The sequence below is a fragment of the Lithobates pipiens genome, unplaced genomic scaffold, assembly GCF_037356315.1.
Source record: "Lithobates pipiens isolate NorthernLeopardFrog02 unplaced genomic scaffold, aLitPip1_a1.2 Scaffold_18, whole genome shotgun sequence".
NCBI classification, from domain to species: domain Eukaryota; kingdom Metazoa; phylum Chordata; class Amphibia; order Anura; family Ranidae; genus Lithobates; species Lithobates pipiens.
In genome coordinates this window covers 616,913,684-617,057,862 of record NW_027507758.1, presented here as the reverse complement: position 1 = coordinate 617,057,862, position 144,179 = coordinate 616,913,684, and the positions used below count along the sequence as shown (strand labels likewise).

Sequence of the window (144,179 nt, the reverse complement as noted above, 5' to 3'; positions counted from 1 at the left end):
GCCAGTGTAGAATTTTTCTCACTTCTTGTGCCGGTAACCGCACAATAAACGTCTAACACATGAACGTACCCTCCCTCTATCTAAAACTAAATATATATATGTATCTCAATACAGGTCCCGTCAGCCGGATTTCCAGCACATTCTTACCGTATGCCAGTAGTAGTAGTGGCCAGATGAGCAGTGTGGAGTTACCATGCCGGACCCTTCGGACATTACAGAACGGGGTACGTTGGTGTATATTGGACCTGTTAGTAATGGGGTGAGGTGGCATATGGTTATGTATACTAAGCCTTAGTACTGCCTTGTCTTGTGTATACTCTTCAGTTTTGGTCTCCAGATGACAGAATGGGCTTTGTGGAAGTGGTTAGAGTGCAGAGAAACTAAATGAATGGAGAAGCTCCGCTATGGGGAAACATTAAGTGAACTGTGTGTGTTTACCCCTGAGAAGCTATGGGGGGTAGTTATATCATCTTGTGTAAATACAAGTGCAGGATTAGAAATCATGGGGCCCCGTACAGCCTACCTGACAGGGCCCCCTTACTAGTTAGGGAGTGCAGAGGACACACTGTGGCTGTGCTTCCAGAGCCGTGAGCCCTGTGAGTGGGGGAGGGGGGGGGTCGGTGGGCACAGTGGCTCAGTGGCTGCAATTGATGGGCACAGTGGCTGCATATGATGGGCACACGTGGCTGCATATGACGGGCACAAGTGGCTGCATATGACGGGCACAAGTGGCTGCGTTTGATGAGCAAAGTGGCTGCATATGATGGACACAAGTAGCTGCATATGATGGGCACAGTGGCTGCGTATGATGGGCACAGTGGCTGCGTTTGATGGGCACAGGGGATGCAATTGATGGGCACAGTGACTGCATATGATGGGCACAAGTGGCTGCATTTGATGGGCACAAGTGGCTGCATTTGATGGGCACAATGGCTGCATATAATGGGCACAAGTGGCTGCATATGACGGGCACAAGTGGCTGCGTTTGATGGGCACAGTGGCTGCATATGATGGGCACAAGTGGCTGCATATGACAGGCACAAGTGGCTGCGTTTGATGAGCAAAGTGGCTGCATATGATGGACACAAGTAGCTGCATATGATGGGCACAGTGGCTGCGTATGATGGGCACAGTGGCTGCGTTTGATGGGCACAGGGGATGCAATTGATGGGCACAGTGACTGCATATGATGGGCACAAGTGGCTGCATTTGATGGGCACAAGTGGCTGCATTTGATGGGCACAATGGCTGCATATAATGGGCACAAGTGGCTGCATATGACGGGCACAAGTGGCTGCGTTTGATGGGCACAGTGGCTGCATATGATGGGCACAAGTGGCTGCATATGACAGGCACAAGTGGCTGCGTTTGATGGGCACAGTGGCTGCATATGATGGACACAAGTAGCTGCATATGATTGGCACAGTGGCTGCGTATGATGGGCACAGTGGCTGCATATAATGGGCACAAGTGGCTGCATATGACGGGCACAAGTGGCTGCGTTTGATAGGCACAGTGGCTGCATATGATGGGCACAAGCGGCTGCATATGACGGGCACAAGTGGCTGCGTTTGATGGGCACAGTGGCTGCATATGATGGGCACAAGTGGCTGCATATGACAGGCACAAGTGGCTGCGTTTGATGGGCACAGTGGCTGCATATGATGGACACAAGTAGCTGCATAAGATTGGCACAGTGGCTGCAATTGATGGGCACAGTGGCTGTGTTTGATGGGCACAGGGGCTGCAATTGATGGGCACAGTGACTGCATGTGATGGGCACATGTGGCTGCATATGACGGGCACAAGTGGCTGCATATGACGGGCACAAGTGGCTGCATATGACGGGCACAAGTGGCTGTGTTTGATGGGCACAGTGGCTGCGTATGATGGGCACAGTGGCTGTGTTTGATGGGCACAGGGGCTACAATTGATGGGCAAAGTGGCTGCATATGATGAGCACACGTGGCTGCATATGACGGGCACAAGTGGCTGCATATGATGGGCACAAGTGGCTGTGTTTGATGTGCACAGTGGCTGCGTATGATGGGCACATGTAGCTGTATATGATGGGCACAGTGGCTGCATATGATGGGCACAATGGCTGCGTTTGTTGGGCACAGTGGCTGCATTTGATAGGCACAATGGCTGCAATTGATAGGCACAGTGGCTGCATTTTATGGGGCACAAGTGGCTGCATCTGATGGGGCACAGTGGGTGCATTTAATGGGACACAGTGGGTGCATTTAATGGACACAATGGCTGCAATTGATGGGCACAGTAAGGCTGCAATTGATGGAGTTATTTCAGTATCTTTCAGTTTGTTTGCGTCCCCCCCCAAATTTTTTTTAGCAGCAGCCGCCACTGCCCGCACGTCTTGTAAGAGCAGTACGAATTGGCTGTGGGTGGTTGCGGGTGTGGGGACAGGTGCGATTCCTGCACTCGCATCCAGCCCGCACACTGCAGGTTAGTGTGAACTGAGCCTAAGGGACAATCTCCGAGCCATGCAATAAATTAACAGAGTGGGTAGCCCATAAAAGTAAAAGCAACTAGCACTAGAGGTATGCCCCTGATCAAAATCAGGGAGGTGGGGAACTCCATATGTGTCTAAACAAGAATGGGGGGGGGGGAGGAGAGACAGTGTAAGAACTTTGTGCCGTGTACCAATTAAAAACTACAATGGTTTTAATCACAAACTAGAATAGTAGCAGAGCACTGCAGGGAGGCAGATGAGTACATGCTAGAGGCTCTAGTCTACACTCCAGGCAGGGATAGAATCAGTGGGCAGCGTCCTGATCGTTGTTGTCCCATCATGTCTCTACCTGTGGAAGTCATGCTTGTAACTGTCAGCCTTGCAATGCCTCATGGGACTTGTAGTTCTGCAACAGCTGGAGGGCCACCAGTTTGAGACCCCCTGCTATAGAGGGATATGCTTTGCTCATATTTCATGTCTGAGTTTTACAAGCACTTTAAATGACGTCTCGTATTCTGCAACTAACATTCCTAGGAGGTTGCTCTTTTGGTCAGCTTCAAACCTCGAGCTGTCCTGCCTCATACTGCAAGGGTGCCACATTGGTCATCCCAGCAGCCAGTCATGCAATCTGGTGTGTGATCATTGAACCATGCAAAGTTCATCGATGAAGACAGGGATATCTGTGGGGATGAGCCTAGCAGCCAAGCCTTGTAGTGCCTAGGGCATTCCGACTGACCCAATGAGGCCTGGTATCGCAAAACTGCCCGCACCCGCCTATCAGCAGCCCTGCAATTGCCCTATTAAGTTATACCGATGGGCATTTTTTCCACTTTGAATCCACCCCAAAAGACTTGAGAGTACCCAGTGGAACTGAGAAATGGCCCTGTCACTATATTAAAATGTGCCATAGAAGGCTTACCTGTAAAAGATGACTATAGTACATACTTACCTTTCCTGGTTCTGAACTCTGCTTCAATATGGAGAAATGGTCCCCCAAATACCACGGGTAAACCAACAGTATCCATCTTCTAGGGCCGCTGTAGCTCTCACTGGTTCCTTTTGCTGACCTCCACCTCACCACTGTGTCCTGTAATTGGTGGAAATACTTATGAAATCGGGTCAAAAGTTCTGGAACCCTGGAGTTTTATTATACATCAATATTGTATTGTTGTTATCATTTAGTGGTATGATAATGGTTTTACTATAGAGAATAGAATCTGGAGACTGGGCCAGAATATTCTACACACTATAGGCTTTCCACAATCCCTTGGGTTGTAATGAGAATGAGTGAGTCTAAAATTGAGGCGCCAAAGCAAGTCAAGTGTATTCTTACGAAAAATTGTTCACACACCCCTACGTGTTTCAGGGGCTACACACCGCCCCCCTCTTTAGGAAACATTGAATGTGGACCCAAAATTGTAAGTGTTTTGAAAGTGGGTGGGTTGTTTCTTCAAGCCAAAACACGTTGGCTTTTGTGAAAACTCCGTCTTTGGAATAAAACTTGACTTGTAACTGTATTACAGTACAAATTTTCTATCCTAAACTCATTCTGTAATGGGTAGGGGTCAGAGGGGAAACCTGCTAGGCACTGTGGGGGACCCAGGGGATGAACACCCCAGAAGAGTTGGTTTCCCAGTGTGCTTTTGGTGATCAGTATCAGAGCACATATTGGTACATTTTGATATAATGACATTAAAGGGTATCTCCAGGTATATGGCTAAATACAGTTTATGGCTACAAAACTTAATTGTTACTAGTGCATACAGTGGGTTAATGGTTTTCCTAAAAACTTACAGAAAATGTACATTTCTCAAAAAAACATAACCCCATTTATGGGGGAGCATGTGACCTTTTCCCCTTCCTGCCCAGTAACTATGTAGGGAGCACGTCATTGACCTTGGTAGGCTCCGACTTAGGGTGACCCACAGCTTGTGCATACAAATCCCATGCAAACCATGCTCATAGACAGCTTACCAACGGTTGGGGCAAGCAGGAGTCTCACTTTGTGTGTAGGTCTATAAATCCATATATGACTGCCAAACCATCCCAATGGACGTGATAATGCAGCATATAATGCTTATTTCTTCAATACACGGCACAGCAGATAATAGGAGACTGAGAGCTCTTTAGACCCACTCCACATGCAGCTCCTCTGTTCCAGGTGAGGGTATCTGGTGAGCATTGGGCTCCATCTGTAGGCAAGGACATTTTGTAATAAAGGGTTAGATTTTATTACTTGAAAGTTTCTATGTTTAACCTTTCAGATATGTGGATATGGTACAATCATTTCATTCAACTCGAGAGTATAATAATGAAAGGAATTTACTTAGCTTGGGTTAAAGATGTAATACAGATAATAAAAATGGATAAATACGGCCTATTCAATCCAGGGGGAGTTCCTCAAATTTATCTGAAGTCCATGGAATGGATGGTCCCATCATGATTCAGTCTTGTCTTCTTCAATCCTGAATCCAACTCCAATGGCCTTCTGTTTTCCAGCCATATACTGTATATATAAGTTTGGGGAATCGGTGAAAGAATATACTATACTAAGTGCATATGCGTTCGCTAATCTCCCTGAATGATCCAAATACAGCTCTTGCAGTCCCGAAAAGGGGGGGTTGGAGTGGCTGTGTGCAAGCAGTGTCTGGAGGAGTGGGAGTTCCTAGGCAGGCTGTATTTGCACGCGGACCACCCTAGGTTACACCCACAGGTGATGCTGAGCCTCCATAATTGAAAGAACTGAGATCCAATGAATGAAAGTGGTGGGCCAGGGACCACCAGGTTGAAGTGGAAAGAGCTAGATGATGCAGGACCATAGGTTTGCGCAGCCTATTGCATTAGGGTGTGCAACTCAAAGCTCAAACACACACACTACTGAGCACTTACTGTGTTAATTGAGAAAGGGAAGGGGCCTGTAAATGATATATTTACTGGCCCCTTCCCCCAGTCATCCTAAAATATCCCCGCAGAAACAGCAGGAAGGAGAGGAGAGGAGGGTAGCTGGAAGAGCTGCGGGGGGAAGGGGTTGGGGAAGCAAGGGCATTAGGGGGAATCATTGCTGCACAGGGTGATTAGGGTGTGCCTGGGCACACCTGGCACACCCTGTGTGCACGACCATGTGCGGGACATCCTCCAGCCATAAAATTAGATTGGCTCTATCTGATTTGCTGCAATTTATAATGCACATTATGAGTAACAACCACAAACATTAAGATAGATGCTAACTTTATAACTGTCCCATATTGGGTCCTGTGTGTCAGGAGGAGGGGAATGGTGAGGGGTAGATATAATATATGGTAGTGTACATCCAGCTGATGGTCATTGTTTCGTGTGTATCAGGAAGAAGAAGATGAGGATGAAGAGTACGATGATCTGGATGACGCCTTTACAAGGTTGGTGATATTCGATTCCAATAATTTTTTTTGATTGAACTGGAATCTAAAAGAATAAAAATATTGAACATAGATGTACAAGTCCAGAGCATAGTCTATGTTCCAGTGTCTATATGTGAGCCAGTACAATACATAGTTACACATCCAGTATAAACAGGACAAATTCTGGTGAATGACTCTACAATCATTAGGTGTTTGGGAGACATAGTAGATCAGCAGTTGGAAAGAGATGGATGTTGCACTAGTCACATAGTATATCTAAAGGGTTAAGTCTTTCTTGTGGTCCTTGACCCCATTCAGGAGATTTAGCCCCCCTTCTTAGCCTCCGGTCCTGACCCTTCTCCAATGTATTATACGGGAAGTTTTATGTTGCCATATTCTTCCCCACTGGATTGGTTTCTCATTACTTCCTGTTCAGACAGGAAATGAGGGGAAATATCTCCCAAGATGTCCCAGACTGCAATGCATACCTGACATGAGTTCTATCCTCACCTTTCTCTGTACTCTTGCCTGGTGTTGGACTAAAGTAAGGGGACACAAGAAGATGGGTTGGAGAGCAAAAGGACAGCTGCAAGTCTGGGGGCTTGGGGGTGGAGGAGTCTGAGATGACAATACCACTTCATCACACAGCCAATCAGATCACCTGATATTGCTTTATCTGTAAGAGTTGCTTTATCTGTAAGAGGTGCTCATGGTTTGTCATTGGCCTAGAAAGGTCCATAGACTTCTGAAGGTCATCAAATGTCATATATGATGAGCGAGGCTTGGATCAGAATCACATGCCCAGTATGTCTTTATCTGTAATGCCGCGTACACACGATCGGACTATCCGACGGACCAGAGTCCGTCGGACAATTCGATCGTGTGTGGGCTCCGGCTGACTTTTTATTCCCAAATCAGCTTTTGAGCGGACAATCCGCTTGTCTGTATGCTGATCCGCCGAACTTTCCAAATGAATAGACTTGCCCACACACGGACTAAAGTCCATTTATTTTGAACAGGACTTCAGGTACTATGGGACTAGAGAAGGAAGTCAATCTCGCCGCCTCCATCGGTGAGATTGACACCTTGGGAGCCCCGTCGCCTGGTGTGGGTTTTAAGGGTAACCCCTATGCTGAAAAACGGCGTGGGGGTCCCACCAAAGTCCATACCTGACCCTTATCCGAGCATGCAGCCTGGCCGGTCAGGAAAGGGGGTGGGGACGAGCTTTTGGGAAGGGGGGCGCCATGTGGCCTCGCCACCCCAAAGCACCTTGTCCCCATGTTGATGAGGACAAGGGCCTCTTCGGTTGTTGGGGTCTGCGAGCGGGGGGCTTATCGGAATCCGGGAGCCCCCTTTAATAAGGGGGCCCCCAGATCCCGGCCCCCCACCCTATGTGAATGAGTATGGGGTACATCGTACCCCTACCCATCCACCTGGGGGAAAAAGTGTCAATAAAAAAAAAAACACACTACACAGGTTTTTAAAGTAGTTTATTAGGCAGCTCCGGGGGTCTTCTCCATGCTTTCCGGTTCTTCTCGCCGAGCTCCTCCGCTATCTTCTGCTCTTTTGCCACTCTTTTGCTAGCGGAGGAGCCCGGCTTTCTCCTTCTTCTTCTTCCTTCTTCTGTTCTTCCGATGTTGGCACAACGCTCTCTCCCGCTGTAATGCAGTGGACACGGTACACTCCGACTTATATAGGCATAAGGGGCGGGGTCACCGGGTGATGACACACAGTGACGTCACTCCTTATGACGCCACAGTCCCAGGGTGCACTTATCAAAATATGTTGGGAGTCTGGACCTCACCCAAGACTCACTAAAAAGAAAGGAGGCAAAAGCACTATCTCGGGAAAGGGAAAGATGCATACATGAAAAAACAAAGCAAAATATACAAAATTTATTGAAAATGAAAATATGAGAACAAGAAGATACTAAAAAAGTACACAGATGAATTGGAATTTAAACTAGTTTTGCGGGTTTGCCACTTCATCAGGAAATACATCTGTAAAAATAAAGGTGCAATAATATATAGAAATTTCATACAAAGAATATTACAATATCATAAAATGGGGGAGAAGGGGTAGAAAAATGTATACCACATACCTCTCTAAGATGTTCATGTATGTTATTAGCAGTCACAATTATTTTTTCACCTTTCCCTGTTTAAAATAGTGACCTTTTTTACCTTAGTGAATTATTCCTAAATCGGTTACTACTGGTCCCAGAATCTCAGAATTTCTTGCTATTGGTCAAGGACAAAGTGTGGATGTTGCAGAATAGGGGCTAGTGTTAGGGCTTAACTTGGAGGATAGGTTAAGTGTTAGGGGGTAGGCATAATAAGAATACAAACACAGTTCAGATGTTGAAGCTTTCAAGTGTTGAAGCCTTTCAAATGTTCAAAGCCAGCTCCATAAAGACATTTGGACAGTTCGGTGTGGAGGAATTGTGTGTCTGGAACAGATTCATGACCCTATCTTAACCCTACTGAACACCCTTGGGATGAGTTGGAACAATGAATATGAGCCAGGTCTTCTCATCCAACATCAGTACTTGACCGCACAATTGGACACAAGTTTCCACAGAGACGCAGAAAGCCTTTCCTGAAGAGTGGAGGCTATTATAGCCACAAACGGGGAGAGGAACTCCATATTAAGGCCAGTGGTTTTGAAATGGGATGGCCAACAAGGTCATATAGGTGTGATGGTCAGGGTTCCACAAATGTTTTGCCTTAAGGCCCAGAAACACGATACAAAAATCGGATTGGAAAAGTTTGTACGGCGAGCTGTCTGCTGATTTTTGGATCGTTAGTACGATGCTTTCAACAGCTGATTTTGCTTTTTCGTCAGACAAAATCTGGATGTGCAGAATATAAAATTTTTGTTGGATTTGAACTCAACATATGATTTTCGTTTTATTAGTACGGTTTTCGTGCGAAAAAATCACAAGAGCAAGACTACGCATGCTCAGAAACGAAAGAATACATATAAAACTATTCAACACATTACATCACTTCTGACGTTGTATTCTGTTGTACGAAAATTTTCGTATTGTGAGTAACCTCTTCACTTTCCACATGAGATTAGCATGCCACAAAAAAACGGACATTGGGTCGTCTGAAAATTAAAGCGTGTGTACGAGGCTTTATAGTGTAAAGCTGGATACACACTATACAATGTACTACTCTTAGCCCTTGTACACGCGGTCGGACATTCCGATGGAAAATGGCCGATCGGACCGTGTTGACGGATAATACGACTGTGTGTGGGCTCCATCGTACTGTTTCCATCTGAATATCCGACGGACAAAGTTTTAGAGCTGGGCTATAAAACTTTCCGACAACATGATCCGATCGGACTTTGTCCGATTGTGTGTAGAGAATTCCGATCGGACAAAGTGCCACGCATGCTCAGATCAAATTCCTAGACCAAAACTATTGGATACTAGCCTGAACGTAGTCCTGTCCTAACAAAATAACGTCATCACGTTACGTATGATCGGATTTTCCGACAACTTTTTCCGACCGTGTGTATGCAACACAAGTTTCGGACAAAATCCGATGGATTTTGTTGTCGGAATGTCCGACCGTTTGTACAAGGGCTAACAGGAATAAAAACCTGATAGAAGGTCCACCACGTTCCCACTCTATCCATAACTACAAAAAAAGGTCACTTTAGATACAATTGAAGAATTTCCTGTTGGGCAGGGGATATTAAGTGATAAGGGTCTGCTTTAGTTAAAGCAGGAGTCCACCGGGACTCCGCGTTTTTTTTTTTTTTTTTAAAAGCCAGCAGCTACAAATACTGCAGCTGCTGACTTTTAAAATAGTGACACTTACCTGTCCAGCGCGCCCGCGATGTCGGCACCCGAAGCCGATCGCTAGGTCGTCTGTCGGGTCCTGCCGCTGCCATCTTGGGTATGGGAATCAGGAAATGGAGCCTTTCGGCTTCATTTCCCGGTTCCCTACTGCGCATGCGCGAATTGCGCTGCGCAATAAGGACGCTCCCCGCTGCCTCTGGGAGCTGTGTGTTTCCCAGCAGGCAGCGGGGCACTTGCGGGAAGGGGCGGGCACTTACGGAAAGGGGCGTAAGTTACGCCCCTTTCCGCAGAGAGCTGTCCCGGAAGTGGGTGCAGTTACCTGGATTATCCAGGTAACTGCACCCCCCTCCCCCCTGAAAGGTGCCGATTGTGGCACCGGAGGGGGGGAGGGTTCCGATGAGCGGAAGGTCCACTTTAGGGTGGACCTCCGCTTTAATGCTCTAATCATTTGGTTCTCAGTGCTGGGAGCCTCATGTCAATAATTCCCAGCGCTAGGCTCTCCGTGCCAAAATGAAATGTACTGTTGGCATGTGACATCACTAAATTCCGATCTAATGATAACCTCACTGTCCTGTATCTCCTCTTTCTGGCCTTCTTTTTCCTGCAGCTGCTTTATGGATGATGGACCAGACAGAATGGGTAACGAAAACTCTCTTTTCACTGTATACATCATCTGATCTTCTTCGTTATTATTTCTCAACTAGATGTCAGAAGAGTATTCCCTTATGTATAGGTTTCCCCTTTGAGACACCAGCTGCACCGTGCCATGCTCTGATCTTGGGCCATAACAGAAGCTGCACCGTGCCATGCTCTGATCTTGGGCCATAACAGAAGCTGCACCGTGCCATGGTCACTTCCTGAGCCATAACACCAGCCGCACTGTGCAGTGTTTTCTTCCAGATTATCGTGCCATGGTTAGTTTATATGAATCCACATTTAAAGTAAGCTTGACAAAAGATAAGTTACTGATGGTAGACTCCATGTTTAGGATTCAGAAGTTACAGACAAGCCGGAATGCTGGGTGTGGATATTTGTACATAGCTTAGGCATGGTGACTATATGTAGGTTTCTACCTCCTAATATTTGAGAGGCTTTTAAGCCCCTGGTTCCTTCTCTCTGTCCTTCAACTTTTTTCATTTGAAGGATAATCAGAATTTAAAGACGCGCAAACTTGGCACCAATCGGTTGGGAAATAATGACCCCATTTGTCTTGTTTCTTATCTGACACTCACCATCTTCTTAACCTTTCACTCCATCTTCCCATACACACCCATATTTAAATCTGTCAACAAGTATCTTCATCACCACTCCTTCCCATCCATTGTGTCTCACCACTCCTCCCTATCCATTGTCTCTTACCACTTCTTCTTATCCATTAACTCCAACCATCCTTTCTTATTCATGGTCTCCCATCTACCCTCCTAATCCATAGTCTTATTCCACTATTCCCTCGTATCCATTGTCTCCCATCAACCCTCCTAATTAATGGTCTTCTTCCACCCTTCCCTCTCCAGTGTCCCCCATCAACCTTTGCCATTCATAGTCTCCCACCACCCTTCTCTCTCCAGTGTCTTCTGTCAACTCTCCTTATCTATTGTCTCCTATTACCCCACCATGTCCATTATCCCCATCAGCCCTCCTTATCCGTTGTCTCTTACCATACTTCCACATCCATTATCTCCCTCTACCCCTCCCCATTAATTGTCTCCCACCACCTTTCACTATTCATTGCTTTCCATTACTCCTCACCATTCATTGTCCCAATCAACTCTTCCCATCCATTGTGTCCCACCTCTCCACCCAATCCATTGTCTCCCACCACTATTGCCCCCATCTTCCGTCCCCAACCACTGTCTTTCATCACTCCTCCTCATCCATTGTCTTGTGTTCACCCTACCCTTCTATTGTCTTCCATCATCTCTCCCCTTCCATTGAATCTCAAAACCCTTCCCCATCCATTATCCTCTGTCAACCCTTTCCATCCATTGTCTCCCACTACCATTTTCCTATGCGCTGTTTCCTGCCAATCTTTCCTATCTATTGTCTTCCACCACTCCTCCCCATTCATTATCTTCCACCGCTCCTCATTAACCATTGTCTTCCACCAATCTCTCCCTATCCATCGTCTCCCACCACTTCTCCCCATTCATGAACTTCCACCATTCCTCCTTATCCATTGTCTTCCACCGCTGTTCCCTATCCATCGTCTCCCACCACGCCTCCCCATTCATGATTTTCCACCGTTCCTCCCTATCCATTGTCTTCCACCACTCCTTCCCATTCATGGTCTTCCACCATTCCTCCCTATCCGTTGTTTTCCACTACTCCTCCCCATTCATGATCTTCCATCACTCCTCCCTATCCATGGTCTTTCACCACTTCTCCCTATCCATGGTCTTCCACTACTCCTCCCTATCCATTGTCTCCCACCACTACTCCCCATTTATGATCTTCCAACACTTCTCCCTATCTGTTGTCTCCCACCACTCCTCCCTCTCCATTTTCTCACTCCACACCCTCCTTCATTCATGAGTTCTGTCTTTAAGATTGAATCCTAAACTGTCAATAGACCCTAAAGTCTTATTTCCCCTATCCGCAGACTGGCAGAGTACGGCAGGTAGCACGTGGGATCCGCAGAGGCTGTGACCTAAGCACTCCAGAATGATCACTGTGATGTCACACAAGGCATCCATAATCCTCCTAATTTAGCAGATTTTCAGGGAATTAAGTTCCTTGGCCACACAGTCACTGTTACTCCATGGTAGGAGGCTGCCACCTTCATTCACGCTGCAAGATTGCAATCTGCACATTATCTTTTCATGGCTGCTTTTATTCATTGGGTCACAATGACAGTGAGCATTGGTTCCAAAGTCAAACTTCCAGAGTCTCATTTGGTATGTGGTCACCACCCTAATTTAAGGAATTATTGTCCTACTAGCTTCACTAATTCTGACATTTCACCAGTTCAACCTAAGAGTAGTCCAGCAATATCATCTCTACCGTGTCTACCTACAAGAGGCTGTTCAGCCCCACTCTCTGATGATTATTTATTTTTCTGCTAGCTTACAAGCTCTACTGACACTCGCTAAGACGACCACAACCCTTGGTCTATCTTTTAAGGGAAAACTATAATTGTTTAGAGTCAATTACATTTTTTTCAGCCCAGTTGCACATTTTTTTAACTTTAAAAAGTAAAGTGGTCTAGATGACCCCCACAATGTCACCACTACTGTGCTCTAATCAACAATGCTCATGCTTGTTGCTGAGGGAATGTGAGTCTTGTTGATTGGAGCACAGTAGTTGGTGACTGTTCAGGGGGCATCGGGTCACTTGAGATCTAGTCCAGTGCTCTGACTCATATACAGCACTCTGGATCTCGAGCATAAGGAAATAAAATATATACAGAACCACTACCTTCCCTTTAAACCTCACTATGTCTACCTGCACACAGCCCTCCCAAGATGTCACTACCATGCAACATCCACCTACAAAACATGTCAGCCATAATTGTGGGGGATCTAAAGGCTGAACATTGCATGCCATGATAGAGCAGTGTAAAGGCCCATACACACGATCAGACTTTTTGACAACAAACATGCAAATTAGCTGTTTTGGAGCAACATCCGACCGTGTGTGTACGCTCCATCAGACAAACTTTTTTGGTTTTCATCTGACTTTTGTTGGCTGTGCAAACGGACAAACTTTCTGGCAACAAAAGTCCGATGGAGCAAAGTCTGATCGTGTGTACAGAAAACCATAGGACTTTTGTACAAAGTACAAACAGGCATGCTCAGAACCAATGCAAAAGATCAGACAACAATACAGAAGTTGACCAAAGGTGGCAGTAAAGAGCAGAAAAACCACATGATTTGGTGAAAGTTGGCTGAAAAAGTCCTGCTGTGTGTATGCAATACAAGTTCAGGGCCGATGCCCTTTGTACAAAAATCCAAGGGAAAGTTTGTATAAAGTCCTATCGTGTGTATGAGGCTTTAGAATTCACTTCAAACCAACAATGAAGAAAAGCTGGAATATAGGTAGCATTTGCTACTTTTTCTCCAAGGATGGCACTTTAATCAGTGACTCAGGAGAACCTCCAGGAGAAAAGTCATGGCAGGTCCTGACAGAGCGTTGATCAAGGCAATTAAGATAATGAAATGTCTGTGTGTGACTTTCCTTTATCAGTGGTTCCTCTACCAGATCTCAAGATGTACTACCACGATTAGTGAGACCTTCACCATCTATGATCCGTGGTCCACCAGATATCATGACTTGTGCATGCAGAAGGCCCTTCTCCAAGGACTTAAGATGTCCAACCATTATCAGTTAGATCATCCTTTCTAATCTGAGGTTCATCAAGATCTTATGATTTATGATAGCATGGTAACTTTTGTACTAACGTTTATCTGATCTCTGGATCTGGTGCTATGGTAGCTTATGCTTTTGCTTCAGACTTTTATGATGAAAACAATAATTCTTGTTACTTGAATCAGGAGATACAGGGAATTATTTTGCACTTTTTATATACCTGTTACCACTGTGAACTGTGAATGGGTGGGAGTAGAGGATAGTGTTTTTGTCCAGCCAAGGGAGGAATCTTAGAAGTTCTGGCCATGATGGAATCTCCTTGCACTGGTTGCATTGTATCTAAACTAAAAAACAAAAAATATAATATATTTCAATTTACCAGTCCTTAGATGTGGTGGCTGCATTCGTTTTCTACAGTATTTCAGGCTTTTTCATTCATCGGCCCATCTTCCATTCAGTGCTTTTAATTGTTAGAAGTTATAGTACAGCTTCTGTGAATGGAAAAAGAGGTAGAAAAGGCAGGCATAGTTGGCACTCCTGACACATGCATTTGACAGGTCCAGTGCATGTATTAACCCCCACAGCACCAGATGATTACAGCTGCAGTAGAGGCATAACTAGAACCTTCAGGGCCCCAGTGCAGGAAACCATGAAGGGCCCCCCTGATTAGTGGCTGGGGCCCTTCCCACTGATCCTGGGGCCCTTTACTCCCATCGTGGGACCCTTTATTATGGTCCCACAGCAGGCCCCCTTCTTGCCGTCTTGGGGTCCCATCATTAGTGGTGGAATGCCAGGGCCGTTCGCAAGTGCAACCTTTCCAGTCCCTGTAATTTTCCACCACTGATGTCAGTAGTTTTTTATTTTTGTTATCTTACTTTTTTAAATTATTTTATTTACCATTGTATTTATTTATTTATTTATTTGTACAATTAAATTTTTTATTACGTTTTAAATTTTTTTTAGGACCCCTGTTGTAGGGTTTTGGTGAAATACCAGGGATCTAAACAGACCTCTGATTTTTCCCCTTTGAGACAGAGAAAGGAGATTGAGGACACCTCAAGCTCCATCTCTGCAGCCTCAGCAGCACAAAATGAATGAACAGAAATAGCTCTAAACAGAGCTTCCATTCATTCAGAAACTGAATCATAGTAAACACAGTTTACTATACCTCAACTATAAATGAAAAAAAAAAGGAAGTCAGTGATCGTTACCGATCAGACTCTTCATTAAGACAGGGAAGGGGCTAGTAAATGACACATTTACCAGCTCCTTCCCTGCTCTCCATCTTGGCAGTATCCCCCATGGCACCCGATAGGAATCGGAAAAGTCTTACCTTCCCAACTTATTGAAGTTCCTATCATTGTAGGAGAATTTACATCTCCCTTTGAGACAGAGAAAGGAGATTGAGGACACCTCAAGCTCCATCTCTGCAGCCTCAGCAGCACAAAATGAATGAACAGAAATAGCTCTAAACAGAGCTTCCATTCATTCAGAAACTGAATCATAGTAAACACAGTTTACTATACCTCAACTATAAATGAAAAAAAAAAGGAAGTCAGTGATCGTTACCGATCAGACTCTTCATTAAGACAGGGAAGGGGCTAGTAAATGAAACATTTACCAGCTCCTTCCCTGCTCTCCATCTTGGCAGTATCCCCCATGGCACCCGATAGGAATCGGAAAAGTCTTACCTTCCCAACTTATTGAAGTTCCTATCATTGTAGGAGAATTTACATCTCCCAGTCTATATCCTGCTGTTTTTAGGAAATGTGGTTCCTTCAAAATTGTTGGATCAATCTCTTCGCCAGTTGGGGTCTAGTTGGGTAACATTTATGCAATGTTGTGCTACAACCCAGTAAGAAGAACAGAAGATATTGCTGCGTGAAGAGAGGTAGTTCAGATCCTGGCCTAGACAGAATCTTACTTTCTAGTCCTGTTCCCTGTGCTCATTTCAAGGGGTGCAAAATTGGTAGACAGGCTTCCCCAACTGGTTAGATCTAGACTGGGATAGCAAGCTATACACCCGACTGAACAGTTTTTCCTCCAGGTGCAGGAATCCTCTGACACTAGCAGTAATTGCTCTGGTGACTTTATAAGCTGGGATCAAACATTCTTCACCTTTAACCTTTTTTGTCTGCTTGCTGAATTCAGAGACAGGGCTTTCTGATGATCTAACTTGCTCTGGATTGAGCCCCAAGAATACGCTTCATAGACCCAGGGAAGCTCCTGACTGTTGCTTCATGGGCATCAGCTCATTGGATGCGAGGAATTGGGAGCGTCTCTAAATTTTTGCTTTTACAATGCTCATGTATAGGAAGGATATTCCTGAATTTCAATACAAGGATGTCTTCTTCCCTCTTGCAGATAGGCTTGGCTAGAGCTTACATCATAGCACTATCAAGTCTGGACAAATTCTTGCTATGCTAACCTTTTTGTCTCTTGTTTATCCCTATCCCTTGTGCCTCAGTGAGATCATACTTTTGTTCTCTCTGTATTCTCAACAAGCATTTGGACTACTTGGAGGTAACTGTACTTCCTTTCACCTTTAAGGGGTTCTTCTCGGGTAGTCCTTGTTTTTGTAGGTGACATTCTAACCAACCAGCTTTTCCTGATGTGGTCTCCTATTTCCCTTGGGCCTGTGATGGGATTGGATAAGTTGAATCCTGGGCCTTCCTCTGGCCTAGGCAATTTACGATCTTCTATTTATCCAGGGCATCATTTTTTGTTCCTGTGTCTGGCTCCACTTGTCCAAGAGGAACTTGGAACTTCAGGGGTTCTTCTCTGGTAGTCCCTGTCTTTGTAGGCGAGGCTCTGACCCATCAGCTTTTCCAGATATGGACTCCTATCAGCCTTGGATTTATGTTGGGATTGAATAAGTTGAGGTCTGGGCCTTCTTCTGGCCTAGGCAGTTTCTGATCTTCTCCTTATCTAGGGCATAATTTTTCGGTTCCTCTGTCTGGTTCCACTTGTCAAAGATGGAACTAGGAATTTCAAGGGTTTCTTCTTTAGTAGTTCCTGTCTTTGTAGGTGAGAGTCTGATCCATCAGCCTTTTTTCATGAAAGGTTCCACCTGCTTGTGACGCTGTCGCACATTTGGCTTGCAGTACTGGTGTCCACCAGTGGGTGTCTCCTGGCAGTCTGGAACTGTCAGGAAAGTTTTCACCTGCTGGTGGCACTATCTGATCCTGGGGCCACAGTACTGGCGTCCACCAGCGGGTGTTTCCCAGCAGTGTGGAGCTGACATTATCTCCTGCAATCAGGCGTCACCTGAGCCTTTTTGCAGGAGATGTGTATTAATACCCAGCAAACGCACACACACTTGGCTTGGTATCGTCTTTGCGCCCTGACCTGAACCTGTGATCCAGGAACCTGACCTTGTCTCTGAACCTGATACCTGTGCCCTGTACCTGAACCTGTCCCTCCTGTGACCCTGTTACCTTTACCTTTGCCCTGTAGCCTGATCCGTCCATCCTCTCCCTGTCCTGTTTGCTCCCTGCCCCATCTGCTGATCTCCCTTTGATGACCCTGGCCTGGCTATGTTTACGATTTTGGTATTCCCCATTTATTGTATATACCTGTCTGACTATTGTTATTTGTGGGTCTCTGTCTGGTAGTTGGTTTGTTGTGCACTGTGTTGTATTGGAGGTGTTTGTATTTATATTTCACTTACTTTACATGCATTTGGTTTCCTCTGTTGCTGTCCACGCAGTTCTGGTCACACCTTTCCAGATATGGACTCCTATTTCCCATGGGCCTGCAATGGAATTAGATAACTTGAGGCCTAGGCCTTCCTCTGGCCTAGGCAGTTTCTAATCTTCATATCTAGGACATCAATTTTCGGGCCCTCTGTGTGGTTCCGCTTGTCCAAGAGGAGCTTCTTTTCCTCTGTCTGCAATTCACACTGTGAGCCTATTTCTTTCAGCTGCTTAGACTTTGTGTTGGGCAACCCAGTTGGATACTGTTGGGTTATTCTGTTCTTGTTCCACCTTTTGGGTGGTTCAGGTAACCTGTTGTGACTTCCTTTCACTGCTTGTGAAAGTTTCTTGCTCTTATGGTATCATGCCTCAGTTCCCTATGCAAGGCTGGCACCTGGTCTTCTGTTCCTAAATTTTCATTCTACCATGTGAAGGTTCTACCATGTGAAGGTTTTCCAGCTTTGGATGTAAAGTCCTTTACGCGGCTCATCGAGCTGAATGCAGTCCCCCATGTTTCCTTGGTCATGAGCCTGAATTTGCAGTTATTTTTCTCTTTTGCCCACTCCTCAGTTAGACCGCTTTTGGACAAAATTGAAAATTGAAAATTCAAAATTGAAGGTCTTTTGTGTCTCTCAATGGATGAGAAAGAAAATTCGAATTTTGTACTCACTGTAAAATCCTTTTTCTGGGACTCATTTTGAGGGACACCTCATCCCTCTGTATTTACGATAATGCTTTTGGTGCTGCTTTGCTAGGAAACAGAGGCGTGTTGGTAGTAGGAAGGGTTATCCTAGGCTGGCCTACCATTTTCTGTTTGCCAGTGTTCAAAACTTCCTGGAGGTGGCAGTATAACCTGAAGGTGAAAGACTTCCTTTGTCCCTCAATGGACTAGAAAGGTTATATGTAAAAAAAATCTATTTTTCATAAATTTTTTGTTAACTATTCTAATCCAATCATTCCACAATGTAAATGAGATGAACAGGGCGGGCATGTATAAAGTTCAGCCATGGCTCCCTCATAGAGTGGAAAAATGAGTGTAGGACATGACCGGATAGGAAGTGTGTCATTTGCAGGATCACCAGGTGAAAATAAAGGGAAAAAGCCTGGAAAAAAGAAAACCTAATGCAGCCACTACTTCTAATGACTATAAAGTTACAATACATTACATTCCATTTTTTGGGTTTTCATACACTTTAAAATAAAAATGTACTCCGTTTTACATAGAAGACCTGCTTGTGTGGACCTGTCACCGGGTCCACTTCTGAGAGCAGATACTACTACAAGCCGCCTGCTGTCTACCATTACTAGGTTCAAAACCTCTTCTTTGCACTCCAGATTTTGTTTTTCACCGATGACTAAGCTGGGTGGAAGCTGACTTTGTGGCTAAGCTCTACCCTTTGTCAACTCTGTTGACTAAAAGATGATTTTTCTTAGCTGAAAGAGCCCAGCTTTAAAAAAGCCACACTTACAGTCATGTCCATAAATATTGAGACATTGACACAATTCTAATCTTTTTGGCTCTATACACCACCACAATGGATTTGAAATGAAATGAACAAGACGTGCTTTAACGGCAGACTTTCAGCTTTAATTTGAGGGTATTTACATCCAAATCAGGTGAACGGTATAGGAATTACACCAGTTTGTATATGTGCCTCCCACTTTTTAAGGGACCAAAAGTAATGGGACAGATTAACAATCATCCATCAAACTTGCACTTTTTAATACTTAGTTGCAAATCCTTTGCAGTCAATTACAGCCTGAAGTCTGGAACTCATAGACATCACCAGACGCTGGGTTTCATCCCTGGTGGTGCTCTGCCAGGCCTCTACTGCAACTGTCTTCAGTTCCTGCTTGTTCTTGGGGCATTTTCCCTTCAGTTTTGTCTTCAGCAAGTGAAATGCATGCTCAATCGGATTCAGGTCAGGTGATTGACTTGGCCATTGCATAACATTCCACTTCTTTCCCTTAAAAAACTCTTTGGTTGTTTTCGCAGTATGCTTCGGGTCATTGTCCATCTGCACTGTGAAGTGCCGTCCAATGAGTTCTGAAGCATTTTGCTGAATATGAGCAGATACTATTGCCCTGAAACACTTCAGAATTCATCCTGCTGTTTTTATCAGCAGTCACATCATCAATAAATACAAGAGAACCAGTTCCATTGGCAGCCATACATGCCCACTCCATGACACTACCACCACCATGCTTCACTGATAAGTTGGTATGCTTTGGATCATGAGCAGTTCCTTTCCTTCTCCATACTCTTCTCTTCCCATCACTCTGGTACAAGTTGATCTTGGTCTCATCTGTCCATAGGATGTTGTTCCAGAATTGTGAAGGCTTTTTTAGATGTTGTTTGGCAAACTCTAATCTGGCCTTCCTGTTTTTGAGGCTCACCAATGGTTTACATCTTGTGGTGAACCCTCTGTATTCACTCTGGTGAAGTCTTCTCTTGATTGTCGACTTTGACACACATACACCTACCTCCTGGAGAGTGTTCTTGATCTGGCCAACTGTTGTAAAGGGTGTTTTCTTCACCAGGGAAAGAATTCTTCGGTCATCCACCACAGTTGTTTTCCATGGTCTTCCGGGTCTTTTGGTGTTGTTGATCTCACCGGTGCATTCTTTCTTTTTAAGGATGTTCCAAACAGTTGATTTGGCCACACCTAATGTTTTTGCTATCTCTCTGATGGATTTTTTATTTTTTTTCAGCCTAATGATTGCTTACTTTCGCTGATGTAATGCTGACATATAATTACACACATAGGTTGGACTTGATGGACTTGTGTCTTTTTTCAACCTCACCTACTATGTAACTATATGTAGCTATGATAGTGACAGCTCTTTGGATCTCATATTGAGAGTTGATAGCAACAGATTCCAAATGCAAATAGCACACTTGAAATGAACTCTGGACCTTTTATCTGCTCCTTGTAAATGGGATAATGAGGGAATAACACACACCTGGCCATGGAACAGCTGAGCAGCCAATTGTCCCATTACTTTTGGTCCCTTAAAAAGTGGGAGGCACATACACAAACTGTTGTAATTCCTACACCGTTCACCTGATTTGGATGTAAATACCCTCAAATTAAACCTGAAAGTCAGCAGTTAAAGCACATCTTGATTGTTTCATTTCAAATCCATTGTGGTGGTGTATAGAGCCAAAAAGATTAGAAGTGTGTCAATGTCCCAATATTTATGGACCTGACTGTAAATTTTTATTAATCTGCTCTGTTCCCTAATACATAGATTACATGTAGTACTTTGTCCCATCTTCCTAGGTGCTGTCTAAGGCTAGCTGTGAGGTCAGACAGAGCGCCTCTCCTCCATCCATGGCTGTTTGACAACACAGCTAGCAAGGAGACGGCAGTTTTGAAGGATGACACTTTTTTTGCCTCTCCTTGCACTTTCCTGCTAGCCTGGAACATTTTTGCTGACAAGCCCTCCTCCCCCTGCATTCTTCATGAGTTGCTTGTCTCGGGCAAGTACCCTCTGTCAGAGCATCCACCTCCTTGCTAGCTGCATTGTCGGATTGGCATGGAGGGTGGAGGGTCGCCTTGTCTGTCCTAAAGGCTACCCTAAGACAGAACAGAACACATTAATACTATTGGAGAATTTTTCATATTGGAGAATTTTGGTCCCAGAAGCAAAGTGAAACTAAATCACAATGGGGCATGGAAGAGGCTTTCTGGCTTATAAATGTTGTAGCCCAATCTAGGAGAAGGACTTTTTAGTTTAAAATGGAGCACAGGTTGACTTTTGCTGGATTTGGATCCCTATGATATTATGAAGGCAATGGCATGGATCAGATGGGAATGTCGCCTGATTATCGGACATGGCTTGTTGGTGGGACTGGCAGACCTTAGCAAGTCCAACATTTTATTTCTAGTTTATTACCAATCTACTGAATTGTACTGATGGTATCCCAATTTCCACTGTAATTATGCTGCAATGTATATTTAATGTTCACTCTCATTAAATCTTATGTCTCCCATTTTATCTGTATCTCAAAAAATCAATAAATATATTTAAACTGAGAACAATCGTCTCCTGTGTAAATCTTGTCAGTGCAGGTTGTACACATGGTGCTACTTCACAATACTATGACTTTCCAGAAGGCACTGGGGTCTCTGGACCACTGATAACCAAAGAAAAACCTGTCCCCAGTCAGCATGCTGTCTACGAAAGTAAAGAGTATTCCTCCCACTGGCCACCAATGTAAGGAGCATTTTTTTTTCCACAGACCACCAATGTAAGGAGCATTTTTTTTCCACAGACCACCAATGTAAGGGGCATTTTCCCCACTGATCACCAATGTAAGGAGCATTCTTCCCACTGACCACCAATATAGGGAGCCTTCTTCCCACTGATCACCAATGTAAGGAGCATTCATCTCACTGACCACCAATGTAAGGGGCATTCTTCCCACTGACCACCAATGTAAGGAGCATCCTTCCCACTGTGCCCCAATGTAAGGGGCATTCTTCCCACTGATCACCAATGTAAGGGGCATTCTTCCCACTTGCCACTAATGTAAGGGCCATTCTTCCCACTGACCACCAATGTAAGGAGCATCCTTCCCACTGTGCCCCAATGTAAGGGCCATTCTTCCCACTGATCACCAATGTAAGGGGTATTCTTCCCACTGACCATCAATGTAAAGGGAATTCTTCCCATTGACCCCCAGTGCAAGGGGTCTTATTCCCATTGCCCACCAATGTAAGGAGCATTCTTCTCACTGATCACCAATGTAAGGGACATTCTTCCCACTGATCACCAATGTAAGGAACATTCTTCCCACTGACCACCAATGTAAGGAATATTCTTCCCACTGATCACCAATGTAAGGAGCATTCTTCCCAATGATCACCAATGTAAGGAACATTCTTCCCAATGATCACCAATGTAAGGAACATTCTTCCCAATGATCACCAATGTAAGGAACATTCTTCCCACTGATCACCAATGTAAGGAACATTCTTCCCAATGATCACCAATGTAAGGAACATTCTTCCCAATGATCACCAATGTAAGGAACATTCTTCCCACTGATCACCAATGTAAGGGGCATTCTTCCCACTGATCACCAATGTAAGGAACATTCTTCCCACTGATCACCAATGTAAGGAGCATTCTTCCCACTGACCACCAATGTAAGGAACATTCTTCCCACTGATCACCAATGTAAGGAACATTCTTCCCACTGATCACCAATGTAAGGAACATTCTTCCCACTGATCACCAATGTAAGGAACATTCTTCCCACTGATCACCAATGTAAGGAACATTCTTCCCACTGATCACCAATGTAAGGAACATTCTTCCCACTGATCACCAATGTAAGGAACATTCTTCCCACTGACCACCAATGTAAGGAACATTCTTCCCACTGATCACCAATGTAAGGAACATTCTTCCCAATGATCACCAATGTAAGGAACATTCTTCCCACTGATCACCAATGTAAGGAACATTCTTCCCACTGATCACCAATGTAAGGAGAATTCTTCGCGCTGACTACCAATTTAAGGAATATTCTTCCCACTAACCACCAATGTAAGGGACATTCTTCCCCATGACCACCAATGTAAGGGACATTCTTCCCAATGACCACCAATGAAAGGTATTTTTTCCACTGACCACAATGAGCTGTAGATATAGTAATTATTGGTAGAAATCCCCGAGACCTTAAAAGGTATTTCAGGGGTTCTTCTATATTAAAAGGTTGAGAAAGGCTACCCTAGATTAAATGAGCATTAAACCTATAGGGGAAGGGGGCATCCCAATGTTACTTTTATAAGATGGCTGGAGTTACTATACTCTCTGGATGTCCAGTCTTTCCTCCACAGACTCATTGATCCAGTGATCATTCACCATTCCTCTTCATCTACTTCCTGTGAACTCAGGATGTAATGGCTCCACTCCCATTCTAGACTCACTGGAGGACACTACAGAGAACGGAACCACATTAATAAGGGCCAGCTCATACCTTCACAGTTTAGGTGCATTTTACAGGCATTACCATTGAGTGGTGCCCCTCTTTGCAGTATTTAGGATCTTTCCACCACCAGAGGAGGAAAACACCTGTGACATCACCGGACCAAAGACATCTAAAAGAAAACTATGTCTAGAGTTCTTTCTGTCTAGAGTCTGTCTAGAGTAGGTCTTCAAAATAGACCTTTACTAAGTAGAATGTGATTGATTTACTGTGTACAACTTTTGTAGCACCCTTGTGGGCCTCTTTGGGGAATGGGCAGTCACCCAAATTCCACCACTGCTTTGAACCTGATTGGGCATACATTCAGAGGGTAAGTCTCACAACACAGATTCAGCTTATTCCAGAATTTGTCTAGGAGGTTCCTTCAGATTTCACGACCTAATAATATACTGAGCTTGAATGAACTTTTAACTTGAATCTTTCTTCTCCCAGGTCACTCACTCACTAGCTAGTGAGAAATGATGGGAGTGAAGGCCCTGGAACTGCACCTTTAAAAAGTCAGCACTGGCATGTTTCAGTGTTTTAGGGTTGACCTAGTGAACAGTTGGCTTTAGCATGCCTGCAGTGCTTCTGAATTTCACACTGAACAATGGCTTTGTTTTTAAAACCTTTCTATGTGTACGCCTTCAACTCCACAACATCTCCAGAATTCGACCCTTCCTGACTAAGGACACCACAAAGAAACTTGTTCACTCCTTGACTACTGCAACTCTCTCCTTAATGGCCTACCATTAAGCAGGCTATCCCCCTTCAGTCTATTATGAATGCTGCTGCTAAACTAATACACCTCACTAATCGTTCCGTGACTGCTGCCCCTCTCTGCCAATCCCTTCACTGGCTTCCCCTACCCCACCATGTAAAATTCAAAATACTAACCATAACATACAAGGCCATCCACAACCTCGCCCCCATCTACATCACCAACCTCCTCTGCAGATATCGCCCAAATCGTCCCCTCCGCTCCTCTGAGGACCTCCTGCTTTCTAGCTCCCTTGTTACCTCCTCTCATTCTCGCCTTCAAGACATCACCAGAGCCTCTCCCATCCTCTGGAACTCCCTTCTCCAGTCTGTCCACTCAGCCCCTACCCTGTCCACCTTTAAAGCCTTGTACACACGGTCGGAGAATCCGTCGGAATGTGTCCTATCGGACCGTGTTGTCGGATAATCCGACTGTGTGTGGTATGCATCGGACTGATTCCGTCGGAATATCCGTCAGACCCAATTTTCCAACTTGTTGGAAATATTTTCCGACCAACTGGTTCGATCGGACATACTCCGATCATGTGTAGAGAATTTTGATCGGACAAAGTGCCACGCATGCTCAGATCAAATTCCTACTTTAAAGCTATTGGCTACTAGCCTGAACGTAGTCCCGTCGTAACGAAATAACGTCATCACGCTCTGAACGATCGGATTTTCTGACAACTTAGTCCGACCGTGTGTATGCAACAGTTTCGGACAAGATCCGACGGACAAAATCCGACGGATTTGGTTGTCGAAATCTCCGACCGTGTGTACAAGGGCTAAGAGTTCCCTGAAAACTAATTTATTCAGGGAAGCTTAACCCACACCCACCTAACTGTCCCCGAGCCTCCCTCATCAAATCATTCTCTGCAGCTATTACCTTTTGTACCACCACCCCCTCCCTTTAGAATGTAAGCTCTACGAGCAAGGCCCTCCTGTACCTTTTGTATTGTACTGTAATTGTGTTGTCCCCCTATACATTGTAAAGCACTGCATAAATTGTTGGCGCTATATAAATCGATAATAATAATGATAATAATAATATGTGTACACCATTCATCCATTCGCCAACTTACACTATTCTCCCCTACACACCAGCTGATATTCGATGTGGACTATAGCATGGTATGGGTGACAGCAGGCTACTATGCATGGGTAGGTGGAACCTTGAAGTTGGAGATATGGACAATGGGAAGGTTGAAGTCTAGTATGGAACTTTGAATGATCATCCATAGTTACATAATAAGCTTCCATGTTCCCATCATCAATAGTTCCATACTAAGCTTCCAACTTCCCTACTATGCATGGGTAGGTGGAACCTTGAAGCTGGAGATATGGACAATGGGAAGGTTGAAGTCTAGTATGGAACTTTGAATGGTCATCCATAGTTACATAATAAGCTTCCATGTTCCCATCTTCAATAGTTCCATACTAAGCTTCCAACTTCCCTACTATGCATGGGTAGGTGGAACCTTGAAGCTGGAGATATGGACAAATGGGAAGGTTGAAGTCTAGTATGGAACTTTGAATGGTCATCCATAGTTACATAATAAGCTTCCATGTTCCCATCATCAATAGTTCCATACTAAGCTTCCAACTTCCCATCATCCAAAGTTTCATACCAAGCTTCCACCTTCCCACCCCCCTTAGTTTCACGCTAAGCTTTCAGCTTCCCATCATCCATAGTTTGATAAGAGCTCCCACCTTCCAATCCATAGTTTCATACCAAGCTTTCACCTTCCCATCATCCATATTTTCAAACCAAGCTTTCACCTTCCCATCATCCATAGTTTCATACCAAGCTTTCACCTTCCCATTATCCACAGTTCCATACCAAGCTCCTACCTGTGACATTGCAGTTCCTCTTGGTTCCATAAAGGTTTGGTGTGTCGGCACACTGTTCTCCTTTCATGGACCAACAAGATTCCAGGACAGTGCTGATATTGCACCTTAATGTTGGAGGACAGACCGCTCTCCTACAGGTGTGATGAAGAGACCCTGTCATAACTGCTGCCAGGGGTGGACTGGCAACTCATGGGGCCCCCGGGCAATAGGAGATTATGGGGCCCCCAGGCAATCAGACAGGTAGGTACTGGAGAGGTGGGGTAGCTATAATCTAAGGATTTTTAGACCAAAAGGATGTCGGTAAGGGACATTTCAGAGACAGATGTAAAAAAAACACAGATTTTTACATACTGTCCCTGGTTTTACTGAGGCTGGCAACCCTGATGGGGCCCCCTAGTGGCACGGGGCCCTCGGGCAGTGCCCGAGTGGCCCAATGGTCAGTCCGCCCCTGACTGCTGCCCTATCCTAACATCCAGTAACAGTAATAGTTCCCAGACAGCCATACCTGTGTTACGCTGCAGAGATGGGCTCTGCCCCAGACCTCTTCCTGGAGTCAGCCACCAGTGCTGGGTGGAAGCCCTGACTGTGACAGATAATGGCTCATTTGACAAGTACCCTTTAAAGCCTTCTGACATATCAGGCTGAGTGGGTGTGTCTGGTGGAATGACAGGAAGGAGGAAAAAAGAGTGCTACAGACCCTTACCTTTAGCTGTAACAGCAACATATTTCATGCACTGGGTGTCAACAGAAGGGTAGGCAATTCAAGTGTCAGTGTTGTAGTTGCAGAGAACGAAGTACAAATTCAGAAAATGGAAGTCTCATATATCAGTGCACAGAAGGAGAAAGCCTTTTGGAGTCATGGAGGTACTGCCATAGTTGTTTTATATTTTATTGGAATGTTTTTCTAAAGCGAACCTGTCTCTAGAAAGTGTTGTATAAATGAGCAATTGTAGGCATACAGCTGGATCTGCACATCCCTTTGCTCTGTGGAAACTCCATCAGGAGGAGACACTTTGGCTTGGTATGCAAATACTGCCTTGCTTCCATGCACAGTGGAGTAGTGGTTAGCACTCTCACCTAGCAGTAAAAAGGGTCGCTGGTTTAAATGCCAACCACGACACTCCCTGCCTGGAGTTTGCATGTTCTCCCTGTGCCTGCGTGGGTTTCCACTGGGTACTCCGGTTTCCTCCCACACTACAAAGACATGCTGGTAGGTTAATTGGCTTCTGTTCAAAATCAGCCATAGTATATGAATGCGAGTTGGGGACCTTGGATCGTGGGCTCCTTGAGGGTAGGGACCGATGTGAGTGTGCGATGTATGTGTGGAGCGCTGCATAAAATTGACGGTGCTATATGGGTACCTTAAATAAATAATAATATATTCGATGAGCATCTTAATGAGACACAATGTACAGGGATAGGGAAAATTGTAGACACGCACCCACGCTCACTCAGGTTGAACTGGTGTATTTATTTAACCTTACTAACTATCTAACCCACAATGCAGTGCAGATCCCTCAACCACAAATTCAGAAGCACCCTTGTTGCTTCTGGGCCACGCCGAAGTGGAACATCCATTCAATAGAATCTTATGATGCTTCTTTATACAACATTGTCTAATGACAGATCCACTTAAATGTGATTTTTGTTGTTAAAAGCCCGATCTCCCAGCAATCAGCCAGTTTTTGGTTCTGGAAGATATGGTGGTTGAACAATAAACAGCATGTGGGGTCATCACAAGGTTCCTTGTATGTCCCCATAATGTGGTCTGTCTGGTGTGGTCAATTCTTCTGTGAACACTCCAGCATACCCATTCTTTGGTGTGTGTAATGGCATTTATTCATACTGTTGCATCATTATACCAAAATAAGGCATAATGGTCACTTAAGATAAGATTACAGCTAACCTGTTGTGTGGGACATGGCATCCCTGGACACGTCCTTCAGTTCACCGCAATGGGGGTTCTAGCTTTAGTGAGACGTGTGGAGGGAAGCCAGGAGGGTGCAGTGTTTAGAAGCAATGTGTGTGTGACTAGTGTATGACAGGACAACAAATTCTACACACAAGCTATGTAAAATGTTGTTCAGTTTATAAGACAACAGTCTGACATTATTGTATCATAGAGCATAACAAAGAGGCAAAAGTAACACAGAAAAGGGCAAAGTTTCAACATCAGACATTTGGCCGTTCCATTAAAAACATAAAGGCAGAAGAACAGACACAAAGAAAGCGACTGAAGATGGCGTGAACAGAAAGGAGACAAAAAATAAGAAAACAATCAGATAGAATAAACTGACAAGGAAGAAATCGATGAATAAGACTGAAAAACAAAAGTTATGTGGCCCATTAGAGGATGAATGGGGAGAAAACCAGAGGTAGAATTTATCAGCAGGACGAGTACAGTGGTCGGGATTGAGATTCAGATTACAATGAGTAACACTGGTATGGATTTAAGGGAGATCAGACAAGAGAAGAAAGCTTGATATGGTGGGACAGTTTAGGAGAACATTGAAGGGCAGTATGAACTAAATATGATGGAAATATGGATGTTTGGTATGGAACTACGGATGATAAGATGGTGGGAGCTTGGTATGGAACTAAGGATGATCGGAAGGTTAGGGATCAGGCATGTACTGGCCATCGGGACTACTGGGAGTTTCCCGGTGGGCCGATGGCTCAGTGGGCCACTCTGATGTAAGGGGGCTGGTGATGGGACACTCTGATGTAAGGGGGCTGCTGATGGGACACTCTGATGTAAGGGGGCTGCTGATGGGACACTCTGATGTAAGGGGGCTGCTGATGGGACACTCTGATGTAAGGGGGCTGCTGATGGGACACTCTGATGTAAGGGGGTGCTGATGGGACACTCTGATGTAAGGGGGCTGCTGATGGGACACTCTGATGTAAGGGGGCTGCTGATGGGACACTCTGATGTAAGGGGGCTGCTGATGGGACACTCTGATGTAAGGGGGTGCTGATGGGACACTCTGATGTAAGGGGGTGCTGATGGGACACTCTGTTGTAAGGGGGCTGGTGATGGGACACTCTGATGTAAGGGGGCTGGTGATGGGACACTCTGTTGTAAGGGGGCTGGTAATGGGACACTCCGATGTAAGGGAGTGCTGATGGGACACTCAAAATGTAAATGGGCTGGTCTGGATGAAGTCCAGGGCCAAATTTCTGTCCCAGTCCAGCCCTGTTAGGGATTAGTAAGGAACTACAGATGATGGGATGGTAGGAGCTTGGTAATGAACTAGGTTGAACTGGATGGACTGGTGTCTTTATTCAGCCTTACCAACTATGTGGCTACGAATGATGAGACGGAGTGAGCTTGTTATAAAACTACAGTTGATAGGAAGGTGGAAATTTGATATGGAACTACAAATGATGGGAGCTTGGTATGGAACTATTGATGATGGAGACATGGAAACCTGAAATGGAACTATGGATGCTCATCCATAGTTCCATACCAAGTTTCAATTTTTCCATTGTCCTTAGCTCCATTTCAAGTTTCCACCTTCCCATCATCCGTAGTGTCATACCAATCTATGGACGAAACTACGGAATTATGGTAAGGTTGATGCTCAATATAGACCTATGGACGATATGGACAGAAAGGTTGAAACTTGGTATGGAGCTATGGATGATCATCCATAGCTCCATTTCAGGTTTCCCTGTTCCCATCATCAAAAGTTCCACACCAAGTTCCCATCATTTGTAGTTCTATTGGTGATAGAAAGGCAGAAGCTTGTAATGAAACTATAAATGATGAGAAAGTAGAAGTTTGATTGGCACATGTGACTACAGATGATGTTAACATTGAACTATGGATGATGGGAGGGTGGAGGTTTGGTGTGAAAGGGAAGGTAGAAGCTTAGAATGCTGCTATAGATGATGGGAAGGTGGAAGCTTGGAGAGGAAATTTGAGTGATGTGAATCTGAAAGCTTGGTATTAAACCATGGATGATGAGAAAATGTAAAGCTTGGTATGGAACTATGGTCGATGGCAACATAAATGCTTGAGGTGGAACTATGGATGATGGGAATGTGGAAGCTTGGTACGGAACTATGAATGGTGGGAATGAGGAGGATTACAGTGGAACTATAAATGGTAGGAATGTGTAAGCTTGAAATTAGCCTATGGATTATGGGATTGTTGATAGCTGGTATGGAAATATAGTTGATAAGAAGCTAGAAGCTTGTGATGGTTATATGGATGCTGGGAACATTGAAGGGTTTAGGTTTAGTCAAACATATGAATTTAGAAGGATGGCCTGGTACCCTTCATGATGATGAAGACAACTGAATAGATGAAGAAAGTTTATCTACCTAAAGTTTATTTTGGAAATGCTGAGGGAAGGTAGGAGGATTGATTTGGAACAAAACATTGAGTAAATAAAGACTATAATGAAATTACAGGTGATGGGTCTTTGAAGGTATGTACAGGGTCATTATATCAACACTAAAGAGTGGCAGGGAAGAGCAGATTATCATTTTTATGGATATGTAAAAATAATTCTCTGCATCTCTTTTTGAAACATGTAAGGACCTTTGAGAAGCAAAAGAGATGAAAAAATAACTGCTGATAACAGGATTGCAGATATTTGGAAAGAAGTGGCATGGAGGTGATGTGATGGCGGAATGGCATGGAGTAAAGATGGCAGAGGGAAGGCGGTATTTGAATAAAAGGTTAAAATGTAGAATATAAACAGAATTTGAGTTCATTGGTTAATGAAAAATGGAGATGGGAACACACTGAAGGTTACAGAGATGTTTGATACATTTCTACATCAAGAAAAAAGTCATAGTACAGAACACGGCCAACAAAAACATTCCCAATGCCATACAGACAAAGTGGATAAACAACATACATTAGAACATCTGCATATCTCACTGGAACATGTGACGTTTTCAGCGTCATGCTTAGAGCATGTGTCCGCCATGAAGGGTGTCAGTACAAATGCTCTGTTGCTTCATTACTGGAAGACTTGCGATTGTTATGGTGCAATAATATAGGATTAAATGGCATCTATATACAGTATAATGCACAGCTATACAGCTTTATACAAATCATATACAGGACACAGCAACAACATGCTACTCGTATGTACAGGGACAGGACAAGGAGATGCTGTCAGATGCTGGAACATGCAGTGATGGGTCACAGGCTCTCCCATATGTCCACTGACATTGCACAGTACACAAGTAAAAGGAAGAGGCTATCCCCATTCTTTAGATGATAATATTGTTTATTAATGGCAGCCTGGCACAGCATTGTGGACGTACACAGGAGCACCAGCTTTACAATGCCCAGGGCCGATTCTGGTCAGTGTGAAACGCTACACATAACCTGTAAAATCTTCACAGCACCCAAATTCCATCAGTTACTAGACTGTGGCCCCCGAAATGCCACTAGGATCCCCTTTCCTGTAAAACCATTTGCTGGGACGTTCTGTGCTGGGTATCCTGGAGGGGCGTCAAAGGAAAGAGGGTAAATGTAGGCATGGAACATGAGAGATTAAACATACTCAGGAGTCTTCCTGTGATTTTAGTCGTACATTCTTCATGCATCTCAGTCTGTGAGCGAAACATGCCGTGAATGACATCACTAACTGATGACATTTTTTGTGTGACTTTGTGGACAGTGTGCCTGAAGAAGGTGGAAAAAATTTCCCTTGTTTACTCTCATTTTGCATCCCGATGCCTCTGACAGTAACATGTTATCCCTCGTCCTTTCATGCGGCGGTCATCTCCCCACCAATCAGGTACAGCTGATACAGCCAGGTGATGGGAAACCTAGACTAAACAGTATTCTCTGTATGCCATTTCACGCAAGGCTGGAGCTTCTGTAGCTGGTTGGCAAGGAATGAGCGTTTTGAAGGCACAGACACAACCATTCTAACAAAGGAGCCGTTGGTTACACTAGTTATTGAGTTAAGGCAATGTAATAACAAAAACATATAAAAATAGATTTTGGTCCTGAAAACAGATCTGACTTGAATTACGAGAAAGTTGCCTACCAGCTCTATGGGACCTTCCATACTGCAGACCCAGGCTCTCCAGTGTTTTGATCTATCTCCTTGATCAAAGCTTAAAACTGACCGTGAGTGGTGTCTAATGACCCTTCTAGAGTATCTAGAGCCCTCTCCATCATGGAGACCCCAAAGGACCTAGGGGTTCTAGAAGAGAGTCCATACTGGTAGACCTGAAGAACATTCAGCACAATATACTGTGGACTTTTAATAAAGGTGCTACTTTGTTGGGAAATGTAAATGGTTTCCACCAGTTTATTAAGAATTTCTGACTCGATTCCTCATTAGTTAATTTAAGGAATTGAGATTACCAGTATATTTGTTTTTTATCTGGGAGCGACTGTAGGTCAAGTTTGTGATTGGTCTGAGGATTATCATTGTTCCTCTGAACGTAGTTATTTATCTCTTCTGTAAATTTAAGACCCCCCCCAAATTCTGGTGTAATCCATTAGGGCGCTGAATGAATCAACCACAAATTTTTCCTACTTTTTTGCATCTAGCAACTGGTGCCAAATTTGAAACAATTATTTAGTCTTTTAAAATAATAAAAAGTCCTCAGGTCTCTTCTGTAGGGTGAAAACAGTTGAGTCAATATGTCTCTAAGACTATGGTGGTCAGAAGACTTTAGTAAGTACTTTAGAGTGTAAATTCCACTCTGGCTACAACCCAGGACTGCATTTTGTGTAAGATGGCAGTGTCATTCAAGTGGATTGCTAGCTCTTTGGGCCAGATGTTAGATGGCAGTGTTTTTCCTATAATTTGAAGATTAATTGTACATATTTGCTTCTCTGGTCAGTCTTCAGAAGAGAACATTACTGACCTTAAATGATCCACCATACTGAGAGCATAAACCTCTCTTTTCTATGTTCCACAAAGGTTATAATAACAGACCATCTCTAGCTGGAACTGGATCTCATAGGTGGCAGGACCTGAGCTTGACTGTAAGCACAGATAAACGGCACAGTAAAATTACGATAGGCTGACTGCTGAGGAGCCCAAGGAGATACTGATCAGCCCAGGCTACATCATCCCTACCACCACTGCGCATATCAAATTATCGGTTCCTATCATCTGGTAGAGATCAGACTATCCTGCTGCACATCAAGTCATAGATGTCCAAGGCATGCAACACCACCCATCTGTGCTCAGACACAGATTAACGCTATTCCATATTCCTTCCACCCATAATTATCATAATGCTCAGCCTACATCCAGAAATTAGGTGATTGCTGGGGTAGCCAGTCAACCCAGAAGGATCCAATTTACAAAAGTTGGAACAAAGGTGTAGCTGCTTACCATATCAACCAAGTATGCGTAATATACAAGGTTAAATCCAAGTTGGCAGCTGCTGGACCTTCTCTCTCTGTTACTTTGCTCCAACTTGATTGAATTGGCCCCATACTAGGGGCATCTGATCCCTCAGGCATATTCTATGTCTGCCCCAGCTCTTCCCCACCTTCTAGGCTCCAGTATCTCCTGTATAGCTCAGTTTAAAGGGAATAATCCAGGATAATACTATACAGAAAACATATCTTAACTGCACTCAAAGCACATTGAATCATCCCCATCACTGTGTAATCTGTCTCACAAAAACAGTATGAGAACTTAAAAAGGCACTGAAAACGAATTAAGCACTAAAGCGGCAGGTAGCCAGGGGCCCATTGCTAGTCTAACTCTGGCCTTGCTGGCCATTGCAGTGCAGCCCTGTACTGTACAAATAATGAGCACTGGCAGTAAGATAACTAGACTATATGAAGCATCTAGACCGTGTTACAGGTACAAAACTACACCGCTGATGAAAGACAAAGTGCTGTAACACTACTGCCAGTGATTCAACATTAATGCCCAATCAAACCTTCTATTTACTCTGGTGGAAACTCACCCATTATTATATTCCACTGTGGATGAGAATGAATCTTTTTTTTTTTCATTTTTAACCATGTGTGCATATAACTAAAGTCCTCATTGATAGTAGAGGAAAATAAATTCAACCTCACTTTACAATAAACTGCAGACTGAAGACTTGGCCACCATCCAATCTCATCATAGACGCTCCTCCCCATTCTTCAGAAAGATGTTAGCCTCATGCTATCAAGGAGGCAACCCATCTAAGAGGAAAGTGGATTCATCCTCATCCAGAGAAAGTGATTCTTAACCTTCCAGGGCCAAGACCCTGACGAAGTCTAGGAGTCTTTTTTGGTTTATGGGTTAGGTTGGACCGGATAACCTGTTCCCTTTGAATAAGTTTACCACCATTACCTAATAAATGCTAATAAAACATGAAAGTACATAAACAATGCAATACTTTTTAGAAAATAACATATAGTAATAACTTCATGATAGTTGAATATTTGGCACTAAGTGTTGTTAAGAATGTGAACAAAGGTGCACCATAAAGATCATGATGTCCCAATGTTTCAGGTCAAGACCAACAGGTTAAGAACCGCTATTCCAGCCTAAAAGTTAAAGAGAGAACCAAAGACACTCTCCATTATCTTGAATGTTGGGTGGTATAATGGCTAAAGATCCGAGAATTATCTCCCCACTCATCGTCTTGTGGTCAGTGAATGAGCTCCAACCATGATGCGTGGTTTCATATCATGCCATGATAGAGTACATATATGACCAATGCATGTGCCCGCACTGACCATCTGCTGGTACATCCTGTCTGATATGGTGGAGGTGGACATCTCTAGGTCTTTAGGCCAGGGCAGAAATTTGTCCCATGGCTGGTGAGATGATACAGTGGACGAGATGAGCCCTTGAGAATCTCCGCAGGTGCAGAGTTCCAGTGGTATTGCTTAAAAGAAGTCTACAGTCCTTTATCTGGCTTTGTGCGTTTCATCCAAAAGGCCCAAGATGCTTTGTGCAGAACCTGGGTCATGGACAGGCCACTGGATGAGCACTATACCTCAATAATGTTGACAGACGGAGCCTTCTTCTAAAAGAAACACATAACCAGTGTAAATACAGAAACAATGCAATCAATCTGCTGATCTAGTAACCAATAATATTCCCACATTGATTCTATAATCTGCATTAGACACTTACAAATAAAGAATCTGGTTGAAAGAGACAACACAGAAAATTCTTCCATTATGTCGACCATACTGTGAAGAACCTACCTTTCGAAGTAACCCTCCCGTCTGCCGCTCAGGGGTGCTCTGCTCCGAGGATGGTTTGGCCTTTTCCTTGTTATTGTTGGAGTCGTTGTCTTTAATGATGTCATACTGGCGGCAGAACAGAGCGATGACCGCTATACAACAAGACAGAGAGTGTTAGGAAGGGTAGCAGACCATGGCCAATAAAGCCTATACTATTCGGAATTAAATAAAATAACAAACTCATGGAGATCTAGAGAAAGGAAAAACCCTTGCTTTAGCAGGAAGAGGATTTTTACTGATGCCCAATGGCAACTTGATCAATACTCCAAGCAACATTTCCTATTGTAATTTATCATTGTGCATACATTTTGTTCTTTGAGGAAAGCCCAAAAGGTATGTGCTGTATTTCACCTATTAGAAATTGAATGTGGAAGTCTATTTGAGTCTCTTTTCTTCCAGCTGCAAGGGGGTGTCTTTTGTGGTCACCATAAAGTTAATATAGTTCCACCTAATCTTCAGTATGAAACATTAGTTAGTTAGTATTAGTTAGTATTATAGTTCCTGTACTGCCTCTTCTCAGAGGTGAATACAGTATATCCAGTACAGTTAGTCATTTCTCATCTATGCTCTAATATTTATTTAGTCTCTGCACCATTTTCCGTTCCAAAAAAATAATTTCTGTGAATCAGTGCCCAAAACTGAATATTTAAGATGAGGTCATACTAATGGTTTGTATATGTGATAAACGTCTTTTAGTTTCTTTAATGAAAGAGAGTATCTTGTTGGCTGCAGAATGTGCAGATTGGCACTCAAGCTAGTATTGCGTCTTTGGGCTGCAAGGACACTCAAATCCTTCTCCATCGTTAATGGGCCCAGTATTAATCCCCTTCTGATTGATACTTTACTAAAAGCCCCAGGATGAACAATTGTAGCAGTGAAGGGCTCACCTCTCATTCAGCACAGAATCTGGACTGTGCAGAGACCATGTGATCAGGATCTGACCTGTGAGGTGTAATTTCTACATGAAAAAAATCCCACATTCAAAAGTCTACAGGCCAAGAATCCAATTTGCCAGAATCTACAGGCCGAAAAAAAAAAAAATCACAAATTCATGAGTCTGCATTCCAAAAAATTCCACATTCAAGAGTCTGGAGATTAAAACTCCCACATTCAGGTGTCTACAGGCCAAAATCTCACATTCAAGTATCTGCAGGCCAAAAATCCTAAATTCAAGAGTCTTCAAGCCAAAATTCTACATTCAAGAGTCTACAGGCCTCAAATCTCACATTCAAGAGTCTACAAGCCAAGAATCCCTTGTTCAAAAGTCTACAGGCTCCAAATCCCACGTGCAGTAGTCTACAGGTCAGACAAAACCCATATTCATGATTTTATGGGCCAAGAAAAAAAACATATTGAAGAGTCTACAGGCCAAAAAGCCCACATTTAAAGCTGAAGTCGAGGAATTCAGCTACATTGTAAAATGTGCTGGCAGGTTATGAGTTAAGTCCATAATGGTGAATGCAACCTCAAGGACCTATATCTTTTATTTACTTTTGACAGTTTTACGGAGATCTGGAAGTACATCTATCACTACATTCCCAGAGCTTTGACAGAAGAGATGCTGTCTTTCTTCTTACTCACAGCATCTTTGCTTGCCCCTTCTGTGTTCATTCACAAAAGCCTTTGTATTTTGTGAATGAGTTTACTAAATACAAAGTGCTCTGTGATTGAACAGGAGGAAGGGAGCAATGAGCACAGAGGCTGCATGCAACTCAGCAGCCTCAGGAGCTGAAACCAGAGGGCCCAGCATTGGAGAGCTGTAAGCATAGCAACAATTAAAAATGTAAACCATAAATTAAAGAGAGATAAGTCCATGGGGTGGCATGCACCTTATGCACCTTGGTCGGCTTAACCCCTAGTAATCCAGCACATTTTACAAATTAGCAAGTAGAATTTCTGGAGTTCAGTTTCAAGTATCTGTGGGCCAAAAATCCCAAATTCAAGAGTCTACATGCCAACAAACCCCATATTCATGAGTCAGCAAGCCATAATAATCCCATATGAAAGCACAAAAAGAGGGCACACTATCCTTGTACATTACCATAAAACAATTTTAGTCCAAATTTTACGTAAACTATTATATACTCACAGTCCTAAGTATAATAAGGCATATCAATATTCCAACAAACATAATCCAAATGAGGTAGGCAGGGAGTGCACATAAGTATAGAGCACAGCTTTCCTGTTTCCAGGGGAGAATCCTCTTTATCAGCGCTAACAGAGGTACATTAGATTGTACAAATATATAGCACCTACACTGGCTGGGGCTAGGGACAAAACAGTACAATTTCCAACCAAGGGATCAAATGGTAAATTTACAGGGTGCCCCAAAATCCTATTTACTATACAAAAATCCCACATTCAAAAGAGTTTACGGGTCAAAAAAATCCCACATTCAAGCGTTTACAATCCTGCATCCAGGAGTTTACTAGACAAAAATCTCACATTCAAGAGTCTACAGGCCTCAAATGTTGTCCATCATTTCCAGAGTCTACAGGCCCCCCAAGTCCCAAGAGTTTCCTAGTTTTACTAGTTTACTATACAAAAATCCCACATTCAAAAGAGTCTACAGATCAAAAATCCCACATTAAAAAGAGTCTACTAGCCAAAAATCCACATTCAAGAGTTTACTATACAACAAGCCCACATTCAAGAGTTTGCTAGCAAAAAACCCTACATTCAAAAGTCTACTAGTCAAAAATTCCACATTCAAGAGTCTACTAGCAAAAAAAAACTCATTCAAGAGTCTACTAGCATAAAAACCCACATTCGAGAGTCTACTAGTCAAAAATCCCACATTCAAGAGTCTACTAGCAAAAAAAAAACACATTCAAGAGTCTACTAGCACAAAAACCCACATTCGAGAGTCTACTGGACAAAAATCTCATATTTAAGAGTATTGGCAAGAAATCCCACATTCAAGAGTCTACAGGCCAAAAAAATCCCACATTCAAGCATCTACTAGCCAAAAATCCACATTCAAGAGTTTACTATACAACCATCCCACATTCAAGAGCCTACTAGTCAAAAATCTCACATTCAAGACAAGTCTACTAATCAAAAATCCCACATTCAAGAGTCTACTAGACAACAATCTCACATTCAAGAGTCTACAGGCCCCAAATGCTACGTTCAATGGTCTACAGCTCAAAAATCTATAATTTCAAGAGTCTACAGGCCCCCAAGTTCCAAGAGTTTCCTACGTTTGGTGCTGTGACCAGAAGGAGTCAGCAGAAGAGGCCATCAAACCTTATATAACCTTTAGTTGACTGGGGAAAGACATACTTCCCATGTACTGTAGTTTACAGGTGATACATTAAAGACATAACTAGTACGTATTGTTTGGGCGAATTGGAGATATCACTTATTATGTACAAATAACTAGAGAGGGGGAGCACCAGCATGTAATTTTTAGAAGATTCTTGGGAAGACACACCCAATACATAAAATATAGGTGATTATTATAATCTTCAGGTAAATCGGTGGGAATTCATCATAGGATCTACAAGTGATGTGGTGGTGGGGACACACAAATTAGACTCTATAGGTCAGCAGACAAGTGCTTCTCGTGTGTAATTTTGAAGTGATAAAGGGGATACAGACTCAGCACATTGTCTATAGGCGATCCAGAATGCATATGCAATACATAATCTTTATAAGATGTAAGAGGAAACACTCATCATATCATCCATAGATGATGGGGGACATGTTCAGCATGGTTTCTATAAGTAATAGTGACTCACCTGCCCACATGAGCAGAACGGCCACAATAATGATGATCTCGCCAGTCTCTAGCTGCCGCTCCTTGTCCACTCCTTGCACAGTGATGTCTCCTGCTTGGACACAGATAGACATGTTACACATACAGTGATTATTAGACAAGTCACTGTTCATAGAAGTGAAAATATGTAAACTACAGAATTCTACAGTATATAACTCATTGTACCAAGGTCACTTTAAAAAGGCACTTAGAGATACCATTGAAGGTTCCTGGACAGGTTTGATGGTCTGCTTTGAGGAGAAAGGTGAAAGCCTTCCTAAACTGCTGGATTATCCATGGCAGATTGTGAAAGTGATATATGGAGGGGAAAACACTGCGCTATACTAAACACAAACTGGAAACTTCAAAACTGCTGCCAACACTTCAAACAAACAAAGTTCAATAGATATCAGGTAACAAATAGTGTGGCGCTGGATATATATAGCAAAACCATACATAAAAGGATTATGTGGTTGTGAAAAACAGCATGTGAAAATACAAAAAATACAACATGGAAACTGTAGGAACTAAAAAATATTGATAACTAAATAGTGAGTCCCAGTGAACAAGTCCACATATCTTAAATGGTGCACAAATGTTGTGATAGATATTCCTCACGGGGAACTCAGGGAAGTCCACAAATCAGGTGAAACCAAGGGTATCAACTTGTCTGAAGTGATTTCAAAAAATGGATAAAATACTCTTACCAGAGAAGATGGACTCATCTGTCTTACGACGGTTGAGTCAACAGCGCTTGGGGTCCAGACATGGAACCAAATGATGGATTGAAGGTAGTCCGAATGGATGCTGGGGAGGCTTCAGATGTTACAAGACCGTAGTGAGCGTCTCTCAAAGCGTCTCTCACAATGTCAGGATCGAATGTATAGCATTTGGGGTACCAACCCCAAACGTGGAAGGGGGTCCACAAAAAATATAAAGGAAAAAGAAAGCTCCAAATGGAGCAAAATTATGACATGTGATCACAAGGAAGATGTTGAAGACATACTTTGTCGAAACGCGTCAGGCTTGCATCTGGCACCCCCACATTGCTTTTTATTTTAAATATTTCTTCCTTGTGATCACATGTCATAATTTTGTTCATTTTTTATGGCTTTTTAAATAAAACCTAATGGTTACTCTCTGACCTGCACCATTTGGAGCTTTCTTTTTCCTTTATATTTTTTGTGGACCCCCTTCCACGTTTGGGGTTGGTACCCCAAATGCGATACATTCGATCCTGACATTGTGAGAGACGCTTTGAGAGACGCTCACTACGGTCTTGTAACATCTGAAGCCTCCCCAGCATCCATTCGGACTACCCTCAACTCATCATTTGGTTCCATGTCTGGACCCCAAGCGCTGTTGACTCAACCGTCCTAAGACAGATGAGTCCATCTCCTCTGGTAAGAGTATTTTATCCATTTTTTTAAATCACTTCAGACAAGTTGTTACCCTTGATTTCACCTGATTTGTGGACTTCCCTGAGTTCCCCGTGAGGAATATCTATCACAACATTTGTGCACCATTTAATATATGTGGACTTGTTCACTGGGACTCACTATTTAGTTATCAATATTTTTTAGTTCCTACAGTTTCCATGTTGTATTTTTTGTATTTTCACATGCTGTTTTTCACAACCACATAATCCTTTTATGTATGGTTTTGCTATATATATCCAGCGCCACACTATTTGTTACCAGATTGTGAAAGTGGGCCATGGCAGGGTCAGGGGTCAGTGCTGTGTATCCTTTAAAATGGACAGCCCTAGTATTTCACAGCAGGCAGGGGACATTCAAACACTCGCCCCTCTTGGAGCAGCAAGTAGCTGAGTGCATATATAGGACCTAATTATGTAACTGAAGAGGTCATAATAAAAAAGGCAATAATACTGATAAAAGAGGATGTTCCATGGGTAACCTGTGAAGGAGTGAAAGGCACAGAGGGGATTTCCCAGAGGAAAACATAAGTAACAATTAAGGCGGGGAAGGGGCTCCTGAAGAACAGCAGAATAGTTCTGTTTTCCAACTTCTAAGTACTCAACTCCGATATGTAATAGAAAGGTGGGTGGGCAGTAGGTAGGAGAGGTGATGTGGGAAGGTGGTAGGAGAAGTGGTGTGGACAGTAGGAGATGGGGGGGGGGGGGCAGTAGGTACAGACAGGTTTAGGCAGTAGGTAATAGCATTGATGTGGGCAGGTGGTAGGAGAAGTGGTGTGGGCAGTAGGTGATAGAGAGGGGTGTTGACCGTAGGTAGTAGGAGAAGTGGTGTGGGTAGTAGGTGTGAGAGAGGAGTGTTGATCGTAGGAAGGAGAGGTGATATGAGCAGGTGTTAGGAGAAGTGGTGTGGGCAGTAGGAGATGAGGGGGGGGGGGGGTAGTAGGTACAGACAGGTTTAGGCAGTAGGCAATAGCGTTGATGTGGGCAGGTGGTAGGAGAAGTGGTGTGGGCAGTAGGTGATAGAGAGGGGTGTTGACCGTAGGTAGTAGGAGAAGTGGTGTGGGTAGTAGGTGATAGAGAGGAGTGTTGATCGTAGGTAGGAGAGGTGATATGAGCAGGTGTTAGGAGAAATGGTGTGGACAGTAGGTGATAGAGAGGGGTGTGGGCAGTAATAGGAGAGGTGATGTGGGCAGGTGGAAGGAGAAGTGACATGGACTGTAGGTGAAAAGAGAGGGATGGCGGCAGTAGATAGGGGAACCAGAATGAGCAGCAGATAGGAGAAGTGGTGTGAGCAAGTGCAGAGATTGGCATGAGCAGTAGGCAGGAGGTGATAGAGAGATGTAGGCTGTAGATAGGAAAAGTGGTATAGGCAGTAGGTACAGTAGGTGAAGTGGTGTGAGCAGGAGGTTAAAGAAGTGGTGTTACTAGGGGGCAGAGATGGACATGGCCAAGAGGTGATAGAGATGTGGGCAGCAGATAGTAGAAGCAGTACAGGACAGAACACACAGTAAGTGAAGTAGTGTAGGCAGGAAGGTAGAGTAGGCCTTGTGGCCCCTCCAAGAAAATATTATACAGCAGCCACTCTCAACCGGGTTTTCATGGAACCCTAGGGAATTCCTCTGGGGTAAAAAAGGTTTGAAAAGGCTGCAATATAGTAATGAGGCCAATATAACTGTAATCAGTCCAGTTAGTCCAGTAGAAAAAGACTTTCACATACCTTGGTTAGAGCTGTTTGATGGCAGTCGATCTGTTTCTTTTAGGGTTCGGAAATGGACTCGCTTACTGGCTTGGCTCTCGCTGTACAAACCGATGGACTGCACCTGGATTATATAATCTGTGTCTTCCTCCAGGTCCCACAAGACACAGGCCCGATTTGTTGTGTTCACTTCTCTTATAAACCGGTGGATTTGGCCATCCTGCCTCTGGGAAGAAGAAGGACAGCATTGTGTAGTTATAGATAAAATGAGCATTGGCGAATGGCTAACACTACAGACTCAAAAAGTGGGAAGTTTGGTGTTGGCAGTTGTGGGTTTGGTGTTGATGGTGGTGGGATTGGTGATGGAAATGGTGGGTTTATTATTGGTGCTGGGTATGATGATGTTGCTAGGTTTGGCGTAGTCTGTGGGGAGTTTGGTGTTGGCAGTGCTGGGATTAGTGTTGGTGGGTTTGATGTCGGCAGTGGTGGGTTTGATGATGGTGGTGGGTTTGATGTTGGCAGTGGTGAGTTTGGTGTAGTCAGTGCTAGGTTTAATGTTGGTTGTGGTGGGTTTGGTGTAGTCAGTGGTGAGTTTGATGTTGGCAGGGGTGAGTATGATAATGGTGGTGAGTTTGTTGTTTTTGTTTAGTTTGGTCTCGTCAGTGGTGGGTTTGGTGGTGGTGGTGATGATGAGTTTGGTATTGGCGATGATGGGTTTGGTGTAGTCAGTGCTGTGCCTAATACTGGCGGTGGTGAGTTAGCTTTTGGCAAGGGTGGGTATGATGATGGTGATAGTTTTTTTGTTGTTTGGTTTGGTCTCATCAGTGGTGGGTTTGGTGTTGGCGATGATGGGTTTTGTGTAGTCAGTGCTGGGTTTAATGTTGGCAGTGGTGGGTTTGGTGTAGTCGTGGTGAGTTTGATATTGGGTGAGTTTGGCGTTGTCAGCGGTGGGTTTGATTATGGTGGTGGGTTTGTTGTTGTTGGGTTCGGTCTAATCAGTGGTGGGTTTGTTGTTGGCAATGGTGGTTCTAGTTTTGGCAGTGATGGGTTTGATGTTGGTGGTGGAGGGTTTGGTGTTGTTGGATTTGGTGTTGGTGGGTTTGGTGATAGTAGTGGTCTGATGGATAGTTTGGTTTGATGTTGTTGGTATATTCTGTGGGGAGTTATGCCCCATACACACGGTCGGAAATTCAGACGGAAAAAGTCAGATCAGATTATGTTGTCAGAAAATCCAATCGTGTGTGGGCCCTATCGGACTTTTTCTGTCGGAATTTCCACCGGAAAAAGTTTGAGAGCTGGATCAAAAATTTTCCGACATCAAAATCCGATCAGACTTTTTCTGATCGTGTGTAGAAAATTCCGACGCACAAAGTGCCACGCATGTTCAGAGAAAGATTTGAAGACGAAAGCTATTGGCTACTGGCCTCTACGTAGTCCCGTCGTACATTTTGTACATCACCTCGTTCCGAACGATCGGATTTTCCGACAAGTTTGTGCGACCGTGTGTATGCAAGACAAGTTTCTCCCAAAATCCGTCTGAAAAAATCCGATGGATTTTGTGGTCGGTATGTCCGACCGTGTGTATGGGGCATTAGGTGTTGGCAGTGGTGAGTTTGTTGTTGGCAGTGGTGGATTTTAAGATGGTGTTGCATTTGGTTTAGTCAGTGGTGGGTTTGGTGTTGGCAGTGATGGATTTGATGTTGTTGGTTTCGGTATTGTCAGTGGTGGGTTTGATGTTGTTGTTGGCTTTGGTGTAGTTTGTGGCGAGTTTGGTGCTGGTAGTGAATTTGTTGCTGGTATTGGTGGGTTTGGTGGAGTTTGTGGTTTTTGACCGTTTTGTAACTAGAAGCTCTTGGTAGTGTTGCTTAGTAATGAGGGTGTCTGGGTTTATTCTGTGATGTCAGATTTGTGGATTATCCATGTCAACCTTTCTACACTTGCGGCCTACAATGATATGAGGAAATAGATTGCCAGTTCTTGTACCCAGCCTGGTATAGCCAGAGAAACCTCATCTAAAAAAAAAAAAAAAGTTTAAGGATGACTCTGCAGCTGGTTTGAAAACGACTGTTAGTAAAAAAAAAAAGCAAAGTATTCTGGGAAAAGATTGGCAATCCTAACCGAACGAAGTAGTGCATGAAAAATCTTTTTTATTGCAAATAAATGAAACCTTCAGTACATTGAAGAGAGATTGCTAGCTCCTGGGACTAAAATGCAATGCATTATGTGTAATTGCAACTCTGTAATAAATGGAACTTTAAATACATTGAGTGTGGAAAGAGATAATCTGTGATTAATGAATTCCATGATTGTCTGCAGACTGTCGCGCTTAGATTTAGGAGAATGTGCAATTCTCAGATTCCCCGATCCATCTGCTTTTTCAGAATTATTTTGCACATCACTAATCAGACTGCAGGTTTTCCAGACGGTGCTGGTCTCTGCAGTATACAGCGCGGTGCGCTCAGGGGACCGTCTGGGCAATGAAAACACCCGCTGATTTGTGTTAAGCACTTTGGAATGGTGTCTCCGCAGAGAACCGTTTATTTCTGTGGTGATCGCAGATGTCAATACAGATTATTAACATTTGTGCTTTTACTAAAATTGCATTAAGCACCTGGGGCAACTGATGGTGACCCCGGTCCCCTGCATGTTTTATCTTCTAATACTATGCTTTCTGATCCCTGCCAGACTTAATGTAGCTGTAAAAGAACCCTTCCACCAAAAGAACGCTTTTACTGTAAAGAATCCTTTCCTTTACTAATGAGAAATCATTTTCCATACATAATTAATAGTCCCTTTTCCACTGTAAGGTTTCTGAGACAAACAGTAATTTTTCTAAATCAAAAAGATGTATGTATAAATTAGTATCTCACAAAAGTGAGTACACCCCTCACATTTTTGTAAATATTTTATTCTATCTTTTCATGTGACAACACTGAAGAAATGACACTTTGCTACAATGTAAAGTAGTGAGTGTACAGCTTGTATAACAGTGTAAATTTGCTGTCCCCTCAAAATAACTCAACACACAGCTGGTGAGCTCAGCATCATAAAAAGGCCTGGATGTCCATGGAAGACAACAGTGGTGGATGATTGCAGGATCCTCTCTACGCTAAGCCCTTGTACACACGGCCGGACATTCCGACAACAAAATCCGTCGGATTTTGTCCGACGGATTTTGTCCGAAACTTGTGTTGCATACACACGGTCGGACAAAGTTGTCGGAAAATCCGACCGTACGTAACGTGATGATGTTATTTCGTTACGACGGGACTACGTTCAGGCTAGTAGCCAATAGCTTTGGTCTAGGAATTTGATCTGAACATGCGTGGCACTTTGTCCGATCGGAATTCTCTACACACAATCGGACAAAGTCCGATCGGATCATGTTGTCGGAAAGTTTTAGAGCCCAGCTCTAAAACTTTGTCCGTTGGATATTCCGACGGAAACAGTCAGGTGAAGCCCACACACAGTCGGATTATCCGACAACACGGTCCGATCGGACATTTTCCGTCGGAATGTCCGACCGTGTGTACAAGGGCTAAGAGAAACCCATTCACAACATCCAGACAAGTGAAGGACACTCTCTAGAAGGTGGGCATATCATTGTCAAAGTCTGCAATCAATAGAACAAAAAAAAAAAACATATTTGGGGGCACATCCTAAAATGCATTTAAATTCAAGATGATACTGCTATAATTCTTGAATAGAAGACATCACAAATACAGAGGGTTCACTAAAAGGTGCAAACCATTCATAAGCCTGATGAATAGAGAAGCCAGATTAGACATCTAAAAAAGCCAGACCAGTTCTGGAAAAGGATTCTTTGGACGGATGAAGCTAAGATTAATCTGATTAATCTGTACCAGAATGACGGGAAGAAAAAATTGTGAAGGAGACTTGGAACAGCTCATGATCCAAAGCACACAGCGTCATCTGTGGTCACATGGTGGAGCTTGCAGTGTGATGGCATGGGGCATGCATGGCTTCTAGTAGCACTGGACCATCGGTGTTTATTGATGATGTGACAGAAGACAGAAGCAGCCGGATGAATTCTGCAGTGTTTATAGATATACTGTCAGCCCAGATTCAGCCAAATGCAGCAAAGTTGATTGGACGGTCAGGGCCGGCGCTACCAATAGGCAAGGTAGGCGCACCGGCCTAGAGCGCACACCACTAGGGGGCGCTGTTTGTCTTCTGGGAAGGGCCGCTGATAAGCAGCAGCTTCAAGCTGCATGTAGTACATGCTCCTATAATGGTTTCCTATTCCCTGGCTGGGGAGAGGCACGCCATTCACCCAGAGGGGCACAGGGGAGACTGTAGATAGAGGGACTTTTTATTCTTTTTCGGGCAGACTTGCACAAAGACCAACGCCGGCACCACATTAAAGTCCCAGCTTCCAGTCCCTGCTGCCGCTGGTGGACTGATACCACTGCCTGCCCCCTTTAGCAAGTAAGAGGAGAGTGCGGGCTCCAGCTGAGAAAATCAGCGGCAGAAGAACAGTGACAGGCTGGCAACGATCGGTGCAGCAGGCAGAGAAGCTGTAAATCTATGTCCATCCACCTCGTCATCTGTGACACACAGACCCAGCAGTCAGCCAGCAGGAGGGATACTGCAGAGAAGTCACAGAAAAGGTACAGAACATTCCTTGCCCCCATGCCCTGGCTGTTGCCTATGATTCAGGGAAATTTGATGATCAGTGGCGGCTGGTGCTCCAAATTTTTTTTTTTTGGGGGGGGGGGGGGTTTACGGGCAAACAAACCGAAAAATTCTGAAAAAAAAAAACATCAAATGAAGTCACTGCGTCCATCACACACAGCCACTGTGCCCATCACACATAGCCACTGTGCCCATCAAACACAGCCACTGTGCCCATCAAACACAGCCACTGTGCCCATCACACGCAGCCACTGTGCCCATCACACGCAGCCACTGTGCCATCAAATGCAGCCACTGTGTCCATAAATTGCCGCTACTGTGCCCATCAAACACAGCCACTGTGCCCATCAATTGCCGCCACTGTGCCCATCAAATGCCGCCACTGTGCCCATCAACTGCTGCCACTGTGCCCATCAATTGCTTCCACTGTGCCACAGCAATTGCCACCACTGTGCCCATCAATTGCCACCACTGTGCTCCATCAAAACGTAGCCACTGTGCCACATCAAATGCTTCCAGTGTGCCCCCCACCAGCCCGCCGTCTGTACTTACCTGTCTCAGAAGGACAGCTCCTTGATGTCTTCTCCCTTCCTCTCTTCCCATCCTCTGCAATGATTAGACGCCTGTCCAATCACAACGCCTGTCGTTTCAGCCAATCAGGTGACGGGTAACAGATCCGAGTACCTGATTGGCGGAGAGGCAATTTGCTGTTAGGAAAGCGAATGTTCATTCGCTTTTCTAACACAGCTGAGTGACCTGTGAGCACCCAGCATGGGTCACCTTTTTTGACGCCTATTAGAGCCTATGGCTCTAATCAGGTGCTTCAAAAACACCCCCTGCCGCTGTAATTCAGGTGCCCTGTGCCCGAAAAGGGGCCGGGCACCTGAATAGGGGGTTGCAGCTGTGGCCATAGATAGATTCATGCAATGGATTAATCTATCTATTGGTGATAGAGGGGAGGCAGGAGAGAGGGGGTGGCGCCCGTGTGCCCTTAATGCACGGGCCGACACTGGTGATAATCATCATTATAGGAACACAGTAAAAGTGCTTTGAGCCATAGCACCTGTATTGTGTGATGATCATGATGATAACTGAAGAAGGACAGCGAAATACATCCTAAAGCCTGGTGCACACAGGTAGTGTTTGTTTGTTTTTTGTCCAACCCAATGGGCTGAATAAAAAAAAATCCAGAGGAGCTCACTGTACTATGATGTTAGTACAGCAATTTCCCTGCTGAGCTATTGTGTTATGCTATGAATATTCTATGAATATTCACTTTCCTAACACCTTTCCTCCAATCAGGTGCTCAGGTCTGTTGCCTGTCAACTGATTGGCTGAAACGACAGTCGCTGTGATTGGATGCCTATCAGGCGTCCAGTCATAGCAGAGGACAGGAAGAGACGACGGTAGAAGACATTGAGGAGACCGCTCGCCACCATTACACCCGCTGCCCCACCGAGAGACAGGGTAAGTGCCAGGCAGACGGCGGGTGGGGGGTACACTGGCAGCATTTGATGGGCACAGTGGGGGCATTTGATGGGCCCAGTGGGAGCATTTGACATGGTACAGTGGCTGCGCTTGATGGGCACAGTGGCGGCAACTGATGGCCACAGCGGTGGCAACTGATGGCCACAGCGGCGGCGTTTAACGGGAAAGTGGCGGCGTTTAATGGTACAGTGGTGGCGTTTAATGGCACAGTGACGACAATTGATGGCCACAGTGAGGCTGCAATTGATGGCACAGTGGTGACAATTGATGGCACAGTGGTGACAATTGATGGCACAGTGAGGCTGCAATTGATGGTTTTTTTTTTAGATTTTCTCAGGTTGTTTGCGCCACCCCAAAAATTTTGAGCACCAACCGCCCCTATCACACAGAGCGGGCTCCACTTTGCTCAGCGGGAGATCTGTCCACTGTTCCCTGCTGAGCAGAGCAGGAGGATGACAGGTCCCTGTCCACTCAGTGTGTGCAGAACAGATACAGACCAAGCCCACTCTGCTCTATGGGCAGTCAGGTGTAGATAGACTTCTCTGTCCATTTACATCCGACTGCCATCCGATCCACCTACATAAAAATATCCCTTGATAGCAAAGCTGCATTTTTTTTCTTAGATGGGTGGGCAGGATTGGGGTCCCCATCAGGTAGGCTGCACGGGGCCCCATGATTTCTAACAGCAGCCTTGCTTCCTGGTCTTCCGGCCAGGTCCAGAGACGCAGGTGTGGGCCTGGCAGAAGAGTGCAACAGGTTCCTGCACTGGACTCCATTACTCCACCTGTCCGGTGCACGACATGCTGAGCCTTGCTCTGTGCCAAGCAACACAGTTCCCCTACCTCCACCGCTCGCTCACCCGCCGCCGGCTCGCCTCCTGCACATCCCTCCGCCGGCTGTATATATCCCATAAGAGGAGGGAGAAGGGGGTAGGCTAGGTACAAGGAAGTCCAGGTTTTGTTTATACCATGCCCATCAAGCCCCTCCCACAATCTTGTTTGTCTACACCCACTTAGCGTGCCGCAGGTCACTGTCTCCCTTAAGTGTCCCGAATTCTCAAGTTCAAAAGTTGGGAGGTATGCGTATACATGGGCAGGGCAAAGGGGGTGGAGTCACTGGGCAGAGCCAAGGGGGGGGGGCAGCAAAATTAGGTTTCGCCTAGAGTGTCAAAAATCCTTGCACCAGCCCTGTTCACAGTACAGATGGACAATGATCCAAAATACAATGCAAAAGCAACCCAGAAGCTTTTGAAGGAAAAGAAGTGGAATATTCTGCAATGGCCGAGTCAATCTCCTGATCTCAACCCAATTGAGCATGCATTTCACTTGCTGAATGCAAAAAAAGTAATTGTCATTAAAGGATTCTCAACAAAATATTAAAAAATAAACATCTTATTTATGATTATATTCATTTGTCCAATTACATTTGAGCCCCTGAAAATGGGGGAGGGGGCTGTGTATACAAATGGTTGCAGTTCCTAAAATCTGTACTTGATATTTGTGTTCAACCCCTTGAATTAAAGCTGAAAGTCTGCACTTCAAATTAATTTGGATAGTTTGGTTCAAATTTTCTGGTGGCATACAGAGCCAAAAGTATGAAAACGGTGCCTGTGTCCAAAAATATATGGACCTAACTGTATATACAGTGCCTTGAAAAAGTATTCATACCCCTTGAAATTTTCCACGTGTTGTCATGTTACAAGCAAAAAATGTAAATGTAATTTACTGGGATTTTATGCGATAGACCAACACAAGGTGGCACATAATTGTGAAGTGGAAGGAAAATGATAAATGGTTTTCTAGGTCTATATATGTGAAAAGTGTGGCGTGCATTTGTATTCAGCCCCCCTTTACTCTGATACCCCTAACTAAAATCTAGTGGAACCAATTGCCTTCAGAAGTCACCTAATTAGTAAATAGAGTCCACCTGTGTGTAATTTAATCTCATTATAAATACAGCTGTTCTGTGAAGTCCTCAGAGGTTTGTTAGAGAACCTTAGTGACTAAACAGCAACCTGAAAGGCCAAGGAACACACCAGACAGGTCAGGGATAAAGTTGTGGAGAAGTTTAAAGCAGGGTTAGGTTATAAAAAAAAAACATCCCAAGCTTTGAACATCTCACGGAGCACTGTTCAATACATCACCCGAAAATGGAAAGAGTATGGTACAACTGCAAACCTACCAAGACATGGCCGTCCACCTAAACTGACAGGCCGGGCAAGGAGAGCATTAATCAGAGAAGCAGCCAAGAGGCCCATGGTAGCTCAGGTGGGAGAATCTGTCCACAGGACAGCTATTAGTCGTGCTCTCCACAAATCTGGTCTTTATGGAAGAGTGGCAAGAAGAAAGTCATTGTTGAAAGAAAGCCAGAAGATGTCCATTTTGCGAGAAGCCATGTGGGGGACACAGCAAACATGTGGAAGAAGGTTCTCTGATCAGATGAGACCAAAATTTAACTTTTTGGCCTAAAAGCAAAACGCTATGTGTGGCGGAAAACTAACACTGCACATCAGCCTGAACACACCATCCCCACCGTGAAACATGGTGGTGTCAGCATCATGTTGTGGGGATGCTTTTCTTCAGCAGAGACAGGGAAGCTGGTCAGAGTCGATAGGAAGATGGATGGAGCCAAATACAGGGCAATCTTATACACACACGACGGACTTTCCGGCAGAAAAGGTCCGATGGTCTTCCCGACCGAGTTACGACGGACTTCCGTCTGTTTGTTTTGAACGTGATGAAGTACAGCGGGACTAGAAAAGAAAGTTCAATAGCCAGTAGCCAATAGCTGCCCTTGCGTTGTATTTGGCCCCGCATACAGAGGAATGTTTTCCCGATAGAAATTGATTCCGTTGGACAGATCTGAAACATGTTCTATTTCTAGGTCCGTTGGAATTTTTGAAGAAAAAAGTCAGATGAAGCCCCACACGATCACAGGATCGTAATATCCGATGGAATGATTCCATCTGACCTTTTCTGCTAGAAAGTTCGGTCGTGTGTACGCGGCATTAGAGGAAGACCTGAGTCTGCAAAAGACTTGAGACCGGGGCGGAGGTTCACCTTCCAGCAGGACAACGACCCTAAACATACAGCCAGAGCTACAATGGAATGGTTTACATCAAAGCATATTCATGTGTTAGAATGGCCAAGTCAAAGTCCAGACCTAAATCCAATTGAGAATCTGTGGCGAGGCTTGAAAATTGCTGTTCACAGACGCTCTCCATCCAATCTGACAGAACTTGAGATATTTTACAATGAAGAATGGGCAGAAATGTCCCTCTCTAGATGTGCAAAGCTAGGAGAGACATCCCCAAAAAGACTTGCAGCTGTAATTGCAGAGAAAGGAGATTCTACAAAGTATTGACTCCGGGGGGCGCCATACAAATGTGCCCCACACTATTCATATATTTACTTGGAAAAAATGTTGAAAACCATTTATAATTTTGTCCTTATACAGGAATAGTATCATTGCTCAGTAAAGCTCCACCTTCTATCATTAAAAAGATGTCCTTGAACTCCTTTGCTTAGGCTGAGATGATGTCATCAGTCTGCTGCAGGCAGGAGGAAGCATTTCCTCAGTCCCCCCTCCCCCAGTCATATTGCCTAGGCTGAGATGATGTCATCAGTCTGATGCAGGCAGAAGGAAGCATTTCCCCCAGTGACTTTGTCTAGGCTGAGGTGATGTTGCCTATCTACTGCAAGCAGGAGGAAGAATAACTTCAGTCTCCCCTCCCCTAGTGACTTTGCCTAAGTTCAGAGGATGTCATCAGTCTGCTGCAGACAGGAGGATACATTTCCTCTGTCTCCCCTCCCCCAGTGACTTTGCCTAGGCTCAGAAGATGCTGCCAGCCTGCTGCCAGCAGGAGGAAGCATTTCTTCAGTCTCCCCTCCCTCGATGACCTTTCTTAAGTTGAGAGGATATCATCAGTCTGCTGCAGACAGGAGGACACATTTCCTCAGTCTCCCCTCCGCCAGTACCTTTGCCTAGGTTGAGATTATGTCGCCAGTCTGCTGCAAGCAGGAGGAAGCATTTCTTCAGTCTTCCCTCTACCAATGACTTTTAGTCTGAAATAATGTCATTAGTCTGCTGCAGGCAGAAGAAAACATTTCCTCAGTCTCCCCTCCCTCAGGTGATGTAATCAGTCTGCTGCAGGCAGAAGGAAGCATTTCCTCAGTCCCCCCTCCCCCAGTCATACTGTCTAGGCTGAGATGATGTCATCAGTCTGCTGCAGGCAGGAGGAAGCATTTCCTCAGTCTCCCCTCCTGCAGTGATCAGACTGCAACATTGTAACAAGTCACCAGGTAAGAGACTGCAGTAGGGGCCGATCTGTGTCAGGCAGGATTTTGCTGATTGTGTCACCCCTGAGCTGGTATTTGGTTAGATGGTGATCCTGGATGATACCTGAATAAAAATGGCGCTGGCCTTCTGGCGAAAAAAAGCAGATGAAGGCATTGTCAGGGGTAGGATTGTGATCTGCGTGAGAGATAACAAATAATTGGAAGCCTTACACTGGCACGCTGCTGATAATATACGTTTATATACAGTATCTCACAAAAGTATGTACACCGCTCACATTTTTGTAACTATTTTCTTCTATCTTTTCATGTGACAACACTGAAGAAAAGACACTTTGCTACAATGTAAAGTAGTGAGTGTACAGCTTGTATAACACTGTAAATTTGCTGTCCCCTCAAAATAACTCAACACAGCAATTAACCACTTCAGCCCTGGACCATTTTGCTGGTCGAAGACCAGACCAGTTTTTGCGATTCGGCACTGCGTCGTGTTAACTGACAATTGCGCGGTCGTGCGACGTGGTTCCTGAACAAAATTGACGTCCTTTTTTTCCCACAAATAGAGCTTTCTTTTGGTGGTATTTGATCACCCCTGCGGTTTTTATTTTTTGCGCTATAAACAAAAATAGAGCGACAATTTTGAAAAAAAAGCATTATTTTTTACTTTTTGTAATAATAAATATCCCCCAAAAATATATAAAAAATATTATTTTCCCTCAGTTTAGGCCGATACGTATTCTTCTACATATTTTTGGTTAAAAAAAAAATCGCAATAAGCGATTATTGATTGGTTTGCGCAAAAGTTATAGCGTTTACAAAATAGGGGATAGTTTTATGGCATTTTTATAAATATATTTTTTTTTACTAGTAATGGCGGCGATCAGCGATTTTTATTGTGACTGCGACATTATGGCGGACACATCGGACATTTTTGACACATTTTTGGGACCATTGTCATTTATACAGCAATCACTGCTATATAAATGCAGTGATTCCTGTGTAAATGACACTGGCAGTGAAGGGATTAAATCAGTGGGTGGCAGTGTAGGGGTTAAGTGTTCCTAGGGGCGTGTTACTAACTGTTGGGAGCTGGGATTTAACTTAGTGAACACTGATCTCTGCTCCAATCACATGGAGCAGAGATCAGCATCACTTGTTGCTAGGCAGAATGGGGAGATGCTATTTACAACGGCATTTCCTCATTCAGCCGCCCCGTGAGATGATCGCGGGTATGCCCGCGGCGATCGAGTCCGCGGGACCCGCGACCGGACTCACGGAGGTCCCGACCAGCACGCGAGTGCGCCGCCGGCGGCGCGCTCACGATGGCAGGGCAGCATTAAAGATTGGACGTACCTGTACGCCAATATGCCTGCCCGTGCCATTCTGCCGACGTACATCGGCGTGCGCTGGTCGGGAACCGGTTAATGGCTGTGTGTTGAGTTATTTTGAGGGGACAGCAAATTTACACTGTTATACAAGCTGTACACTCACTACTTTACATTGGAGCAAAGTGTCTTTTCTTCAGTGTTGTCACATGAAAAGATAGAATAAAATATTTGCAGAAATGTGAGGGGTGTACTCACTTTTGTGAGATGCTGTATATGACAGGTCCACTTTAACATTATTGTGACGTGGTACAAATATCATGTGATGACAGCTGCAGCCGCCCTCCTACCTGCTGAGATATAGCATATCCAATGATGATGTCACCCTCAGGGACATCCCACGAGACGGTGGCGGAGTTAGCCTTCAGCTGTGTGACCGTGACGTTGACCGGAGAAGGAGGTCGATCTGGAAGGAGACACAAAAGTGACAATGAGCGAAGGTTACAGGCTGCCTCCTCACCCTCCACCTTGGCGGTGACGTGGCGCCCTATGCCTGCCAAGTGACACCATCCTGCGGCAGAGTCAGCGTGGGGGAATATCGGTGACAGATGGGGACACCTCTCTGTGGATGACACCCAAGAGGGAGAGGTGTCAGAGTCTGGCAGGAGGAGACGGCCATCTGTCACCCAGTTCTGTACATACAATGCGTTCCAGGAACACCGAGTGTCACCAGAGATGTGGCACGCGGTCCTCATCGTTTGGAAAACACGGAAAATATAACTCATCCGCCTTTCCTTGGGTTTGATGCAAAATTCTGCACAGTCTATAAAATGTGAAACGCAGACAGATGGCGGTAAAAAAAAAAAAATTACGTGGCTACGAGAGAAGATCCCTCTCCACATGATAGTGATAAGGAAAGTGACGCGCTCGGCTCACGGTAGATACAAAGTAAAATAGAAGGATAGAAAGCAGAACAATGTGGAGAGCCTTGAGCGAGTGAAGCAAGACGGAAGCCATTTAGGACCCCCCCCCCCCCCCCCCAAACAAATATTTTATATATTAAATCGTTCTCTGAATTCAGAATTTGTACAAACAGCACATCAATAATTACCAGAGACATTCATTTCTGTTATTTTGGAACACCGTATCAGACCCAGACTCTTAAACACCTCGCTGTAGAACAAGGAGACTCAGGGTTCTATTACACAAGTGGCGAGGGGGGCAGTAAAAACAAGAGATGTTCACCTGAATCCTACCAATCATGAATCCTACTCCCAGATGTTCACCTGAATCCTACCAATCATGAATCCTACTCCCAGATGTTCACCTGAATCCTATCAATACAGCTGGGCAGGGTCGTGCCCAATGCTGTGGCCATTGCATTTTTAACTCCAGCACTGCCTGTCAAACTTGGTTACTGATTTTAATGGGGCCAAAATTTCGCAGTTGTAGCATGGTCCCGAAAAAAGAAAAAAACAACAGGCATTAGAAGGCAACAGTAGTGCCTCCTGAATGCCTGTTAACTGTGGCTGTGCTGCCCCCTGAAAAGCGATCCACTGCTGACTGCTTTTCAGAGGGCTGTAAGCATTACCGATAATGTGAAACCTGTCTCCCCCCCCCCCCCCCCCACATTGCACAAAAAGACATTCCAAGGATCATGGAAAAGAATTTGATTCAACATCTTTATGCAAGGTCATTCTAGGAAGCAAATCTGTTATTATATAAAGAACCGAACATTAGCATATAAGCACTTAGTGATGTAAGTTACATTTTAATAAAACATAATATATAAAGAACTGAACATTAGCACATAAGTACTTTAAAAGCAATTTATATAAAAAACAAACATTAGCATATAAGCACTTAGTAATGCCTTGGTACATGAGGTCACCCAACACATCAGTGTCACCTGCAAGGTAATGATGAGATGCCTAGGCACACATGAGGACATTCAACATACCAGTGCAATTCACAGGGCAATGATGAGATGCCTAGGCACACATGAGGACATTCAACATACCAGTGCAATTCACAGGGTAATGATGAGATGCCTAGGCACACATGAGGACATTCAACATACCAGTGCAATTCACAGGGTAATGATGAGATGCCTAGGCACACATGAGGACATTCAACATACCAGTGTCATTCACAGGGTAATGATGAGATGCCTAGGCACACATGAGGACATTCAACATACCAGTGCCATTCACAGGGCAATGATGAGATGCCTAGGCACACATGAGGACATACAACATACCAGTGTCATTCACAGGGTAATGATGAGATGCCTAGGCACACATGAGGACATACAACATACCAGTGCCATTCGCAGGATAATGATGAGATGCCTAGGCACACATGAGGACATACAACATACCAGTGCCATTCACAGGATAATGATGAGATGCCTAGGCACACATGAGGACATACAACATACCAGTGCCATTCACAGGGTAATGATGAGATGCCTAGGCACACATGAGGACATACAACATACCAGTGCAATTCACAGGGTAATGATGAGATGCCTAGGCACACATGAGGACATACAACATACCAGTGCCATTCACAGGGTAATGATGAGATGCCTAGGCACACATGAGGACATAAAACATACCAATGCCATTCACAGGGTAATGATGAGATGCCTAGGCACACATGAGGACATAAAACATACCAATGTCATTCACAGGGTAATGATGAGATGCCTAGGCACACACGAGGTTACCCAACATATCAGTATCACCCACAAGAAGAGGATGAGAGACCTCTAGAAACACATGAGGTCACTCAATGTATTAGTGTTGCCCACAAGATAATAATGGGATGACCAGGCACACATGAGGTCATCCAACACCTCAGTGCCATTCATAAGGTAATGATGAGATGCCTAGGCACACATGAGGTCATCCAACATATCTGTGTCATTCACAGGGTAATGATGAGATGCCTAGGCACACATGAGGTCACCCAACATATCCATTTTGCCCAGAAGGTGATGATGAGATATCTAGGCACACATGAGGTCACCCAACATATCAGTATTGACCAGAAGGTGATGATGGGATGTCTAGGCACACATGAATTTGCCCAACATATCAGTGTCCTATACAAGGTATGATAATAAGATACCTAGGCACACATGAGGTTGTTCAATATGTCAGTGTCATCAATGTCACCCACTAGGTAATGGCAAGATACCTAGGCATACAAGAGTTCATCCAATATCTCAGTATCACCTACAAGGTAATGATGAGAAGACTAGGCATACATGGGATCACCCAACATACCAGTGTAACCTATAAGGTAACGATGAGATACCTAGTCACACATAAGGTCTCCCAGAAGATCGGTGTCACCGACAAAGTAATTGTGAGATGCCCAAGCACACATGAGTTCATCTAACATATCATTGTCACCCACAAGGTAATGGTGAGATGCCTAGGCACATCTGAGGCCATCCAATATGTCAGCATCATTCAGAAGGTATTAATGAGATCCCAAGGCAAACAAGGTCACCCAACATATCAATATGTCTCCCACAAGGTATTTATGAGATGCCTAGGCACACATGATGTCGTTCAACATACTAGTGTCATCCGCAGGGTAATGATGACAGACATACACACTAATGCTGCGTACACACGACCGGACTTAAGTCCGGCAGACTTTCGACGGAGTTCTGACGGAGTTCTGACGGACTTTCCGAATGAACAGACTTGGCCACACACAATCACACCAAAGTCCGACGGATTCGATTGTGATGACATACGACCGGACTAGAAAGTTCATAGCCAGTAGCCAATAGCTGCCCTCGCATCGGTTTTTGTCCGTCGGACTAGCACACACACGAGCGGATTTCTCGGTAGGAACTGGGTCTGGCGGAGTTCTGGCAGAAAAATTTGAAACATGTTCCATTTCTAAAGTCTGTCAGACTTTTGCAAATCAAAAGTCTGCTGCAGCCCACACACGTTCGAATAGTCTGCCGGAATCGTTCCGTCAGACTTTTGATGTTGAAAAGTCCGGTCGTGTGTACGCGGCATTAGGTTACTCAACATATCAGTGTCCCTCATGAGGTGATGATGAGATGCCTAGGCACACATGAGATCACCCAATATATTCGTTACATATGTAAGGTTGAATGAAGACACTAGTCCATCCAGTTCGTCCTGTGTAGGTTTATGCGTGTTAATGTTGATGAACACACATAGTGTATGCCCACAAAATAGTTACGCAATGCCCAGGCACACATGAGGTCATCCGCCATCTCTGTGTCATTCACACGGTAATAATGGGATGCCTAGGCACACATGGGGGGGTCACCCAACATATTAGTGCTGCCCATAAGGTAAAGATGAGATGCCCAGGCACACATGAGGTCATCTCAGTGCCATTCACAAGGCAATGAGATACCTAAGCACACATGAGAACACCCAGCATATCTGTGTCACCCACAAAGTGTTGATGAGAAGCCTACACACACACACACAAGGTCATCCAACAAATCATTGTCATCCATAAAGGTAATGATGAGATGCCTAGCCATACATGAGGTCATCCGCCATCTCTGTGTCATTCACAGGGTAATGATGGTATGTCTAGGCACACATGGGGGTCACCCAACATAATGGTGATGCCCATAAGGTAAAGATGAGATGCCCAGGCACACCCGAGGTCATCCGTCATCTCAGTGCCATTCATAAGGCAATGAGATACCTAAGCACATATGAGAACACCCAGCATATCTGTGTCACCCAGGAAGTGATGATGGGAAGCCTACACACACACGAGGTCATCCAACAAATCATTCATAAGGTAATGATGAGATGCCTAGCCCTACATGAGGTCATCCAACATCTCAGTGTCATTCACAAGGTAATGATGAGATGCCTAAGCACACATGAGATCACTCAACATATCTGTGTCACCCACAAAGTGATGATGAGATGCCCACACATGCAAGGTCATACAACATATCATTGCCATCCATAAGGTAATGATGAGATGCCTAGCCATACATGAGGTCATCCAACATGTCAAAGTCACCCATAAGGTAATGATGAGATGCCTAGCCATACATGAGGTCATCCAACATGTCAAAGTCACCCATAAGGTAATGATGAGATGCCTAGCCATACATGAGGTCATCTAACATGTCAAAGTCACCCATAAGGTAATGATGAGATGCCTAACCGCACATGAGGTCATCTAACATGTCAAAGTCACCCATAAGGCAATGATGAGATGCCTAGCCATACATGAGGTCATCCAACATGTCAAAGTCACCCATAAGGTAATGATGAGATGCCTAACCGCACAAGAGGTCACCCAACATATCTGTGTCACCCACAAAGGGATGATGAGATGCCCACACACACACGAGGTCATCCAACATATCATTGTCATCCATAAGATGTCCAGGGCCAGGCACAGAGGTCAGCCAACATAATAATGTCTTCCATAAGGTATTGATGATATGGCTAGGCATGCATAAAGACAATATAAGACAAATAGAAAGCATACTGTCAGTTTATATACATAGATTCCTATCTTCTCTCCCCCAGCCTGTTTTTGCCCTTTTTTGGTGGTACCTGCTCACACTTGTTCCTCGTTGAGATGTGAATGACATTGCTTATTAGTCCACCAATGGATGATGTTACATGATGAGCATCAAGTTTGTTTCCTTTTTTAAAGACAGGAAACATCATGACACCATTTTCTATTTATCTTGTAGTGATTCGAAGAACTGCAAAACCTTGATCACCAGTTCTTTCCATAAGATAGAGAACATTTCCACCAAGAATCAAAAACAAGTTTCTTTGTAGCAGAATTGTATCCATTGTCTTGGATTGTCATCGCTTTGTTATATTGATGAAGATACATTGTATACATAGAGATACTTACTTGCTCTCACCAAGCAAAGGTCACAGCTGAACAGAACCAGCACAGCTGGGCTCAGATAGACAGGGATATGAGCCATCTCCACCACACTCCTGCCCCACACACTGCCCTTGTATTGCAGGCTCAGGAGAGAGACACAAGTCATTGGAACTTCAGGTCTGGACAGTCAGCTCCAGATATTCCCTACACGGTATAGGAGGGGACACAGCGGACATCTGCACGGGGCCCCATCCACGGTTGGGGGAGATGAAGGCTTCACACATAGGTTCTTGATGAAGCCCTCCTGGGATCCCGGTCTCCGAGGGGCCCTGAGGATAAAATACATAGAGTTGTTAGTTATTGTTCTCGGGTCACAGATTTCAGAAACGCTGCGTAAAATAAATGTGAAATGATCCATTCTGATCGAATTCCCTGTGAACTTCCCAAGCTTCCTCCATTAAGGATTCCATAGCAGAACAGCGCTAATCGAATCAATACCGCCATTGCCTTCTCATCTGCTTCATATAAAAATGTGTTGAGTAAATAGATACCAAACATGTCAAGCTTTAAAACTGAAATGTTAAAAAAAAATAAAAAATACAGTACCCAAAATTGTCCATAGGAGACAATTTAATAACCATTGACACGTCATCAGTTTAGAGATTACAAGAATGTTTGCTCTCATTGTGATTTCTGAGGCAAGTACACATGTGTCACATATATGTGCGGGATGGTGAGGGTACCTTTACATTTTTTAAGTTTATTTCATGACAATTTTTACTTTACTTAAAATTTTTAAATTTTTTTTTTTTGCTATTACAAGGAGACTAGTAAACCCCCTATGTAATAACATGGGAAGGTGACAGGTCCTCTTTATGGAGATATCAGGGTCCAATGTCTCCCCTATACTGCAGATAAACAAGTACAAATCATGTTTCCCCAGCTACAGTAGCCGCTTATTGACAGCTGGGAACCCAGAATAGATGTAACCCATCTCGCTTCAGGGTTCATTAGTTAGAGGAGGGATTGGGGATTTGATGTTCCTCTATCTCCTCCTGAACAATGGGAACATTTTGCTTGTGGAAAGTGCAGGAACAATGTGACCAGTTGTGTTGCTATGGCTATTTTAGTGATTTTTATAGCATAAATATGGAATAACACATTAAAATCATGTGCCAGGGATCTATTAGAGCAGATGCTCATTTCCATGCAGTAGGTGCTCATTCTTATGTGCATGTGCAGGATCCTGAGCATAGAAGCCTCACTAGACAGGCAAGGACTAGAATGAGCATGTGGAGGAGCATTGATGCGTTCGTGCAGGCAAGTACACAAAAGTGTGCTCATACGCACACAACCACAGATCGTGGTGCCCTATTTAAAGTGAGAGTCTGCCTGGCCTCAGTGTTGGATTGTCTTCAGCTCTGGTTCTTGAATGTCTACTAACCTTGTTCCTGACCAGGCTATGTCTGCCACCTCTCTTGGATCACCCCTGCCTGTTATATCTGCTCACTTGTGTTACGGACCTTGGCTTGGATTTCTGACTAAGTCATCACCTCCCGACTTGGTGCCTCACTGCCAACACATTACTGACTAATGCCTGTTCCTGACCTTGAACTTGATCTTGACCCTACACCTGTCTGCCTGTCTGCTGCTGAACAAGGCTTGTGACCAGACTCCATAATACCACTGGAAGGACTCCTGTGTTTCCAATTTTTGGTTCACTACAACAGTTTCCTGGCACCTGTGCCCTTCCACTGCCCTAGCAGTCCCTTGGCTTGGGTGGGAATTGCACAAGTGGCCACTCTCATCATCTTGGGCTCCACAATCAGGTACATGATACCATGCATTGTATTTAGAATCTAGGCTTCCCCTATTCATATGCTAATGAACTGGTTGGACTGGTTCAAGAGCTCAGGGCAGGAGCCAAAGGATAAGGAGGGGCAGCACCTTTCTGGTGCTATAAAAGTGATTGGGTGTTGCCCAAATCAATCTCACATGAAAGCAGATCACTGAATACCAGGCCATTTATAAACATACTTTCGTATATAAAAATAAATAATATATATATATATATTTTTTTTTTTTTTATGTCACACGGTATTCGTGCAGAGGTTTTTCAAACGCAATTTGTTTTGAAAAAATACATTTTAATGAATTCAAAAACACAATATATATACACCGATTTTTTTGTATAGTATGCTGAGTCAAGAGATACCTAACACGTCAGGCTTTAAAATTGCGCACACTCGTGGAATGGCGACAAACTATGGTACTTTAAACTCTCCAAATGTGGCGCTTTAAACTCCTTTACAGGTTACATGTTTAGAGTTACAGAGGAGGTCTAGCTCTAAAATGATTGCTCTCCCTCTAACATTTGGGGCGATACCTCACATGTGTGGTTCAAACACCATTTACATATGCAGGTGTGACTTGCGTATGTGTTCGCTTCTGTGCGGAAAGCACAGACGGATAGGGGCGCTTTACATTTTTTCCCTTATTTTTTATTTTTACACTGTCTCTTTTATTTTTTTGATCATTTAAACATGCCTTGTAATAGAAAGAAGGATGATGGGTCCTCTTTCTCTCCTTTACCTTTAAAAGCAAAAGATGAACATGGTAGCACAGGGGTCACCAAAGATGCTGAGGCCACTGGAGACTCTGGGTTTACTAGAGACACAGGAGATGCTGGGGTCACCAGAGACACAAGAATAAATGGAGACACTGGGGTCACTATAGACACATGAGCTTAGGGGTACTGGAGACACTGGGGTCATTAGAAACACAGGGGAGGTTGGGGTCACTGGAAACTCTAAGGTCACTAGAGACACAGGAGTTACTGGTGTCACTGTGGTCAGTATAGACTCAAGAGCTTGGGGGTACTGGAGATACTGGGGTCACTAGAGACACAGGAGCTTGGAGGTAGTAGAGATACTGGTGTCATTAGAGACACTGGAGTTCATTAGAGACACGGGGGTTCTGGGGTCATTGGAGACATTTGGGTCATTAGAGACACAGGAGACACTAGAGTCACTGGAGACTTTTGGGTCACTAGAGACACAGCAGTAAAAAAAGACATGAAAGTCACTAAAGAAACATGAGCTTAAGGGTACTGGAGACACTGAGATTATTAGAGACCCTGGGATCACTAGAGACTAGGGCTGCGCGATTAATCGTTAAGAATCGAAATCGCAATCTTTTTCCCTTCTCGATCTTCAAACCAGCATGTCACATTCTTTTTAGCAAGTGCAGAGAGTTCTCACAGCTGGAAAAAAAAATCCAGGCAGCCTGCCAAGTTTTATCACATCATGAATAAGTAGAAACAAAGTATATTTTCATTCTTTTATCATAAGAAAGAACTCTGGCATGTAAATGAAGGAAGTTTAACTATTTAAAGATCAAACCTTTTCTGACATTTATCATTATTTTCTGCTAGAAAATTACTTGAAACAACTAAACATGACATATATATATATATATTTTTTTTTTTTTTTTTTTTTAGCAGAGACCCTAGAGAATAAAATTGGTGGTGGTTGGTGGTTGTTGCAATATTTTATGTCACACCGTATTTATGCAGCAGTTTTTAAAACACAATTTTTTTTTAAATGACACTTTAATGAATTAAACAAAAACGAAACAGTAAAGTTAGCCCAATTTTTTAGTATAAGGTGAAAGATGTTACACCGCGAGAATCGTGATCTTTATTCTAAGCAAAAAAATAGTGATTCTGATTTTAGTCAGAATCGTGCAGCTCTACTAGAGACACAGGAGAGGTTGGGGTCACTGGAAACTCTAAGGTCACTAGGGACACAGGAGTCACTGGAGATACTGAGGTCACTATAGACACAAGAGCTTGAAGGTACTGGCAATACTGGGGTCATAAGAGACACAGGCGCTTGGGGGTACTGGAGATACTGGGGTCTTTAGAGACACAGGGGATGCTAGGATCATTGGGGTTACTAGAGACACCATTGGGGGTTACTAGAGACACAGAAATCGCTGGAGATACTGGGTTCACTAGAAACACAGGAGCTTGTGGGGTACTGGAGACACTGGTGTCATTAGAGACACTGGAGAGGCTAGGGTCAATGTCAATATATTCTAAGTAGAAATACAAGAACTTGGGGTACTAGAGACACAGGAGTCACTGGAGACTCTGGGGTCTTTAGAGATACAGGAGTCACTGGAGACTCTGGGGTCTTTAGAGATACAGGAGTCACTGGAGTCTCTGAGGTCACTGGAGTTACTGGGGATATTAGAGACGCAGGAGATGCCGGGGTTACTGGAGACTCTGGGGTCACTAGAGGCACAGGAATAACTGGAGACATTGGGTTCAGTAGAAACAAGAGCTTGGGGGTGCTGGAGACACTGAGATCACTGAAGACACCGGGGTTATTAGAGAAAGGAGAGAGGCTGGGGTCACTAGAGATACAGGAGCTTAGGGGTACTGAAGACACTGGGGTCATTAGTAACAAGAGAGGTTGTGGTCACTGGAGACTATAAGGTCAGTAGAGACACAGGAGATACTGAGGTCACTATAGACACAAGAGCTTGAAGGTACTGGCAATACTGGGGTCATAAGAGACACAGGCGCTTGGGGGTACTGGAGATACTGGGGTCTTTAGAGACACAGGGGATGCTAGGATCATTGGGGTTACTAGAGACACCATTGGGGGTTACTAGAGACACAGAAATCGCTGGAGATACTGGGTTCACTAGAAACACAGGAGCTTGTGGGGTACTGGAGACACTGGTGTCATTAGAGACACTGGAGAGGCTAGGGTCAATGTCAATATATTCTAAGTAGAAATACAAGAACTTGGGGTACTAGAGACACAGGAGTCACTGGAGACTCTGGGGTCTTTAGAGATACAGGAGTCACTGGAGACTCTGGGGTCTTTAGAGATACAGGAGTCACTGGAGTCTCTGAGGTCACTGGAGTTACTGGGGATATTAGAGACGCAGGAGATGCCGGGGTTACTGGAGACTCTGGGGTCACTAGAGGCACAGGAATAACTGGAGACATTGGGTTCAGTAGAAACAAGAGCTTGGGGGTGCTGGAGACACTGAGATCACTGAAGACACCGGGGTTATTAGAGAAAGGAGAGAGGCTGGGGTCACTAGAGATACAGGAGCTTAGGGGTACTGAAGACACTGGGGTCATTAGTAACAAGAGAGGTTGTGGTCACTGGGTCAGTAGAGACACAGGAGATACTGAGGTCTCTAGAGACACAGGAGTGTGGAGGTAGGTACTGGAGACACTGAAATAACTGCAGACTCTGGGGTCGAGACACAGGAGAGGCTGGGGTCACTGATGACTCTAAGGTCACTAGAGACACAGGAGGGGCTGGGGTCACTGGAGACTCTAAGGTCACTAGAGACACAGGAGGGGCTGGGGTCACTGGAGACTCTAAGGTCACTAGAGACACAGGAGAGGCTGGGGTCACTGGAGACTCTAAGGTCACTAGAGACACAGGAGAGGCTGGGGTCACTGGAGACTCTAAGGTCACTAGAGACACAGGAGAGGCTGGGGTCACTGGAGACTCTAAGGTCACTAGAGACACAGGAGGGGCTGGAGTCACTGGAGACTCTAAGGTCACTAGAGACACAGGAGGGGTTGGGGTCACTGGAGAGTCTAAGGTCACTAGAGACACAGGAGAGGCTGGGGTCACTGGAGACTCTAAGGTCACTAGAGACACAGGAGAGGCTGGGGTCACTGGAGACTCTAAGGTCACTAGAGACACAGGAGAGGCTGGGGTCACTGGAGACTCTAAGGTCACTAGAGACACAGGAGAGGCTGGGGTCACTGGAGACTCTAAGGTCACTAGAGACACAGGAGAGGCTGGGGTCACTGGTGACTCTAAGGTCACTAGAGACACAGGAGGGGCTGGGGTTACTGGAGACTCTAAGGTCACTAGAGACACAGGAGAGGCTGGGGTCACTGGAGACTCTAAGGTCACTAGAGACACAGGAGGGGCTGGGGTCACTGGAGACTCTAAGGTCACTAGAGACACAGGAGAGGCTGGGGTCACTGGAGACTCTAAGGTCACTAGAGACACAGGAGAGGCTGGGGTCACTGGAGACTCTAAGGTCACTAGAGACACAGGAGAGGCTGGGGTCACTGGAGACTCTAAGGTCACTAGAGACACAGGAGGTGCTGGGGTCACTGGAGACTCTAAGGTCACTAGAGACACAGGAGAGGCTGGGGTCACTGGAGACTCTAAGGTCACTAGAGACACAGGAGGGGCTGGGGTCACTGGAGACTCTAAGGTCACTAGAGACACAGGAGAGGCTGGGGTCACTGGAGACTCTAAGGTCACTAGAGACACAGGAGAGGCTGGGGTCACTGGAGACTCTAAGGTCACTAGAGACACAGGAGAGGCTGGGGTCACTGGAGACTCTAAGTTCACTAGAGACACAGGAGAGGCTGGGGTCACTGGAGACTCTAAGGTCACTAGAGACACAGGAGAGGCTGGGGTCACTGGAGACTCTAAGGTCACTAGAGACACAGGAGGGGCTGGGGTCACTGGAGACTCTAAGGTCACTAGAGACACAGGAGAGGCTGGAGATACTTGGGTAATTAGAAACACGGGAGCTTGGGAGGGTGTGTAGCTGGGGACACTGGAGCACAGGAGTGAATGGAAATGCTGGGGACCTTGGAAACATGAGTGTTTGGAGGCATATGATTTCAACTGATTGCACAGAGAAGGTACTGGACATTGGAAGAGAGACACTGAAACTTGGGGTGCACAGAGGTGTCTAAAATACAGGGTTTAGGTAAGTTTCAGAGTATAGAACTTTAGGAGTTGAGGGGTAGCAACACCTTGCTTGAGCACCAAGCAATGCATGTGAAATGGAGGGCTCTGATGTGAAATGGGGGTGCTCTGATGTGGAACTCTGATGGAAGGGGAGTCCAATGTATTGGGGGCTTCTGATGTCAAGTTATTTCTTGAGACATATTTATTGAGTCATTAAAGTGTTAACCTTTCAATTATAAAACTGTATAAATTGGCCCTCCTACTGAAAATATTGGAGACCCCTAAATGTACGTACACCACCCTTATAAAATAGTGCAAGGTATTACCAAATGTTACCAAATACCCAATTTTATCAGATATGATACATCTTGAAGAGTCTGCATTCATCCTATAACACAAGCACAACCCAATGTCCTCTGCAACATTCTCCACACTGGTGTATGAGCAGTACTGAACCAAATAAATATGTTAGCTTAACAATTGCTACAAAATAAATGTTTGTCCTCCTGTTTCGTTTGTAGCAAAATTTAAGGCAATGTTGTATTTATTTGGTCCTGGTTACACAAATTGAAGTTGTGAATATTGAAGAAATAAGAAATCCGGTGCACTTGGATTCATTCTGCACAATAATATTGTATTGATTTTAAAAAAAGTTTCCAGAAATTCTACCTGGGCACCTAGAAAGTCCTTCATGTTCCTCATCTCTGATCATCACATATGGAATGTGGAACCCTCCACAATGAGCCCACTTTCCGCTCATCAACATGAAGAAGAGATCAAGAACACCGGGACATTACCTCAAACTAGCAGGAGGAAAGTTTGTAACTCACCTTAGGCTAGGTTCACATCTATGCATTTGCGTTTCACACATTTTTTTGTCCTGATGAAGCAAAATAGCGAAACGCGTTGACGCACAGAGTCTCACTGCTGTCTACTTGGTGTCAAACTTCTGTTCACATCATAGATTTATGACCATTATGTGTTTACTGTATGTTTTTTTTTATCTTTTTCTTTGGAAAATAAAGTACCAATTTTACTATAATCTCGTCCATCTTGCCTATAAAGTCCGATTGAGAGCCTTCATTGGCTCTCTACCTTTCTTCCCTAAATTCAAGTTTATATGGATGTGGCTTCAGGAGTGTTATTCTAATTTTTGCATGCTGTTTTTTTTTTGTAGGAATAGACTCCTGGTTGTTTTAAACACAAAACCCTACCAAAGATGCACTAAAAATACATTTTTCATGCATTTTTTTTAATGTGCTTCCATTGAATTGCCTGCACCTTTTCCAAAGGAAACTGCATAGATGAGAACAGGACCAATAGGAAATTAGGTTAAATGGATTGTTATGCGTTTGTGCACTTTTACCCAAAGAGTAGTTGATGCTTGGAATAGACTTCCAGCAGAAGTAGTGAGACAGTCAACAGTAAGTTGCTCCCAACATGTTTGAGACAAATGTAAATCTATACCTCAGACAACAATGCTCAAACAAAAGGTAAAAAAAAAAAACACAAATAAATACAGTAAATAAATACCCAGACTCAAAGGATCCCTCGGTCTTTGCCATTAGTCCTCTATGTTTTTAGGTTTAATGAAAATTCTAAAAGTGCTAAAAACACTCCAGTGACCCCACCCAAACATCACGTGAAAGGTTGTGCCAACCATAAGGCTTATCCACATGTGCTCATCCATACGTGCTTAAGAACGTACACACAAGGTATTAGTTCTGTATCTTGCTGCCCACACATGGCCAACCTCTGTTCAAGCATCCTGCACAGAACCCTGGCCTCAGCCCTGCTGAACGCCTTCGGATCTCGGCCCTGCTAAACGCCTTCGGATCTCGGCCCTGCTAAACGCCTTCGGAGCTCGGCCCTGCTAAACGCCTTCGGATCTCGGCCCTGCTAAACGCCTTCGGATCTCGGCCCTGCTAAACGCCTTCGGATCTCGGCCCTGCTAAACGCCTTCGGATCTCGGCCCTGCTAAACGCCTTCGGATCTCGGCCCTGCTAAACGCCTTCGGATCTCGGCCCTGCTAAACGCCTTCGGATCTCGGCCCTGCTAAACGCCTTCGGATCTCGGCCCTGCTAAACGCCTTCGGACCTCAATCCTGCTAAACGCCTTCGGACCTCAATCCTGCTAAACACCTTCAGATCTCAATCCTGCTAAATACCTTCGGACCTCAATCCTGCTAAATACCTTCGGACCTCAATCCTGCTAAATACCTTCGGGCCTCAATCCTGCTAAATACCTTCGGGCCTCAATCCTGCTAAATACCTTCGGACCTCAATCCTGCTAAACACCTTCAGAACTCAATCCTGCTAAATACATTCGGACCTCAATCCTGCTAAACACCTTCAGAACTCAATCCTGCTAAACACCATTGGACCTCAATTCTGCTAAACACCTTTAGACCTCAATCCTGCTAAATACCATCGGACCTCAATCCTGTTAAACACCATTGGACCTCAATTCTGCTAAACACCTTTGAACCTCAATCCTGCTAAACACCTTCGGACCTCAATCCTGCTAAACACCTTCGGACCTCAATCCTGCTAAACAGCTTCAGACCTAAATCCTGCTAAACACCTTCAGACCTCAATCCTGCTAAACACCTTCGGACCTCAATCCTGCTAAACACCTTCGGACCTCAATCCTGCTAAACACCTTCGGACCTCAATCCTGCTAAGCACCTTCAGACCTCAGCCCTGCTGAACACCTTCAGACCTGACCCATACTGAACACCTTCGGACCTTAACCCTGTTGAACACCTTCGGACCTCCACCCTACTCTACACCTCTGGAATAAACTGGAATGCTGATTGTGAGTAGGATCATCTCATTCAACATCAGTACCCGACCTCACCAACAGGCACAAATTCTCACCGAAAAACTCCAACATCTTGTGGAAAGCCTTCCCAGAAAAGTGAAGAATGTTATAGCCATAAAGAAAGGTCAGCTCCATTTTAATGGAAAAGTTTTTGGAAAAGGGTGTCCATAACCAACAAGCTTAAGTAGATGTGATGGTCAGGGGTCTACAAAATTTTGGTTATATAGTGTATCAATAACCAGGTCAATGGCAAAGGATATAACATTTGCTACGCATATGTTTAAACAGAAACACTGTTAATAGTTATACAGTTGGTTATCTCTGGAATTTTCCAAAGCAGCTGTGAGTGGATATTGTGACAGATGGCAATATGGCCTCATGCAGATAAATAAGGTCCCAAGATGTGAAGATAATCAGCATTACCTCTGCAACATTCTGAGATCCACGCCATTAACACTCACATCACAAGGTGGGGCCCATCACTATAGTGAGCCGTATCTCCGCCATGACTGTAGCCATGTCAGGAACATCATGTGAAAGGTTATGCCAGTCATAAGGCTCAAGGACATGTGTTCACACATACCTGCATAGGAACGTGCGCATAGCAGTGAGCAGCTGGACGCACAGACACGTCTACCACAGATAATGGCACTTACAGGGGTATTTAAACGTGAGTCCTGCATGAGATCATTGCTAAATAGTCATTCAGCTCGAGTTTCTATTAACCCTGATCATGACCCTGCTTGTTTCATTGACCCGACTTTCATCTAACCTGTCTCTGGATATTCCTCACCTGTCTATGTTTATTACCAAACTCAGCCTGGACTCTTGACCAAGATTTTGCCTACTGATTCTACACCAAGCTGCCCACATATTGCCAGCCTCTGCTCCTTGACCATAATTCTGCTCACGATTTGGGACCTTTCTGCTCAACTGTTACCAAACTTAACTTGTGACCTGGCTCTATGCTCTGCTGGACTTGGTGAACTTTGGGTGTACCAAAGTGGTGTCAACTAAGCATCACCTGTGCTTAGTTGACACCAGCGCTCCCAAGTTCAAGTCTTGGGTTCCAACTTCTTGGCACCTGTGCCCTTCCATTGCTCTTGCTATTGCAGTCCCTGTTCCGACTTTCAGGGACCTTTTGGAGAAGAACTGTGTGAGATGTAACCCTCATTATCTCAAGCTCCTTGTACGGATGTGTGCATCATTCCATTGTTCTTGACATTGCAGTCCCTGTTTCAACTTTCAGGGACGCTCAGACAGGAACTGAGTAAAAAGGTCACCCTCATCATCTCAATCTCCTCGTACAGATACACTCCTCACCTATCCATTACACCCAGGACTGCAGAGACACCATTCTCTCCTATGAATAGGCTATCTCCCTCTGGCGTCTATTGTTGCCATGGAAACTACTACAGTGTTGGTGTTATTGGTTGCTTTTCGTGGTCTTATTCTTTTCAGGCCAGTGTGCTTTGTCAGATAACGCGTTCTCTTATGTTACAAAATGAAAAACACTTGCTAAACACATTGCCAAGGATACAGTAGATGTGCCATGGCTACAGGTATCTCCAAAAGATCAACAGCTCTAGTTACAGAAAAATATGAAATATGAAGAAGAAAGGGAAGGAGGGGTAATGGAGAGGTACTACCAAAGAGAACCTTTATTAAAAAACAAGAATTTTGTATTTTCTGTCCCCCCCCCCCATCTGAAAAATGCAGATTTGTGTCATGGTGATCCTATGGGTTGCCATGATTAGCAATAAAAGAGTTCGGATTACCCCAATAATCCACACAATATATGACTTTATTTCCTATGTACAACATATACTATATGCCTGGACATATGTGGACCCCCTCTAAATGATGTAGTGTCCCTTTATTTTCACCTGATGATCCTGCCAGTAACACACTTCCAGTCCTAAGTTTTTCTCACTCTGGATGGAGGAGCAACAAAGACACCCTTGGACAGCAGCATTGTCAACCTGAAGAGAGGGGAGTGTTAGCTGTTCTAGAAGATTTAGGTGGACTTGACTAACAACTTTGGAAGCAGTTACAGAAACAGTCTCTTTTTCAGAAAACGAATGCAGCTACCACATCTAAAAACAGGTAAGCTGCAATATATTAAATTTTTGGTTTTGAGTATAGATACAGTTTAATACTGCAGCATAAAGACACCGTAGCGAATTGTGTTCTTCCAACCTTATGGTAACAGCTTGGTGAAAACCCTTTTCTCTTCCAGCATGACTGTGCCTCTGTGTACAAAGCTATAAAGACATATTATAAACAGTTTGTTGTGGAGGAACTTGTGTCCTGCACAGAGCCCTGACCTCAGCCCTACTCAACGTCTTTGGACCTCAGCCCTACTCAACGTCTTTGGGCCTCAGCCCTACTCAACGTCTTTGGGACTCAGCCCTACTCAACGTCTTTGGGACTCAGCCCTACTCAACGTCTTTGGGACTCAGCCCTACTCAACGTCTTTGGGACTCAGCCCTACTCAACGTCTTTGGGACTCAGCCCTACTCAACGTCTTTGGGACTCAGCCCTACTCAACGTCTTTGGGACTCAGCCCCACTCAACGTCTTTGGGACTCAGCCCCACTCAACGTCTTTGGGACTCAGCCCCACTCAACGTCTTTGGGACTCAGCCCCACTCAACGTCTTTGGGACTCAGCCCCACTCAACGTCTTTGGGACTCAGCCCCACTCAACGTCTTTGGGACTCAGCCCCACTCAACGTCTTTGGGACTCAGCCCCACTCAACGTCTTTGGGACTCAGCCCCACTCAACGTCTTTGGGACTCAGCCCCACTCAACGTCTTTGGGACTCAGCCCCACTCAACGTCTTTGGGACTCAGCCCCACTCAACGTCTTTGGGACTCAGCCCCACTCAACGTCTTTGGGCCTCAGCCCCACTAAACCTCTTTGGGCCTCAGCCCCACTAAACCTCTTTGGGCCTCAGCCCCACTAAACCTCTTTGGGCCTCAGCCCCACTCAACCTCTTTGGGCATCAGCCCCACTCAACCTCTTTGGGCCTCAGCCCCACTCAACCTCTTTGGGCCTCAGCCCTACTTAACGTCTTTGGACCCCACTCCTAGCAAACACCTCTTTGGCTTCCACTCCTACTAAACATCTTTGGACCCCACTCCTAGCAAACACCTCTTTGGGTCCCACTCCTACTAAACATCTTTGGGTCCCACTCCTACTAAACATCTTTGGGTCCCACTCCTACTAAACATCTTTGGGTCCCACTCCTACTAAACATCTTTGGGTCCCACTCCTACTAAACATCTTTGGGTCCCACTCCTACTAAACATCTTCGGACACTACTCCTACCAAACACCTTTGGACACCACTCCTACCAAACACCTTTGGACACCACTCCTACCAAACACCTTTGGACACCACTCCTACCAGACACCTTTGGACACCACTCCTACTAGACATCTTTGGACCTCAACCCTACCAAATAACTTTGGAGCCTAACCCTACCGAAAACCTTTAGACCTCAACTCTAATGAACACCTTTGGATCTCAACCCCACTGAGAATCTCTGGGCATCAATCCTACCAAACACCTTTTGGGATGAATTGTATTGCAGTTTGTGAGCCAGGTCTTCTCATTCAACATCACTACCTGACCTCACAAATGGGTGCAAATTCCCACAGACCCACTCCAAAATCTGGAAACCCTCCCCAAAAGAGTGGAGAATGTTACAGCCATAAATATGGGTCAGTCCCATTTTAATACCCATTTTTTGGAATGGGGCATCCAACGCCAACAAGTTTATGTAGATGTGATCGTCAAAAGGGTTATGTAGCATAGCAATAACCAGGATTGAGGTGAAATGTCCTGGAAAACCATATAACATCTGCAGAAACTCTGTTAATAGTTATACAGTCAGCTATCTCTGGAATTTTCCAAAGCAGCTGTGGCTGAATTGTGTGACAGATGGAAGAAGGGCCGCATACAGATAAATAAAGCCCCAAGATGTGAAGATAATCAGAAGAAGATAGCAACAGAGAGATAAGCAACGCTGACACGTCTTCCTCTGGGATGGGAAGGTCTCCCTGATGGCACACTGCTAATTTCCATCTTGTTAGCGGAAAATAGAGCACTGAAAAGATTTGGGAATTTGGTTAGCAGCAAGCCAAGCCAGGGCACTCAATGCCAAGCCAGGGCACGCAATGCCAAGCAGTGGATGGAAAAGCAAATAGAATACTGGGATGTAAAACATCTCACGAATATAATAGAAACCAGAACTTTAACATGAAGGAACTCTTGCATTAACATGCTGGGCTCAAGGAAACGGAACCACGGAACCCTGGATTATCAAGGGCTGCTAAAAAACAGATAAAAGTTGTCAGGGGACATTTTTAATATAGGTTCTCATTTCGGGGCCATGAAGTTAAAAAAAAAATACAGGAGATTTAGAGGAGGTTCCAATGGCAAGCAACTAAATAAAAAATAAGAAAAAAGTAAAAATATTTGCAGGTCAACTTAGCCTGAAGAACAACAGCTATATATGAAGGAAAGGAAATGTTCTGAACAGTATAGGAAGTGTTCCTTGTGGTCAAATTTAAAGGAATTTAAAAAAACGACCAGCTAAAAGTATCCACAGTTATAAATACAAAGGGACAGTGCTGGGATATTTTCTGATAGACTCGGGACTGAGCTTTGATGGTCAAGAAGGGATCCCCCGGGTGAGGCAAATTGGCCACAGTTTCCAAGTTTTTTTTTTTTTATACAAAAATGACTACAATGCTAGAGCGTATGGAAGGCTAGGCTCTAGACTAAAATGCTAGAGCGTATGGAAGGCTAGGCTCTAGACTAAAATGCTGGAGCGTATGGAAGGCTAGGCTCTAGACTAAAATGCTGGAGCGTATGGAAGGCTAGCCTCTAGACTAAAATGCTGGAGCATATGGAAGGCTAGCCTCTAGACTAAAATGCTGGAGCGTATGGAATGCTAGCCTCTAGACTAAAATGCTGGAGCATATGGAATTCTAGCCTCTAAACTAAAATTAAGGAGGGTATGGAAGGCTAGCCTCTAGACTAAAATGCTGGAGCGTATGGAAGGCTAGCCTCTATACTAAAATGCTGGAGCGTATGGAAGGCTAGCATCTAGACTAAAATGCTGGAGCATATGGAAGGCTAGCCTCTAGACTAAAATGCTGGAGCATATGGAAGGCTAGCCTCTAGACTAAAATGCTGGAGCGTATGGAAGGCTAGCCTCTAGATTAAAATGCTGGAGCGTATGGAATGCTAAGAAAATAAAGAGGTAGTTGCGGCGCTCTCCTATACTGATGGAATAAATCGCTTGCTAGTCATAGATGAAAATTGCATGAAAAAAATCGCATGAGAACTGGGTTACCACTATTCTACCTTCTCAAGTGTTAGTGTTGCTGAATCACAGTGAAAACAATATTGATACAAATTCTTTAGAAATCAATAAAAAAACGTATATGACAGTAAAATCAACATAATAGAAAAATGACGTAAACAACTGCTGTGCAGAGAAGTGCTGACGTGCAACAGTGTGAATTAATGCTTTAAACATTAAAAAAGGATACAACCATCATAGTGTCTCCAGGCATTTTAGGGACCACCATGGGAGAGACCCTAGACATATGACCTTCTATGGCATTGATAAAATCAAGGGGCATTAGAGAGGGGAAGACAGAAAAGTGAAAGTATCACAGAACAAAACCAGGTGGATTTTCTGCTTGGATACATTGCAACCGGCAGGCCTGAATATAGAACTAGATTTAAATTGTTTTCTAATTACTAAGTAATGTACTCCCTTTCCATGCTCCGGTTCCACTCTCCTATCAACCAATGTCCCCCGCAAAGTTGGGGCATACATTTGTCCATCATGCTAGAGCCTCAAGGGCACTAAATCTGATAACACTACCTGATCCCATGTTACATCTGGATGGGCAGGATTGAAACTTTTTAAACCCAACTAAATGGAGTATAATGTAACCTCATCCTGATGTGTACCAAATAAAGGGATAACACCCATGGTCATTAATCGAAACAGACTAGGAACCATTAATGTCCATGCCTCCAACTCTTTCTGAATTGTCTGAAAACAGACCTTTAACCATTAATATCTATACCCCCAACCCCTCCCGGACGGGTTAAGATTAATAAATATACGTAGATATAATTTCAAATTCTCTTCCTCATAAGATACGTTCTATCTAAAGTTTTTAAAACCCTCCCCAATGGATATGTTTTAAAAAAATTACATTTTGTATATGGTCGAAAATAGTGACAAATCTAATTGGATTGAATTAATCATGATACACTTGTATTACCATAACTTAATATATTAAGGGCACAAGGCCGATGGTCCCGGACTAGCCATTACAACAATAGTGATCAGAAAGATGCTCCCTAAAAATCGCAAAAAATTGCAAATAACCTGATGTATTCCACACATATTTGTAATTCCATTTCAAGTAGTTATTTATAGTTTTTATATTTTTTAATTATATTTTTTTAATTCTAAACAATCCCCTGGAGATATTTTCTTATTTTTTTATATTTTTTATATTTTTCGTATCTTTAGCACTTTAGGTATTATTATTCTTCTTTTCTTTTGCATTTTTCGTTTCTCCCCCTGGGAATGTCATGAAATACCTCTTTTTCCCCTTCCCTTCTATTTTTAATACTACATGACTTTTCATTATATGTTCTAGGGAAATAATCAATAGGGCGAATAACATTTAGTTGCACAGGAAGCAATAGCAATCTCAGAGTGAATAGCGCAAGATGCAATATGTTGTGGTCTGTTGTCTGTTTTGTTTTTAATGTTGTTCACACCGCCGTTCGCAGGTACATATGTGAATGAAGCCGCTGCAGTACTTATGTATTAAAATTGTAAGGCGGATGTAATGTAGTATGTGCCAGCGCGTTGTCTATCTAAGACTCCGCTGTGAGGTTATTTTCCAGCATTTAATATGGCGTTGTTACGCCCGCACTTGCTCAGTATAAACTCCCTTGAGAGGTCAATTTCCAGCAACTAATATGGCGGTTTTGCGCCCACGCATGCGCAGTACAAACATTACACCCTATAATAAGAGAGAGGTGCACCAAGATGGCCGCTCCAGACGACGTACAATGACGAAACGCGTAGGGCGTGGCCTAGCATACACACTCTCTCCCACAAGGCGGCGACGGTGTTTTTACTACTTGTGACAATACGAACATTTTTATCTGCATATATGTGAGTAGCTACTTGTTTTATACAATAAAGGCATTGATTTGAAAAAAAAAAAAAAAAAATTCTTTCAATTTGATCATTTCCAAACTCTTTTCTTTTTGTGTTAAGATTTCTTTGTAATTGCAATCATTTTTTAACTGTTTTGGTTTCTTAGAAAATCTGAAAAGGTTTTTGAAGCACTTTAAAAGAAAGTTTTGTTTATGTAAAATAAATGTAAGCTAGTCAGACACTAGAAGCATTAATTCACACTGTTGCACGTCAGCACTTCTCTGCACAGCAGTTGTTTACGTCATTTTTCTATTATGTTGATTTTACTGTCATATAAGTTTTTTATTGATTTCTAAAGAATTTGTATCAATATTGTTTTCACTGTGATTCAGCAACACTAACACTTGAGAAGGTAGAATAGTGGTAACCCAGTTCACATGCGATTTTTTCATGCAATTTTCATCTATGACTAGCAAGCGATTTATTCCATCAGTATAGGAGAGCGCCGCAACTACCTCTTTATTTTCTTACAGTTTTTCCCTACTCATTCAGTTGGGACATTTTTTGGTAGTGACAGCTTTCCTTTCAAGCAATTTTGTTTGGTTTTCTTCCCACTTCTAATCACTGTCTCCATAGCGCAAACCCCACCCTCCCTTTTTTCGTATGGAAGGCTAGCCTCTAGACTAAAATGCTGGAGCGTATGGAAGGCTAGCCTCTAGACTAAAATGCTGGAGCGTATGGAAGGCTAGCAACTAGACTAAAATGCTGGAGCGTATGTAAGGCTAGGCTCTAGACTAAAATGCTGGAACATATGGAAGGCTAGCTTCTAGACTAAGATGCTGGAGCGTATGGAATGCTAGCCTCTAGACTAAAATGCTGGAGTGTATGGAATGCTAGCCTCTAGACTAAAATGCTGGAGCGTATGGAATGCTAGCCTCTAGACTAAAATGCTGGAGCGTATGGAATGCTAGCCTCTAGACTAAAATGCTGGAGCGTATGGAAGGCTAGCCTCTAGACTAAAATGCTGGAGCGTATGGAAGGCTAGCCTCTAGACTAAAATGCTGGAGCGTATGGAAGGCTAGCCTCTAGACTAAAATGCTGGAGCGTATGGAAGGCTAGCCTCTAGACTAAAATGCTGGAGCGTATGGAAGGCTAGCCTCTAGACTAAAATGCTGGAGTGTATGAAAGGCTAGCCTCTAGACTAAAATGCTGGAGCATATGGAAGGCTAGGCTCTAGACTAAAATGCTGGAGCGTATGGAAGGCTAGGCTCTAGACTAAAATGCTGGAGTGTATGGAAGGCTAGGCTCTAGACTAAAATGCTGGAGTGTATGGAAGGCTAGCCTCTAGACTAAAATGCTGGAGCGTATGGAATGCTAGCCTCTAGACTAAGATGCTGGAGCGTATGGAAGGCTAGGCTCTAGACTAAGATGCTGGAGTGTATGGAAGGCTAGCATCTAGACTAAAATGCTGGAGCATATGGAAGGCTAGGCTCTAGACTAAAATGCTGGAGTGTATGGAAGGCTAGGCTCTAGACTAAAATGCTGGAGTGTATGGAAGGCTAGCCTCTAGACTAAGATGCTGGAGCGTATGGAAGGCTAGCATCTAGACTAAAATGCTGGAGCATATGGAAGGCTAGGCTCTAGACTAAAATGCTGGAGTGTATGGAAGGCTAGGCTCTAGACTAAAATGCTGGAGTGTATGGAAGGCTAGGCTCTAGACTAAAATGCTGGAGTGTATGGAAGGCTAGCCTCTAGACTAAAATGCTGGAGCGTATGGAATGCTAGCCTCTAGACTAAGATGCTGGAGCGTATGGAAGGCTAGCATCTAGACTAAAATGCTGGAGCATATGGAAGGCTAGGCTCTAGACTAAAATGCTGGAGTGTATGGAAGGCTAGCATCTAGACTAAAATGCTGGAGCGTATGGAATGCTAGCCTGTGGACTAAAATGCTGGAGCGTATGGAAGGCTAGCCTCTAGACTAAAATGCTGGAGCGTATGGAAGGCTAGCCTCTAGACTAAAATGCTGGAGCGTATGGAAGGCTAGCCTCTAGACTAAAATGCTGGAGCGTATGGAAGGCTAGCCTCTAGACTAAAATGCTGGAGTGTATGGAAGGCTAGCCTCTAGACTAAAATGCTGGAGCGTATGGAAGGCTAGCCTCTAGACTAAAATGCTGGAGCGTATGGAAGGCTAGCCTCTAGACTAAAATGCTGGAGCGTATGGAAGGCTAGCCTCTAGACTAAAATGCTGGAGCGTATGGAAGGCTAGCCTCTAGACTAAGATGCTGGAGCATATGGAAGGCTAGCCTCTAGACTAAGATGCTGGAGTGCATGGAAGGCTAGCATCTAGACTAAAATGCTGGAGCGTATGGAAGGCTAGCCTCTAGACTAAAATGCTGGAGCGTATGGAAGGCTAGCCTCTAGACTAAAATGCTGGAGCGTATGGAAGGCTAGCCTCTAGACTAAAATGCTGGAGCGTATGGAAGGCTAGCCTCTAGACTAAAATGCTGGAGCATATGGAAGGCTAGCCTCTAGACTAAGATGCTGGAGTGTATGGAAGGCTAGCATCTAGACTAAAATGCTGGAGCATATGGAAGGCTAGGCTCTAGACTAAAATGCTGGAGCGTATGGAAGGCTAGGCTCTAGACTAAAATGCTGGAGTGTATGGAAGGCTAGGCTCTAGACTAAAATGCTGGAGTGTATGGAAGGCTAGCCTCTAGACTAAAATGCTGGAGCGTATGGAATGCTAGCCTCTAGACTAAGATGCTGGAGCGTATGGAAGGCTAGCATCTAGACTAAAATGCTGGAGCATATGGAAGGCTAGGCTCTAGACTAAAATGCTGGAGTGTATGGAAGGCTAGCATCTAGACTAAAATGCTGGAGCGTATGGAATGCTAGCCTGTGGACTAAAATGCTGGAGCGTATGGAAGGCTAGCCTCTAGACTAAAATGCTGGAGCGTATGGAAGGCTAGCCTCTAGACTAAAATGCTGGAGCGTATAAAATGCTAGCCTCTAGACTAAGATGCTGGAGCATATGGAAGGCTAGCATCTAGACTAAGATGCTGGAGTGTATGGAAGGCTAGCATCTAGACTAAAATGCTGGAGCGTATGGAAGGCTAGCCTCTAGACTAAAATGCTGGAGCGTATGGAAGGCTAGCCTCTAGACTAAAATGCTGGAGCGTATGGAAGGCTAGCCTCTAGACTAAGATGCTGGAGTGTATGGAAGGCTAGCATCTAGACTAAAATGCTGGAGCGTATGGAAGGCTAGCCTCTAGACTAAAATGCTGGAGCGTATGGAAGGCTAGCCTCTAGACTAAAATGCTGGAGCGTATGGAAGGCTAGCCTCTAGACTAAGATGCTGGAGTGTATGGAAGGCTAGCATCTAGACTAAAATGCTGGAGCATATGGAAGGCTAGGCTCTAGACTAAAATGCTGGAGTGTATGGAAGGCTAGCATCTAGACTAAAATGCTGGAGCGTATGGAATGCTAGCCTCTAGACTAAAATGCTGGAGCGTATGGAAGGCTAGCCTCTAGACTAAAATGCTGGAGTGTATAAAATGCTAGCCTCTAGACTAAGATGCTGGAGCGTATGGAATGCTAGCCTCTAGACTAAAATTCTGGAGTATATCGAAGGCTAGCACACCTCAGATCAGCACTGGACAGCTCCCAGTATTATTACATTATATCTACAGTGCCTTGAAAAAGTATTCATACCCCTTTAAATTTTCCACATTTTGTCATGTTACAACCAAAATCGTAAATGTATTTTATTGGTATTTTATGTGATGGATCAACACAAAGTGGCACATAATTGTGAAGTGGAAGGAAAATTATAAAATGTTTTTCAACATTTATTTTTACAAATAAATATGTGAAAAGTGTGGGGGGCATTTGTATTCGGCCCCCTTTTACTCTAATACCCCTAACTAGAATCTAGTGGAACCAATTGCCTTCAGAAGTCACCTAATTAGTAAATAGAGTCCACCTGTGTGTAATTTAATCTCAGTATCAATACAGCTGTTCTGTGAAGCCCTCAGGTTTTTTAGAGAACCTTAGTGAACAAACAGCATCATGAAGGCCAAGGAACACACCAGAAAGGTCAGGGATAAAGTTGTTGAGAAGTTTAAAGCAGGGTTAAATTATAACAAAATATCCCAAGCTTTGAAGCTCTCACAGAGCTCTGTTCAATCCATCATCTGAAAATGGAAAGAATATGGTACAACTGCAAACCTACCAAGACATGGCCGTCCACCTAAACTGACAGGCCGGGCAAGGAGAGCATTCATCAGAGAAGCATTCAAGAGGCCCATGGTAACTCTGGAGGAGCTGCAGAGATCCACAGCTCAGGGGGGAGAATCTGTCCACAGGACAATTATTAGTCGTGCTCTCCACAAATCTGGTCTTTATGGAAGAGTGGCAAGAAGAAAGTCATTGTTGAAAGAAAGCCATAAGTAGTCCCGTTTGCGGTTTGTGAGAAGCCATGTGGGGGGGACAAAGAAAACATGTGGAAGAAGGTGCTCTGGTCAGGTGAGAAGACAAATTGAACTTTTTAGACTAAAAGCAAAACGCTATGTGTGGCGGAAAACTAAACACTGCACATCACCCTGAACACACCATCCCCACTGTGAAACATGGTGGTGGCAGCATCATGTTGTGGGGATGCTTTTCTTCAGCAGGGACAGGGAAGCTGGTCAGAGTCGATAGGAAGATGGATGGAGACAAATACAGGGAAATCTTAGAAGAAAACCTGTCAAAGTCTGCAAAAGACTTGAGACTGGGGAGGAGGTTCACCTTCCAGGAGGACAATGACCTGAAACATACAGCCAGATCTACAATGGAATGGTTTAGATCGGGATCTCCAAACTATGGCCCTCCAGTTGTTCAGTAACTACAATTCCCATCATGCCTCATTATGTCTGTGAATGTCAGAGTTTTGTAATGCCGCATGGGATGTGTATTTCCGCAATGGCTGTAGGGCCATAGTTTGGAGATCCCTGGTTTAAATCAAAGCATATTCATAGGTTAGAATGGCCAAGTCAAAGTCCAGACCTAAATCCAATTGAGAATCTGTAGCAAGACTTGAAAATTGCTGTTCACAGACGCTCTCCATCCAATCTGACAGAGCTTGAGATATTTTACAAAGAAGAATGGGCAAAAATGTCCCTCTCTAGATGTGCAAAGCTGGTAGAGACATCCCCAAAAAGACTTACAGCTGTAATTGCAGAGAAAGGCGGTTCTACAAAGTATTGACTCCGGGGGGCGCCATACAAATGTACCCCACACTTTTCACATATTTCAATGTAAAAACAAATTGAAAACCATTTATCATTTTCCTTCCACTTCACAATTATGTGCCACTTTGTGTTGGTCCATCACATAAAATCTCAATAAAAAACATTTAAGTTTTTGGTTGTAACCTGACAAAATGTGGAACATATCAAGGGGTGTGAATACTTTTTCCAAGGCACTGTACACACTGTCACATTATACCAGACCTCAGATCAGCACTGGACAGCTCCCTGCGTTGTTACATTGTATCCACACACTTCATATTGTATCACACCACAGATCAGTATGGAGCGGTTGAGAAGTATTAGATGTACAACCACCAACATGCCCGGGTACAGCACTTTTCAGCCGATGGCACATGATGGCACCCCTAGAGGCACCGCTTCAAATGTTGGCAAACAACATTTCACAAAACATTTCAATGGTGGATTTACTAATTGTGTTCCAGGGGAGGAGGACTAGATCTCTAAGAGCCAAGAAAGAAAGTCTAGAGATCCGAGGCGTCTGTCCACCGCTCAGCTCGGTGTGACGATCCCTCTTCTTCTATTTCTACAATCAGGAGATGACCTACGATAAAACCACACACACACACACACACACACACACACACACACACACACACACACACACACACACAGCATATGCAAGCATGTACATACACACATACAGACATACTGTACACATAATACACACACACAGCATATGCAAACATGTACACACGCAATCACACAATGAGAGACACACACACACACACACACACACACACACACACACACACACACAGCATATGCAAACATGTACACACGCAATCACACAATGAGAGACACACACACACACACACACACACACACACACAGCATATGCAAGCATGTACATACACACATACAGACATACTGTACACATAATACACACACACACACACACACACACTGTACACATAATACACACAGCATATGCAAGCATGTACATACACACATACAGACATACTGTACACATAATACACACACAGCATATGCAAACATGTACACACGCAATCACACAATGAGACACACACACACAGTCTCTATACACAGAACAATCACACACTGCCGTTGTATGTTTGTTTTTTTCCTCCATAAATAAAACTCTTCCACATCCTGTCCTGATAGATGAATCCCCCAAATAGAAGACACGACGATTTCCCGGGATCTCCTCGCCACTCATCCTGGAAATGAGGAGATTGGACGGGGATGAGCGGGGTGTTATCCGCAGCTCTGATCCGGGAGGATCCTGACATGGAGCAGATTGTTGTGTATATGTTTATTGTATGATAATGAGGAAAGATTGTATCCTCTGCTACTACTACACCAAGGAGGTGTCATCTCTTCATTACATACACACAATTCACATACACACATGTAATGGAATACACACACACACACACACACACATAATGGTATACACACACACACACACACACACATACATATAATGAAATATACACACACATAATACACACACACACACACACACACAATGGTATACACACACACACACACACACATAATGGTATACACACACACACACAATGGTATACACACACATAATGTAACTCACACATACATATAATGAAATATACACACACATAATACACACAATGGTATACACATACATAATGTAATACACACATACATATAATGAAATATACACACACATAATGGTATATACACACACACACACAATGGTATACATACACACATATAATGTAATATACACACACACATACACACACACACACACACAATATGGTATACACACACACACACACAATGTTATACACACACATAATGTAATACACACATACATATAATGAAATATACACACACACACACATAATGGAATGCACACACATTACAATATACATACACACACATCATGGAATATACACACACACACACACACACATTACAATAGGCATAAACACACACACATCATGGAATATACACACGTACGTCATGGAATATACACACGCATAATGGAATACACGCACGCACACACACTGGAATACACATAATGGAATGCACAGACACACTGGAATACACGTAAATGGAATACAAACACACTTGAATATATATATATATATATATATATATATATATATATATATATATATATATATATATATATATATATATATATATATATATATATATATATATATATACACACACACAGACACACACACACACACACACACACACACACACTGGAATACTCAACGGAATACAGACACATACAGACATACTGGAATACACACACTTGAATATATATACACACACACACACACACACTAGAATACATGTAATGGAACACATACACTGGAATATATACACACACACCATGGAATACACACACACACACACACACACACACACACACACACACTAGAATACATGTAATGGAACACATACACTGGAATATATACACACACACCATGGAATACACACACACATACACACATGTCATAGAATACACACACACTGGAATAAACACACACACACACACACAATGGAACACACACATAATGGAAAACACACACACGCACACGATTGAATATACACATATTTCACTGCAATAAAACACACACACAATTTATTACACACATAATGTAACACATACACACATAATTTTAATTTATTACACACATGTAATGTAACACACACACACACACACACACTGGAAGCGATGGGTGTCCAAGCAGTGTGGAGCCTGCTTCCATAGAGCAAGAGGTGTACAAGGATGGACAGAGGGATGGACAGAGGGGTATATAGAGGGATGGACAGAGGGATATATAGAGGGGTGAACAGAGGGGTGGACAGAGGGATATATAGAGGGATGGATAGAGGGGTGGACAGAGGGGTGGACAGAGGGATATATAGAGGGATGGACAGAGGGATGTATAGAGGGGTGGACAGAGGAATGGACAGAGGGGTATATAGAGGGGTGGACAGAGGGAAGGACAGAGGGATGTATAGAGTGGTGGACAGAGGAATGGACAGAGGGGTATATAGAGGGGTGGACAGAGGGAAGGACAGAGGGATGTATAGAGTGGTGGACAGAGGAATGGACAGAGGGGTATATAGAGGGGTGGACAGAGGGAAGGACAGAGGGATGTATAGAGGGGTGGACAGAGGAATGGACAGAGGGGTATATAGAGGGGTGGACAGAGGGAAGGACAGAGGGGTGGACAGAGGGGTATATAGAGGGATGGACAGAGGGGTATATAGAGGGATGGACAGAGGGATATATAGAGGGGTGGACAGAGGGAAGGACAGAGGGATGTATAGAGGGGTGGACAGAGGAATGGACAGAGGGGTATATAGAGGGGTGGACAGAGGGAAGGACAGAGGGGTGGACAGAGGGGTATATAGAGGGATGGACAGAGGGGTATATAGAGGGATGGACAGAGGGATATATAGAGGGGTGGACAGAGGGATATATAGAGGGGTGGACAGAGGGAAGGACAGAGGGATGTATAGAGGGGTGGACAGAGGAATGGACAGAGGGGTATATAGAGGGGTGGACAGAGGGAAGGACAGAGGGGTGGACAGAGGGGTATATAGAGGGATGGACAGAGGGGTATATAGAGGGATGGACAGAGGGATATATAGAGGGGTGGACAGAGGGATGGACAGAGGGGTGGACAGGTGTTTGCTGGGCAGTACAAGCCGCAGGCCTGCAAATCCCCGACAGCTGTGTATACATCCTACACTGTACACAACAAGACCATCCTATCATACACCAGCACACACTATACAATACACCAGCAGACAATACACCAACCTCTATGCCGGCCCCTTCTGTACAGCCTGTGATGGATGTACATTCCTATAGAATACACAGATCCATGTCCAGAGGGGGATGCAGTATAATCACACACAGTCCATACATTGTATAATCACACACCGTCCATAGATTGTATATAGAGAGGATGGGGGTCTCAGTAGCTGTACTCACCCTGTGATGTTGCAGTGATTTCACCTTTTGGGGGTCACACCACCCCCAGATTCTGCATCACCGGAGAGGATCAGACAGCGGACATTCTGATTGGAGGGGGAGGGGGCTGCAGAGATCCCAGGTGCAGTGATGCAGTGTGAGGAGGAGGATGAGGATGATGAGGATGAAGATGATGGTGCAACGATAGAGAGAGATCAGTCTGCAGTGTACTGTGTATGATCATCTCTGTATGTGTGATGTCACTACCTGAGGGGGCGGGGCCAACCCAAATCCTACACCCTTCAACTGCCAGACCCCTCATCAGACCCCACATCATCATGTAACCCTTCAACTGCCAGACCCCACATCATCATGTAACCCTTCCACTGCCAGACCCCTCATCACCATGTAACCCTTCCACTGCCAGACCCCACATCACCATGTAACCCTTCCACTGCCAGACCCCTCATCACCATGTAACCCTTCCACTGCCAGACCCCTCATCACCATGTAACCCTTCCACTGCCAGACCCCTCATCACCATGTAACCCTTCCACTGCCAGACCCCTCATCACCATGTAACCCTTCAACTGCCAGACCCCACATCATCATGTAACCCTTCAACTGCCAGACCCCACATCATCATGTAACCCTTCAACTGCCAGACCCCACATCATCATGTAACTCTTCAACTGCCAGACCCCTCATCACCATGTAACCCTTCAACTGCCAGACCCCTCATCACCATGTAACCCTTCCACTGCCAGACCCCTCATCACCATGTAACCCTTCCACTGCCAGACCCCACATCATCATGTAAGCCTTCCACTGCCAGACCCTTCATCACCATGTAACCCTTCCACTGCCAGACCCCACATCATCATGTAACCCTTCAACTGCCAGACCCCTCATCACCATGTAACCCTTCCACTGCCAGACCCCTCATCACCATGTAACCCTTCCACTGCCAGACCCCTCATCACCATGTAACCCTTCAACTGCCAGACCCCACATCATCATGTAACCCTTCAACTGCCAGACCCCACATCATCATGTAACCCTTCAACTGCCAGACCCCACATCATCATGTAACCCTTCAACTGCCAGACCCCTCACCACCATGTAACCTTTCAACTGCCAGACCCCACATCATCATGTAACCCTTCAACTGCCAGACCCCACATCATCATGTAACCCTTCAACTGCCAGACCCCACATCATCATGTAACCCTTCCACTGCCAGACCCCACATCATCATGTAACCTTTCCACTGCCAGACCCCTCATCACCATGTAACCCTTCAACTGCCAGACCTCACATCATCATGTAACCCTTCAACTGCCAGACCCCTCATCAGACCCCACATCATCATGTAACCCTTCAACTGCCAGACCCCACATCATCATGTAACCCTTCAACTGCCAGACCCCTCATCAACATGTAACCCTTCAACTGCCAGACCCCTCATCAGACCCCTCATCAACATGTAACCCCTCAACTGCCAGACCCCACATCATCATGTAACCCTTCAACGGCCAGATCCCACATCATCATGTAACCCTTCAACTGCCAGACCCCTCATCAACATGCAACCCCTCAATTGCCAGACCCCTCATCAGACCCCTCATCAACATGTAACCCTTCAACTGCCAGACCCCACATCATCATGTAACCCTTCCACTGCCAGACCCCACATCATCATGTAAACCTTCAACTGCCAGACCCCTCATCACCATGTAACCCTTCAACTGCCAGACCCCTCATCACCATGTAACCCTTCAACTGCCAGACCCCACATCATCATGTAACCCCTCAACTGCCAGGCCCCTCACCATCATGTAACCCTTCAACTGCCAGACCCCTCAACATCATGTAACTCCTCAAGTGCCAGTCCCCTCATCATCATGTAACCCCTCAACTGCCAGACCCCTCATCATCATGTAACCCCTCAACTGCCAGACCCCTCAACATCACGTATCCATGCCTCACAACATTTTGAGATGGGAATGATGGACACCTAATGTATGTAGGCATAGGACACGCCCCCTGCCACACCCCCTTAAATGAGAATTAACCCAATTTTTTTTTACAAATGCAGCAATTTAGAATTTGCATGAAAGGTTTAGCACTGGGAAACACTTTTTGAAAAAATTGAGGGACAAATGAGGAGGAAAGAGGGCCAGGGGGACTTTGTTTAAAATGAGGGACAGTCCCTCAAAATCAGGGACAGTTGGGAGCTATGATGTAACCCCTCAACTGCCAGACCCCTCATCAGCATGTAACCCCTCAACAACCAGACCCTTCATTCTTTAACCCTTCAACTGCCCGACCCTTCATTAACATGTAACCCCTCAATGACCAGACCCTTCATTCTTTAACCCTTCAACTGCCCGACCCCTCATCAACATGTAACCCTTCAATGACCAGACCCTTCATTCTTTAACCCTTCAACTGCCCGACCCCTCATCAACATGTAACCCCTCAACAACCAGACTCTTCATTCTTTAACCCTTCAACTGCCCGACCCCTCATCAACATGTAACCCCTCAACGACCAGACCCTTCATTCTTTAACCCTTCAACTGCCCGACCCCTCATCAACATGTAACCCCTCAATGACCAGACCCTTCATTCTTTAACCCTTCAACTGCCAGGCTCCTCATAAAAATGTAACCCCTCAATGACCAGACCCTTCATTCTTTAACCCTTCAACTGCCAGGCTCCTCATAAAAATGTAACCCCTCAACAACCAGACCCTTCATTCTTTAACCCTTCAACTGCCAGACCCCTCATCAACATGTAACCCCTCAATGACCAGACCCTTCATTCTTTAACTCTTCAACTGCCCGACCCCTCATCAACATGTAACCCCTCAACGACCAGACCCTTCATTCTTTAACCCTTCAACTGCCAGGCTCCTCATAAAAATGTAACCCCTCAACAACCAGACCCTTCATTCTTTAACCCTTCAACTGCCAGACCCCTCATCAACATGTAACCCCTCAATGACCAGACCCTTCATTCTTTAACTCTTCAACTGCCCGACCCCTCATCAACATGTAACCCCTCAACAACCAGACTCTTCATTCTTTAACCCTTCAACTGCCCGACCCCTCATCAACATGTAACCCCTCAACGACCAGACCCTTCATTCTTTAACCCTTCAACTGCCAGGCTCCTCATAAAAATGTAACCCCTCAATGACCAGACCCTTCATTCTTTAACCCTTCAACTGCCAGACCCCTCATCAACATGTAACCCCTCAATGACCAGACCCTTCATTCTTTAACCCTTCAACTGCCAGGCTCCTCATAAAAATGCAACCCCTCAATGACCAGACCCTTCATTCTTTAACCCTTCAACTGCCAGACCCCTCATCAACATGTAACCCCTCAACAACCAGACCCTTCATTCTTTAACCCTTCAACTGCCAGACCCCTCATCAACATGTAACCTCTCAATGACCAGACCCTTCATTCTTTAACTCTTCAACTGCCCGACCCCTCATCAACATGTAACCCCTCAACGACCAGACCCTTCATTCTTTAACCCTTCAACTGCCAGGCTCCTCATAAAAATGTAACCCCTCAATGACCAGACCCTTCATTCTCTAACCCTTCAACTGCCAGACCCCTCATCAACATGTAACCCCTCAACGACCAGACCCTTCATTCTTTAACTCTTCAACTGCCAGACCCCTCATCCACATGTAACCCCTCAATGTCCAGACACTTCATTCTTTAACCCTTCAACTGCCAGACCCCTCATCAACATGTAACCCCTCAACAACCAGACCCTTCATTCTTTAACCCTTCAACTGCCCGACCCCTCATCAACATGTAACCCCTCAACAACCAGACCCTTCATTCTTTAACCCTTCAACTGCCCGACCCCTCATCAACATGTAACCCCTCAACAACCAGACTCTTCATTCTTTAACCCTTCAACTGCCGACCCCTCATCAACATGTAACCCCTCAACGACCAGACCCTTCATTCTTTAACCCTTCAACTGCCAGGCTCCTCATAAAAATGTAACCCCTCAATGACCAGACCCTTCATTCTTTAACCCTTCAACTGCCAGACCCCTCATCAACATGTAACCCCTCAACGACTAGACATTTCATTCTTTAACCCTTCAACTGCCAGGCTCCTCATAAAAATGTAACCCCTCAATGACCAGACCCTTCATTCTTTAACCCTTCAACTGCCAGACCCCTCATCAACATGTAACCCCTCAATGACCAGACCCTTCATTCTTTAACCCTTCAACTGCCAGGCTCCTCATAAAAATGTAACCCCTCAATGACCAGACCCTTCATTCTTTAACCCTTCAACTGCCAGACCCCTCATCAACATGTAACCCCTCAACAACCAGACCCTTCATTCTTTAACCCTTCAACTGCCAGACCCCTCATCAACATGTAACCCCTCAATGACCAGACCCTTCATTCTTTAACTCTTCAACTGCCCGACCCCTCATCAACATGTAACCCCTCAACGACCAGACCCTTCATTCTTTAACCCTTCAACTGCCAGGCTCCTCATAAAAATGTAACCCCTCAATGACCAGACCCTTCATTCTTTAACCCTTCAACTGCCAGACCCCTCATCAACATGTAACCCCTCAACGACCAGACCCTTCATTCTTTAACTCTTCAACTGCCAGACCCCTCATCAACATGTAACCCCTCAATGACCAGACCCTTCAATCTTTAACCCTTCAACTGCCAGACCCCTCTTCAACATGTAACCCTTCAAGGACCAGACCTTTCATTCTTTAACCCTTCAACTGCCAGACCCCTCATCAACATGTAACCCCTCAACGACCAGACCCTTCATTTCTTAACCCTTCAACTGCCAGGCCCCTCATCAACATGTAACCCTTCATCTGCCAGAGCCCTCATCTTTATGTAACCCTTTGTCTGCCAGAACCCTGACTATATTGTAACTGTTCAACTGCCAGTATTCTGTAATCCTTTAACTGCTAGACCCCTTATTTTTCTTTAACCCCTGCCAGATTCTTCATAATCCTGTAAACCCTTCAACAACTGGATGCCTCATTTTCCTGCAACCCATCAATGGCTGGATCCCTCTTTATCATGTAACCCCCTAACCGCCTTATCCCTCATCTTCTTACCTTTCAACTGCCAAATTCCTGGTTATCCTTCCACAAATTGATCCCTCATTATAATTGTAACCCTTCAAATGCCGGATCCATCATTTTCTTTCCACCAATCAACTGCCAGTTTTCTCATAGTCTCCCTGCCAAATCCCTCATTATCCTGTAACCCTCTAACTGCCAGATCCTTCATAATACTGTAACCCATCAACTGCTCCTTCAAGATTCTTCATAATACTCTATCCCATAAATTGACAAATCCTTCATAATACTGTAACCCATCAACTACCAGATCCTTCATAATATGTAACCCTTCAATTGACAAATCCTTCATAATACGGTAACCCTTCAACTGATAAATCCTTCATAATACTGTAACCCTTCATAGTTACATAGTTAGTGAGGTTGAAAAAACACACATCTAGTTCAACCAAAAAGAAAAAATAATTACAATCCCATATACACAATCCTTCACCCACCGTTGATCCAGAGGAAGGTGAAAAACCCCAGCAGAGCATGATCCAATTTGCTCCAGCAGGGGAAAAAATTTCCTTCCTGATCTTCCGAGAGGCAATTGGATTTTCCCTGGATCAACTTTACCTATAAATGTTACCTATCCAGTTATATTATGCACATGTAGGAAATAATCCAGGCCTTTTTTTTTTTTTAAAGCAATCTACTGAGGTGGCCATAACCACCTCTGGAAGGAGTCTATTCCACAATAAATTCCTATTGGGAAAACCATTCGTCTGTGTGCTGTTCCGACGGACCAAAAACAATGCAAGGGCAGCTTTTGGCTACTGGTTATTTAACTTCCTTTTTCTAGTCCCGTCATATGTGTTGTACGTCACCACGTTCTAAGCGGACTTCGGACTTTGGTGTGATCGTTTGTAGGCAAGTCCGTTTCAGAGGAACTCCATCGGAAAAATGTATTCTATTGGAAAAAAAATGGTCGTGTGTACGTGGCATTACTGTGAAGAAACCTTTCTTTATTTGGAGATTAAATATATTTTCCTATAGATGTAAAGAGTGCCCCCTTGTCCTCTGTGAGTTAAAGTGAATAACTCAACACCAAGTTCACTATATGGACCCCTTATATATTTGTACATGTTGGTCATATCCCCCTTAATTTCCTCTTCTCAAGAGAGAATACATTTAGTTCCTGCTGCCCCAGGCATTTCCCACGGACAGAAGCAAAATAGGTTTTGTGATATCTTTGCTTTCTGAGAGAGCCTTGGCCTGGGCAAACCCTTTATGGGAGACACAAAACCCAGTTGTCTTGAGTTACCCTCAGTTTGTGGCCTCCTTGAAAAGGGCATTTGACATTCCTGCATGCTCTACTTCTGCTGCCAAGTGCCTCATGTCCATCAAACAGAGTACGAGAACTGTTCCCGACTAAGCCATTAATTCTGTAATCTGGCAGCAGAGGTTGCTTGGAACAATGAGGCCCTTGTGACTGCCTTCTCTCATGGTCTCTCGGATTCCATCAAGGATGAGATAGCAGCCCGAGACATACCCACTGAGCTGGAGAAGTTGACCACATTTGCCATCCTCATGGACTCCAGACTCAAAGAAAAACTCTCTTTTAAGAAGCTCTTGCAGAAGCCTCCTGAACGGCTGCCTCTAAGCTTTCCAGTCCCACCCGTGCCTCCCTCACCTCCCATGCCACTTGGTACCGAGTCGGTCAGTGAAGGTGAGCCCATGCACTTGGGCTTTATGCGTCTCTCTGAGGATGAGAGAACCTTTAGGAGGAGGTAGAGGTTGTGCCTTTATTGTGGCCAGGCAGGTCACTTTTTGAAGTCTAGTCCTACCCATCCAGGGAGCGCCTGAACCTGGAGGTCTTGTCACGGACAGACCTTAGGTGGCATTGTTTCGTCCCCAGTTATCCAGAAGGATAAGCCCCTGGTTTCGGGCACCCTTTCTTCGGCTGAGATGTCCGTCGAGATACAGGCGCTAATCGACTGTGGGGCTGCAGGCCTGTTCATTGATGCTGCCTTTGTATCAAAGTACTCGATTCCACTGCAGCTGTGTGACACTCCACTTGCCATTGAGGTTCTTGACGGGAGACCCATACAGCCTGCCCATGTGACTCAAGAGATGGTTCTGTTGTTTGTTGGTGTTATTTCCTCACCTAAGTTTCCCTTGGTTATTGGTTATCCTGGGTTACTGAGACACAATCCTTCTTTTGATTGGCTCTGTGCTGAGGTTCTCTCCTGGTCGCCACAATGCAGTAAGACATGCTTCCAGAAGGTAGCCAAGGTTCTTTGCACCTCTTCACTCTCCTCCCTGCCAGAGGAGTACTGCGATTTTAGCAATGTCTTTGACAAAGGTCAAGCCAGTAGTTTTCCTCCACACCGGTCGTATGATTGCACAGTTGATCTTCAACCTGGTGTCATACCCCCTCGTGGCTGGGTTTACCCTTTGTCAGTCTTGGAGGATAAGGCCCTTGAGGAGTATGTTGCAGACGCGCTTTTAGGGTTTCATCCACAAATCCTCATCCCCTACTGGTGCTGGTTTCTTATTCGTGAAGAAGAAGAGTGGTGAACTGAGACCTTGTATTGATTATACGGGTCTCAATAGTTTCACAATTAAGAATGCCTACCTGATTCCCTTGATTACAGAGTTATCGCCTCAAGGGAGCAACCGTTTTCACAAAGCTTGATTTGAGAGGGGCATACAATCTCGTGAGGATTAAGGAGGGCGATGAGTGGAAAACTGCATTTAAAACCAGAACAGGCCATTATGAATACCTCGTAATGCCTTTTGGCCTTTGTAACGCCCCAGCAGTTTTCCAGGAATTCATTAATGATGTCCTCTGAGATTTGTTGCAGTTATGTGTGGTGGTTTATCTTGATGCTATCCTCATATTTTCCAAGTCCCTGGAGAGCCACCACACAGATGTCTGTTGTGTGCTTCAGAAACTAAGAGAGAACAATCTCTATTGTAAATTGCAGAAATGCGAGTTCCATCGTGAACAGGTTAAATTGCTGGGTTATGTCATTTCCACTCCTGCTTTTTCAGAACATGCAAACTCCAGGCAGGTAGTGTCATGGTTGGGATTAGAACTAGCGACCCTTTTTACTGCTGGGCAAGAGTGCTACCCACTACACCACTGTCCTATCCAGTTATATCACTCAGGGGCTTGACCAGAGATGAGAAGTTACGAATAAACTTCCAATAATAGTTGGCTCTGCAGCATTTCCTGGGCTTTGCCAACTATTATTGGAAGTTTATTCGTAACTTCTCAAATAATAATAATAGGACAGTAACCCACAGAGTTGGTTTTCGGAGTCTATTATGGCATTTGAGAGTCTCAAGTCTGCCTTTGTTTCCGCTCCTGTGTTGGCACATCCTGATCCTATGTTGCCTTTAATCCTTGAGGCTGATGCTTCTGAGACTGGAGTTGGTGCCCTTCTGTCTCAACGTCCTACCTCAGAGTGATTTGCATCCTTGGGGCTACTTTTTGAACAAATTTTCACCTGCTGAGTGCAATTACGAGATTAGTGACAGAGAGCTGTTGGTGATCACTTTAGACCTGAAAGAATGGAGACATCTCCTCAAAGGTACCACTGTGCCGGTTCTCATTCTTACTGACCATAAGAATCTTACATTCTTGTCTGAGGCTAAGCGACTCTCTCCCAGAAGGGCGCGATGGGCTCTTTTCTTGCCAAGTTTCAATTACATTGTCTCATTCTTACCCGGTACTAAGAATGTAAGGGCTGATGTCTTGTCACAACAATTTTCCTCCACTTCCAAGTTGGAGTCGGTTCCGGTTCCTATGATTCCTCCTGATCGTATCTTGGCTACGGTTCACACCAGTCTTACTTCTCCTTTGGGTGACAAAATTCTTGCTGCTCAGGTCCATGCTCCTCCTGATAAACCTTGTGACCGCTGCTTTGTCCCAGAGAGTCTCCGTACTGCTGTGCTCCAGACTTACCATTCTCCGAAGGCAGCTGCCCATCCTGGGAAGAATCAACTCATTTGGGCCATTTCCCAACAATTCTGGTGGCCTAGTCTACAGGCTGATGTAACTGCCTTCGTAGCTGCCTGTTCCATGTCTGCTCAGAGTAAGACTCCACGACATCTTACAGTGGGAGTGGCAGCTCGGTTTATTGGGCCTTTCCGTATTGTTCGCAGGATTAACCCAGTGGCTTACACATTAGACCTTCCTTATAACATGCGTATTTCGTATGTATTTCATGTTTCCTTATTAAAACTTTTGGTCTGCAACAGCTTTACCACCTCGGTGCCATGTCCTCAACCTGTACAGGTTGAGAACCATGAGGAGTATGAAGTACAGTCCATTGTTAACTACCGTATGTTCCGTGGGCGCATACAGTACCTGGTGCATTGGAAGAGGTACAGTCCGGTGGAATGCTCTTGGGTCTCATCCTTGGACATACATGCCCCTGACCTCCTCAATGATTTCCATAGACATGTTCCCCTCAAGCCTGGTGGTCCTCCAAGTGGGAGGGGTCGTTGAGGAGGGGGTGCTGTCAGGGATGGGTTCAGCCCTTCCTTCTCTGAGCTGGCCGCTCAGCTGTTGGCTAATTGCCAGCTCCTATCTCTCTACGGGTACTCAGCTGCATATGATATCCTGCTCGTCAGTCCTGCCTACTTAAGCCATCCAGCCCAGAGGAGCTCTGCCTTTACCTTAGTCAACATCACAGAGATGCTCTCCTGCTTTCCAGTTAAAGACTTTCTTGGCTGACATCCCTTCTAGCTCCAGATCCTGCTTGCTGTTTTACTACGCTCATCTCTGGCTCCCTGACTTTTGGCTTGTCTGACTATCCGTACCGGTTCCTGAACTCTGGCTATGTTTTCACTACACTTTGTTCTATTTACTTTTATTATTAAACAAGTGTTTTAACTGTACTTCTGTCTCGGTCTGATTTTCAGACTTTCTGACACAGATCCTTCATAATACTGTAACCCATCAACGACAACTGCCACATCTTTCATAATACTGTAACCCATCAGCTGACAGATCCTTCATAATACTGTAACCCATCAACTACCAGATCTTTCATAATACTGTAACCCATCAACTACCAGATCTTTCATAATACTGTAACCCATCATCTACCAGATCTTTCATAATACTGTAACCCATCAACTACCAGATCTTTCATAATACTGTAACCCATCAACTACCAGATCTTTCATAATACTGTAACCCATCAACTACCAGATCTTTCATAATACTGTAACCCTTCAACTGACAGATCCTTCATAATACTGTAACCCTTCAACTAACAGATCCTTCATAATACTGTAACCCTTCAACTAACAGAGCCTTCATAATACTGTAACCCTTCGACAGATCTTTCATGATATTGCAACCCATAATCCTATAACCGATCTAGCATTGGATCTTTCATTATACTACAACCCCTCATCTGTTGACTGTGCCTAATTCTGCCCCCCCCCCCCCCCCAACTTCTGGATCCCTCATAATGATTGAAACCAGAATCTTATTTAGTCCTATAACCCTTCCTTTTCTGGATTCCTAACAATACTGTAATCCCTGCTGGATCCCCAATAATCCCGTAATCCCTTAATAGGTGAATCTTTCATAAATCTATAACACGTCACTTGATGGATCTTTCATCCTCTCTTATTCTTTGACTATTGGATCAAAGGGATTTACAATCCTGTGACCCTTCATCTGCTGGATCCCTCGTGATCCTATAAATTCTCATCTGGTGGATCCCCGAAATTGCAGTAAGCCCCTACTTTCATCTAGACTTTGTTTTGTCTTTATTATGTCTTGGTGACCTGACCAGATCACAGATAGCCAGATCCTTTTTATATTATAGTCTCCTCTGGTTTATGTGTTTTATTACGTTGACCTGAGGCAACGTCTACCAGTCAGGACAGAAATGTTTGGCTGATGAACCATTATCCTCCAGGCCAGCAGGGCACAGTGGCCTATATGTGTATCTATAGAGTGTGTGGATGAGTGTGTGCAATGTCACCGCCTGCCCGATCACAGAAGATAAATGATCTCACCCAATACAGTTATTGATCTGCTGGGAGTATTAAATGAATTCTCACACCAATCATTGTAAATACTGAGCTGTAATTATGGTCCATTGAAGGTCTGGTAGAATAATTAATAGGGGAACACTGGCAGTCCTAGGAGGGCTGAGGGGGTTCTATTGGTTGCTGGTCTCCGCAGGGAAGAAAGCATGAAGCCATTAATATTATTATGATTGGAGGAGGAATACAATCATAACAATGTAATACAGAGATAATCATCAGGATGTGAGTGTGTCATATCACCTCAAGGATTTTTTTCTTAATTTATGCCGCGTACACACGACCAGACTTTCCAGAAGAAAAGGTCCGACGGAATCATTTCATTGGATATTCCGATCGTGTGTGGGCTTCAGCTGACTTTTTTTTTTTTCAAAAAGTCTGACGGACCTAGAAATAGAACATGTTTTAAATCTTTCAGACGGAATCAATTCCTATCGGGGAAAACCTTTCGTCTGTATGCTGGCCTGACGGACCAAATACGACGCAAGGGCAGCTATTGGCTACTGGCTATTGAACTTCCTTTTCTAGTCCCGTCGTACGTCATCATGTTCGAAATGAACAGACTTTGGTGTGATCGTGTGTAGGCAAGTCCATTCGAACAGAACTTCGTCGGAAACTGCATCGGAAAGACCGTCAGAGTTTATTCTGTCCGGTCGTGTGTACATGGCTTTACTGTTGACTGACTCACTACCTCTGCTGGAAGTCTGTTTCAAGCATCAACTACTCTTTTCGCAAAAAAATGATACAATATATAATATAATGTTAGTAAGAATATTTTAGAGGAATATTTAGGTGTTTATTTTATGATTTTCCTCATTTTACATCCTATTGTGTGTGTAGAGGAACGCTGACTATAGATAGTTTCCCCTCAGTCCAACCACTCTGTACACATGGCCTGTAAATCCTGAAATATTTTTATTAAAGGGCCACTCCACCTAGAAATGATATCTCAGTTTCTGGTAGGTGATCAAACCTATTGGTGAGTTCCTGTATACTTGCTGTGACCATTACGAAGAGTTCCCAACATCCCTGTGCTGAGTTCCCAAGTCTACACTCCCGCTGTGCCCATTATGAGGGGTTCCCACCATCTCTGTGCTGAGTTCTTGGGTCTCTACACCTGCTGTGCCCATTATGAGGGGTTCCCACCATCCCTGTGCTGAGTTCCCGGGTCTGGGCACCTGCTGTGTCCATTATGAGGGATTCCCACCATCCCTGAGGTGAGCTCCTGAGTCTGCACACCTGCTGTGCCCATTATGAGGGGTTCCCGCCATCCCCGTGCTGAGTTTCCCTGTCTATATACCTTCTGTGCCCATTATGAGGGGATCCCACCATCCCTGTGCTGAGTTCTTGGGTCTGTATGCCTGCTGTGTCCATTATGAGGGGTTCCCACCATCCCTATGCTAAGTTCTCAGGTCTCTACACCTGCTGTGTCCATTATGAGGGGTTCTCACCATCCCTGTGCTGAGTTCTCAGGTCCGTACACCTGCTGTGCCTATTATGAGGGGTTCCCACCATCCCTATGCTAAGTTCTCGGGTCTGTACACCTTCTTTGTCCGTTTTGAGGGGTTCCCACCATCCCTGTACTAAGTTTCCGGGTCTGTACACCTGCTGTGCCCATTATGAGGGGTTCCCACCATCCCTGAGATGAGCGCCTAAGTCTGCACCCCCATTGTTAGGATAGCAGGGGTTCATTTTTGCAAGATAAAGCATTTGCTATGTAGTATGTCTCAGACTTGGTCCCCTATGGTAACTGCATCCACTTAGAAAAAAAGGTATTTAAATGTCATCTCCCCACCACTAAGCTAGGAATATGCAGAAGGCCGAAATTATACAAATTTCCTCTGTTGCTATGATATCTGTCCTGGCATATGCAGTTATACTATTTGATTTTAATGGCTTTTTACTCTCTGCTAAGTTCGTAAAGGTTCCAGCTGTATAATGTGGAACGGTGCATGACAGACATTTTAATAATACATGTTCAACACACATCAGTACAAAATGAAATAACAGTCAGTCTAATGTGCAGAAGGTACTTAATGGCTTCATTACAGCTCTGTGGAAAACAAACAATGCATATTTCTTATGTTTTCTACATTTCACTGCCTTTCCTTTTTTTTTTTTTTATTAAAAAACCCCACAAAAAACACTTATAAGTCGCCACAGAATGATATGCAATGATCCATGCTCTCTTAAAATAGGAGTCCTCATATTCATATCCTGTTCTTCTACATTGCTACCCCCCCTCCACGTACTGTGAGATCTGTGTCTTTGTAGATCTATATTTGTATATTATCTTTATGCTTTGTTTTATTTTTCTGCTTTCTTCTTACTTCTTTCACTACTTTCACATTTTTTTTTCATCCTAAATTTTCTTTTGGAATCCTATAACCATGGGCGGACTGACCATTGGGGCTCTGCCCGAGGGCCCCATGCCACTAGGGGGCCCCATCAGGGTTACAAGCCTCAATAAAACCAAGGAAAGTATGTAAAGTATTGCCCGGGGGCGCCATAATCTCCTATTGCGGGGGGGCCCCATGAGTTGTCAGTCCGCTCCTGCCTATAACATCAATCTCTGTATTCATGGTGGCCATACACAAAGGAGTGAATTGATATAAAAACTTTATTAGAATTAATCATAATATAAACATTAATAGTATAATTACTACATTATTATTATTATTATTATTATATATGTATAGTCTTATTTATATGTGTATATATATTTATTTATATTTCACAAAAGAGAGTACACCCCTCACATTTTTGTGAATATTTTCTTCTATCTTTTCATGTGACAACACTGAAGAAATGACACTTTGTTACAATGTAAAGTAGTGAGTGTACAGCTTGTATAACAGTGTACATTTGCTGTCCAATCAAAACAACTCAACACACAGTCATTAATGTCTAAACCGCTGGCAACAAATGTGAGTACACCCCCAAGTGAAAATGTCCAAATCTGGCCCCAAAGTGTCAATATTTTGTGTGGCCACCATTATTTTCCAGCACTGCCTTAACCCTCATGGGCATGGAGCTTTACGGGTTGCCACCGGAGTCCTTTTCCACTCCTCCATGACGATATCATGGAGCTGGTGGATGATAGAGATCTTGCGCTCCTCCACCTTCCGTTTGAGGATGCCCCACAAATGCTCAATAGGGTTTAGGTCTGGAGAACTGTGTAGCCTTGGCTCCTGATGAGTAGGCGCTATTTTGTTTTTGTATAGTTAAGTTGCCTGAAGCCACAGTTGGGCTTCGGGATTATTTCTCAAAATTTCTGGTTTTAATTCCAGTCCAGCTGGGTAGCACTGGGTTCTCCTTGACCGCAGGTGTTGCTGTCACCGCCGGCAAGAATGCCACTTATCTCTCAGAACCAGCCCAGTAGGAGTGTTTTCCTGCTGCGCATTCTAGTGGGTGGTATTTAAGGTACCAACGCCATGTTGGTGGGAGATTACTTTCTGTCCATTTGGTTCTGGTGGTCCTCCTGACCCAGTCCCATAGCCCTCCTGGCCTGGGGTGTGGAACTATGCATCCTGTGACGCAACTGAAGGGATAGGCCCGAACAAATTTTGGAGCCTACTGATCCAAGGATGGTCCGGTGCCGTCTCATCTGAAGGGAGAGGCCCAGCAACTGAAGAACCCCAGGGGAGGACTCTTTCAGGAGAAGACCGTGCACAAGGCTGGTTTCTCTGAAGGAGCCAGGAGACTTAGTTGAAGGACGCAACCTGGATCAACACTCATACGGTATCGCTGGATCGGTTGAGAGAAACTGGTACCGTATGTCAGTTCTTTGAATGTATCCACATCCCTCAGTAACGCTCAAGTGTATCTCACAAGTCTGTGGCAGAAACTTTACTGAGCATCCCACCGGCTGCTCCTACTTAGTTACTTTTTCATTTTTTTTCATCGTTTTCATTTATTTAGTTACTCCCGAAATGCGTTTTTATTTATTTTGTTTCGTTAAAAAATGCATTAGTCCGAAAATCCGAAATAATGAAGGTCGAATCTGTCATTGAAGGCTTATGGTGTCTGTTGAATGTTCTAAGAAGATTCGACGGAGCAGCTAAACTGTACGACGCCGCAATCGTACATTTCCAGTCGAATGTTCCGCCTACAAGCTATAGTAGAATTCTAATGTTGTATGACACTAGTAATAATTATATTTATTAATTATTATTACTAGTCAACCAACATTAGAATTCTGATATAGCCTATGGGCGGAGCATTTGACCATGAATGTCTGCTCGCGGCGACTGCTTCGTCCAATCTTCATGGCGAATCTTTTCTATCTATGTTGAATAATCTTGGACCAACAGAGTTAGGTAAGGCACATTCGACCTTTTTTGCTATTGTCTCTATAATGTCAAATCTTTTCTCTCTATGTCGAATCTTTTCTCTCTATGTAGAATAATCTTGAAATTATAGAGCCAAGTTTAGGCACATTCAACCTTTTTTGATATTGTCTCTATAATGTTGAATCTTTTCTCTCTATGTCGAATCTTTTCTCTCTATGTCGAATCTTTTCTCTCTATGTCGAATCTTTTCTCTCTATGTTGAATCTTTTCTCTCTATGTCGAATCATTTCTCTCTATGTCGAATCTTTTCTCTCTATGTCGAATCTTTTCTCTCTATGTTGAATCTTTTCTCTCTATGTCGAATCTTTTCTCTCTATGTCGAATCTTTTCTCACTATGTTAAACAATCTTGGACTAATAGAGCTAGGTTAGGCACATTCAACCTTTTTTGCTATTGTCTCTATAATGTCAAATCTTTTCTCTCTATGTCGAATCTTTTCTCTCTATGTAGAATAATCTTGAAATTATAGAGCCAAGTTTAGGCACATTCAACCTTTTTTGATATTGTCTCTATAATGTTGAATCTTTTCTCTCTATGTCGAATCTTTTCTCTCTATGTTGAATCTTTTCTCTCTATGTCGAATCTTTTCTCTCTATGTTGAATCTTTTCTCTCTATGTCGAATCTTTTCTCACTATGTTAAACAATCTTGGACTAATAGAGTTAGGTTAGGCACATTCGACCTTTTTTGCTATTGTCTCTATAATGTTGAATCTTTTTCTCTCTATGTCAAATCTTTTCTCTCTATGTCGAATCTTTTCTCATTATGTTGAATAATCTTGGACTAATAGAGTTAGGTGAGGCACATTCGACCTTTTTTGCTATTGTCTCTATAATGTCAAATCTTTTCTCTCTATGTCAAATCTTTTCTCTCTATGTAGAATAATCCTGAAATAGAGCCAAGTTTAGGCACATTCGACCACAAGTTCGATGGACACAGATTGCTATTGTCAGCGTCATGTCGAATCCCCTATCTATATCGAACTGCTGCATTGAAAACAAAAATAAAGCATTTGTTTATGTCAGATCTTTTCAGTTTTCGGATTCTGCGCATTCGTTCAGGAAAATACCCGAAATTCAGAACGAAAATGCATTCGGGTGAAAATGAGTGCACATGTCTACTCTATACTCTATAGTTCTTTGGGATTGGGTGAGTTTTGGAGATCACAAACAATTGATGCATGGTATTTTTCCACCTATTGGGATTGAATATGAATATTAAATAAAAATATGATCTAAGATCTAGTTAAAGCTATCATTTAATCAAGCAGTATTATGACTAGAGGCGATTCAGTTCGCATTGTGCGCTATACAAGTATTTCATTCATTCATTCATTCATTCATGACTGGTACTTGTTAAAGATGAAGTTTAATCTGCTTTTTGCCAAAGCCCCCCCCCCCCCCCCCCCACTGACATGGTAACAGAATTTTTATATAAAACTTTTCCATTTTCATTATATACCTTATTTTAGTCCTAGTGACACCATCACTGGGTCTCTGTGCTCCTCTTTGCAATGCAGGCAGATCATGGCTGGTAGGAGGGGCCGGCAGGGTGCTGTACATAGCTTCCTGAAAACATCACAGCACCCTGACTCACTACCCTTAGTCCTGATGTAAGCTTGAAAGAACTAAAATCCACTGAATAAAAGGGATGGGTCAGCGATAGTCAGGCTGGGCAGGAAAGCGTTACAATGATCCTCAAGCCATGAACTGAGGCAGGCTGATTCTGAATTGCGGCAGTTTCTGTTGCACGTTGTGGGAAGCTCACAGTATGCAGTGAAATCAGATGAAGCCATTTCAGTCCATGTGAGGAGCCTGTACAGCTGTGCAAGACTGAAGGGAAGTCTGGAGATGGGATTTAAGGTAAACGAATGGCGCGTACACACGATCGGACTATCCGGCAGACTTAGTCCAGCGGACATCCCGCCGGACTTTGCAGCGGAGGTCCACCGGACTTTCCGAATGAGCAGACCTGCCCACACAGGACCGGACTTTTCCGGCGGACAATCCGCCGGACTATGGCAGGAGTCCGCCGGACTTTTGAAATGAATGGACTTGCCCACACATGGAGTAAAGTCCGTTCATTTTGAACGTGGCTCCAGGTAGCCGGGACTAGCGAAGGAAGTCAATGTCGCCACCTCCATTGGCGAGATTGACACCTCGCTAGCCCCGTCACCTGGTATGGATTTAAAGGGAAAGCCCTATGCCGAAAAAAACGGCGTGGTGGTCCCCCCAAAGTCCATAGCAGACCCTTATATGAGCATGCAGCCCGGCCGGTCAGGAAAGGGAGCGGGGACAAGCGAGCGCCCCCCCCTCCTGAGCCGTACCAGGCTGCGTGCCCTCAACATGGGGGGTGCTTTGGGGAAAGGGGGGCCCTGCGGCCCCCCATCCCAAAGCACCTTGTCCCCATGTTGATGAGGACAAGGGCCGTTGGTTGTCGGGGTCTGCGGGTGGGGGGCTTATCGGAATCTGGGAGCCCCTTTAATAATACCGGCCCCCCCACCCTATGTGAATGAGTATGGGGTACGATGTACCCCTACCCATTCACCTGGTGAAAAAAGTGTAAATAAACAAAACAACACACGTTTTTAAAATAATTTATTAGACAGCTCCGGTGGTCTTCTCTTCTTCTGTCTTGGGGGGTCTTCTCGCCGGACTCCTCCGCTATCTTCTGCTCTTTTGCTAGCTCTTTTACTAGCGGAGAAGCCAGGCTTTCTTCTTTGTCGTTGCCGCTGACTTCGGGGCCTTGTCCCGCTCTTCGGTTCTTCTTGCCGGGCCTTATGGTGACCCCGCCCCTTATGATGTCACAGTCCCGGAGGATGCTGGGACTGTAACATCTTACGGGGCGGGGCCCCGTGTGACATCACCCGGTGACCCCGCCCCTTGTCCCTATATAAGTCGCCGCACAACGCGTCCCTGCCATTGCGGCCAGAGAGAGCGTTGTGTCAACATCACAAGGAAGAAGAGAAGAAGGCGGCAGCGACAGAAGACCGGGCCAAACGCTAGTAAAACAGCTAGAAGAACTGAAGAGCGGGACAAGACCCCCGGTCGGAAGAAGACCCCCGGACGGCGGCGACGACGAAGAAGAAACCTGGGCTCCTCCGCTTCTATCTTCTAGCAAAAGAGCAGAAGATAGAAGAGGAGTCTGGCGAGAAGACCCCCAAGACGGAAGAAGAGAAAACCCCAGAGCTGTCTAATAAATTATTTTAAAAACTTGTGTCGTGTTTTTTTATTTACACTTTTTTCTCAAGGTGAATAGGTAGGGGTACATCGTACCCCATACTCATTCACATAGGGTGGGGGGCCCGTATCTGGGGGTCCCCTTATTAAAGGGGGCTCCCAGATTCCAATAAGCCCCCACCCGCAGACCCCAACAGCCAATGGCCAGGGTTGTCAGGAAGAGGCCCTTGTCCTTATCAACATGGGGACAAGGTGCTTTGGGGTGGGGGGCCGCGCAGCCCCCCCTTTCCCCAAAGCACCCCCCCATGTTGAGAGCAGGTGGCCTGGTATGACTTAGGAGGGGGGCGCTCGCTCGTCCCCACCCCCTTTCCTGACCGGCCAGGCTGCATGCTCATATAGGGGTCTGCTATGGACTTTAGGGGGACCCCCACGCCGTTTTTTCGGCGTAGGGGTTCCTCTTTAAATCCATACCAGGTGACGGGGCTAGCGAGGTGTCAATCTCGCCAATCCTTACTGAGCATTAACCCCCCCCCCCCCCAGACACTAACACTCTCTCCTGCTGTATGGTGTCAGAGACAGAGAGTCTGAAAGGAGGCAACAACTGCAGTGCAGTCTTCAGAAAACCCACAGTGCTCTGCAAATTCAAATCTTGTACTGTATGTTAATTTGATAAACAAAGATTGTTTATACATCATTAAGGCCCCTTTCACACGGGGCGGATCAGTAATGATCCGCCCCGTGATGATCCGCTTGCTCAGCGGGGATCGCTCCGTTGTCCCCGTTGAGCCGGCGGCGGACAGGGTGGTCACTGCACACTGTGCAGGGACCGCCCTGTCAGCTCTCCGCTCTCCTCTATGGGGGATCGGATGAGCACGGACCGTCTGTCCGTGTTCATCCGATCCGCTCTGCAGACGGATAGAAAAATAGGATTTTCCGCCGTCTGCAGAGGCGGACAAAAGCGGGTGTCTGCGGATGTTCATCCGCAAACACCCGCTATCCCATAGGGATGCATGTATGTCCGTATTTCATCCGCAAACGGATGGATGAAATACGGACATAATGTCCGCATGTGTGAAAGGGGCCTAAGAAATATAAAATCACTTTAAACTAATTTCCCCTGCAGAGCCCTTTAATGTTCTATGGCACCTTCAGGCATACACAAACTGAAGTCCAGTACTTGAGTTTTATCTGATCTGTATAAAGCCAAATTCTTCTTGAAATCTTCCGACAATCTGCTCTGTGTCACCCAGCAGACTGCTGCAGATTAATCATCCCCAGTTCATGTGGTCAGCGTGAGATTAAACCAGAGGAATCACAGATCTTGTGAAGAACCAAACTACAAACAACTGTCACTCCATTATTCCGGACTGTACTAATCCCCCAAGATAGCCACACAGCATGTAAAATGGGAAGCTCGCACTATGAAGCATGGTGAACGTGGCACTCTGCCCACAGAACAGTACACACCATTTTACATTTATATAGCTGTGGCATATACCGCAGTGCTGTACAGGGAACACTGAGCCAGTCACACCAGTCTCTGCAACAGAAGAGCTTATCCACTAGGTGGTGCTGTTCTGCAGGGTGCTGTTGGCTCACTCCACTGTGATCTCAGCTGAGAGAAGCAGCAAAGCTGGGGCCTCTCATGCAGGCTTTTCCCTGGTAAGCATGGACCATATTGGGGAATACAAAGGTGGAGGCTCTCCAGAGGCACTGAGGCCTACTCAGGGGCGGATCCAGGGGGGGGGCAACGGGGCAATTGTCCCCTCCGAGAATAAGGCCGGCGGGTGCCAGCTCGGCCGGTTCCGCGGGTGCCAGCGTGGCCGGTTCCACAGCCGGTTCCACGGGTGCCAGCGCTGATTGTTCCGCGGGTGACTGCGCTGAGTGCTGGTGAGTGAACGGGTGAGGGGGGGGCAGCTGGGCGGCTTAGGGTCTGAGGGCTGCTGGCCAATCAGGAAGCCAGCGGGCAGGGGAGCAGGGAGATGACATCATCTCTCACTGCCCTGCATTCCTACAGTTCCGCCATCACTGTGAGGGCAGCTGTGTGCAGCAGAGAGATTACATCATCTCTCTGCTGCCTATCTTCACTCTGGGACACAGCAAAAGACCACCTTAGCAGAAAAGTGACACAGTAGGTGACAATCCGCAATGTGTGGCAGGCTACATGGCAAGCGGCAATCCGCAATGTGTGGCAGGCTACGTGGCAAGTGGCAATCCGCAATATGTGGCAGGTGACGTGGTAAGTGGCAATCAGCAATGTGTGGCAGGTGACGTGGCAAGTGGCAATCCGCAATATGTGGCAGGTGACGTGGCAAGTGACAATCCACAATGTGTGGCAGGCTACGTGGCAAGTGACAATCAGCAATGTGTGGCAGGTGACGTGGCAAGTGGCAATCCGCAATGTGTGGCAGGTGACGTGGCAATCCGCAATGTGTGGCAAGTGACGTGGCAAGTGACAATCCACAATGTGTGGCAGGCTACGTGGCAATCCGCAATATGTGGCAGGTGACGTGGCAAGTGGCAATCAGCAATGTGTGGCAGGTGACGTGGCAAGTGGCAATCCGCAATATGTGGCAGGTGACGTGGCAAGTGACAATCCATAATGTGTGGCAGGTGACGTGGCAAGTGGCAATCCGCAGTGTGTGGCAGGTGACGTGGCAAGTGACATTCCACATTTGGTGACAAGTGACGTGGAAAGTGACAATCCGCATTTGGTGACAAGTGACGTGGCAAGTGACACCCTCAGGGCTCTCACTGATTCTGCATTATGGTCAGTTGAACCATTTAATTTTTTATTACAATGTTATAGTAGAAATTATGCGCTTCAATCATCCTGACACCATAACAACCATGGTGCCGTAATGATTGAAGCGCCAATACCAGCCATTTCCCATATAAATTGCCCCCCAAAAAACATATTTTATTGCAGTGCCCCTCCCGAGACTAAGCTCTGGATCCGCCCCCGGGCCTACTTCATGTGCTCAAGCTGCAATCAATCCTGGGCCTGTCCCTATGCAAGAGGAGTCCTTACCAGTCTTCCAGGATAAAATGGTGAGCAGACTTCTCCGCATTGCTAAGGAGGAACAGAAACTTTCTGTCATGAAAGAAGAGCCCAGGAAAAAGAAATCCCTGCATAGTAAGTCTAGAATCAGTGAGAGGGAAGTCTCCAGGCTGAAGTCTCTGGAGGAGGCATTGAAAAAGCAGGAGAAGTTGGTTGGTTCTCTGAAGGAAAGCAGCAGTGTGTTCAGAGAAAAGTGTGAGAACAAGGAGAGATTCCAACAGATGAAGGAGAGTGCCTGTGCCAGTACCAGCCAGAGGGTGGATGCCACAGCAACAGCGACAGTATGGATGGGGGATAAGGATGTGGCTTCACATGGTGGCCCCAGTACTACCCCTATCTCAGGACCTGTTGCACTGGAGTCAGTATCTGCCCCTCTCCCTCCCCAGCGGCCTGGGTCATCCCGGGAGGAGGTTGAGGAAAATGCTGCAGGCCCATAACAGAAATAGAATCTCCCTTCAGTGGCGCTGATCCATCAGATGAAGATCATGGGAATGCAGGAAGAGATGGCATGTATCCAGACACAAAAGTTTCTGCTGGCTGTGAGGAGTCCCACATGGACATTAACAGTGCAGAGCAGGAATGTCGCATGAACATTGAAACTGCAGAGCAGGGATGTTGCATGAACATTGTACCTGCAGAACAGGAGGGCTGTATGAACGCTGAAACAGCTGGTATTTTTTCTAAACAGAAAACTTTACTTGATGATGAGACTGCTGGTATCTGTGGTACTTCTGGGACTATGGGGAGTGGGATTGTTGTGCTGGAGGGGAGGAGGGAGGATCAAGTGGTGGGTAATTTACTAAACCAGATTTCAGAGATTCCTATGCAGCAAGTTAATGTGTCATAATGTGTCATCTGTCCCAGTTATGAACTATGTTAAGGCTGTGTTGGGACAAAGTCATGCTGCTGTTGGTGGAAGGAAGCCAGTTGTGTGACTTTCACCTAACGCACCTTCTTCCATTAAATGCAGGGATGTGGTACAGCTCAGGTGGGAAGGAGGAGGTATTCCACCTATCATGAGGACAGTTGTTGATAAGATCCTTGCCATGGGATTTAAGGCAGAGGATATTTATGCTCTTATCAGTCTGGCCGATTCCTATGAATATGATTTATCATTTGTGTGTCCAGAATTGCTGGATCTGTTTTGGGAAAGGTTTGAGAATGTATGTGGAGGCAGTGGCGGCTGGTGAAGTTTTAGGATGGGGGGGCGCCAGACTCCACCCTATCTTTTTGACCTCTTACACTTGGTGAAAATGGGCGTGGTTTCAGCAAAATAGTGGGTGTGGCTCTAAGGTGGTGTGGTTAGTGTCTGAGATGAACGAGGGAGAGAGAGAGGGATGGAGGGACAGCAGGCCCAGATCCTACACAACAATAGAAATATGTGTATTCTAGAAAGTTTAACAATCAGCAGATAAAGATATTTCAAACACCTGGTGTTAGCACTTCAATCATCCCGGCACCATGGTTGTTATTGTGTCAGGATGATTGCATCTCATTATTTCTATTATAACATTGTAATATAAAATGAAATCATTCAACTCACCATAATGCAGATTCAGTGGGAGCCCTCAGGATGTCACTAGCCACGTCGCCTGCCACCAGATGCCATCAGGTGTCGCCAGTGGAGTCCCTCCTTACATGCAGCCTGTGTCCCACTAAATGCAGCCTGTGTCCCACCAAATTGCAGCAGCCTGTGTCACCATCAATTGCAGCAGCATGTGTCACCATCAATTGCAGCAGCATGTGTCACCACCAAATTGCAGCAGCATGTGTCACCACCAAATTGCAGCAGCATGTGTCACCATCAAATTGCAGCAGCATGTGTCACCATCAATTGCATCAGCATGTGTCACCACCAAATTGCAGCAGCTTGTGTCACCACCAAATTGCAGCAGCATGCACCAAACCAAGTTGCAGCAGCATGTGTTCCACCAAGTTGCAGCAGCATGTGATCCTCTAAGTTGCAGCAGCATGTGTCCCACCAAGTTGCAGCGGCCTTGCATCAAAACCCCCCTCCCCACTTACTTACCTTGCAGTGTATTGTCCTCTCCCGTGATGTCTCCTGTGGAGAGGTCCGTCCTCTCATACTTCCTGGTTCCTCTTTCCTGGGTGCAATTGGAGAGAAAACCGGAAGTGACATTAACTCAGATGTCAATCAAACCGCCCGGCCGTAGTAATATATACTACGAATGGGCGGAAGCTACTCAGCGCTTCATGAAGCGCCACGTCTGAAATCTCGTGACTGCATAGACGTGGCGTTTCCAATAGGTGCACTGTGTCCGGTGTCCGAGCACAGTGCACTTAAGGACCCTTTTTATTTTTTTTTTACATTTTATTTTTTGACTGCCGGGGGGGGGGCACTCCTGTATGGGGGCCAACCTGACTGGAAGAGGCTTGTCCCCAAATTTTTCTCACATCAGCCCTTGATTAGGAAGTGACTATCCTGACAAGGAATGAGTCCATACCCCCCCACCCCCCCCCCTCGAGGATTTATGGGTCTGGTTGAGGAGGTTTGGTGAAACGTTGTGTCCCCTAAAAATGATTGTGGATGATAGAGGAATCTGGACGGTTGGGTGGTCGGTATCAATGAGGTTGAGTGTGTGTGGGAGTGTGGTCCAGCATTTGCCCTCCTCTGCCTATATTGGTAGAGATAGAATTACCATCTTCTACCCTGGTCAACCTAAGCTGTGCCATAAATGTGGAGTCTAAGGACATTTCTCCTCTAAATGTCCAGAACAGAAGTGCTCTTTGTGCAAGGAACTGGGACATCTGGCGAGGGACTGTAACATCATTAAATGTAACCTATGTAATAAGGTTGGTCACCCTTATAGCCGATGCCTTATAGCCGATGCCCGATGCCCTGAGGCTTGGCATAATTGGAGGAATTCCTCCACCTGGATAGAGAAGAGCCTGGGTTGGCGGAGGTTGTACCAGGGGTTCCTAGTGTCCCTCTCCCGTCAGAATATGTATCTGTGAGGCCGTCTGTGGTGTCAGTGTCCCCCCAGTCTATGGTCTCCCAGTCAGTGTCAGAAAGTGTGGTTGCCAAGTCTGTGTCTGCACCTATTGTTTCTCCTAGTGTAGTGGAGGGTGCTGGACTAGCCTGTATGGTTGTGCCAATACCTCCTTCTCGATGTGGCAGAAGCGCTGCAGTTCAAGGTCAGCAGACACCTAGGAGTGGATGAGTGATGGATTGGCTGAAGGTGGAGGCGGAGATGGGAAGGGGAACGAAATAAAAGTGGCTGGTGCAGAATACAAGGTGAATGATGTGGAAGTCAGGGTGAAAGATGTGTAAGTTGGTGTGAATAATTTGGGGGGAGGGGTTAATGGGGGGGTTTTGGCTGAGGATGTCCTGGGGAGCAGGGGGGAGGGGGTTCTGCCGTTGGGATTTTTGAATGAGGATATGGAATGGTTGGAGGCTAAAAGGAATAAGGGAAAAAGGAAGGATGTCAAACTCCTGAACCTAGGATGGTGGAGGTGGCAAATGCTTTTGAGGTGTTTTCTGAGGTGGAGGATGGAATTTCTTCTGGCAATGAGTCTATGGAGGAGGAATCGCAAGGAACATTCAAGTGTGTAGGGTCTCCAGGTAGGGAGGGGGGTAAACAGGCTAAGAAACGTATACCTCAATCATCCTGATGGTGGGTCCCACTCCACTGAAGGTGGCGACCATTAATGTCGCCAGCATAAAATCAGTAAGTGCTCGTAATATGGCCTTATTTTTGCTCAGCAGGTTTTCTGCTGATATTTCCTTTTTGCAAGAGACCCGGTTGTCTAGTTTGGCTGATATTCATCTGTCGAATAAGGAGTGTAGGCGCGGCCCCTCTTTCTGGTCTCTTGTGGCCGAGCCTTACACTGGAGTAGCGGTACTTTTTTCCGGCCTGGTAACCTGTCGGTGGATTATTGAGGTAGAAATGGGGAAATGCATGGTCTTAGATGTCTCCATGGGGGGGGGGCAGGACCTGCGCCTGATCAACATCTATGGGCCCCAGACAAAGTGGGACAGGAAATGCCTCTTCGTGAAGATCAAGCCTTTTCTTTTTACAGCCCGGCAAGTTGTCTTTGGTGGTGATTTCAACACCGTCAATAGGACAAAGGACAGGAAAGGTACCAGAGCCAGGCTGGACCGGTGATGGCTTTTTCTTGAACAAAATAGGTAGAGAGGCAGGTCTGGTTGATGTGCACATTCATTGCTGCCCAGATGACACAAGATTCACTTTTTAGCGAGGTAGTAGTCAGAATAGAATAGATAGTTGTTTTTTTTTAAAGGGGAACCCTGCCTTCTCAGCACCAGTGTGTCAGGTGGTGGAGTTTTCCGATCACTGTACTCTGTCTGTGACTCTGAATATCCCCGATACACCACCTAGGGGGAAGGGTACCTAGAAGCTAAATTCGGCACTCCTGGACGATGTGAAAGTGAGTCAATCCTTTAAAGATTGTTTTCAGGCACAGCTATCAATCATGGACTTTTGTAGCAGTAATTCAGAGTGATGGGAGCTTGCAAAATGAAGGATCGTTGGGTTTTTCAAGGCCATTGGAAGAAATAAACAACTTGATAAGTACGCCACATACCAGCGTCTGCGGAGGAAGCTTGATGGGCTTGTGTCGAATAATGGAGATCCAGGAATGATCTCTGAGGTTAAACTCTTGCTCAGGGAGTGTCCATATGCCTCTTTGGTTCTGGAAAGGGATTATGGGAAATATCACTCGCCGGACCCTTACCAGAATGCAAACAAGGTAGATCAGTTAAGTCAGTTGTAGGCCTGGTTGCCAGTACAGGTTCCTTGACAAAGTCCAAGTCAGGGATCCTGGAAACCGCCAGGTCGTATTATGCTGACCTCCTGGGTGGGAGACCCCTCGATCAGGCAGGCATATCAAGTTTTCTAGATTCTATTCCAGGCAGGGCTGGACTGGAACAGGAATTTGGCCCTGGACTTCATCCAGACCAGCCCACTTACATTTTGAGTGTCCCATCAGCACCCCCTTACATCAGAGTGTCCCATCAGCACCCTTCTTACATCAGAGTGTCCCATCAGCACCCCCTTACATCAGAGTGTCCCATCAGCACCCCCTTACATCAGAGGGTCCCATCAGCACCCCCTTACATCAGAGGGTCCCATCAGCAGCCCCTTACATCAGAGTGTCCCATCAGCACCCCCTTACATCAGAGTGTCCCATCAGCACCCCCTTACATCAGAGTGTCCCATCACCAGCCCCCTTACATCAGAGTGTCCCATCAGCAGCCCCCTTACATCAGAGTGTCCCATCACCAGCCCCCTTACATCAGAGTGTCCCATCAGCAGCCCCCTTACACCAGAGTGTCCCATCAGCAGCCCCCTTACATCAGAGTGTCCCATCAGCACCCCCTTACATCAGAGTGTCCCATCACCAGCCCCCTTACATCAGAGTGTCCCATCACCAGCCCCCTTACATCAGAGTGTCCCATCACCAGCCCCCTTACATCAGAGTGTCCCATGAGCACCCCCTAACATCAGAGTGTCCCATCACAGCCCCCTTACATCAGAGTGGCCCACTGAGCCATCGGCCCACCGGGAAACTCCCAGTAGTCCCGATGGCCAGTACATGCCTGATTCCAGGACTGGTAAATGGCAGTTCTCTTGCGAGTGTTGATGAGGTGTTTTAGGCTATTGATAAGCTTGAAGTCGCCTGGGCCAGATGGATTGACAGCCAAGTTTTACAAGCACTTTAAGGTTACTCTGGCATATTTGGTGGAGGATTTTAATGGCGACAATCTGCGATGATTCTTCTGTCAAAGGGAAAAGATTCTTCGAGAATTGAAAATTGATGGTCCCCTTTAGCCTTCTCATTGTTGATAGGAAGATACTGACAAAAATTTTTTTTCTGGCGTTTATCATCTGTAGCAAGCAATCTACTTTCCAGCCACCAGTACTGTTCGCTTTAGGATAGAAGCACTTTTTCAGAAGTTAGCTATCTGGGAGGCACTAGAACAGTGCAGGGCTGCAGGCTGGAGAAAGTACTTGCTGGCATTGGATCAGGCTAAAGCGTTTGATCGGTCAATCATGAGTACATATGGCTGCTTCTTGGCAAGTATGGCCTGGAGGGGGGCTTTATCAATTAGCTGAAGTCCTTGTACAAAGGGGCTGAAAGCTTCATGCTTGTGAATGGTTGGATCGACGGCCTTTTGAGATTGGCTTGGGTGTGCATCAGGGGGTTTCCATTGATTCCTCTGCTATACATGTTGACAATCAATCCCTTCATCAGTGGGTTAGAGAGCGGACTGTTGTGCGGGGTGCCTTTGGGCATTCCTGGCAAGCCTCCTCTGAGGGTCGTGGCCTATGTTGCTGATGTGTCTGTTTTCATCTCTGGGACAGAGGAGGCGGAGGAGGTAGTTTCAGTGATGAAGCAGTATGCTGAGGTATCTGGCTCAAAGACAGTGGTGGCTGGTGCTCAAAATTGGGGGGTGCAAACAAACTGAAAAATACTGAACCCCCCCCCCCCCCACATCAATTGCAGCCTCACTGTGCTCATCAAATGTAGCTATTGTGCCCATCAAATGCAGCTACTATGCCCATCAATTGCAGCCATTGCGCCCATCAAACACAGCCACTGTGCCCATCATATGCAGCCACTGTGCCCATCATATGTAGCCATGTGTGCCCATCATATGCAGCCACTTGTGCACATCATATGCAGCCACTGTGCCCATCAAACGCAGCCACTTGTGCGCATCATATGCAGCCACTTGTGCCCATCAAATGCAGCCACTTGTGCCCATCATATGCAGCCACTCGTGCCCATGAAATGCAGCCACTTGTGCCCATCAAATGCAGCCACTTGTGCCTGTCAAATGCAGTCACTTGTGCCCGTCAAATGCAGCCACTTATGCCCCTCATATGCAGCCATTGTGCCCATCATTTCAGGCACTTGTGCCTGTCAAATGCAGCCACTTGTGACGTCATATGCAGCCACATGTGCCCGCCATATGCAACCACTGGCAGCACCCACCTCCCCTGCGCAAGCGTGGCTCTGGCAGCACCAAAACCCCTCTGCGAGCGTGGCTCTGGCAGCACCGAACCCAGCCCCCCCCACATGTTGCTCTGGCAGAGGGGACTTACCGCAGTAGCTCCTCTAGCGTGTCTTCTCCACTCCTCTTCTTAAGCACCAGGCACCCAATAGGGTGATCTGGCATTTTGGCCAATCAGGGAACAGGTCTATCGTCCTGCCTCCTGATTGGCGGGGAGGAGGGTTAGTGTGAAAATAGCAAAAATTAATTAATTAATATCCCTTTCCCGCTTATGCAGAGTGGTCGTATGGGGCCTTTGAAACACATCGGGATTTTGATTTTAAGACACTTTTTCTAGTTAGCTTAGTAGTTCAATTCTTCACATGGTTTCCATTCGGAAAAAAAGTCCTTCCTGTCGAGGTGGTTGTGCACGACATTCTGGGTGAGGTTGGAAAAATTCAGGGGCTTGAGTAGGAAAGGTGGCAGCTGGGGGCCTGGTCAAAGGCGTGGAGGAATGTAAGATCTCCGTAGCTGCTGTCTGTCAGGCTCTGGGTGTTTGCGGCTTTTCTTTTTGTCCTTTCACGTCCCCTAGATTTTTATATAAGATCAGATTTTTAAAAAAAGTCTGCATGCATGGGTTAAACGTGTAATCGTTTCTTAGCCTGATATTGTGTTTAGATGGAGGTTAGGGCTTTGTTTAGTTGAATCGTGATAATAATACGACGGAAATACATCTTGGTTGGTATATTTAGCTTTCTTTATGGATTTTTTCTGGAAAAAAAAAAGGCATTTTCTGTTTCTATGCTGATGTAATCTATTTTTGTCTATATATTTTTATTTAATGAAAATCCGATGAAAAGCTCCCATTTATATTGGAATGTAAGCTCCTCTGGTACAGAGACGGGTTTGACTGCCTCAGTGTGTACAGAGGAGCTTACATTCCAATATAAATGTGCAAATAAAGGCAAAGAAACCTGAAAAGATAAAATGAATTCAGTCTCCACATCTAAAGCCACGTACACACGCCCAGGATTTCCAATGGAAACAGTCCGATGGGAGCTTTTCATCGGATTTTCCGACCGTGTGTATGCCCATCGGTCTTTTTCTGTTGGCATTTCCGACGGACTTTAGATTGAGAGCCGGTTCTTCATTTTTCCGACGGAAAACCTTTCTATCGGATTTTCCGATCGTGTGTATGCAATTCCGACACGCAAAATTCCGACGCATGCTTGGAAACAATTTGACGCATGCTCAGAAGCATTAAACTTCCCTTTGATAGTGCCGTCGAACGTGTTGTATGTCGCGGTGTTATTGACCATCGGAATTTGCTGTGTAGGCAAGACGGTTTGAGCGAAATTCCATCGGAATTCCGACGGGAAAACCATCAGAGCTTTTTCCAACGAGAATTCCGATCGTGTGTACGCGGCATAAGGCTTGGGAGACTGCATTATATGACATTGTTGTGGGGTCAAGATACACATTATAATGAATCTAAAGTCTCCTATAGGAAAGTGGGCATTGAACAATCACACCTTAGTGGGCACCTCCACTGTGGTTTATGCAGGAAGTGCAGCAGTCGTAGTGAATCTCTGGAACTTAAAGGACTTACCCTTTATATGCATATTCAGATCCATTTGATAGGAAGCTCAAGTATGTATGTACATGTGCTGAGCGGCCATGCATTTATTATGCATGGACCATGAATTGGCCCTTATGACTGAAGCTGGTGGTTGCCACCAAACAAGAAATGATGCTCAGTTTTGTCTGAGCTTAGTGGTGAATGAGCTCCAGTAATAATCTGTGACCTGCAAACTGTTTGCTGATCTCCTGTAGGATGGAGGTCAATGTTTGCAGTTACCAAGGGAATCCCAGAGATTTGAAAAGTTCAAGATGTGCCAACTTTTGCCTGGAAGGTTTCACCACCAGAAATAAGGAACAACTTATAATAAAGTGCGTAGCCTATGCCCTTTGTCACAAGAGCCAATATTCCGAAGGACTCAATACCCAAGTGAACCTCGTAGTCTTGAATGGAGTGCAACTGCAAAGGTCACAAATTTCAAGAAGGATTTCTGAAACTGTTTGCGAACCAATCCCAGGGAGATGTCTGTATATTTGGTCTGTTCTCTATTAGACGTCCACTCCATATACAGTGGTAAGTCTCCATTATACATCCATATACTGGGCCTGGTCTCCATTAGACTACCATATATTTTAATATTGAGTTGGCCCACCCTTTGCAGCTATAACAGCTTCAACTCTTCTGGGAAGGCTGTCCAGGGGGTCTAGGAGTGTGTCTATGGGAATGTCTGACCTTTTTTTTTACAGATGCGCATTTGTGTGGCCAGGCAATGCTGTTGGATGAGAAGGCCTGGCTCGCAGTCTTTCAACCCAAAGGTGTTATATTGGGTTGGGGTCAGGACTCTATGCAGGCCAGCCAAGTTCCTCCACCCCAAACTCACTCATCCATGTTTTTAAGGACCTTGCTTTGTGCACTGGTGCGCAATCACGTAGGAACAGAAAGGAGCCATCCCCAAACTGTTCCCACAAAGTTAGGAGCATCAAATTCTCCAAAATACTTTGGTATGCTAATGCCTTAAGAGTCCCCTTCACTGAAACGAAGGGGCCAAGTCCAACCCCTGGAAAAACTACCCCCCACACCATAATTCCCCCTCCACCAAATAATTTGGAACAGCGCAAAAAAGCAAGGTCCATAAAGACATGGATGAGCGAGTTTGGGGTGGAGGAACTTGACTGGCCTGAGTCCTGATACACCTTTCGGCTTAATTAGACTGTGAGCCAGGCCTTCTTGCCCAACATCAATGCCTGACCTCACAAATGTGCTTCTGGAAGAATGGTCAAACATTCCCATAGACACACTCCTAAACCTTGTGGACAACTTTCCCAGAAGAGTTGAAACTGTTATAGCTGCAAAGCGTGGGCCAACTTAATATTGAACCCTACAGACTAAGACTTGGATGCTATTAAATTTAATGTGTGTGTAAAGGCACGTGTCCCAATACTTTTGGCAATATAGTGTACATATACGTGGCCTGGTCTCTATTATGCCGCGTACACACGACCGGACTTTTCAACATCAAAAGTCTGACAGAATGATTCCGGCAGGCTATTCGATCGTGTGTGGGCTGCAGCGGACTTTTGATTTGCAAAAGTCTGACAGACTTTAGAAATGGAACATGCTTCAAATTTTTCCGCCAGAACTCCGCCAGACCCAGTTCCTACCGAGAAATCCGCTTGTGTGTATGCTAGTCCGACGGACAAAAACCAACGCGAGGGCAGCTATTGGCTACTGGCTATGAACTTCCTTATTCTAGTCCGGTCGTACGTCATCACGTTCAAATCTGTCGGAGTTTAGTGTGATTGTGTGTGGCCAAGTCCGTTCATTCGGAAAGTCTGTCAGAACTCTGTCAGAACTCCGTCAGAACTCCGTCGAAAGTCTGTCGGACCTAGTCCCTCGAAAAGTCCGGTCGTGTGTACGTGGCATTAGATGCCTTTATACTGGAGCCGGTCTTAATTGGTTGTCTATATATTGGGCCTGTTCACCAATAGGTATCTACAGTGGGGGAAAAAAGTATTTGATCCCCTGCTGATTTTTTACATTTGCCCACTGACAAAGAAATGATCAGTCTATAATTTTAATGGTAGGTTTATTTTAACAGTGAGAGACAGATAAATAAAAAAAAAATATCCAGAAAAACATATTTCAAAAAAAGTTATAAATTGATTTTCATTTTCATGAGCAAAAAAAGTATTTGATCCCCTATAAATCAGCAAGATTTTTGTTTCCCAGGTGTCTTCTATACAGGTAACAAGCTGAGATTAGGAGCACTCTCTTAAAGGGAGTGCTCCTAATCTCAGCTTGTTACCTTCACAAAACTTGTCCACAGAAGTAATCCATCGATCAGATTCCAATCTCTCCACCATGGCCATGACCAAAGAGCTGTCCAAGGATGTTGGGGACAAGATTGTAGATCTACACAAGGCTGGAATGGGCTACAAGACCATCGCCAAGCAGCTTGGTGAGAGGGTGACAACAGTGCGATTGTTTGCAAATGGAAAAAACAAAAAAATAACCGCCAATCTCCCCCGATCTGGGGCTCCATGCAAGGTCTCACCTCATGGAGTTTTAATGATCATGAGAACGGTGAGGAATCAGCCCAGAACTACACAGGACAATATGGTCAATGATCTCAAGGTGGCTGGGACCAAAGTCACCAAGAAAACAATTGTTTTGTGCCTGCAAGGTCCCCCTGCTCAAGAAAGCACATGTACCCACCCGTCTGAAGTTTGCTAATGAACATCTGAATGATTCAGAGGTGAACTGGGTGAAAGTGTTGTGGTCAGTTGAGACCAAACGCAAGCTCTTTGGCATCAACTCAACTCGCCATGCTTGGAGGGGGATGAATGTTGCCTGAGACCCCCAAAACACCATCCCCACCCTCAAACATGAAGGTGGAAACATTATGCTTTGGGGGTGTTTTTCTACTACAGGACAACTTCACCGCATCGAAGGCACGATGAACGGGAACATGTACCATCAAATCTTGGGTGACAACCTTCTTCCCTAAGCCAGGGTATTGAAAATAGGTCACGGATGGGTATTCCAGCATGGTAATGACCCAAAACCCACGGCCAAGGGAACAAAGGAGTGGCTTAAGAAGAAGCACATTTACCACTTTTACCCCCCTTCCTGACCACAGCACTTTTTGCGTTTCGGCACTGCGTCGTTTTAACTGACAATTGCGTGCAACGTTGTACCCAAACAAAGTTGACGTCCTTTTTTTCCCCACAAATAAAGCGCTCTTTTGGTGGTATTTGATGCGGTTTTTATTTTTTGCGCTATAAACAAAAAAAAGAGTGACAATTTAAAAAAAAAAAAAGCTATATTTTTTTACTTTTTTGCTATAATAAATATCCCCCAAAAATATATAAAAAAAACTATAAACAGTGGGCATTGGGCAAACGTACAAAATCAGCAGAAGATCAAATCCTTTCCCCCCCCCTCACTGTATATACTGGGCATGGTCTTTATTGGATGTCCATATACTGGACCTGGTTTGCATTAGCTACCCTGTTTCCCCTAAAATAAGACCTAGTGTGATTGTCGGTGATGGCTGCAATAAAAGCCCTACCCCCGAAATAAGCCCTAGTTAAAGTCCTTGTAGGTCTTCTTTTCAGGGTAGGGCTTATTTTTGAGGAAACAGAGTAGGGCTTATTTGGGTGGTAGGGCTTATATTGCAGCCAACACCGACAATCACGCTAGGTCTTATTTTAGGGGAAACAGGGTATGTGTATATTGGGTCTATCCTCTATCTATATACTGGACCTGCTGTTCTTTGCTGTTGTGTGCTTTCATCAGGCAACTCTTGTAGATAAAGGCGGGATTTGTGCCTTGAGGTCTGAATCTATTTTATCTCTGCAGTCCACAATACAGACACGGCGGAGAAGATTGGCTAGCAATGAGTATCCAGTTCATGTGAGTCGCGTGCTGAATTCTGTGAATGACTTAATTACATTTGCAGGAAGCATTAAGAGACTCCATAATTCAGCACTAACAGAGAGGAGCATGGGTAGTTATGTGAATTGGCGGCTGCTGGCGCACTGATTTAAAGGGTCACTCCACCCGCAAAGGATTCTTTTAATAGTTTAGAACAGCAGAAGGACGCTGGCTCCCAGGAGCTTACATTCTATACTTTGCCTGCCTAGCTCGCGTACCAAGCTTTATGACTCCTCTAAAAGACTAGAGTTTTATGAGCATATTATTCTTTATTTCCATCTCTGAGCTTTTTTCTCCATTATATTTGAGGACATTTTTCTACATGTTATCTCATGGTGGACACATTTCCCTGAGTGGACCTCTTGACTTGGTGGTCAGTCATTATACCCTAACTAAACTCAAAGCAATATTTGTCTCTGCTGTATCAAGGGTTTTGGGGGGCTCTTTCCTAGGGGACTCTAATCTCTTCTTCTAATTGATTCTTCCAGAGGTACCCTAAGCTCTTTCAGGGTTTTTTTTCCTGGTGGAGTCCATTTCCTAGGGAATGCTGAGCTCCTTCTGGAATTCTACTTCCTGGGTAACTCTGAGCTCTTTCTGGGGTGCTCTTTCTATGGGGGCTCTGAGATCCCGTTTGAGGGGCTCCTTCCTGAGGGATACTAAGCTTTTTCTGGCAGAATATTTTCTTCCCTTCCTTGGGAACGCTGAGACCTTTCTGAGTTTTTTTTCCCTAGTGGACTCTGTGCTCCTTCTGGGGGGACTCTGATCTCGTTCTGGGGTTCTACATCCTGGGGAACGCTGAGCTCTTTCTGGAGTGCTCTTTCTATGGAGACTCTGAGCTCCTTTTTTGAGGGGCTCCTTCCTGGGAGACCCTGAGCCTTTTCTGGCAGAATTTTTTTTTTCTGGTGGACTATGAGCTTCCTCTGGGTTGTTATTTGCTGGGGAATTCTGAGCTCCTTCTACGCTGTTCCTTCTGTGGGAACTTTGAGCTTCTTCTGAGGTACTACTTCCTAGGAACTGTGAGCTTCTTCTAGTGTGCTCCTTCCATGAGTAACTCTGAGCTTCTTCTGGGGTTCTACTTCCTGAACTCTGAGCTCCTTCTGTGATGTTCCTTCTGTGGGGAATTCTGAGCTTATTCTGGGGTACTACTTCCTGGGAATTCTAAGTTCCTTCTGGGGTGCTCAGGGGCGGACTGACAACTCATAGGGCCCCCGGGCAATAGGAGATTATGGGGCCCCCAGGCAATCAGAGATTATGGGGCCACACAGTATACACAAACACACACAGTATACGATCACACAGTATGCATATACATGTACACACAGTATACACAGACATGTTTCTATTGGCTGAGAAGGTACTGGAGAGGTGGGACAGCTATAATCTCTGGATTTTTAGACCAAAAGTATGTCGGTAAGGGACATTTCAGAGACACATGTAAAAAGAAACACACATTTTTACATACTGTCCCCGGTTTTACTGAGGCTGGCAACCCTGACGGGGCCCCCTAGTGGCATGGGGCCCTCGGGCAGTGCCCGAGTGGCCCAATGGTCAGTCCGCCCCTGGGGGTGCTCCTTCTAAGGGTAACTCTGAGCTTCTTTTGAGGTTCTACTTCCTGGGGAACTCTGAGCTCCTTCTGGAGGGGTCCATTAATGGGAGACTCTGAACTCCTTCTGCGGTGATCCTTCTGTGGGGAACTCTGAGCTTATTCTGGGGTACCACTTCCTGGGAATTCTAAGTTCCTTCTGGGGTGCTCCTTCTATGGGTAACTCTGAGCTTCTTTTGAGGTTCTACTTCCTGGGGAACTCTGAGCTCCTTCTGGAGGGGTCCATTAATGGGAGACTCTGAGCTCCTTCTGCTGTGATCCTTTTGTGGGGAACTCTGAGCTTATTCTGGGGTACTACTTCCTGGGAATTCTAAGTTCCTTCTGGGCTGCTCCTTCTAAGGGTAACTCTGAGCTTCTTTTGAGGTTCTACTTCCTGGGGAACTCTGAGCTCCTTCTGGAGGGGTCCATTAATGGGAGACTCTGAGCTCCTTCTGGAGTGTTACTTCTCTGGGGAACTCTGAGATCTTTCTGGAGTGTTCCTTTTATGGGGAACTCTGAGCTTATTCTGGGGTTCTACTTCCTGGAGGACTCCGAGGTCATTCTGGGATGCTCCTTCTATGGGGAACTCTGAGCTTCTTTTGAGGTTCTACTTCCTGGGGAACTCTGAGCTCCTTCTGGAGGGGTCCATTAATGGGAGACTCTGAGCTCCTTCTGCTGTGATCCTTCTGTGGGGAACTCTGAGCTTATTCTGGGGTACCACTTCCTGGGAATTCTAAGTTCCTTCTGGGGTGCTCCTTCTATGGGTAACTCTGAGCTTCTTTTGAGGTTCTACTTCCTGGAGAACTCTGAGCTCCTTCTGGAGGGGTCCATTAATGGGGGACTCTGAGCTCCTTCTGGAGTGTTACTTGTCTGGGGAACTCTGAGATCTTTCTGGAGTGTTCCTTTTATGGGGAACTCTGAGCTTATTCTGGGGTTCTACTTCCTGGAGGACTCCGAGGTCATTCTGGGATGCTCCTTCTATGGGGAACTCTGAGCTCCTTCTGGAGTGTTCCTTCTATGGGGAACCCTGAACATCTTCTGTAGTACTACTTCCTAGGAATGCTGAGCTCCTTCTGGGGTGCTCCTTCTATGGGTAACTCTGAGCTTCTTCTGGGGTTCTGTTTCTTGGGAAGCTCTGGTCTCCTTCTGGGGTGCTGTGTCTGTAGGGACTCTGAGCTACTTTTGGGGAGCTCCTTCCTGAGTTCTTTTTGGAGGTTTTTTTTTTTGGTGGGCTCTGAGCTCCTTCCAAGAACTCTGAACACTTTCTGAGGTTTATAGAGGGCTCTAAACTTCCCTTAGGAATGACGCACAGCAAAATCCGCCTCTTCTGTATACGGTGAGTATCTGGGGGTTCTCTGAACTTTCTCAGGCCCCTGGAGTGAATTCTAGAGGACACGTCTGCGGGTGTTTCTATACAAAGAGATGCTCTCTGATGCAATTTCTGAAAAGCTGGTGGTGCCAGCAAATAATTCCAGTAGCTGATCTCATAATGCGGAGATGTTAAATCTGGTGACACCCGACCTCCTTCCTGGCAGTGCCAGCTGTATACAGCCAAGATACAGCCGTCATTTCTAACCGTCATCCTCCAACCAGAATGAGTACCTTCCCCTCACCCTCCCCACCCCCATCACATCTCTATACACCAGCCTCATCCTCTGCATCCGGTTGACCGGCAGTAAAGTGTTAATATTAGACTAATAGCACTATGCTAAGTGAGGGACCACTGGGAGCTAATATAAATACATAAATAATGTACATGGCGTATCATTCTATAGGTATGGGGGCTGGAGCCATGTATAATCATTAGTGCTGCAAAGTGCTTGTACTTTATCGCACCTCCTGCAATGTAAGTCTACCAGACAAGGCCTGTCAGACTAAGAACAATGGTGGGCCTTCTTGCATTAGATATAATAGATAGAGCCAGGTTAAAGGTGAAGTTGTAGTTCGCCATAGGAAGTCTTTATGGATTGGTGACATTGATCTGAAGATGGGATTATTGTTACCTTGGTGGAGATAATGAGCAATTTATAAATAGGAGAAGAAATCTAGATTTCCGGGTCACAGAAAGACTCTGAGACCCATCACCGCAGTGCGATACGGCGTTTCCGTACAGATCTGAGACCCGTCACCACAGTGCGATACGGCGTTTTCATACAGATCTGAGACCCGTCACCAGAGTGCGATACGGCGTTTCCGTACAGATCTGAGACCCTTCACCACAGTGCGATACGGCGTTTCCGTACAGATCTGAGACCCGTCACCAGAGTGCGATACGGCGTTTCCGTACAGATCTGAGACCCATCACCGCAGTGCGATACGGCGTTTCCGTACAGATCTGAGACCCGTCACCAGAGTGCGATACGGCGTTTCCGTACAGATCTGAGACCCGTCACCAGAGTGCGATACGGCGTTTCCGTACAGATCTGAGACCCGTCACCAGAGTGCGATACGGCGTTTCCGTACAGATCTGAGACCCGTCACCACAGTGCGATACGGCGTTTCCGTACAGATCTGAGACCCGTCACCAGAGTGCGATACGGCGTTTCCGTACAGATCTGAGACCCGTCACCAGAGTGCGATACGGCGTTTCCGTACAGATCTGAGACCCTTCACCACAGTGCGATACGGCGTTTCCGTACAGATCTGAGACCCGTCACCACAGTGCGATACGGCGTTTCCGTACAGATCTGAGACCCGTCACCACAGTGCGATACGGCGTTTCCGTACAGATCTGAGACCCGTCACCACAGTGCGATACGGCGTTTCCGTACAGATCTGAGACCCGTCACCACAGTGCGATACGGCGTTTCCGTACAGATCTGAGACCCGTCACCACAGTGCGATACGGCGTTTCCGTACAGATCTGAGACCCGTCACCACAGTGCGATACGGCGTTTCCGTACAGATCTGAGACCCGTCACCACAGTGCGATACGGCGTTTCCGTACAGATCTGAGACCCGTCACCACAGTGCGATACGGCGTTTCCATACAGATCTGAGACCCGTCACCACAGTGCGATACGGCGTTTCCGTACAGATCTGAGACCCCTCACCACAGTGCGATACGGCGTTTCCGTACAGATCTCAGACCCGTCACCGCAGTGCGATACGGCGTTTCCGTACAGATCTGAGACCCGTCACCACGGTGCGATACGGCGTTTCCGTACAGATCGGAGACCCCTCACCAGAGTGCGATACGGTGTTTCCGTACAGATCTGAGACCCCTCACCAGAGTGCGATACGGCGTTTCCATACAGATCTGAGACCCCTCACCAGAGTGCGATACGGCGTTTCCGTACAGATCTGAGACCCGTCACCAGAGTGCGATACGGCGTTTCCGTACAGATCTGAGACCCGTCACCACAGTGCGATACGGCGTTTCCGTACAGATCTGAGACCCCTCACCACAGTGCGATACAGCGTTTCCGTACAGATCTGAGACCCCTCACCACAGTGCGATACAGCGTTTCCGTACAGATCTGAGACCCGTCACCACAGTGCAATACGGCGTTTCCGTACAGATCTGAGACCCGTCACCACAGTGCGATACGGCGTTTCCGTACAGATCTGAGACCCTTCACCACAGTGCGATACGACGTTTCCGTACAGATCTGAGACCCGTCACCACAGTGCGATACGGCGTTTCCATACAGATCTGAGACCCGTCACCACAGTGCGATACGGCGTTTCCGTACAGATCTGAGACCCCTCACCACAGTGCGATACGGCGTTTCCGTACAGATCTGAGACCCCTCACCAGAGTGCGATATGGCGTTTCCGTACAGATCTGAGACCCCTCACCGCAGTGCGATACAGCGTTTCCGTACAGATCTGAGACCTCTCACCGCAGTGCGATTTGGCGTTTCCGTACAGATCTGAGACCCGTCACCACGGTGCGATACGGCGTTTCCGTACAGATCTCAGACCCGTCACCACAGTTCGATACGGCATTTCCATACAGATCTGAGACCCGTCACCACAGTGCGATACGGCGTTTTCGTACAGATCTAAGGCTCGTCACCACAGTGCGATACGGCGTTTCCGTACAGATCTGAGACCCGTCACCACAGTGCGATACGGCGTTTCCATACAGATCTGAGACCCGTCACCACAGTGCGATACGGCGTTTCCGTACAGATCTGAGACCCCTCACCAGAGTGCGATACGGTGTTTCCGTACAGATCTGAGACCCCTCGCCAGAGTGCGATACGGCGTTTCCGTACAGATCTGAGACCCCTCACCAGAGTGCGATACGGTGTTTCCGTACAGATCTGAGACCCCTCACCAGAGTGCGATACGGTGTTTCCGTACAGATCTGAGACCCCTCGCCAGAGTGCGATACGGCGTTTCCGTACAGATCTGAGACCCCTCACCAGAGTGCGATACGGTGTTTCCGTACAGATCTGAGACCCCTCACCAGAGTGCGATATGGCGTTTCCGTACAGATCTGAGACCTCTCACCGCAGTGCGATTTGGCGTTTCCGTACAGATCTGAGACCCGTCACCACGGTGCGATACGGCGTTTCCGTACAGATCTCAGACCCGTCACCACAGTTCGATACGGCATTTCCATACAGATCTGAGACCCGTCACCACAGTGCGATACGGCGTTTTCGTACAGATCTAAGGCTCGTCACCACAGTGCGATACGGCGTTTCCGTACAGATCTGAGACCCGTCACCACAGTGCGATACGGCGTTTCCGTACAGATCTAAGGCTCGTCACCACAGTGCGATACGGCGTTTCCATACAGATCTGAGACCCGTCACCACAGTGCGATACAGCGTTTCCGTACAGATCTGAGACCCGTCACCACAGTGCGATACGGCGTTTCCATACAGATCTGAGACCCGTCACCACAGTGCGATACGGCGTTTCCGTACAGATCTGAGACCCGTCACCACAGTGCGATACGGCGTTTCCGTACAGATCTGAGACCCGTCACCACAGTGCGATATGGCGTTTCCATACAGATCTAAGGCTCGTCACCACAGTGCGATACGGCGTTTCCATACAGATCTGAGACCCGTCACCACAGTGCGATACGGCGTTTCCGTACAGATCTGAGACCCGTCACCACAGTGCGATACGGCGTTTCCGTACAGATCTGAGACCCGTCACCACAGTGCGATATGGCGTTTCCATACAGATCTAAGGCTCGTCACCACAGTGCGATACGGCGTTTCCATACAGATCTGAGACCCGTCACCACAGTGCGATACGGCGTTTCCATACAGATCTGAGACCCGTCACCACAGTGCGATACGGCGTTTCCATACAGATCTGAGACCCGTCACCACAGTGCGATATGGCGTTTCTGTACAGGTAAGAGCCCCCCACTCAGATAATCAGCGGATGATCCTTTGTAATTAGAAGGAAGTTCTTGTATCTCTCAGTGTATAATCAACTCATCAGACGGGATTTACCGCCAACGCCCCCAACGCCTCGAAACGCCTCCCAACACCCTCCACACGGCATATGATCCTCATTCAAGATATTAACCCTTTACAGGCCCCACCATTCTTCCACTACTGCGTGACTTACCAGTCTTGCAAATGTTATTAACCCTTTACTGGCCTCTCTTCTCCTCCTCCTCTACATGATGTCTCACCATCCCAGCCACTGTTATTAACCCTTTACTGGCTCCTCTCCTCCTCTACATGATGTCTCACCATCCCAGCCACTGTTATTAACCCTTTACTGGCTCCTCTCCTCCTCTACATGATGTCTCACCATCCCAGCCACTGTTATTAACCCTTTACTGGCTCCTCTCCTCCTCCTCTACATGATGTCTCACCATCCCAGCCACTGTTATTAACCCTTTACTGGCTCCTCTCCTCCTCTACATGATGTCTCACCATCCCAGCCACTGTTATTAACCCTTTACTGGCTCCTCTCCTCCTCCTCTACATGATGTCTCACCATCCCAGCCACTGTTATTAACCCTTTACTGGCTCCTCTCCTCCTCCTCTACATGATGTCTCACCATCCCAGCCACTGTTATTAACCCTTTACTGGCTCCTCTCCTCCTCTACATGATGTCTCACCATCCCAGCCACTGTTATTAACCCTTTACTGGCTCCTCTCCTCCTCCTCTACATGATGTCTCACCATCCCAGCCACTGTTATTAACCCTTTACTGGCTCCTCTCCTCCTCCTCTACATGATGTCTCACCATCCCAGCCACTGTTATTAACCCTTTACTGGCTCCTCTCCTCCTCCTCTACATGATGTCTCACCATCCCAGCCACTGTTATTAACCCTTTACTGGCTCCTCTCCTCCTCCTCTACATGATGTCTCACCATCCCGGCCACTGTTATTAACCCTTTACTGGCCCCTCTTCTCCTCGTCTTACATCACTTCTCACCATCCCGGCCAATGTTATTAACCCTTTACCTGTCCTGCTTCTCCTCCTCTACATGACATCTCACCATCCCGACCACTGTTATTAACCCTTTACTGGCCCCTCTTCTCCTCCTTTATTTAACGTCACTAACATCTCAACATCCCGGCAACTGTTATTGACCCTTTACTGGCCCCTCTTCTCCTCTACAGGGCTTCCCACCATCCGAACCACTGTTATTAACCCTTTACTGGCCTCTCTCCTCCTCCTCCACATGATATCTCACCATCCCGGCCACTGTTATTAACCCTTTACTGGCCCCTCTTCTCCTCTACATGACTTTTCACCATCCCGGCCACTGTTATTGACCCTTTACTGGCCCCTCTTCTCCTCCTCTACATGTCTCCCCATCCCGGCCACTCTTATTGACCCTTTACTGGCCCCTCTTCTCCTCGTATACATGACTTCTCACATCCCAGCAACTGTTATTGACCCTTTACTGGCCCCTCTTCTCCTCTACATGGCTTCCCACCATCCCGGCCACTGTTATTAACCCTTTGCTGGCCCCTCTTCTACTCCTCTACATGATGTCTCACCATACTGGCCACTGTTATTAACCCTTTACTGGCCCCTCCTCCTCTTCTACATGACTTCTCACCATCCCGGCCACTGTTATTAACCCTTTGCTGGCCCCTCTTCTACTCCTCTACATGATGTCTCACCATACTGGCCACTGTTATTAACCCTTTACTGGCCCCTCCTCCTCTTCTACATGACTTCTCACCATCCCGGCCACTGTTATTGACCCTTTGCTGGCCCCTCTTCTACTCCTCTACATGATGTCTCACCATACTGGCCACTGTTATTAACCCTTTACTGGCCCCTCCTCCTCTTCTACATGACTTCTCACCATCCCGGCCACTGTTATTAACCCTTTGCTGGCCCCTCTTCTACTCCTCTACATGATGTCTCACCATACTGGCCACTGTTATTAACCCTTTACTGGCCCCTCCTCCTCTTCTACATGACTTCTCACCATCCCGGCCACTGTTATTGACCCTTTACTGGCTCCTCTTCTCCTCCTCTATACGACGTCTCAGTAGCCCAGGCCAATATTATCATAAAACTCATGTCTGCTGTTGTGAAAATGTGTAGAATTCAGTAATACTGAGAGAATTTCATTTTTAACCCATTTAACATTTGTCAGGATTTGTGTGCGAATTGTAGCTTTGTTTTGGATAATCTATACACCTTTGTCTATTTGCGTTTGAGGATTCGGAAATTCCCTGCATCATGGGCACCAAAGATCACAGTTGACCCACAGTAAAGCCCAAACTTTTTTTTTTCCATTTATTTCATTTTGTAGAACGTAAGGGAGTGCTATAACTCATCAGTTTTTTGTTTTTTTTCCCCATTAGGGAGATTTCCCTTGGCTTCCTGTCTCGTAGCCACAACAGGAAGTGAGAGAAAATCCCTGTCCATGAGTTACGAGAACTAGTGTCCTCATTGGAGGAAAGGGTTAACTGGTGCCGAGGTGTGGCAGACCAGATTATTATTTAAAATGTATCAATTCCTGGAGTTTCCATATCAGCGTATATATATATATATATATATATATATATATATATATATATATATATATATATATATATATATATATATATATATATATATATATATATATATATATATTGTGTTGCATTCTCTTATGTGTTCATGTTTCAAGCTGTATTATTTATGTATGATTGCTCCTCCAGGATAGGGGAGGGGATGCCTGATTGGGCTGCTCATGATGGTTTGCTTAAAAGAAGCTAATGGAAGTTACTGCTTCAGCTTGTATCCATTTAAATGATCCTTTCACAGCACCCCAGAGCACCTGCGTTGTAACAATGCAGCACCGCACAGCAATGCATTACAGGGCATTGCCATGCGTTTTATTGCAAAAAAAAAAAAGGGCGGTTGTGATTTTAGGCACATTAGGGTACTTAGGTAGTCCAATCATTTTGAATGTGTTGCCTTAACACAAAACATATAACATGCCTCAAAAAAAGTACATGTGCCCTGTGTTAAAAACTACTTCAAACCCTAGTGCTCTGTTTCAAATGCCACTTAATGCATTGACATACCGCCTTCGGCCCGGTCTGTCAGGACAGCATGGGTCATCTGCTGACTTGGCATCTTCCACAGACAGCTTAACTCTTCAATAAGACACATACATTGAATCTAACACAATATTTTTTCAGATAACTGCAGTGCAGAGGTTGTTTTTTTTGTAGCGTAGGAAGACAATGTAGCACTAACCCCCGAAGGAGCTGCTGGTTAGATTTCGGCTTAAGGCCCGTACACACGGTCGGACTTTTTGACAACAAACATGCAAATGAGCTGTTTTGGAGCAACATCCGACTGTGTGTACGCTCCATCGGACAAACTTTTTCTGTTTTCATCGGACTTTTGTTGGCTGTGCGAACGGACAAACTTTCTGGCAACAAAAGTCCGATGGAGCAAAGTCCGACCGTGTGTACGCAAAAGCATCGGACTTTTGTACAAGGTACAAACACGCATGCTCAGAACCTATGCAAACGATCAGACTACAATACAGAAGTTGACCAAAGGTGGCGCTGGAGTCATTGAACGTCCTCTTTTGAAGTGGCGTCCGTACGTTGTGACGTCACCACGTTCGTGTTTGTTGTCAAAAAGTCCGACCGTGTGTATGCAATACAAACTTGTGGACCACGCCCTTTGTACAAAAGTCCACGGAAAAGTTTGTACAAGTCCGACCGTGTGTATGAGGCTTTACCGTTACCTTCTGCCTTCCTCGTTGCATGTCTAGGGGTGTCCCGTGGTAGATGGCCCAGTAACTTGAGAGACTGACAACAGATCCACTTGAATGGATTTTATTTGCAAAACGTAGACAATGTGGGATCAAAGGGTTGGAAAGGAAGTTCAGGTACTCTTAGCCCTTGTACACACAGTCGGAGATTCCGACGGAAAATGTCCGGTCAGACCGTGTTGTCGGATAATCCGACTGTGTGTGGGCTCCATCGGACTGTTTCAATCGGAATATCCGACCGAAAAAGTTTTAGAGCTGGGCTATAAAACTTTCCGACAACATGATCCGATTGGACTTTGTCTGATTGTGTGTAGAGAATTCCGATCGGACAAAGTGCCACGCATGCTCAGATCAAAATCGGATTTTCCGACAACTTTGTCCGACCGTGTGTATGCAACAAAAGTTTCGGACAAAATCCGACGGATTTTGTTGTCGGAATGTCCGACCGTGTGTACAAGGGCTAAGTGTCAAAGTCAAAACGTTAAAGAACTTGCTTACTTTGACCGCATCCAGAGAATGGCCATTCGCAAGTGGATGATCACTCAGGTTGGACAGTCCTTCTCTCACAAGGCCTAGCAGCCAACAAGGTGCTTACTCAGGAACAAGTCTCTGCCACAGACGTTGTTGCAGAACACGTAGGGAAACTAAGCTTGAAAACACTCATAGGATACCTGGATCTTTCAGCCTGCTTGGCGATATCCACGAGACCGGATTCTCTCGGGTACTTCAGCCCTTTCAGGCTCTTACTAAGAAACCAACCCGTACCTGGTGTTCTTCTGAAGAGTCCTCCCCTGGATAGCGTGAAGTCACTGGGTCTCTCCCAAACCGGAGATGGTACCCAAACACCTCAGAATCCTCCCTCAGTTTCCTTGCCTCGGGCTAGCCAGCCCAGAGACATCAAGATCGGGTGGTTCTGCACCCCAGGCCATAGCCTTCCTGGGGGCTGGTCAGGAGGACCAGGACCATGAAGTCAGCACATCATTCTGGACCGGAACCCCAAACCACGCGACGTCCGCATCTTAAATACCCTCTCCCAGAAAGCACAGCGAGAACGCCACTCCCACTGGGCGGGCTCCAAGAGAGAGTAACTTAAGCACCTAACCAGACCAGAGTTCCATGCCTGCCAGAAGAGACAGTGCCCCCTGTGACCAGGCTGAACACTTCACAGTCCAGTCAGACTGATGCTGAAGTCTAATTTAAATAATTGTACCCAAACCAAACTGCAGTTTAGGAATGTTTAACTTGAAAAAAACGCATAGCGCGTGCTCTTCAGGAGCTGCCGCTACATCAACAACCTGTCGGCCGCAACATACAGTGTAATACTGACATATAATCACACACATAGGTTAGACTTGATGGACTTGTGTCTTTTTTCAACCTCATCTACTATGTAACAATGACTTTCCCAAACCCTGTTTCTGTGAAACTCGAATACTGACTGAGGGAGCATGGAAGAAATCGAGCGAATCAGGCTAGGGCTAAACTAGCATTAAACCAGAGGGGAAGACAGCTGGAGATACCAAATCACATTAGAACACAGGTTCCAATTGCTAAAAACCACCACTAGATGGCAGCATATTAAAGAAAAATGATAACCTAATGCAACAGATATGCCAACTCATTGTCAGGGTGCTGCATCAATTCCAGGGACCACACGGGACACCTGTATGGATGTGAGGATGTGACAGGTCCTCTTTGCAGAGTCAGGGATGGGGAGAGGAGACCAGGATGTGGAGGATGACTGGTCTGAGGAGGTTGAGTGAGACTCTGGGCTCTGCAGGTCTGGGAAAGGTTGACTCAGGACTGAGACCCAGGAGATGCTGGAGAAGGTGGAGCAATGCAGCAGGGGCGGATCCAGAGCCTAGTCTCGGGAGGGGCACTGCTAGAAAATATGTTTCTTTTGGGGGCAATTTATATGGGAAATGGCTGGTAATGGCGCTTCAATCATCACAGCACCATAGTTGTTATGGTGTCAGGATGATTGAAGAGCATTATTTCTATTATTACATTGTAATACAAAAATAAACGGTTCAACTCACCATAATGTAGAATCAGTGGGAGCCCAGAGGGTGTCACTAGCCATGTCGCCTGCCACCAAATGTGGATTGTCACTTGCCATGTCACTTGCCACACACTGCGCATTGTCTCTTGCCACACACTTTGGATTGTCACTTGCCATGTCACTTGCCACACACTGCGGATTGTCACTTGCCACGTCACTTGCCACACACTGCACATTGTCACTTGCCATGTCACTTGTAACCAAATACGGATTGTCACTTGCCACATGACCTGCCACACATTACGGATTGTCACTTGCCACACTTTGCAGATTGTCACTTTCCCCTTTGCCTGCCATACATTGCGGATTGTCACTTGCCACATGACCTGTCTCACATTACGGATTGTCACTTGCCACACTTTGCAGATTGTCACTTGCCCCTTCGCCTGCCACACATTGCGTATTGTCACTTGCCACGTTGCCTGCCACACATTACGGATTGTCACTTGCCACGCAGCCTGCCACACATTGCGGATTGTCACTTGCCACGTAGCCTGCCACACATTGCGGATTGTCACTTGCCACGTAGCCTGCCACACATTGTGGATTGTCACTTGCCACGTAGCCTGCCAGACATTGCGGATTGTCACTTGCCACGTAGCCTGCCACACATTGCGGATTGTCACTTGCAACGTAGCCTGCCAGACATTGCGGATTGTCACTTGCCACGTAGCCTGCCACACATTGCGGATTGTCACTTGCCACATAGCCTGCCACACATTATGGATTGTCACTTGCCACACAGCCTGCCACACATTGCGGATTGTCACTTGCCACGTAGCCTGCCACACATTACGGATTGTCACTTGCCACGCAGCCTGCCACACATTATGGATTGTCACTTGCCACGTAGCCTGCCACACATTACGGATTGTCACTTGCCACGCAGCCTGCCACACATTGCGGATTGTCACTTGCCACGTAGCCTGCCACACATTGTGCATTGTCACTTGCCACGTTGCCTGCCACACATTCCGGATTGTCATTTGCCACGTCACCTGCCACACATTGCAGATCGTCACTTGCCATGTAGCCTGCCACAGGTTGCAGATTGTCACTTGCCACATAGCCTGCCACACATTGCGGATTGTCACTTGCCACGTCGCCTACCATACGTTGCAGATTGTCACCTTCTGTGTCACTGGTCTTTTGCTGTGTCCCAGAGTGAAGTTAGGCAGCAGAGAGATAATGTAATCTCTCTGCTTCCCACTGCTTCCCGCACAGTGCAGAACTGCAGAGATGCAGGGCAGTGAGAGATGATGTCATCTCCCTGCTCCCCTGCTTGCCAGCTTCCTGATTGGCCAGCAGCCCGCTCACACACTGAGCCGCCCAGCTAACCCCCCCACCCACCTGCCCACGCTGTCACCCGCGGACCACCCGCCAGCGCTGTCACCCACGGAACCCACCGGCGGAATCGCCTGCCCACGTTGTCACCCACGGAACCGCTCGCCCACGCTGTCACCTGCGGAACCCGCCCGCGGAACGACACCCGCGGAACCGCCGGCCCGCGCTATCACCTGCGGAGCCACCCACATTCTCAGAGGGGGCAATTGGCCTGTTGCCTCCCCCCTGCAATGCAGGAACTGATCCTGGGGCGGGGGGGTGGATTTTTGGAAGGAGCAGTGCCGGGTCCAAGTGGAGTAACCTGCATCCACCCAGAAGAAGATTGTGGTGGATATTGCAATGTTAAATCATCTGACAGGCTCTCAGGGAATCTACTGGTGAGATCTCTGGGCCTAGTTCCCGGATCTGCATGCTAGGTGTTCTTAATATAAGGAGTTTCCACTATCCCTGTGCTGAGTTCCTTGGCCTGTACACTTGCTGGGTCCATTATCAAGGGTTCCCACCATCCCTATTCTCAGTTCTTAGGTCTATACACCTGCTGTGCCCATTATGAGGGGTTCCCCTTATCACTGTGCTGAGTTCCCAGGTCTGTACACCTACTGTGCCCATTATGAGGGGTTCCCACCATCCCTGTGCTGAGTTCCCAGGTCTGTACACCCGATGTGCCCATTATGAGGGCTTCCCACCATCTCTGTGATGAGTTCCCAGGTCTGTACACCTGATGTGCCCATTATGAGGGCTTCCCACCATCTCTGTGCTGAGTTCCCAGGACTGTACACCCAATGTGCCCATTATGAGGGCTTCCCACCATCTCTGTGATGACTTACTAGGTCTGTACACCTGCTGTGCCCATTATGAGGAGTTCCCACCATCCCTGTGCTGAGTTCTTGGGTCTGTACACCTGCTGTGCCCATTATGAGGAGCTCCCACCATCCCTGTGCTGAGTTCTTGGGTCTGTACACCTGCTGTGCCCATTATGAGGGGTTCCCACCATCCCTGTGCTGAGTTCTTGGGTCTGTACACCTGCTGTGCCCATTATGAGGAGTTCCCACCATCCCTGTGCTGAGTTCTTGGGTCTGTACACCTGCTGTGCTCATTATGGGGAGTTCTGGAGTTCCCACCATCCCTGTGCTGAGTTCCAGGGTTTGTACACCTGATGTGCCCATTATGAGGGGTTCCCACCATTCATGTGCTGACTTCCTGGGCCTGTACACCTGCTGTGGCCATTATGATGGGTTCCCATGTCAGGGAGATCTCGGCACATAGAAGACTCAGCCACCTAGGCTCCAGCTATACTAAAATATGATTTCCCGGGGAAGTGACACAATAAGAAGACAGAAGAAAATCTTTCATTCTTCATCTCTCTCTTCGATGACGCACAGCGGCAGACATGTGATTGTGACACACGTGCGCTCCAATATTTCTGTATGATGTTTTGTGCAGCGTGTCCCCGGAGCCCCCCGATGATGTTCTTGGCTGTGAATAGTTCTAGAGGCCCCCCACAGGTTGTAATCCGGGGCCAGGATCCCAGGCGCCTATTTTGTGTTTTCTTGCCTCCCACTCTCCCTCGCTCTTTCCATCTGCGTCCTGCCGGGTTTTTATTCCAGCTAATTGTTGGCTGTATTTGTCTGCCGCCCACTCTAATCAGAGCTCTTATTTCTCAAAGTGCCTGCCGAGCAAATTCTGAATTATCAACAATTTCACTTTTCTTTACCTTTCCACAACCCAATGTCAACGTCCCACCGACTTCGCCACCATGTCATCTGTCTATTCACTGTTTCACCAACTTCATTGCCATCTTATCTGCATATTCTCCATCACACCGACTTCATCTACATCTCATCTGTATATTCACCGCCTCACTGATTTCACCGCCATCTCATCTATTTACCAACATCTCAATGACTTCACTGTCATCTCATCTGTCCATTCACCAATGCCACACCGACTTACCGACTCCATCTCATATGTCTAATGACCAACGTCTCACTGACTTTATAGACATTTCATCTGTCTATTCACCAACGTCTCACCGACTTCACCGCCATCTCATCTGTCTATTCACCAACGTCTCACCGACTTCACCGCCATCTCATCTGTCTATTCACCAACGTCTCACCGACTTCACCGCCATCTCATCTGTCTATTCACCAACGTCTCACCGACTTCACCGCCATCTCATCTGTCTATTCACCAACGTCTCACCGACTTCACCGCCATCTCATCTGTCTATTCACCAACGTCTCACCGACTTCACTGCCATCTCATCTGTCTATTCACCAACCTCTCACCGACTTCACCGCCATCTCATCTGTCTATTCACCAACGTCTCACCGACTTCACCGCCATCTCATCTGTCTATTCACCAACGTCTCACCGACTTCACCGCCATCTCATCTGTCTATTCACCAACCTCTCACCGACTTCACCGCCATCTCATCTGTCTATTCACCAACGTCTCACCGACTTCACCGCCATCTCATCTGTCTATTCACCAACGTCTCACCGACTTCACCGCCATCTCATCTGTCTATTCACCAACCTCTCACCGACTTCACCGCCATCTCATCTGTCTATTCACCAACGTCTCACCGACTTCACCGCCATCTCATCTGTCTATTCACCAACGTCTCACCGACTTCACCGCCATCTCATCTGTCTATTCACCAACGTCTCACCGACTTCACCGCCATCTCATCTGTCTATTCACCAACGTCTCACCGACTTCACCGCCATCTCATCTGTCTATTCACCAACCTCTCACCGACTTCACCGCCATCTCATCTGTCTATTCACCAACGTCTCACCGACTTCACCGCCATCTCATCTGTCTATTCACCAACGTCTCACCGACTTCACCGCCATCTCATCTGTCTATTCACCAACCTCTCACCGACTTCACCACTATTTCATACGTCTATTGACCAATGTCTCACCGACTTCACCGCCATCTCATCTGTCTATTTACCAACATCTCAATGACTTCCCTGTCATCTCATCTGTCCATTCACCAATACCACACCGACTTACCGACTCCATCTCATATGTCTATTCACCAACCTTTCACCGACTTCACCACCATTTCATACGTCTATTGACCAACGTCTCACCGACTTCACCGCCATCTCATCTGTCTATTTACCAACATCTCAATGACTTCACTGTCATCTCATCTGTCCATTCACCAATGCCACACCAACTTCATCTCCATCTCATATGTCTATTGACCAACGTCTCACTGACTTTATCGACATTTCATCTGTCTATTCACCAACGTCTCACCGACTTAACATCCATCTCATCTGTCTATTCACCAACCTCTCACCAACTTCACCACTATTTCATACGTCTATTGACCAACGTCTCACCGACTTCACCACTATTTCATACGTCTATTGACCAATGTCTCACCGATTTCACCACTATTTCATACGTCTATTGACCAACGTCTCACCGACTTCACCGCCATCTCGTCTGTCTATTCACCAACCTCTCACTGACTTCACCACTATTTCATACGTCTATTGACCAACGTCTCAACGAATTCACCACCATCCCATCTGTCTATTTACCAACATCTCAATGACTTCACTGTCATCTCATCTGTCCATTCACCAATGCCACACCGACTTCATCTCCATCTCATATGTCTATTCACCAACGTCTCACCGACTTCACCGCCATCTCATCTGTCTATTCACCAACCTCTCACCGACTTCACCACTATTTCATACGTCTATTCACCAACGTCTCAACGACTTCACCGCCATCTCATCTGTCTATTTACCAACATCTCAATGACTTCCCTGTCATCTCATCTGTCCATTCACCAATGCCACACCGACTTCATCTCCATCTCATATGTCTATTCACCAACGTCTCACCGACTTCACCGCCATCTCATCTGTCTATTCACCAACCTCTCACCAACTTCACCACTATTTCATACGTCTATTCACCAACGTCTCAACGACTTCACCGCCATCTCATCTGTCTATTCACCAACCTCTCACCAACTTCACCACTATTTCATACGTCTATTCACCAACGTCTCAACGACTTCACCGCCATCTCATCTGTCTATTTACCAACATCTCAATGACTTCCCTGTCATCTCATCTGTCCATTCACCAATGCCACACCGACTTACCGACTCCATCTCATATGTCTATTCACCAACCTTTCACCGACTTCACCACCATTTCATACGTCTATTGACCAGCGTCTCACCGACTTCACCGCCATCTCATCTGTCTATTTACCAACATCTCAATGACTTCACTGTCATCTCATCTGTCCATTCACCAATGCCACGCCAACTTCATCTCCATCTCATATGTCTATTCACCAACGTCTCACCGACTTCACCGCCATCTCATCTGTCCATTCACCAATGCCACGCCAACTTCATCTCCATCTCATATGTCTATTGACCAACGTCTCACTGACTTTATCGACATTTCATCTGTCTATTCACCAACGTCTCACCGACTTAACATCCATCTCATCTGTCTATTCACCAACCTCTCACCAACTTCACCACCATTTCATACGTCTATTGACCAACGTCTCACTGACTTTATCGACATTTCATCTGTCTATTCACCAGTGTCTCACCGACTTCACCGCCATCTCATCAGTCTATTCACCAATCCCTCTCACCGACTTAACATCCATCTCATCTGTCTATTCACCATCGTGCTGACTTCACCACCATATGATCTACCTAAACACCAGTGTCTCACCGACTTCACCGCCATCTCATCTATCAATTCACCAACCTCTCACCGACTTTACCACCATCTCATACGTCTATTGACCAACGTCTCACCGACTTTACCACCATCTCATACGTCTATTGACCAACGTCTCACCGACTTTACCACCATCTCATATGTCTATTGACCAACGTCTCACCGACTTTACCGCCATCTCATACGTCTATTGACCAACGTCTCACCGACTTTACCGCCATCTCATACGTCTATTGATCAACACCTCACTGACTTTACCGCCATCTCATACGTCTATTGACCAACGTCTCACCGACTTCACCGCCATCTCATACGTCTATTGACCAACGTCTCACCGACTTCACCACCATCTCACCTGTGTTTTTATCCATGTCTCATTGACTTCACCGTCATTTCATTTGTCTTTTCACCAATGTCTTGACCAGTGTAGATAAGATGTACACCTCCTTTCATAATGACTGCCACCATTTATTATACCCCCCAACCTTATTCCCCATCATCTTACCTATAAGAATGAGACCACTCTTTAATTGGGGTATAACTGGCCATAGCAGCCTTTTATTCACAAATATAAAATATATAAAAAACTTTAACCATAACAACAAACTCAAAGTATCAGTTTCTCCCACCCGGTGGTCTTATACGGCACTTCCCCAAATAACTGCTCCACTTCTACACTGCGGGCCTGCTACCGTACTAGGCCTCCAGCCGTGATACCATCAGCCCGGAGACAACTCATTACCCGCAGTGTCCACATTACCATCTTCAGCTAACCTTTGTTAGCTGTACACCAAGGGGCCCATTGCACTAATAAGTCCCCCACACTTCCATCTCATGGGTTAGTTACCACCATACAAGACCACCACCGCAAACTGACCGCTGCCATGACGTATCTGGAAACCGCACCTGAAAATAAAAGCGTTAGTACAAACCTAAAAAAACAAACACTCAGGGAGGGTGGGTGGGAAACTCCTTTTGCCTGGCTACTCCCCGCAATGTTGCCCAGGAACACCTCCTGCCCCTTAAGTAAACTAAACCCCTCCCAGCCTGTTACTTTCCTTAACCACTCCCCAGCTCCACACTTTCTAACCTCCTAAACTTTTTTAACTCTTGCTGTGCTCCCTTATCACTCCCGTCATGCTGGCCCTCCGCTACCCTGTTTCCCCTAAAATAAGACCTAGCCTGATTGTCGGTGTTGGCTGCAATATAAGCCCTACCACCCAAATAAGCCCTACCCTGTTTCCTCAAAAATAAGCCCTACACTGAAAAGAAGACCTACAAGGACTGTAACTAGGGCTTATTTGGGGGGTAGGGCTTTTATTGCAGCTATCACTGACAATCACACTAGGTCTTATTTTAGGGGAAACAGGGTAGCTCCTTTGAAATACTCTCGCTCCCTGGCCTTTCTTACCGACTTCACCACAATCTCATCTGTCTATTCACCAACCTCTCACCGACTTCACCGCCATCTAATATGTCTATTGACCAACGTCTCACCGACTTCACCACCATCTCATTTGTCTATTCACCAATGTCACACTGATTTCATCGTCATGTCACCTGTGTTTTTACCAATGTCTCATTGACTTCACCGTCATTTCATTTGCCTTTTCACCAATGTCTTACCGACTTTACCACCATCTCAGCTGTCTATTCACCAATGACACACTAACTTCACCACCATCTCACATGTCTATTGACCAATGTCTCATCGACTTCACCGTCATCTTATCTGTCTATTCACCAACGTCTCACCGACTTTACCGCCATCTCATCTATATCGTCTACCGATGTCTCACCAACTTCACAGCCATCTCTTCTGTGTCTATTCACCAATGTCACACCGAATTCACCGTCATCTCATCTGTCCATTCACTAATGTCTCACCGACTTTACCGCCATCTCATCTGTGTCTATTCACCAATGACACACCGACTTCCCCACCATCTTATATATCTATTGACCAATGTCTCACCGACTCCACCATCATCTTATCTGTCTATTCACCAATGTCACACTGACTTCACCGCCATCTCATACGTCTATTGACCAATGTCTGACCGACATCACCATCATCTCATTTGTCTATTCACCAATGTCACACTGACTTCACCGTCATCTCACCTGTGTTTTTACCAATGTCTCATTGACTTCACCGTCATTTCATTTGTCTTTTCACCAATGTCTTACCGACTTTACCACCATCTCATCTGTCTATTGACCAATGTCTCACCGACTTCACCGTCATCTTATCTGTCTATACACCAATGTCACACCGACTTCACCGCCATCTCATCTATATCGTCAACCGATGTCTCACCAACTTCACAGCCATCTCTTCTGTGTCTATTCACCAATGTCACACCGAATTCACCGTCATCTCATCTGTCCATTCACTAATGTCTCACCGACTTTACCGCTATCTTATATGTCTATTGACCAACGTCTCACAACTTCACTGTCGTCTCATCTGTCTATTCACCAATGTCACACCAACTTCAACAACATGTCATCTGTTTATTCACCATCTCCCCAACCTCACCGACATCTCATCTGCCTAATCATCAATGTCTCACCGACTTCACTGTCATCGCATCTGTGTTTTCACCAAAGTCTCATCGACTTCACCGCCATCTTATCTGTCTATTCACCAATGTTACACTGACTTCACCGTCACCTCATCTGTCCGTTCACCAACATCTCACCGACTTCACCACCATTTTATCTATCTATTCACCAATGTCACACCGACTTCAGCAACATGTCATCTGTTTATTCACCATCTCACCAGCCTCACCAACATCTCATCTGCCTAATCACCAAAGTCTCACCGACTTCACCGCCAACTCATCTGTGTTTTCACCAAAGTCTCACCGACTTCACCACCATCTCATCTGTCTTTTCTCGAATGTCACACCGACTTCATCGTCATCTCATCTGTCCATTCACCAACTTCAGCACCATCTTATCTGTCTATTCACCAATGTCACGCCAACTTCATCGACATGTCATCTGTTTGTTCACCATCTCACCGACTTCACCGCCATCTCACCTGTCTATTCATCAATGTCACATGACTTCACTGCCTGCGTGACTCAGGACAGACTACTATTTTACAGCAGAGCTCAGAGCAGGGGAGGGAGAAGCCGCACAATGAGCCAAACAAGAGTTTGGCAGTGCAAGGGACATGCTGACAGGAGCAGAGAGATGGGTTCACCATTCTACTGCTTCTCCTTTCACTGTCCATTCACAGGCTGATTCAATGAATGCCTCTTGAAATGAATGATGTGCTGCTTGTGCAAATTCCTAAATGTTTGATTTAATATAGAAAAGTTTTATGTTTGGGAGGCTCTTATATGATTGCTGTTGGGGATTGGAACTTAAAAGCCTCCCAATTTTATTATGAGGATAGATTCCAGAGACACTGTCTAAGGATCCCAAGCACATTAATCTCTCTGCTTTTTAAAGTGGCTGTAAATCCTTACATATACCCACTGAAGAGAATGGCCTCAGGTGATACACAGAGAAGAAGAAAAAAATCATCCCGCATAAGTTGTACCTGTTTATATGTAGCCATCTCTTCTCTACATCCATTCAAAGTGCATAATTTATACAGCTTGTCTGAGGTTTTAGAAAGCAGAGGGCAGCAAGATGAAGTTACGCTCTGCAGAGCTCAGTGAGAAGAGCTCTGAGGCATAATCGGAGGGAAGGCATGCACCCCCTTCAGGAACAGAGCTGAGGTTATCAATCACAGGCTGTGTGATGAAGCTCCCTCCCCATCACCTTTTTTCTCTTGGTGTTAGGCAAACTCAGAAGAGACTCATGCTGATAGCAGAGGAATGAGGCTGCAGAGAAAAATGTCACTTAGTGCTCTGGACTGAGACAAGTGCACACTATAGCGGGATATGCTTTGTTCATATTTCATGTCTGAGATTTCCAACCACTTTAATCTCTTCTCTTCATTTTTTTTTCTTTCTCTTTCCTCCTCTACCCTTCCCCTTTCTCTTCTTCCCCCATATTTCATTTTCCTTTCCTCTGCTCTCCCCTTCCCGTTCTTTAATTTCCTCTGATCTACCCTTACCTTCTCTTTTCTTTCTCTTTTCTTGTTCCCCTTCCCTTCTCTCCTCTCAAAGGATGACCAACTCTGTCTGGGGGGAATTCATTCAATCGCTAGTGGTGCATCTTGAAATTTTCGAAACCCAAACTCAACCCTTCGCTTCTCTTCTTCCACCTCTTCTCTCTTCTTCACCTCTTTTCTCTTCTTTTTTCTTCCCTTTTCTCATCTCATCTCCTCTTCCCTTTTCTATTCTTTCCCCATCACTTTCCTTTTCTTTTTCTCCGCTTTCCCCTTCCCGTTCTTTCCTTTCCTCTGATCTACCCTTACCTTCTCTCCTCTCAAGGGATGACCAAATCTGCCTGGGTGTGATTCAAGGGGGGAATTCATTCAATCCTTAGTGGTGCATCTTGAAATTTGTGAAATCCTAACTCTCTTCTCTTCTCTTTTCTCCTCCCTTGCCCTCCCCTCTCCTCCACTCTCTTCTCTTCTATTCTCTCCTCCTCTCTTCTCTTCTCTCATCTCTTCTCTTCTCTCCTCTCCTCTCATCCCTTTTCTTCTCTCCCCTCTACTCTCCCCTCTTCTTCTCTCCCCTCTATTCTCCCCTCTTCTCTCCCCTCTTCTCTCCCCCCTTCTCTCCCCCCTTCTCTCCTCCCTTCTTTCTCCTCTCCTCTCTTCTATCTTCTTCGCTCCTCCCTCCCTTCTCTCCTCTTCTCTCCTCCCTTCTCTCCTCTTCTTGTCTCTTCTCTTCTCCTCTCCCTTCCCCTCTCCTCTTCTTGTCTCTTCTCTTCTCCCCTCCCTTCCCCTCTCCTCTTCTTGTCTCTTCTCTTCTCCACTCCCTTCCCCTCTCCTCTTCTTGCCTCTTCTCTTCTCTTCTCCCCTCCCTTCTCCTCTCCTATTCATGTCTCTTCTCTTCTCTCCTCCT

The 144,179-nt window shown here is 45.5% G+C and overlaps 2 protein-coding genes across 4 annotated transcripts in view; one reads left to right on the top strand and one right to left on the bottom strand.

Moving 5' to 3' along the window:
- LOC143989294 (low density lipoprotein receptor adapter protein 1-B-like) overlaps positions 1 to 18,246 on the top strand; it is a 31,363-nt gene extending 13,117 nt beyond the window's left edge. Inside the window, exons 7-10 of the mRNA XM_077489375.1 lie at positions 115 to 224; positions 5,816 to 5,868; positions 10,272 to 10,303; positions 12,264 to 18,246. Of these exons, the coding sequence (XP_077345501.1) occupies positions 115 to 224; positions 5,816 to 5,868; positions 10,272 to 10,303; positions 12,264 to 12,310 (242 nt within the window). The 3' untranslated portion in view covers positions 12,311 to 18,246. The remainder of the gene's footprint in view (positions 1 to 114; positions 225 to 5,815; positions 5,869 to 10,271; positions 10,304 to 12,263) is intronic.
- A 10,080-nt stretch (positions 18,247 to 28,326) lies between these two features.
- On the bottom strand, positions 28,327 to 86,305 carry FNDC4 (fibronectin type III domain containing 4). Of its 3 annotated transcripts, none has more exons than XM_077489374.1 (7): positions 86,059 to 86,305; positions 60,013 to 60,317; positions 54,456 to 54,571; positions 42,363 to 42,567; positions 39,194 to 39,286; positions 35,412 to 35,542; positions 28,327 to 35,224 (listed from the first exon to the last, which is right to left on the bottom strand). In XM_077489374.1, exons 2-7 carry the CDS (start codon positions 60,152 to 60,154, stop codon positions 35,192 to 35,194), a joined length of 720 nt encoding a protein of 239 aa, XP_077345500.1. In that variant the 5' UTR covers positions 60,155 to 60,317; positions 86,059 to 86,305; the 3' UTR covers positions 28,327 to 35,191. The 3 variants fall into 3 exon arrangements, with proteins under 3 accessions (XP_077345500.1, XP_077345498.1, XP_077345499.1); XM_077489372.1 differs by having other exon boundaries at positions 28,327 to 35,227; positions 86,059 to 86,304; XM_077489373.1 differs by having other exon boundaries at positions 28,327 to 35,227; positions 39,194 to 39,283; positions 86,059 to 86,304.
- Between the last annotated feature and the right edge of the window lie 57,874 nt (positions 86,306 to 144,179).

Bases quoted from the DNA above. Each gene is read 5' to 3' on its own strand.
- FNDC4 (XM_077489372.1), bottom strand. From the start codon at position 60,154: ATGACTTGTGTCTCTCTCCTGAGCCTGCAATACAAGGGCAGTGTGTGG. The intron at 54,572-60,012 runs GTAAGTATCTCT...GTCTCCTTCCAG, and splicing joins CCTTTGCTTGGTGAGAGCAA to ATCGACCTCCTTCTCCGGTC. The intron at 35,543-39,193 runs GTGAGTCACTAT...CTTGTTGTATAG, and splicing joins CGTTCTGCTCATGTGGGCAG to CGGTCATCGCTCTGTTCTGC.